The sequence below is a fragment of the Glycine max genome, chromosome 7, assembly GCF_000004515.6.
Source record: "Glycine max cultivar Williams 82 chromosome 7, Glycine_max_v4.0, whole genome shotgun sequence".
NCBI lineage: Eukaryota > Viridiplantae > Streptophyta > Magnoliopsida > Fabales > Fabaceae > Glycine > Glycine max.
Window position 1 is genome coordinate 1,165,907 of NC_038243.2, and position 120,340 is coordinate 1,286,246.

The window sequence follows — 120,340 nt, forward strand, 5'->3', positions numbered from 1 at the left end:
TTCTTTATTCCAGCAAAAAAAAAAAGTCTACCCCTTTTTATTTATTTATTTATTTCTTGCTAAAGATACAATATATGGGATGAGTTCTTGAAGTTAACAATGAAGGGATGATTTCGTTTGATTGGTATTGGAAATTGGGTTTGCGTAAACTGTATTTTTACTTTATGAACTTGTATTTTCAAAAATGCTATTCAAAATGTTGATATGATTGTATCTGAATTTAAAAATAACTTATGAACGGATAAAAAAAAAACTTATGATTACTATAACCGAAATATATAATCTTATCTAATACATAATTATGTATCGTGGAAGGGGGTAAAGGGTTATAATGGCACAGTATAGACGAAAACTGGCTTGGTAAGCCAAGGATTAGAATTTTAAAATGCTTTCGCGGATCCGTAAAGAAAAAAAAACAATTGATGTTGAGAAAAAGTATGCAGAAATACTTAGAGGGGTATAAAAAGAGGAAAAAGTGAAGATTATAATGAATTTTGTGATATGTTTTCTAGAAATTAAAAAAAATTATTAACTATTTATTGGCTTAGCTAAGATGAAGTTTAGTCGAAGAAATATTTTAACATTTTTAAGAAGTAGTACATAGTAATATGTATTTTTATATATTTGGTAGAAGAGAATAATTTATAGACAAGTGAGAATAAAACATATATTAAGTATAAAGTTACTTGTGTAAAAAACAAGAGTATAAAGTTACTATTTTTTTCATGAAAATTGATGGTAAATGTATTATTCTTAAAAAAGCTGAAAAGTAATCAAACAAATTTTGTAAATTTTTTTAATCCCTGAAAGTCTCATTTCTTGAAAATATAGTTTAGTTGAGAATGGAAAGAAAAAATTCTACAGTAAACACTAAAGAATAATGGATAATTTTTTTTAAAAATATTTATATTTAAAAATACAACGTTTAAAGTTATCAACTAATCACATTGTAGTTTTAAATAATAATAAAAAATTATTATTTCACTCAATGGCTAAAAAATATCATTACTGATCACTAAAATAAGAGAAATTCAAATGCTCTTATCCTTCTTGAATTAGAGTTTTTTTTTCTTTCTATCAAAAGATCTTTGCTATTGATTCAAGGCCACGCCTTAAACTCTACACGACACACATCTAAAATTAATTATATAAAAAATTCTCTTGGAATGGATTGCCAACTTTCATGAGAAAAAAAGACAAGGGAAGGGAACATATTTAGTAGTGCCATTGTCATTGCCATTTGATGCTGGGCCATTTCACGCAATTTTTAGATGTTATTCCCACTTGAACGGCACTAATTGAATTCTAGCGGGTACACATTGGAAACTTGAAAGCCTTCACATAATTAGCAGGCAATATCAGTAGGAGCATTGGAGCTTAGTAAATAAAATTAGTGGCAAGCATTGGGTTCAAAGTTTTGGCCTAATTTATTTATGACTAATAATTTTTCTGTTCTTCCACTGTTGATAGCCAAACACATGAAGTACTATCAATGTCAAACACATTTTTCAACCATTACTAGTGATCGAAACTAATCCTAGTCAGCAATGTGAAATACCCCACATGCACATAGATCCCATCATTTTGTTTTGACTTTGAAAGCCACCATGAAGTTTCTATGACCAAGCTTTCCTTTGATGGGTTTACTAACACAAAGTAGTGTTCAAGTTTTCTGTGTATTGGTCTTTTACTGTATTCCAAAAGCAATACAGCAACAAGCACTGTGAAAGTAAAACTGTTGGAACTTGGAACTACAATCCAAAACCAGAAATTGGTATGCAATATTATGTACTTAAAAATGACCAGGCCAAATTCTTTACTAGATGTAAATCATTTGATACAAGAGAAAGGGCATGATTGAAAAAAGAAAAACTCTTTAATTAAAAGAATGTACACAAGCAGAATTGAGAATTGAGAATTTCATCCCTGAATTTGTAAGTTGTAAGCACAAGTGAAAAAACATATTCTAGATATTACTAACATCATTTAGACTCAATTGCCTCTCAAATATTCCTTGTGATTGTCAAAAATTCCATGAGTCTTCTTGAGTCTGGAAGAAATTGGATGATGGCCTTTGCATTCTAACACCACTTATGCTGTTTCTTGCTGCCATCATTTCATTGAGTGAGAGCCTTTTCTTGGGTTCAGGTCTTTGCTTTGGAGCACTATGAGACCTTAGTTTTGCATTGAATGACTGAGTATTGGCCATGTAGTTGGGGAAATTGGAGTAAGGTCTGAAGAAGGTGTCTCCACAAACACTCTTGGCTGGTGTAGCTGGAACATTAGGCCTCACATAGTTTGTGAAACGTGGGGTGCTATGAGCTGTGGAGAATCTACACTCATCAACATTGTAGTACCAATCAAAATCTTGAATGTATCTGCAATCAGGAACTGAGATTCGACCCGGGACTGGACAAGGAAGAGGGGATGAGATTGCATGACAGGACATGTCTTCTCCACACTCAGACATTGTAGAGGTAAAGCGCCTAGACCTTGATCGAGTCTTGTATGTGTCAATTTCAACAATCTTGGGGCTCTCATCAAAACCATTCAAGGATGTTTCATAGGATGTAGGTAGCCTTTTACTGTGGAATTCACTCCTTGTTTCATCAAATCGTTCCTAAAAGTACAAAAATGACACAACACAAGCAATAAGACATTGTTTGTTTGTTGATAGATAGATAAATGATTGAAGTTGGCAATCCTTCAGGACTAGAAAACCAGTTTTTAATTACCACAGATTTTCTTGCAAGAACTTCAGGTAGAAATCTGTTTTCTTTGCTCATCGAGCGACGAGCTCGCTGTGTTCTAACAGCAGTTTGAGCTCTTATTAGAGCTTGCATACTGTGAAGAGTTGCAGCAGCCCTCTTTCTAACCAAATACCCTCTAACAAGAGCTTGTATCTTAACCAATCCTTTCAGTGCTCTAAGAGCCTTCCGTGCCTGAAAGTAAAAAACATAAAAGTTTGAATTGAAAGGGCTAGTATAGTACTTGATAAAATCATGAAATTGACAAAACGTATAAAAAAAATTGTCAAATAATGAAGATGGATTAATTAAAAGGGCATCAAACAGAAAAATAAGGATTTGAATAACAAGACAAGTCAACTCTAACGTGGAGAATAGAAAGTGCAAAGGGTAGTTTGAATGACCCAAACAGAAAGTGAAAGACACTGTTTCATTAAGAATCTAAAATAATTTTTGAGAGGAGACAAAGGAGTAGGAATCAAGCAAAACACTTCACTTAAACCAACCAAATAAATTTGTCCAAGACAGAACCACCACAATCACAAACCAATGCAATTTACCAAACAGCATATTCAAAATCAAAGAAAACAGACATACATACACACATTCATACCCACATAACCAACACCAAAATTTTGATTTGAACCATCACAAAAAGACAAGATACATACCAAGTAGCCTCTAAAAAAAGTTTGGATCTTCACAGCAGCCCACTTCTCCCTGCTTCCACTGAACAATGCCCCTCTCCCCTGGCTTGTGAGCCTCACAACTGCCACAGCCGCCTGCGCAGCGGCCACGGCGGCATCAGCAGCAGCCGCGGTGGCGGCTGCCACCGCAATTGCATGCTTGTTCTGCTCATTCTCTGTCTCAGAAATATAGGATCTGAGCCAGGTGTTATCAGTGGCAGGAACTGAAGGTGGCACATCCTTCCCTGGCTTGGCAAAACTCCACCTTTTCTTCTCCTTCTTGTCAGGAGCCAATGAGCCTGAATTGTCACTATGGTCCTTCTCCTTCTTCATCCCCAACAACCCTTTCAACCACCTGCTAGCTTTCCCCATAATAATAACTTCACGACTTTTGAGTCACGATCTGGAATAATGAGAAACGGTGCCAAAGTTAAGCGAAACTTTGCCTCTTTTGGTTAAAGATAAAGAGGGTTTTGCTGCTTGTAAATGAACAAGTGTAGCAACCAAGTGAAAACAAATGGTTCAATATACAAGGGACAGGTGAAAAACTCAAACTGAAAATGAAAAATTCTTGGTTTAAAAAATTGGAGGGACAAAGAAACAAGTGGAGTTTAGTGCAAACAAAAGAGGGTGTAGTGTAAAGTGTAAAGAATCTAGCAGAAGAGAAGGGATGAGAGCAGGATGGATGAAAAGATTAATAAAACGGGGTAAAATGAAATTTCATCAGACAAACAAACTTTGAAAATTATAGTGAAAAAGAGGGAGGAGAGCAAAAAAATGGATAAAGCTGGAACTTTTTTTGAAAATAAACCCTCTGACAGGACCTCGTGAAGAAGTGCATTAGAGGACAAAAAGCGGTCACAGAAAGTTAGCAGAGGCTCAAAGGAAAAAAGAAAATAACATTAAAATAGTAAGCATAACGCTTCAAAATCTCACCCCCTTGAGTAAAGAGACAAGAATTACAGACAAAGCACAAAGGTGAAATCCTATGAAAAAAGTGACAATAATAATCATAGGGAAAAGCCCCCCCAACACCCAAAACAAAACAAACAGCTTCTTATCTGATCTTGAATTCAAAAAAGAGAAAGAGCGCCGAATTCCCTTCCCACCCCACTCACTCACTCCAATAACACTACCAAAGTACCAACAATAACCAATTCCTCTCTCTCTCTCACACTTTGAAAGCATTATATGTTAGTATTATGCTACAAAAATGCAATATTTATTACTTTGTTGTTGTTTTCTCTCTCTCTCTCTCTCTCTAACTTTCTGGAGCAACGTGTAGTACATATGAAAGATACCCACTGACAACAATCCCGTGAGCTTGGTTCAAACCGGGCATTGAGTAAAAGGGTACTTCAAAGGCTCTCCCTTTCTTTCTCTATTATGTTGCTTTATTTGAAAGAAAAACTGGACTGTGAGTTAAGTTCTGCAACCGAATAACACCACTTTAATGGCTAAAATGAAAACTTGGTAGCATTGATAGTACACTCTGGTGTGTACCATTCATTAAAGGTTATACCAACTAAAAGGGCTGCTTTATAATACTAATACCACTATACTATCCATCTTTTTTGTCCCGATAAAATAATAATACTACCCCAAATTTGGGTCTGAGATATTGCAAAAGATTTTTCAGTTTCCGTTTCCTCATAGCTCAACAACAGTGATTCTAGAAAACACTTTCTCCCTCGCCATCATCATTCCACTGCTTACCCTTCTCTGCCACACGTTTCTCTTTCTCTTCTCCAAAAAAAAAAAAGTGTCTTTCCAATCCACAAAAAACCAAATCAATGCTGCTGTTATGTTTACTCCTTCAACTTCCTCTCTCTTCGGGCTACACCATAACAAAACAACACTATCTTGATCTGATTTGGATAACTAATAATTACCGGGGTGGGTTATAAGATTCAAATTTTGAATTTAAATAGTTTTTAATTAGTCCAATCTTTTAATCAGTGGTATATCTTGGGGAGTTTTAACTTATTTTGGGCTGGTTTATTAGGGAATACTAAATACTAGCAATAACCAGGTCAAGGAAAATCCTATATTTTGGGCACGCACTGACTCTTTAATTAAGGACAGATTTAAATGAGGAAAATTTTGTTGTCTGATTATAATAATTATACTAGAAACAAGTTTTTTTAGCTGCGAGGATATACCCTGTTTATTGATGTATCATTTTAGGTTTAATATAATTTACATTTTTTTAAAAAAAAAAACCAGGTTAAGAAGAAATAAAAAACAAAACAAAACTCTAGTGTAAGGACCCATTAAGTGGGTTTTATGATTATATTATAATGTGACAGAATACTCTGTGATCAGAAACATTTTCTCCGAAGATTTTGGCAGACAGTCGGAATCCTAATAAATTGAATTCAATGTGCCCTTCTGTGATTATAAGGATGGAAGAGGAAGTTGAAATGGGTCTAATTATGAAAGGATACTCGTTGCCACAAATTTCTTTATTTGCATCCCATCATAATTGTATTTTGTATGACAAAATTAAAATGTAAGGATTTTTTTTTAAAATAATGATGTTTTAATCATATTCGAGTCAGATCATCGACTATAAAACTTTTCTTCCAACTATCTAATGTAATAACATATCCACTTCTACTTGAGATCTCTATTGAACTAAAAATACTAAAAACCCGGGAATTTCCTTAACTGTGTTGTGTTTGGTTGAGTTTCTTGAATGTGTGTTAGACTCCATTTTTATGTCAAAATCTTTAAAAATAAAAATAGTAAAAACAACATTTAATTGCTTCAAGTGGTCGTGGATCCAAAATTTTCAATCTGGAAATACAATTTTGAGGCCAGAATCACGTAAATGACGTGAAAGCTATCCCTATTTTCTAGTAGCTTTACATTTGACGTGAAAAATCACATGTGATGCGTTATCGAACACGCAGTAAATTAAACATGCACTGAGTTTGTTCTTCAGTCGGAGGAAAACTTTTAATATGCTAACGCTAAGTTTCAATTTACGGCTTCAACTTCAACCTTCCAAATCATCATAAACTATGGTTGCTTGTAAGATTTTCCACATAATAAATCATAACTAACTAAACATGCGCAACATTATAATATTACATAACCTTTTTGTTATGGTGCTATTTTTTGTCATTCATTTAAATATATGATATCATATAGTCCATATATATTGATGATGCAAAATTTTGTGCAACATTGAAATAGCCAAAGCTGAATTCTAATCAACAACCAAACACCCAGCTGGTTCTATTTGAGTAACAGATTGTTGGAATTTTTGGGTATAAACTATAATCCGACCCCTTTTGACTTAGTGACGTAAATATATAAATATATATTAAAAGATACGAAAATGAAAAGAGTTTCAAGTATAGTTTGAGTGTATCTATGTACTGTACTGTACTGTACTGTATATAGTGTGAACAGTACAAAATGGTCCCGAATCATTGCAATGAGCATTCCAGTCTGTTTATTTTGTACGCGTTACTGGGATTCAGTGAAAGGGAGGGACCAAGAGACTAACCAGAGTTGAGTTGAGTAGGTACAATAATATTGGACCACCATTCCTTTATAGTATTTGCCTTAGGTATATAAACAAATTCCTTATGACAAAGCAAGTTTCTTCTTTGACTCTGCTCTTTTAGTTATGGGCTAGCTAGAAATTAGGTTCGTTCATCTCAACTTTGAGCCCAAAAACACCTTTCTACAGCCCAATTTGTTTCACAGTGCTCACTTACATTGAAGTCATTCTAATCTATATATGTACTTTAATTATATCGACAGAAATTGTGAACAAGACTTTCGGGGACCATGTGAATTTTATTTATGTTTTGTATTAAAAAAAAAGTTATAGCTAATGATAAAGATAAATTGGAACAAACAAATGTCCTGAAAATACAACAACTATAACAAATTAAATAGTGGCTCATTACTTCTCATCTATCCGAAAATAAAAAGTGATGAACTAATTGTTATATTATTGCGAAGTCATTTATGAAAGATGGGCACCACAGGGAACAAAAGGACTGCATTGCGGCAATGGTTTAGGGAGGACAGAACTCGTCCAGCTATATGGGGTATCATTGACGAAATTTAATTAGTTTGATGCAATGACGACAATGATAGAATGCGAATGGAGTAGCCTTTTTAGTATGGGGTCAAATTAGGGTGGCTACTTATTTCATCTACATACATATTAGCCAAAGTCCAAAGATAACAGGTCACTCCACATAATGCATGTGTGTTTTTTTTTCGATGGAAATAATGCATGTGTGATAAAAATCGTATTAGAATTAGGGTCGAGTATGGTAGTCATTTCGCTTTAAATTTTGAAATAATTGTTTTTGTTCTTGGTAAGATTTGGTCATTCTAAATTATTTTCTTTATTTTTTTTTGAGAGATTCTTATTTAATTTTTATAGCTCCAAAAATTGAATTAATTGTTTTTAATCTATAGAATTCATTTTAGGAGAAACTATTAATGTTCTTTTTTATTGCTCGACAAAATTTAGACATGTAGAATGATCACATGATCTTTTGCTAGGCATAAATAATTAACCGTTGTCATGTAATAATAAGGACCAAAAAGTATTGAATTCAAATTTTAATGGGATGAAAATTAAAAAAGCCTTTTTATAAGTGTACAAAATTTAGAACCAAAACATATTTAACCATGATTTCATCAATGCAAACAAAGTTGGGTATTTACATGTTTCATCCTCTCATGAGACATGGGATTGTGAACAATATAATGTAGATGGTAGACAGATTGTCATGGTATGGAGGTTGATCCAAGATAAAGTGTAAATATGCCAAGAGGAATCAAAGCTCTTGAACTAACCTAGTATATGAGGTTATTCAACGCATAATATAGCTATTATATTATGAATAACCTACCAAGCTGATAAAAAAAAATTAATAGCCTACCAAAAATATTGTTTGCGTGTATGCAACAAGATAATATATTCTTTAAGCATAAGCAACGCTTGAATAACCTACCAAAAATATTTTTTAAAAACAAACAAAATTATTTATGTGTACCATTTTATTAATATATTATAATATGAAGATATAGAAGCCATATATTACTATGTATTTTAAAATTTTCTTTTCAATTAAATAAGCAAAAGAAATTTAATCATTATCTTTCTTCCTTTTTTCATCTCCATCCAAAAAACAATATAAAATAAATACCTTATTTGTCTTCTATTGATTTCTTATTTTTACTTTTTTTTCCCTCTTACTTCTGCTTTACATTCAAATAAAGTATTAACAAGTAATGTCAATTTGATGAGATACCTATTGGTTTTGTCTCGTTGCAGAAAAAACAAAAAACAAAAAACAAAAAGCTTGATTGAAGTGTAGCTAAAGTTGTTTTTACGTGACAATGTTCTTGAAGCCAACCTCTTGACTCTTGTGTTGGTGTGTTTATGGCCGGGCTTATCTCTGAACTTGATTCCAGCCCATGTATTTAGCGTTGGGTCTAGTCTTGTCTTTTAACAAAAAAAACAAACGTCTTAGAATTTGAACATACTGGGTCAAAATGACACTGAGCTAGTAAAGATAAATACTTCTTTATGTGTGTATGTGACTGTGTTACTTTTGTTAATAATAACATAATAATAGACTTCATTATGAATATTATTTTCTATGATAAAATATAAAATAAAATATACAAAATACGTGCATTTAAAACTTTAATTTTAGAAAATGTAATTCAATTAATAAAGGATTATTTATTTTACAGATATTTATTCTATTTAATATCAGTGGTATGACAATCTCTACAACAATTTCTGTGAAGACAGTGGATAAAAGGAAGTACTTTGTTTAAAAACATGGCAATTTATTATGTGTTGATTTTGATATGGCATGGAGGTTGGGTTTGGGTCTCGTGATATTGGTGATGTGGATAGTGGGTACATCAAAGCTCTACTATCTTTTTGTACTACTTGTATCTGTTTTGAGTTACTCATAATAAAAAGTTGAAGTACAATTAATTTTAATTTAGAGGATAACTTAATTTATTTATTTCTTTTAATAGATATTTATGAAAAAGTTTTCAAACAAGACTTTTTCTAAGAGTATCTCCAACAGGACTTTAAAATCATGTCAAATAATTTGAATGTGATTTTAAATATAAGGTAAGTCTAAACACAAAATATATAATGTGACTTTACTCGTTGCCAATTCCCAACATTTGAAGAAGAAAAGTGGAGAGTTCCTATTCCATTTGCCCCACATCTTTCTAAAACCCTATTTCTATCCTTAGATATTATTGGGGCTACCACAGAAAATTATGATACGAACAGAAAGAACGGCCCATCTCCTCCTTGCCACGTCTTATACTTCTCAAATGGTTTGCACACGACACGATCACACGTTCTCTCTCTCAACACTTGCCATGGGTTGAGGTGCTCTATAGTTGTTTCAGAAAAATGAGTCTAATAATTTGTGTGTAAAAAAAATCATGTTCATAACTAAAAAAATAATGCTTATTATATATAGTAATCTGTAATCGAATTATTATTATTATTATTTATTTTTAAGAAGCAACCGTGCTTTGTTTTCGAGCCAGGGCGGACCAAGACTGCAATTAGAGGGGGGCCAACCATAGAATACTAAATGTCAATTATGAAAAGTTGAACATAACTTTCTTTCTGTGGTTTGATGTCTTTCAACCTTTATCTTTGGTCAATGTGAGTTTCCAAATTTTGGAAATTATAACAATTTTATGTTATTCTACAGACACTTTGAAAAACAAGAATTCCTTTTATTAAAAAAAATAAAGTTTACCGATTTGAGTTTAACAAAATTTTTTAAAAAATGATTACATGATAACTCGAATTATTAAAATATATTCAGATAAGATTTCTATAAAAAAAGAAGATAAAATTGCTATTGATTTTATAATTTAAAAAGACAGGAAATCAAAATTGATTATATAATAACTAAATTTTGATCAAATAAAATATTTAAATAAAATTTCTTAAAAAAATATAAGATTGTTATTGATTTTATTGTTTAGAAAGAAAAAAAAAGTCTAAAGATAAAAAGATTATATAATAACTAAAATTAATAAAATATAATCTTCAAATAAGATTTCTTTTTAAAAAGCTAAAATTATTATTAATTTTATAATTAAAAAAGTCAGGACATTAAAATTGATTATATAGGTATAACAACTAAAATTTGATAAAATATAATATTTAAACAAGATTTTCTAAAAAGAAAGTCAAGTGATAAAACAAATAATAATCTATCTTGTATAGGAAAAAACATTATTAATAAGGATCATTACATAAATGGCTTAACTATCAGAGTACGGAATATATTCCATTTCACTTTGCCTAGTTTGAAACAAATTATCTCAGATTGCTGCTCCACTTAAAGTGTAATTCTATACTAATTATTATATAAACAATACATAACAATATATTTAATTTAAACTTTGTAAACAAATCAGGGAGCCAAGGCTCCCCTTCCTTCAACGTTGGTCCCTCGTTTTAAGATAGATTTTGAGAAGATTTCTGATTTTGTCAAGTATAACTTCTTGTATTATATGATAGATATTGAGATTTGATGAAAATATACAAGTTGGAATAAAACTTGCATTGAAACAACTACAAATTTAGTGTTGGTTAATGAGAGCTAGCCCAACATATGAGTTTGGGATGGAGCATTACCTAATGCAAGGTGATTTACTTGCGTCTTTCTTTTTACTTATGGTAGTTGAATGACTTAATGGTCTTATGAGGGTGGCAAAGACAACAAATTTGTTCAAAGGAAGGAAAGTAGGAAATATATATAGTGGAAGAAAATTGGTATTCTTTAATTTGCTGATGATACTCTTTTTCTAGGGAACCTTTTGTTTAGGATATGATAAATCTTGAAAAGTATGTTGAGATGTTCTGAGTTCATTTCAGGACTAAAGGTTAATTTTCATAAAAGTAACCTTGCATGCAAAACTATGACTTATAGATGATAATATTTTTCAGTTTGTCTCGTTCATGAATTATTTTGTTATGTTCATTTCTTTTGTCTACCTTGGAGTTCCGGTGGATGCAATTCCAAGGAAGGAATCCACATGGGATAAGTTGGTAGAGAAAATAATAGGAAATTTTTTCAAGATGAGACAAAAGGATTTCGAAAAGGTGTATGAAAGACTACTGAATTGGGACTTGTTGAGATTATCTCTAGCTCAGTTTTAATTTCCATTTGATATTATTAATCTCATCATGAAGTGCACCACTTTTAATTCTTTGTCTTTAAAGTAGAATAATGAGATTTGTAAAAATCTCTCTCCTAAAAGGAGTCTCTATTAAGGGAATCCTATGGCTCCATATCTTTTCATGCTTAATTAGTATAGAGAAGTTGGTTTTTCTTATTCAGGAAAGATTTCAGACACGTGAATGACAACCAATTAAAGTATCCAAAACTGGCCTAACCTTTTCCCATTTATTTTTTTGCTGATGACTACCTTCTTTTCACCAAAATGTGTCCAAGTCTGCAGGCTCATATTGTCAAACAAACGTTAGATATCTTTTGTAAAGCTTATAGGTTCAAAGTAAACGTTCAAAAGTCTGTATTTGTGACATCAAAGAATGTGGGAAAAAGGATTATATCCCAATTTTCGAACATCAATGGATTCACTCATACCATGAAAATTGGTAAGTAACTCAGACTCTGATTAATGATAGGACATGTAAAAAATTCAGATTTTGCCTTCATTATGGACTGTATCAACTCGCGTTGAGTTGGTTGGAAACCAATTTTAGCAGCCACCGACGTAAAAAAAATTCTTAGCGGGGGTTAGAAATAGTTTGAGGTTAACTATATTTTTGCTCCAATTTTTTTTTTTAAATTTCACGTTTAACTAGTCCCTAAACATTTTTTTAGTATTTTTGGTTGTTCTATTTTTCTCTAATGATTTTAGTTCTTGTTATCAAATAACATCATTAATTAATTGTTAATCTAATATTCATGTTTGCAACCTAATGACTTGTTACAATATAAAGGAGTTTGATGAGATAATAATATGTAATCTTTTAGTAAATTATATTTTTAATTTCTCATAAACTTATTAAAAAAATTACAAGTGATTGCCCCATGTTAATCAATGTTTTATTCGAGAATAGGAACTAAAACTATAAAAAAATTATAGAAATCAAATACATTCAAAAATTATTTAGGGATTATAACTGAACTTTACAAACAATTTAAGTACAAAAACATAATTAACCAAATTAATAATATTTTTTGTAAAAAGAATATCACAAATTTTTATAAAATACATAATATCATAATAAAATAAATCCAGAATATTTAATTTAAGCTTATATTAATTATAATTATCCTCAACTCAATTTCATAATTTGAAGATATTCTGTGTTTTTTTCTTATATTTTTACATCCATTTAAAAGAAATTATCTTATGGAAACAATAATTAATTTTTTATGGGGCAAAAGTTTTTTTTTATACATATATAAATAAATAATCATTGTGGGGGCAATTGACCGCACAATGATGTATGTGCATCCGCGAATGATTGTTAGGTTTGTTCCAAATACTATACATATATATGCCATGCATAATCCATGGTTACATGAAAGTGTTTGCGATCCATACTTATAGAGAAGCTCTTAGGGTGAGGTTGGAGAGAGAGAAATAGAAGAAGAAAGAAAGACAAATGGTTCTATCTTGTTACTTTTTCACTTAAGTCCCACTTAAATAAAATAGAATACATAATAGGTGTTAATCATTAAAAAATTGTACTTATTTTTTTAAATGAATATATTTTTATGATAAATTGAGTAATTTTTATTAAATAATCATATCAATACATAAATATTTATAATAGATTTTATAATATTAAAAAATTAATTTTGATAATTATTATATTTTGATAATAATTTTAATAGTAGTTAGAAATAAAGATTGAAAAAGTAAAAGGTAAAAAAAAACAAATGAAAAAAAGTAAAGAATTTTAAAAAATATAATAAATAATAATCGAAACGTGTGTAACAATATTATTATTGCTTCAACTAATAGTTTCAAATTCAAAATAACCTAACCTTGTGTTGAGTAACATTAAGTCCTATGCATGTTTTGATAAAATTGTCAATTTTTTATTTTTTTTTTGAAATAAATTACTTTGATGATATATTTAACTTGTTGAATCTTGTTTTATATATTAATTACTTTTAAATGCATTTTTTATTTTGAAACATCAAAATCATATATGATTATAATATGATAATAATATTATGTAAATATTTAAAAAATTAAATTTATAATGATTTGAAATTATAACTGATAACGTCAAAATATTTATTATGGATGGAGGGAATCGAAAACAATATTGAACACGTGAATTTAAAATCTCTTTGAAGCACTAATAATTATAAAATTAATAAAATCCTTAATTGTGTGATGCTATAAATATCTGAGAAAAATCAAGAAAGGGCTAACCCCACCATTCCCTTCACCGCGCTTTCTCTTTCTCTCTTTTTTCTGTTCTACAATCTCTTCCCTTCATCCTCCTCTTTCAGATCTCCCTTTATTTTTCTCCCTTTTCGTTTTTCTTCGATTTTGAGATCTAGGGCTTTTTAATTTCCGCAATTACTCGCACCGCTTATCTTTTCTTCGTTCTAGGGTTCCGATTTGCCATTCAATTCGGTTTTCCATTGTGGGTTGTGTCCGGATTCTCGATCGGTTCCCTTTTCTTCTTCTTTTTTTTTTTTACTCTTAAAAGTTTTCTGGGTGTCGTTTTGTTTGAGGTTGTTTTTCTGAGAAAAAAAGTTAAAAAAAATCCTTTTTTTCCGGATATTTGTGCGTTGAGATCATGGGGGGCTCTGAAGGGGTGGGAGCATCGTCGAAGCAATTCGGTGTCACAAAGCCCATATCAATGGCTGGCCCATCGGCTACTGATTTGCAAAGGACTCGTGAGTTAGAGAAGGTTAGTTTCATTGTTTTTTGTATATAATATGACACGCTTTTTGTTTATTAAGGGTTTGTTTATTTATTTGTCTGAAAAATTCTGTTTTGTTTGCAAGTTTCTCGCTGCTTCGGGGCTTTACGAGAGCAAGGATGAAGCTGCCAAGAGGGAAGAGGTTCTTCACCGGCTTGGAGAGGTAAAGGGAGAGATAGAGAGAATTTTGTTTTGATGATTCTTCGTTGTAATGATTGTTGCGATGCCGAGTTGATGTAATTAATTGTTTGATGACGACAACTCACGTTGAGAAACTTATATGTATGATGATGTCAAACTAGGAGTTGTAGGGGTAAAATATGCAACTTTGTTTGAATTGATAAGGGTGTTTATTTCTCTTACGAGGAGCTTAGTCTAATTGAGTGGTTAATACATGCTTCTTATTATTTATCATTTGGTAAAGTTCTTTTTCTGTTACTTTGTCTTGCTGGCAATAATAATCATTATAGTTTGAATTGTGGTTGTGACGATGGGGTCTTGTCTCCAATCGCTTTATGAGTATACGGTCATTTACCATCTATTGAGAAGCTATTTAGTTACTTATTATGAGGGTAATCATTTTGCTTTTAATTTGTTTTCTTTATTTCAGATAGTTAAAAGTTGGGTGAAGCAACTGACCCGCCTTAGGGGATACACTGGTCAAATGGTGGAGGATGCAAATGCTATCATTTTGACTTTTGGTTCTTATCGGCTTGGTGTGAGTATCTTACCTCCTTGCTTTGCATTCGCACATTCACATCTTGGTTTATTGCTGTTGAATCAAACAACTCAATAATGATCTTTATACCCTGTTTGGGAATAAGATAATCTTACCAGTTTGCAAGGGATTGTATTGTTTTTTAGCTATTAAACATGGTTTTTACTCTTTGTTAAGTTCTGTATGTAATTTTCTTCACCTATTTTTTTATTAATTGATTAATTAAGCCTATATTCATTGGTTTTTTTATGATGCAGGTTCATGGTCCTGGGGCTGACTTGGACACTTTATGCATTGGGCCGTCCTATGTAACCCGAGAGGTAGATTGGGAGTGCAAATATTTTTTTTTTATTGTGTGCTTTATAAACATCATTCTTAATTTTTATATCTGGTTTTTCATATTTTCATCACCAGGAGGATTTTTTCTACACATTGCATGATATCTTAGCTAACGTGGAGGAAGTCACAGAATTGCAACCAATTCCGGATGCTCATGTCCCAGTTATGAAATTCAAGTTTGATGGAATATCAATTGACCTCCTCTATGCCAGTATTTCTAGATTGGTTTTACCTGAAGTAAGAAATCATTTTCTTTTTCTACTTATTCCTGAATAAAAGAAATCTTCTAAATGAAAGGGGCAAGCTTCCTTTTATATAATCAGTGTTTTTGTTTATCTTTGTCAATGAAAATTTTAAAATGGGCTTTTAATCGTTCACTTTGTTTTTTGATGAATCCTAGTAGGTTTTCTATATTCAGATTGAGTGTGCTTGATGTTATTATGAGGTCAAAGTGACCTCATATGCCTGACTCAGCGACCTGCATCATGCAAGTTTTTGTGTCATATTTTGGAACTTTGTTTCTTTTTGAATTTATGAACAGGACTTGGATATATCTGATGTCTCTGTTCTACACAATGTTGATGAGCCTACCGTGCGAAGTTTGAATGGCTGTAGGGTTGCAGATCAAATTCTAAAGCTTGTTCCTAATATTGAGGTATTTTTTCTTATTGCATTAACCCTTCCATTTCATATTATTTACTGTGCCCCTAATACTTCTACACTTTCTTTTGTATGGCTTATAGCACTTTCGTACAACACTTCGCTGCTTGAAATTTTGGGCCAAAAGGCGAGGCATTTATTCTAATGTTAGTGATATTTTAAATTTTTTTCCATCTTCCTTACTAATCATTCAATTGCTTGCTTCCTGTATCCACTAATATGGTTATTGGCTAGTTTATAAATATTTCGGTTATGATTTTTTTGATGTTTATTTTCAGGTGACTGGTTTTCTAGGTGGTGTTAACTTGGCACTTCTTGTAGCCCGAGTGTGCCAGTTTTATCCGAATGCAGTTCCAAGTATGCTTGTTTCCAGATTCTTCAGGGTATATACACAGTGGCGGTGGCCAACTCCTGTCATGTTATGTCCAATAGAGGAGAATGAGCTTGGGTTTCCTGTTTGGCATCCTGGTAAAAATCCCCGTGACAGATCCCATCATATGCCAATCATTACTCCTGCCTATCCCTGTATGAATTCTAGTTATAATGTTTCTACGAGCACCCTTCGTGTAATGATGGACCAGTTCCAATATGGCAACAAGATCTGTGGGGTAATCATTACTCTTGTTTAGTTCTTTAGAAATATTTTGAATATTAATACTTATTTATCTTAAATAATTGGTAATTATTCCTTTGTCTAAAAAAATCCAGGAAATAGAATTGAGTAGAGCTTGTTGGAAGGCTCTGTTTGAACAGTACAGTTTCTTTGAAAGCTATAAAAACTACTTGCAAGTTGACGTAGTTGCTGCTGATGCTGATGACTTGCGCAGTTGGAAAGGTTGGGTGGAATCACGGCTTCGCCAGCTGACTTTGATGGTATGTTCATTTATTTATCTTGGTGAAATCAGGACAATTTTTAAGTTGTTACATGAGAATTTATAGAATTTACAATGAATTTGTATCCTGTTTGCAGATTGAACGTGACACTTTTGGGAAGTTGCAATGTCATCCCTATCATCATGAGTTTGTGGATACTTCAAGGCTGTGTGCACATTGTGCTTTCTTTATGGGTTTGCAGAGGAAACAGGGAGAGGTTGTTCAAGAAGGTCAGCAATTTGATATACGAGGGACAGTTGAAGAATTTCGGCATTCTGTTAATATGTACATGTTCTGGAAACCGGGGATGGAGATTTATGTTTCTCATGTTCGTAGAAGGCAAATTCCATTCTATGTTGTTCCTGATGGTTATAAACGATCTCGGCTATCAAGGCCAACATCACAAGTTGAGAATTGTAAATCATTTCATAATGAGGTTTCGGGGACTGAACATGTTGAGAGAATCCGTAAGAGGAAGAACAATGACGGTGTGGATGTGAGGGGGGATGCTATAGTTAAAAGGCAATCTGCTAGTCCTTCTGAAGATAGATTGGCAAGACACAGCAGCCTTGGTACTGGTGGTTTGTCTGTTGAAGCTGTATCTGATAGACAAGAGTTGAGAAATGTTGAGTGCAATCATTTGTCAAACAGTGGGCAAGATGAGTTGGATAGAACAGAGTCTCCAGAAGCTGCTTCAAATTCTAGTGTGATTACATCTGTTGGTTCTTCTGAAGATACTGGATCTGTAACAGTGGCAGGATGTGTTGAGGAAAGCACCGGGGGTGTTGAAATGATGAACAATGGCTGGTTTGAGGATAGCACTTATGGGAATGATTCTGTCACACTGGTGAAAAATATAGTGGCAAGTGGAAATGAAGTGTTTCAACATGAGCTACAGGAGCAGTTTCAGGTTTTGGTTTTCAATTTCTTCCTGATTTTTTGCTTTCTCTGTTACATATTTTACTGACATGATATATTTTTCACCTATTGTTTCATTAGTATAGTGTTTTTAGCTATTTGATATTTTTTTAATTTCCTCTTTTTACCGTAACTGTATAGATTGGACAGCCAAGTGCACTGATGTGCAAGGTCTTCCCTGGAGTACTGTAAAGCCAAAATGCAATGATTGTATGGCTTTCGGTGATGCATGATATCTTCACTAAATCTGAGTGATGTATTAGAGATAGCCTTCTAAAGGCTGCTCGTGCACATTTGAAGAATTTTGCACATCTACTGTTATATTGTTTCAATTGTTATAACCTTTTTGTTAGCTTATCTTACAATGTTGTGTACTGACCAATTTACCTTTTTTTTTCCTGGGGCTTTATTCTGAAGCCGAATGCAACGCTAGGGATGGTTCTTGATTCTGCAGAAAAGGTTATTTCAGAAGTTGTGCAAGAGCCGGTGATAAGGCATGTTCTTGTTTAATAATTATTGTTTTTAGAGCTGGTCTATCTGTATTTTGTCTTTATGCTGTCTCTTGTGCTTTTTGATGTATCAGGAGATTGAGACTATCATCGACAGTGTGAGATATCAGTAGCAATATCTGGAAGTGGCAATCTTTCAGTGGAGAAAGAAGAGAGCCAGCAATTTGGGTAAGTACTAATTTAAATGGCTGGCCTTCATTTCTCTATTTTTTTCAGGCTTGCTTGATCATTCAAGCTTGCAAATTGGGACTGATCCGAATCAAGCTGAAGAGCTGGAGCTGAGATTTGTCAGCCCTTTGTACAGTTTTGCATTTTTTGTGCATTTGACTCGATTAACTTTACTAGAAGCTCTGTTTAGGATTCTTACTAAACTTAGGGGCATATTTTAAAGGCTCTTGCTGTACTTTGCTGTTGTTTTTGCTTTTTTTTTAGGGCTAGGGAGATCCGGGGAGGGTGGGGGTTGGGTAGTGTTTTCTACTTTTCTAGCAGAGGGAGTTTATTTAGCAGCAAGGCTTATATACTGATATTGTTGTACTGCCTGAGAGGTTAGCATATAAACATGACAGTGATATGGCAACTGCTGTCTCAACCTTCTGCTGTACATTTCTTGGTTTCTCGCCTCTGCTCAACATCCAACAATTAGTACTATTATCGTGTAAATTCCATTTCACTAATTAACAAGAAACGAATATACACCAATAAATTATGATTCCATATTATAGAAACATACTAACCCAGTAATAACTACTTCCACTTAAATCCAATTGTTGTGGACAAGGTTGATTCTTATTCTCATGTTGGAAACTAACAAATTTGTTTCTCTTCTAACTTGTACTCAGTTTACAAAATTAAGAAATTATGTGTGGGTAAGTTTTGACTTTTTTTTTTTAGTAACTCGAGAAGCGAGAGAAAAGTAAGATGAGTGATATGATGATGAGAAAAAAAAATAATTATTACATATTCAATATCAATAGCATAATTTTTTTGGTTTTACCATAAAGAGTAACAAAATGCTATTACTCATTTACTCTTATCTTGAGTTGAAATTATCATGTTCGAGGTAAAATTGAGTGGTTTGTCAAACTGAACATAAACAAGTGAACAACCCACCAGAAAAATTTTGTACTACTATTTTGCATGTGAAGGAAGAAAGCCAGTAATTCTCCTATATTTTTTGGTATATACCAACTTGGTGCAGCGATATAATAAAGTGATCATATTTTATAGTAGTTCATGTGTAAGAGATTAAGAAATTGATTAACCGGATAAAAAGAACTCTTAAAACAAAATTATATCAAATCCACTCGTGTTTATTTCCCGGTAAACTCGTGTACAGAAATGGACAGGTACAAGTACAATTTTATTTGTTTATTTAAACCAGTCTTAGCCACAACGTGCGATGAAATAATTCTAACATAGGATACGATGAGGATATAGTTTGCAGACAAGTTGCTTTGTTTTTGTCACGTTGCTGTTCCAAATTTTGTTCGCTTCCTACACACGTCACCATCAAGCAAAATTATTTCAATTACCGAAAATATAAATTCTGAGTTAAGCATTACATTACACACAACAATTTGTCATTCATTTTAGTACAATCACTTTAATTAAATTCGTTATTCGCTTTCCTAATTAGTCGCAGTGGTCAATAATACTTTATTTTTTATTTACTTGCGCTTTCTGTTTAAATATATACATGACGCGAGCATGATAAAACAGAAACCGTTGGTTGTGCGTTAAGTCCGAGAAAGCAAAACTGAGGAAGGTGGTGGTGTGTGCTACGGTGATTGGAGCGTGCACGGAGGCCGCGGCGGCGGCGGTGCATAGGAACGTGAGGAAATGTCAACGGTGGGGAAGGGCAGTAGAAATATTGAAGGAGTTGGAGGAGAAGATTGCGAAGCCAACGTGGAAGCTGAAGCTGAAGCTGGTTGTGCATGCCATGAACGTTGAGATGCACGCTGGTCTTGCTTCCGAAGGTGGTAGCAAGCTCAAGATGCTCATCACTTACGTTGCTAAGCTCCCAACAGGGTATTATTGCATTGCATTTTTTTCTTGATCCAATCAACCTTTAATATAAGATCTTATTCAATGTCATTCTCCTTAATAGATCAACATAATTATATAAATCCATTTCCATAAAACATTCCTTCAGTGAGTTTGGAGGACTTTAAAATTCTGAGAAATTTTAAATTTTAAAAATTTTAAATACTCAATTAAAAATTTTTTATTTTTAAAATTTTGTGTTTGGATAAAAAAAGTTAAAATTATGAGGGTGAAAAAAAAAAGAATGAAAAAAAAAGAAGATATAATTGGTGTGCTAGTTATACGTGTTCTTCTACGCTCAGACCCGATCGATGTTCCATAATCTCATACGGTGTTTCTCGAATAAGACTGTAAGAAGAGAATTTCAATTTCTCACCTTTTAGAAGAAAATTGAAATTCCACATTTTAAAATTGTGTTTTAAAATTCTAAAATTTTAAATTGTTCAAAAAAAACATCCAAACAATGAATTCTAGATTACAGAAATTCAAATTCTCTGATGAATCTTTCTTCAGTTAAAATTCTCTATCCAAACATACTCTCATGAAATTTTGAATGTTGTGGAGATGCTAGATTTGTTACTATGTGGATGAATGGTGATTATAAATTATTACAGCTTTTTGATTATTGAAATGCAATGTCTATAAAAGGAAGTTGTGACTTGCATTAGTCAGTGGCCACTCGTTAATGGTATGCCTTTGTGTTACTAGAATAGGTGGCTAGAAAGCTAAGAACATGCCATCATGTGTGACATGAATGACAAATAAGTAGATAACTTTGTTCCTAAACACACTGATTAAAAGTTCGATTCCATGCTGGTATATGGATTATGGAAAAACATCTGACGGAAGAAGTTAGTTCCTTGAATGGATGTCGGTGTTCAAGAGCAAGAGATTAGTCTTTGCCTCTTGCAGACAAAAAAAGACAACGTCTTTATCTCTTTGTTGGAGGATACCCTGGATTTAACCAAAAAGAAGAAAGCTGAGAGCATGCTGAATCCAACCTTTGTATTTATGAAATTTGCTGTTTCACCTTTTTGCTGTAACACTATTGGAAAGTGATGTGGAATTGCAAAGTAACAATGAAGATGGTGATTAAGGAGTAATTGGTTTTTCATTGTCATATTTCAGATGCAGTAATATCTCACGAATTCATATTCATGTGGTAGTTGTGAAAGAGAATTAAGTTAGTGACATTTCATACTTCAACTGTTAAACTTTTCGGTGGTGAATGTGCTTTTTTTTTTTTACTCGTTCTGGAAAAAATTGAAATTTTAGGGGCTGTGAACAAATATTATACTGTTTAGTGGTTCTTATGCATCCCTTCCCTTTTCAGGAATGAGGAAGGACTATATTATGCATTGGATCTTGGAGGGACTAATGTTCGCATGTTACGTGTGCAATTGGGAGACAAGGATGTTGGTATTATTAGTCAAGAAATCACCGAGGTGTCAATTCCTCCTAATTTGATGGTTGGGACATCAGATGCAAGCTTTTTTTTCCTTACCAGTTTGAAATTCCTTCTGCCTACCAGCGGTTCTGTTTACTCTTTTTCCTAACACTTGTTGATCTTTGTGTAAATCATATGAGAAACAAAACCAATCTAAAAAAGTTGTGATTCAGGAACTCTTTGACTATATTGCAGCAGAACTAGGAAAATTTGCTGCCCAAAGATTTTCAAGTGTCTCCTGGTAGGCAGAGAGAGCTAGGTTTTACCTTTTCCTTTCCTGTCATGCAAACGTCTCTTGCTTCTGGGAACCTTATCAAGTGGACAAAAGGCTTCAACATAGATGGCACAGTTAGTCCCATTTCCTGATTTCTTTGATGCCTTTTACATCTTTTTCAGATTGAATATCTCCTTTTCTGTGGAGTATAATTTATTGATGATTAATTCTTATGTCTCCATTTACAAAACCCTAAATTTGAATTTGCATCACAAATCAATATTATAATACTAAGTATTATCTAATCTTAATGGATTACACACCATAATGAGGATATGTTCAAGAGATTCTAATATTTAATCTCTCATGTTATTGATTTTAAACGCCATCTATCGAAATTTGTTAGTAAGATATATTCCATATCTCTTTTCATTTTTGCAGACAGTGTTGATGAAGTGAACTCCCCTAAACTCATTAATGCGGAAGTTCTTATTTATCTACTACTTGTTAATAGTGTTGAGACTAATGATTTTGGAGAATGGAGGGTTTAGATTCTAGAAACTACTATTCTTTCACCTTTGCATTTAAATTTAAACTTAGTGTTGTTGTTTAAATAGGTTTGGTCAATATGTTGTGGCAGAATTAACAAAAGTAATTCAGAGACAAGGCCTTGACATGTGTGTAACTGCTCTGGTAATTGAAAGTTTTGCACTTTTGCATAAATTAAAAAGATCACTAAGACTTTCAAATCTTAGTTTTTATTTTTTATGTTTTATAGATCTTAAGGCAAATGCCTTTTCAGGGTATTATCTTTTACTTCTTTCCCTGTCTACTGATATTCAGTATCTATACTAGGTCAATGACACAGTTGGGACACTAGCAGGAGGTCGATACACAAACAGAGCAATGCTATTATTTTAGGTACTGGTACAAATGCAGCCTATGTGGAACGTGTTCCAGCAATACAAAAATGGCACGGTCCTTTGCCAGATTCTGGAGATATGGTGAGCAATTCTTGTCTTATTTTCCTTTGATTGAGTCCTTAGTCTTAACAAAGGTTACATATTATTTGATATGAATGATAGATTAAATATTGAAGCTTCTTTGATATATGATATGACTCTAGGCTATCAACATGGAGTGGGGAAACTTCCGGTCATCACACCTTCCATTGACTGAGTATGATTGTGCATTAGATGCCGAGAGTTTAAATCCTAGTGATCAGGTGAGTTTGTGTTGCTTATTAGCTCCATCTTGTCTGCCTTAGTAAATGAGGTTATATAATCATTTTTCAACCATAATTCAGATTTTTGAGAAGATGACGTCTGGCTTGTACTTGGGAGAAATTGTTCGTATAGTGTTTCAGTACAAGTGTGAGGTGAAATCTCACATATTGTAAGAATAAGAAGGTTGAACACTATATTAGTGAAGACAAGACCCTTAAATCTAAGGCTTTGGATTAAAGTGTAGTGTAGAAGTATCCTTTTGGCTATTGTCCATTGTCAAAGGAAACAAAGTGGTTAGAGAAGAGAAAAACAAAGAATCTTACAGCTGATAAGGTTGTGATGTGGATGCATTCTGGGGAAACAATATCATCAGAGGAGAACAACATAATTTTTGACTGACTAAGATTATTTTATCTCTCTTAAATTTTAAGTTTTGTTTATTGTTTTTGTCTTGATAAGATTCTGTGTAACAGAATTTTATTAGTTCTACTTTTAACTTTTAATAAGGATAATTGTTAGTAATTGTTAGTTATGATCCTATCAATTAGTTCCCCTTAGGAAGAAACTATTTCAGAAAAATCTGTGTTACTCTAGGTGGGGCTCTTGTTAAGGATGAGTCTGCTTCTTGCTTTCACTATAGGTAACAAAAAGTATTTGTGTCTAGGCCTGAAACTTGGTGCTACACGAATGTTCATAACAGGTTGTCATAGCCATCATAGTGGAAAATTAAGGGGGAGTTTTGTTCATTGCTCCTCAGCCACTCGCATGTGGAGTAGGATTCTTAGTTGTTGATGAATCTTCAGTATGCCCTTAGACACTGAAGCAGTTTATGTTAATCTACTTCAGAGATTTTGGCAGGGGAAAGGAAGGAGAATTTTTCTATATGAAAAAATGCTTCTAGAACATCATTATCTTCCTTTTCCTATGTAATCTTTTGGTCTTTATAGAAGCATTTTTTTCTGATAGTAAAATTCTTATGGTTACAAGGACACATATCATTTTGGTAATCACTCTTAGCATAACAGACCAAATTAGTTAACCATAAGGAATTTATCAAATTTTTGGGGAAAAATATTTCTGAATTACTTATAAACTTAATCGATTTTTTTTTGTGTGTGTTCCCCCTGATATTCTAATTTGAGAGTTTTAATTAATAGACTCTGTAACATAGTTTCATGAGTCTAGTGTATCATGACTTCTGCTACCATTGCTATAGTTCACTCTGTTTAATTTATGAATATGGATATTTTATCCTTTAAACAGTGATAAATTAAATGAAGTTAAAGGTGTAATATATTTGACACAAAATTTGTTCTAAATCATGTTATACTAAAGATGGCTTGGATTTAGAATTTTATAATCCTTTAAATTCTTTCTGCCAAAATTTGGTTTTATCATCAATGTTTCATTCCAACTTCAATTTTGTCCCTAAACTTCTATTTCTATATTATCCTTTATTTAGTGTTGGTGTTGTTTCACTCTGACAAACATTAATATCCTCTACTGGACCTACACATCCTACATGGCTAGTTTCTACAGCAAATGCAATGGGTTATGTAGTGCTTTATCCCTTTCTGACCGAAACATCATCCACTCACAAAGCATTACCCTGCTAGATTTCAATTTTAATTTCCTTAATCTTGATTAATATATTGCTAATCAGAGATATAGAATCTGGGGCAAACTCCACCTGCAATAGCAGAGACACAAATCTGAGGCTCTGCATTTTTTACCTGATAGTGTCAGAGGATGCATAAAAGGTCATCATCCGGTAGTATCAGAGGATGCATAAAGGGCCATCCCTATTAAATTATGATCTTATCACATTTTCCTCATGTTATTTTAATAAATTTTACCGTCAGAACATCAGATTTGGGAAAAGAATTTTTATGTTTCTGGCCTTGTAAACTAAAATATTATTACAAGATGCATATGCTTGAACATATCTCTCTTTTCCTTTTATTGGTTCAATCTCTATGAGGTACTCAATGTTGGAGTACAAGTGTGAGGTAAAAGTGAAGTTTCATATCGAGTAGAAATGAGAAGTTTGAACACCATATAAATGAGACGAAAACCCATAAATCCCGGTGTAATGTTTATTCCCCTCGGTTTTTTAACAATTGATATTAGAGCCGATGATTCGACTTGATGACTGTTCAAACGAGTAAATGGCGGTGGTGAATCCATGGATATAGGCAGCGAGTCTTGCACGTGTTACAACGGTGAAAGGTACTAGAACATGGTTGCTTATGTTTCATTGCTGTAAATCTCCTTCATGTTAACCTCCTTTAGATTTCTGCCATGAGACAATATAGAATATGCTGAAAACTTGGAGCTTTCACTGATTGGTCCATCAGTGATACTTAGGAGTTGTTTGATTTGACAAAATTTACTGTTATTGGATGTGCAGAACACCTGACATGTCTGCAATGCTGATCTCAATGTGGTTGGAAGCAAACTGAAGAACATTTTGTTGGTATATAGAACTCTCTATTCTGTTTGGATTAAGATTTTCCAACAAGTCTTTTACAGCATGTGTACATTGACCTTTAGAAAGTTATTTCAATTGATGGCGATGTTAAGGTTCTCTATGAACTTATAATTAGTTATCAATTATGATGCACAAATATGATACATGTATGCTATATGAATTCAATATGAATACATTATTAAAAATATATAAAAATACGATACATGTAAAATACATACATATATATATATATATATATATATATAAAATCAGAAAACATAATAAATGCATAATATAATTGCATTTCTGTAAATCTAAGTTAATAACATTCTTCTTACTTATTAGACACTGGTAAAAATAAAATAAAAATTATAAACCATTGTCCTCATAACTCACTTCCTATTGTCTACAAACAAAAATAGTATCAATTTCATTCCTTTTTTGAGATCAGCAATAAAGATGACAATTTCTATTTTTTGTTCATAAAGGACAATGCCTCTATGTTTCTATATTGCACATGTTTCTGTCTCATATGTAGTTATTTTAGATTTTCATTATATTAAAGGTCTAAATACTTGACAAATACGAATTGAAGTATCTAAGGCCAAGAGTATCAATATGATACGTGAAGGAAATTGAAGTATTGGTGCTTGATAGATAATTAGAGTCTAAATTTTTAATATTTTAGTTCTAGTGTGATTTAAGTTGAGATTTCAAACAAAATTAACACATTAACATTTTTCGATAAAAAAAAAAAAGTTGAGACTTCCAACTTATATAATTCACAATGTGATTGGAAACTTTGGTCAACTTTGTTCCCTCTTTTTCAATATTAGATATCTGATACCTCCCTGGAAGTGAGGAAGGTGGTTGTTGAGATCTGCAATATTATTGCCACACGTGGTGCTCGTCTTTCTGCTGCTGGAATCTTAGGTATCCTGAAGAAGTTGGGAAAAGACACCATCAGTGAAGTTGTGGGTCAGAAGAATGTGATAGCCATGGATGGTGGATTGTTTGAGCATTACACTGAGTACACCGAGTGCTTAGAGAATACCCTTAAAGAGTTGGTTGGTGAAGATATCTCCGAAAGTATTATCATTGAGCATTCCAATGACGGTTCAGGAATTGGTGCTGCCCTTCTGATAACTGCTAAATAATAGTAAATTAATAGTGGAAAATCGGTCTGAAATTAACTTAGAATTAATTATTTAGCAATTATTTTTGCTTTAATTTGAAAAGAATTAATTAATTTCGAATTTTGATTGCAGATGTGAAAAAGGGAGGTACAACAAGCAAAAAGGAACATAAATAAAGAAAAAAAGAAGAAAATCAGAAGAAGTCCAAGTCTAGCAAGGCGCTAAGCGCAGGACGCGCCCAACGTGCAAGAAGGCGAGGCGCTAAGCGCACGACACGCGCTGAGCGCGAGGTGGCGCTCAGCGCAAGGCTTCGCGCTCAGCGAGACTACGATGACCCAAAGCCCAATTTTGCACCTATAAATAAGAGGGTCAGCCTTGGAAAACGAACACACTTCCTCATAGTTCAGTTTTCAGACTTCTGGCACTCAGTTCTCTCCTTTTCCTTCCCTTTTCTTATATTCTTATTACCTTTCTTTCATCCCCTTCTCATTGTAAAGCCCTCATGACTATGAGTGGTTAAACCCCTAGCTAGGGCCTGACATGCCTAAAAAGCCAATGATGTATGGAGCATTTCAAGAGTTATCAATGAAAAAAGGATTTCCTTTCAGGTTCGTTTATTTATCGTTCTTTCTTATTTATCCTGTATCTCGGACCTTATTTTCTGTTAGGGTTTAGTCCACTCGGGAGAGGGTAAAACCTAGTTAGGGGTAAGGAATGAATATTTGAATCTGTTTTAAGGGTTATGCCACTCGGGAGAGGGTAACGCTTAATAGAACAATAAAAGGAAGAAATTATCGGGTTATCATTAGAGGGTTTTCCTTCCAAGATCTTTTATCTGTTTTTCTTTCTTATTTATTCTGCATCTCAGTCTTTATTTTCTGTTAGTCTTTAGTCCACTCGGGAGAGGGTAGAGCTTAATTAGGGGTAAGGAATGAATGCATGAATCGATTTTAAGGGTTAGTCCACTCGGGAGAGGGTAACGCTTAATAGAACAATAAAAGAAAGAAATCATAGGGTTAGCATTGACCTGATGCCCATGCTTTAACAAACATCTAGAATTTAATCTTAATGCACCGTCTTAGTTATTGAGTCTTCGCAAAGGGCATTTGGAAGATAGGTAATTAAGGTAGGCTTGTCATCATGAGACATCAGGGGCAAGTAGATGGATAGATGTGAGACAGAATCAGTTCACTAGTATTGATAACAGACAAATCCTGAATCCATATATCTAGGTTGATTAGACTTGTTAGGTTTTAGCAATTTTATTATATAGATTTTATTTCTTATTTTATTGTTTCGTATTTTATTATTGGGTTTTCTTAGAATTAGTTATTCCTTATTTTACTGTTTGGTCTTATTAGAAGTAGTTATCCCCTGTTTGGTCATAGAGGTTATTAGCAAGATTAAGTTTCTTATGTATAGACAAGCGCACCTGTTGCATTTGTTTTAGCATCTTGATATATGTCTTCTTGTATTATGGAGACTTTTGATTTTTTTAATTGCGGGGTATGCCCCGTTTATTATTGTATGATTTTGGGTTTAATATAATTTACATTTTTTCCTAAAAAAAAAGAGTTAGTAATATTTTATAGACTTTATTCTTTATTTATTGCTTTAGTTTTCTTTAATTTAGAAGTAGTTGCTTATATTTAAATTACCTTTAATTCTTTTATCTTTTTCCTTATCCTTTAATTTTATCTTTAAATCTTTATCTTATCTATCATTCTTTATCTGTTATTTTAAATTTATTATCCCTTACTTGAAAAATTGCCTTTAATTTTATACACTAAATTTACAACTTGCAAACTGAAAAGTACTTCACATAAGTGCAACAAAATCTCTATAGTACGATACTCGACTTATCAAAAAATTATTACTACCAGCAATTTAGTATTCTTGAGAAAGAACTAACACCTTCTTGCAGCCTCTCACTCCCGGTACCTTGATGGTTAGCAATAATGATCATGATATTGGGGTTTGTATCAATTATAGTATTTTTTTTTTGTCCATTTATGGCACCAGTAGCAGTAGTCTTGGGAGTTGGGAGGGTTGAATTGTACACAGCCTTTACTTTAATTTAAGCCAATCTTGCAACATTAATTTACTCTACACCATTTCTTTAAGTTCATGTATTTAATTCTTTCAGGAGAATTCTGCAATTTTCTCTTGTTAGCCTTAACATCATTCAGTATCATATTTCACATCAACTGGTCCAATACTTTGGTTAGGATATGATACCATTTATGCCAAAATTATTGGATAGGACTAAAGGAGTTTATGGATCAAGTATGCAAAAGTTGGACTAGGAAGCAGCCATGTGACACTCTTGCCTTTTGAGGTAAATTGATGGCCAAGTTCGATCTTCACTTGCCGTTTACAATTAGGCATCTCATTAGTTTGTCTATTTGACTTATTAAGGGTTTTAATCTACATCATATTAATATGTATTAAGGATATTAATTAAAAATCAATAAATTTTTTTTTCATCTACAATCATAATTTAATGCATTGAAAGTCGAGTGCAGATTCTCTGGAGTGTAATGGAACAATATTTAGAGTAGTAACTTATTGGCCAGTTTAACTCCAAAACTATACACCTAACCACACTAAATTGTTTTTTTTTATAAATACACACCTACATTTATTCTATTTTATTATTTTTTCTCTATTTTTATTTACCTTTTGAGTCTTTTCACATTCAAAATAGAAAAAAGAAGGAAGCTATTTCGTGTGCAATTCAAAATCCATGGGAGTCTAACTTGTAAGCATCTTGATTCCTTTTCGATTGCACTGTTGTTATTTTACTTGAAAGGTCCATCGCTAAATAATGTGAGTGTGATAATTTCTGATATTATAAATACTAAACTAAATACTTTTCTAAAAATATTATTTTATTTCTATGGTCATATTATTTTTAGAAAGTCATTTATAATAAATAATCACAAGTGTTAAATGCTTCCAAAGGATAAAAAAAGAAGAACAAAAATTATACTCGTTCTAGAGTATTATTTGTTTTCTGCATTTTTTTTAAAAACGTTAATATGTAAAACTGTGAATACGTTAAATGCCTTAAGTTATATTATAGCATACTTCTTTCAATATTCCTTTCCATTCTCATGAGGTGTTGTTAAAAAAAAAAAGGACAACATGATAAAATAAACGAAATAAAATAATGCACGTGTGTATAAAAAAAGATCTAGTGAGATTAGGTGCATAGTTTTAGTATTAAACTGGCCAATAAATTACTTACTGCTCTAAATACTGTTTCATTTCACTAAAGTGGATCTACACTCTTGAAAATCATGAAAGGAATACATTGAGAATATTTTTCATAAAAGAAATCACTTTTAATTCCTCAATCAAGATGATAAGAACACTTGTTTTAGTATTTTCTTATTTTAATTTAGGTTTAAAAGTTAGAAGATGAATAAGTTCTTATAGTGTAAAATCTATCAAATGAATCCCATCAATTTCAAAATTATTTTTAATAGTCTTTTACCTGGTGTTTTGTCAGGTCTTAAAAAAGTTAAAAATAATATCCAATCAAAATAGATTTTGAAACTGAGGACATATTTATAATCTTATATAACTATTTTAAAATTTGAAGATTATTGATGCCAGTATTAATTTATTTTACCTATATTAATTTGCCTTATATGTGTGAGGACATATTTGTAATCTTACATAACTATTTTAAAGGCTTGAATCCCTAGCTTATTTAAGTATTTTGACTCAACACTTATTTAAGAACTTCATTGTCAGATAAGTCTTTAAATACATTTTTCAGGCTAAATGATACTTTAAGAAAAAAATTATGCCATGGCTAAAAAAACACCTAATATTAAATAATAAATAGTAAGTTTTTTTTAGGATATATAAATAGTAAGTTATATCTCATATTTTATATTTAGAAAATAAACCTTGCCTATTCAATTAAAGCTCGCACACCCTTATTTAGTAATTTCCTTGCCCAGAAAGAGTATTATCAGTCTCATATATTGTATGAAGAGATATGTGGAGAAACAGAAAATAAGGAAAGTGCAGAACATGACAGAGTTACAGATCGGACAAAAATCATGGGATCTGCGTGTTTATTGCGGAATATGGATCATGCAAATCACTCTCACTTGTGAAAGTTTAAAGGAAAAAAAAAAACAAAGAAATTCAGAAAAGCCACTATGGCAATTTCATTCATCAATATTCAATTTCTTGACATATAAAAAAATGTGACTAACTTAATTTAATTTTGATTACGTGCTCATGTCTAATTTGAAGTATTATCTAACCAATTTAACCGGCACTTAACTAAACAGCTTTTAGAATAATTAAAAATCATTGACAAAAGTGGTTTTTTTTGGCTGTGTTTGTGCCAACAAAGAAGGAACTTTTGAGTGTGCTACTAGTGCCCCTCTTTTTATTCTAACTTTGAACTTTGACACCAACCAAAGATGCAAAAGTTTTGAGGGGCATGTTTGGAGTAGAGTGCAATTTCTTAGCTTACCGTGTCAAAGGCATGAGGAATATATTTATGAGGGGTCAGCGCTAGCTAGCTGCAGCAAGTCTTGCATTGCTTTGCTTCCAATGCTAAACAACCTAACTTTGTTGCTTCAGGTTGCGTGCTCCATGCTCTAATTCCACTTTGCTAATGTTAGGCAAAAGGGAATCTCACTGGTTTGTTTTATCAATCAGTGCCACTTCTGAAAATGACCACCCCCTTCTCCTTAAAAAGAGGAAAGAAAGATAACCCACCAAGCGTGTGAATAATAGTATAAAATAAAAAGCAAAGCAAAGTTAGTCAACAATTCCATGCCATCACATACATAGTTCCCTCTCTACCTTTTTGCTTTGCCTTTGAATGTGTTGTTGTTCTCTTTTCTCTTGGTGGGGTGTCTGTTGTGCTGCGATGATATTTGTCTTGGATTTGGTCTCTTAGTACGTGGCATAGTTATCATAGATTCTTGTGGCAGGTGCTTCTTTCAGATATCAAAAGCTTCAAGCACTTGTTTTGTTTCAATCCAGAACCTGAAGCTTGTTTATAAAAAAAAAAGGGAGGAGCACAACTGCAATTTGCAAGCAAGATGTGGCAAAGAAGCCACAAGTCATCAGAGGAGAGGAAGCTGGAGCTTAGGCTTGGTCCACCTGGTGAAGAGTCTCTCAATGAAAGCATCAGAAAATGCAACAGAGAAAGACGTAGAAATGAATCACCACTCACTCTTGGTTGCTTCTCAACTCAGAAAATTTTTACTTCTGACACGCCAGGTCCAGGTGGAGCTATGTTGCCCTCTGCATGGCCTTCCACATCCTATCATCACCAAGACCAGGCTAAAGCTAAAGCTTCATCATTTCTACAGCTCCAATCAAGTCCGCAAAACATGATACTGATGGGAAAGGATGTGTCACAATTCTCTTGTGTAGAGAAGAAGTCATTCTCACCCTCTTGTGCAAATCCAGCGGTGTCCAAAAGGTACCCCTGCTTTTCTCTCTTTTTATTCAAGGCTTTAAAATTGCAGTTGTAGTTTTGTTGCGATCTTTAATACTACCGCAAATTGCAGGCAAATGCGGCCAATACGACCTGTGGTCGCAGTGAGCCAAAAAACCTTAAAGTTGCTACCAATATCGTGGTCGCAGACCATTTTTTAAAATCTTGCTTGTATCTATGTATTTATTCAATTTCTTTTAAGAGAATATTCATTTCCAGATCACCTTTCATAATGTAGTCCATGCAAAGCTGTGTTTCTAATACTATTTTAGATTATAATGTTATAGACCACTTTTCAGTGAAGAAATTGTTATGAAGCTTTTCATTTCATTGTTAATTGCAACATGGTTTCTGTATATTTGCTTAACCATAGCATGACTTTTATTATGTGGCTTTGTTATCTAATTTTGAAATATGACATTGGCATGGGATGTGAATATCTCACCCTGCCTCTATTATCTTCCCTCCATTCACTCTTCTTCCACTATCTTCTTTGGTCAATAATGGTTAAATGAAAGGGTATTTTAGCTTGCTTGGTGGTTTTGAATAGAACAATGAGTAGTGATAAATATGAGAAAAATTGAATGATTACTCAATTGTACACTTGTGAGTTGTGATGATTCTGATATGCTTTTGTCTTCTTAGGGTAGTGCTTGTTATTTTTACTGTTTATCCATGCCTAACTTTTTGTACATGGGCCCACCAAAAACAGAACTGCTTCAGGTCCAGTAGTGGGTTGGCCTCCAATTCGTTCCTTCAGGAAGAACATTGCAAGTGGAAGCACTTCTAATTCTAAGTTGCCTTCTGGGTCCCAGCAGCAACATCAAAATGTTGTTCCAGGCAAGGTTGCTAGCCAAAAACCTACAGACAACTCAGGTAAAGGCTTGTTTGTGAAGATCAATATGGATGGTGTCGCCATTGGGAGAAAAGTGGACATCAATGCTTATGACAGCTATGAAAAACTTTCCTCTGCTGTTGATGAGCTCTTTAGGGGCCTCCTTGCAGGTAATATTCTTGGCATTTCAGTCCTATAAGTGTGTCCTTGTGGTCAATTTAATCACATTTGTTTATTCATTTGTTGTTGACATAATATGGAGATTTGTTTCACTGGGAATGAAAGCTACTTATTATCCTTTTGTTAGCTAAAACTTTTGACCGACTAATAAACATATTACTATTAAATTTAAGGCAAAATGTGTGGTTGTGTTAGCTATGACAATTCAACAATTTAACCTTTAAGGAAAAGAGCTAATTTGGATAAACTTCTCGTTATGATCTCAACTTTGTCACAATCTTTCTCATTTAACTCTTTCATGAACACTTATAAAGTTATAAGGAATCAAATTCCTATGTCAATCAAAAAGATCTTAACAGCTAGATGCTAATCTAAACCAATCATAAATCTTACTTAACCTTGATTACAGCAATTGAATAGACATTAGCTTATAGTAAAAATAAAAAAATCACCTAACAACTTTTTTACATTAAACTTTTCTTGTTATCTTTTATTTATACTACCAATTAGCTTCCATTCTTTTAAATTCTTTTGTGAAAATGAAATTTGTTGCAGAGATGAAGTTATCTCATATTGCCTCTTCCCAATGCTGTTCTGGTCAAAGAGATTCCTGTGCTGGTGGAATTCAAAACAAGGAACAGGAAGAGAAATCCAATACGGGTTTATTGGTTGGAAGTGGGGAATATACTCTTGTTTATGAGGATAATGAAGGAGACAGGATGCTTGTTGGAGATGTGCCGTGGCAGTAAGCACCTTATCATTGTGGATCTGATGCATTTTTATCTTATTCTATTCAATATTATATTCCATGACTATAGTTTGATACATTGCCATGCAGTGGAGTATGTTTCAGCATGAAAAACAATAAACCATAGATAACTCTTGCAGTTGGTTTTTTCCTATATACGCTATTGCTTAATTTTCATTTTATGATTTAGTTATTACTAGAAAACTGTGATTGGCAGATATGGTTGCTTTTATATGATTCTTTTTTAACGTGTTTGCTTGGCAGCATGTTTGTGTCGACAGTGAAGAGGCTGAGGGTGTTGAAGAGTTCTGATCTTCCTGCTTTTACCCGTGAGTCGGAATCTTTTTAACTTAATTGAGAAGAATTGGTTCATTTATATCCCCCTCCCCATGTTCTGTTTTGGCTGTGATCAATGATTGAAGAAACTTTCTTGTTCTCACTTTTCAGTTGGTAGTAAGCAAGACTAGCTACACCCTTGACTTGGCAATGAGAAATGAAGGATTAAGCAATTTGAGGTCTTCTTCCATGCTGAAAATTGAAGACTGAAGAGTGTTTTTATTTGACATTTTGGTTCCTTTCAACATTGAAGATTAGACAACAATGTTCAATTTATAAGTAATGTTTGTAATGAATGAATGTACTAGTATTTGTTTTTTTAAGTTTTGGCTTGTTTCTGCACTTTAAAAAAGGGGTAAGGAAAACTTCACGGATGTGTGCACTCATGATTTTGCCACTAATTTATCTAGCCATGCGTTCTGATACTATGTTTGGAAAAATGGTGAGACTCGAAAATCAAGTTTGGAGGCAGAGAATATGATTTTGGAAAGAAAAAAAATTGGTTGTTCAATATCTAAAGCATGTGTTTGCCTTTGCGTTTTAAAGCAACATATCTTGTAATTTTCATGTCAGATAAAGAAAAAGATGCAGAAGCTACATGTTATAACATTTCAAACGCATGTCCCAACATGCGGAAAATTGATTTTGCTCTCAAAAACACGTTTAACTAGAAGCTAAAAAAAATAGTTTTGCGGTGAAATTTTATATTAAGTTTTACAACATGACAAACTTGTTGAGATTAACGTTTCAAGATAAGAATAATTTCAATTTAAATTTAATTTAAACTAGTTCTGCAAAGTTAACAAAAAAAATTAAGTGCATGTTTAGTTTATCATCCAACTTATTGTACATGAATTCTGAGATAAAATCTAATGGACCAACAAAAAATAAACGCAAAAGGAATGGTGATATTTTTACTAACGTCCTTTTGCTACCAACATAAGTTTACAAAGGTTACACAAACATATCTTAAGTTTGTAAATGTTGAAGCAAACTCACACCAATTCCCTTTCATTTATCTCCTAGTTTGTAAAAGTTCGTTCATACACATGAATTTGGAGATTGCAGTCCTTAATCTTAATTGAAAAGAATTAGTATAAAATATTTATAAAAAAATGCAAAATTAAAATATGAAATTTATATTAATTTATCATTTTACAAAGTTGTCTAATTAGAAATCATTTATCAACAATATAAAATTTCTCAGTTTTTCTTTTCTCTTTAAAACCTAAGCGCCTTTAAACATACCTAAATCCTGTCCTTTGGAGCTTTGAAACACCAACCAAGGACTTGTTTATATTTATCTAACGGTAAAGCACAAACCCACGACAATATGGTCCCTTTGTGACATTTATTTTCTGGTCGATGGAATGGACATGCTTAATGTTCAACTTCAACAGTTGAAGTAGTGTGGACCAAGAACTAAGCATGCTACCACATGTGCATACAATTTGTTTGGTTTGAAAAAGAGGCAACAAACACACATTTGACTTTTTTATTTTCCCTCTTTTAACCGACGAAGTGCATTTAGTTGATCGAATATGAAATATGAAATAACTTCTACTCAATTTGAGGTTAGGTTAAGGTATATATAGATATTAGATTATAGGGCTGTTGCTGGTTAATTGGACATTACTGACCTGGATTAGTTTCCTTGCTGCCACGGATAGAACGTATTCATGCATGCATTCAGTCAAATAAAGATTGAATAATGACTTATATTGTATCCAATGGCGGAACCAGGAAAAAGTGTTAGGGGGCAAAAATTTACACATAAATTAACAATGATTTATAGAAAAAGTTAATTTTTCTCATAACTAAATTATTTTATCTATCAAATTTATTTAAAACCTAATATATAAATGATAAAACATATTCGAAAATAATTAACATAGTTGAACCTGTACCAAAAAATTAATGTAATTAAAAGAAATTAACGTATAATTGCTAAAATTATTTATAGCATATGAAATAATATTAGTTAATATTTGAAATTCAATTAAAAAAATATTTGAAATCAAACATTATTATTTTATACGCGTGTTGACTAGATAACACTGGAATCTTTGAAAACAAAAAACACAGATACTAACAAGAACTTCTGGTAGAGTATAAAACTATAAACTGATCATCAACGTAAAAAAGAACAAATATTAGAATTCATTGGGAGGGAGGGGGTGCCAATATTAGAATTCATTGCTTAATTACGTCAATGTCTATCCCTAAATTCTCTGGAAAAAAAAAAAAATTAAACCCACAGTTACATAATGATAAAAAAAAGAAGTCACAATCATAAATCGGCTTAGTTGATCAGTTGCAATTTAATGCCTAGCCTGTATAATTAATGTACCCTTAATTACTATTTATGAACCAACCAACCCCCTACTTGATACACAATTCTTTTGGCATTAGAATTGAGTTTTAATTGTCCAATTATATTCATCACTGGTGTAAAGTGTAAGGTATCAGTGCGTTTTAAGTCAATCCAATTGATTAAGTCGCATGGTATTCATTATGAGCGTTCGTATTCAATCTCTTTACAAAGAACGAAATATATCATGAAAAATCGAATCAATACACTAACTCACGTTATACACTAAGTTGAGTCTATGGAACTAATTTATTTGACAAAATTTCTAAATTTAATTGGAAGACTATGACAATGTATTATCTAATGATATATTGTGATATAATTAAATATTGCTGATTTTTTGCAATGCAGGATAATTTTTATTTTTAATTAATTGACAATACCAAAATCTTTACCTCGTGTATCAAAATTAAACTCAATTAAAACTATAGTTGCTTTTGTTTTTCGTCCAAAAGGTTGTTCAACGCCAATCCAATACTTTGTCTTAGTCATGTTCAATTTGTGTGCAAATGTTAAAACAAATACACACTATAAAAGTTATGTTTGGCTTTTAGTTGGAAGGTTCTCAATGTTTGTTTAAAAAGTAAAACTGAATTTGATTTTAAACTGAACTTTACCTTAAATTAATTTGAAATGAAAGAAAAGAAAATATTGCTTTTACAAACTCAATTTATAAAGTGAAAGTCAACCAAGCTTTAAGTTTGCAAACTTTTGATCAAAACAGGCACATAGTTTTTTAAATGAAATTTTATTAAGCCAGTATTGATTTCGTTTTGTAAATAATCGAGCTTGTTAGAAGCAATTAATCTATCCAACTCCTGTTTGTTGTAACAAAATATCTATTATAGCTATACCATTAATTTCGTCATTAAAACAAAGTAAAACCAAATATCCTTTCTGTTGTAAGGAATGCTAAATATATGGTGCAAAGTTTTCACTCAATGGCGAGGGGCATTCGCAGACAAGATCCAAGTGTTGTGGGGAACCTTATAATAACAAAAAAAGAAAAAGAATTATGGGTGAGAGGGAATGAGGGATATGGTATTAAATAGTGGAATCGCAAACCTTGATTGAAGCATGCTATTGTGCACCACAAATCCACTCTCGGTGAGGACGATTTGATTGCTTATTAACTAAAAATAATAATAATGAATATTTTTGCTTAATTTATTTATGAATTTACGTACTAATAATATAAAATAGTTTTATATTATTATTTAATTATCATTTGAATTATTTTAAAAATTAATAAAATTTATCCTATACAATATATGATAATTAGATGATTATGTAAATTTTTTTCCATATAACATTTTTTTCTCTTTATTTATTAGTTATTACGTTGAAGCGTAAATAATGAGTTGGTTTATGATGATGGCATGGTTCCTTGGATACACATGATTTGTTGACAATGACGTGTGCTTTGGAAGGGTTTCACATGCAACCGACCTCACTATGGGCCCAACCTATTATTTGCCGAAACATTGATTTCGTATTATGTTCCACGGATTAGGTATTAATTCAATGAGACATCTAAGTTTCTTATCCTCGCTGAACATATTTTATGCAAACGATTCCCTTTCATCATGATATGGGGCATCTATTGCTGTCTCCCCCCTCTTTTTTTCATGTCTTGCTTTAAATATGGCCTTAACATATTATATGTAAAAGTGATTGAAAATGATCTTGAAACAATTTTTCATTATAAAAACTATATTTGTTTCATTTCATGTTTTCGTCTTTCAAAATCAAAGAGTCATTTTTTTAAAGATGCTTATTATTATTTTTTTCAGTAGTGTAAGTGATATTACATTTTTTTTCATTTTTTAATATTCATTAATATAAAGTATCATTAATTTAATATATATTTGACAGCATCATTATAATAATATTTATAATCCTATAAAATATTATTAAATTATTAGTTAATAAATTATACACTCAAAATCTGCCAAAAAAGATTCAATTTAAACAAAATCGTTTTAAGTACAAAACAAAGATACTTGTATTGAAAACGAAAGTTTGTTTCATTAGTTATGAATATGAATCTAATGTCAACTCTCTGATTTTGATTCCTGCAGACATTCTCTTTATAAAGATCAGAAATATGTGAAAATTTATTACAGTTATAGTTTATTCATAATTTTTTAAAGCTTTACGACAGTATTGGTAGTTTAAACATAACTACTGTATTTTTCTAATTATAATTGAAGCATTTAATTCTAAAAAAATAGTTACTATAAGTTAAAAAATGTCAAATATTTACAGATTTATCGTACTTTTTTATATATAACAATAATATAGTCTGAATATAACATTCCGTATAAACTACCCAAAGCTCCTAAGTTTTTATGTCTAATCTTTAAATTAACCTTTTAGGTTTTCAAAACCAATTTTGTTTATTATACTTTGTCGTAATTAAGATTTAAGATGCTGGCTGACAGATTTACAACTTATCTTGAGTCCACGTGCGGGCCTCGCCCAAGACCCCCATTTTTATGTCTTACTGCTTTTTTCTATCTGTGTCAACCATACCCCAACATCGATCACTTTAGTTTATATCCAATTATTATTATTATTATTATTATTATTATTATTATTATTATTATTATTATTATTATTATTATTATTACGTGACTCATGAGTCATGACTATACTGGATAAATTATAATAAATTCAAAATTGATGCTTAGATTGGACGAAACAGTATCTAAGAAAAAAAAATCTCAAAAAAATTCACTCGGCTTCCTTGTTTAGTACACTTAGTACTTTAGTTCATTTGTCACTGTCATCAAGCCTCCCTTTCAAAGCGCTTCTAATGGTTCCTCATGTCACACACACACATAAAATTAACTAATAATAAAAGGAGAAGAGAAGAAAAATAGATGGTGAATTTGAATGTTTCCTAACAACTACTGTAAATGTATTTTTTGTAATATGATTACATGTTTTGCTTTTAGGAACATGTTCTACTATAATAATTTCAATCAAATTTACTGTTAACAGTACATTTAAGTAGGAATTGAAAAAAAAATATAACTTTGAATTAAAATTAATTTTATAAAATTGAGAGTGTAAATTCGAACATGCTAGCAACTGTGTGGTGCGAGTAAGCTAGATAATATTAGTTTTTTTTAAAATTACATATATCTTTCATAAGAAATAATTCTATTTGAACTAATTAGAATTATTACTGTAAGATTATTATGGTTTAATTTAATAAGTAGTGTGAAATTTAAATCCTAACAATATAATTGTGTTAAAATTTTAAAGTTTTTTTTTTCCAGTTATAATGATTCTGTACTGGTTGAAAAATAAAGTATTCTTAGAATTCTTTTTGTTTCAAAATAATAATTGTCTTAAGTTAATTTATACAAACAAAAAAAAATAAAAAAATAATAAATTTATAAAATTAATCTTATATTACAATTAATTCATTCATAAGTTCATCATTAATATTATAAGAGATATAAATAAAGAAACATAATTAATAATATAAAAGCTAAAATAATAATTAAATTTAAAATAATTTTTTTCTTTATACGAAAATTATAATAGAACAAATTAATTATCTTTTATAAAAGATTATGTTGTACTAAAACAATTAACAACATGACATCACTAATTTCAATTGAAACGGGTGATTATGATGGTGGGGGTTTAGTTACCGTAGAGACGGCCACTATTTTCTTCCACTAGAGAGTGGCATGTTTTTTGAGGCATTCCCTATTTAATGGCAACAACTAGTATTTCCTTAACTTTCATTGCACTTCAACAATTAAATTTATTGAGAAAAAAAGTGAGACCTTTAACTAGTTTTTTCTTACAACTCTTCCACCTTCCATATTTTTCTTTTTCATTCTTTCAGCCATATTTATTTTGAGATTTTTTTATATTCAAAAATAATTTTCATTTAAAATTTAAAAGAAAATTATTTTTGCTTATTATTTTTTGTTATAAAAATACACCATAATTTTCTTATTTTTATAATCTTTCTTCCACCAGAAGGATTATTGAATTTTCTAGAGCTTTGCCTAGCGATGGATCAACATAACATGTATGAGATGATAAGTTCAAACCTTAGTATAATTATTATACACCAAAAAATTAAAACAATTGTTAAATTGATTAAGGCATTAATTCAAAATTTATTTATGACTAAACTGATATTATTATGATAATAATAAGAAGAAAAGATAAATGACATTGAAAAACATAATATCATGAATTTATAACAATAAAATATAAAAATAAAATACCATTTTATAGGTTATTGGATATTAAAGTAGACACAAATGTCTAAATCAAATAATAATGCTTAACTTTATTTTTTTAATAATATAAAAAAATATCCGTTAATAATAAAAAAATCATATAAAATTAAGAAATGACAAGTCTTTTTGGTTGATTTTCATTCTTTAAGAAAAATTCAAATAATGTTGTATTAAATATTTTTCATTAAAACCCACTAGGTTTGGGTCTAGTGTGAGAAGGATTAAGTAGAATGCATGAAATCATAAGTTCAAACTTTTGTCCAATTACTGTATACAAAAAAATATTTTTCTTAAATATATTGTAAATATTTTTTTTTGCTTATTTTTGCCAAATTTTACTAGTTTTACCAAATTTCTATTTTTTCATCATTTTTTCTTAATGTTGGTATTGTGTTTTGTTTAGATAAAAAAATTAGACTGATTCACCAATTAATTTTGTTGAACTGACTATTTCAGTGCGATTTTCAAAACTATGGTCTATAATATTGGTGTAAGCCATGGAGGTCAGTATATTTTGGCTAAATTTATTTACATTTGCATTTCACTTTTATTTAAAGAATATGAAACATTTAATTTATTGTGCTATTTCATTCAAACATGATAAAGCCCCAAGACTAGCTAATAAGTCAAATGCAAAGAATAATAAGTACACGACTTGATTGTCTTGTATATTTATTTATTAATAAGAGTGAAAACAAGGTATTAAAACCTATATATGTGTGTAAGTTCATAGGTTATGGATTTGAGGAATAAAGTTTTTACGCAAGTGCATTTTACGTCAATAACATGTATTATATGACCTGAAACCACTAAAATATAAAATATTATGTGGAGTATCGTGCTTTCTAATCTCATAAAATGTCATCTATAATAAAATGATTACAAAATAGGTAATTTGACATGTAATAATTTAACGAGTCGTAATTTATCTTGTTTCAGATAATCGGCCTATGTTAAATTTTCAAAATTTAATTTCAGTATTAAAATTTAAATTTATTTAAACATTTCATGATGAAACTGTTTTCCATACGATGTAATAAATTATAGTATAGGTTTTTCAAAAGATATAACTAATCTATCAAAAGAATAATATAATTAATTCTACCTCAATGAACAAAGGCAACTAAATACTGTTAAAAAAGTAAAAATAATTCCTGTAGTTAATAAGTTTTTAAATATGTAAACTAAGCATATCTAATTCAGTTATAGTTCAGTGTTTTTTATGTTTATTGAATTATAAATGATTAGTACTGTTATTTTAATTTGTTAGTGTAATTGTTGTTCACTTTAGGACAAGCTGCTGAAAGTTCAGGGTTGCAGCTGGAGCTCTGTGTTACAGTGAGGTAATAATAAAGTTTTGAGATGCAGTGAGTGAATCATACATACTCTATGTCGGTTTCCACCAGTCAAACAACATAAAGGTCAACGAATTCTTACCTTATTATTGACGAGTCTCCGATGATTTGACTTTTGAGAACTCCTCGGAGATGTTTTGGTCACATTGGAGACTCCTTTTGCGTGGGACCCACTACCAAAAACTGTCCTTTTCTTTTGCCTATTGCCAGCTATTTTCTCTCTATGTAGTGCCTTCCCTTTTCCGTAACCATATGTTTATTTCCCATATTATCCTCACACCATAAAAATCTCATAGGCTTCATGAATTGACGATACATATGTATTTCTAAATTTTTTGTAGTATAACATAGGACTATTACATTTATGAAACTAGATTTTTGTCTATGGGCCCTCTGTTTCGAATTTCGATTGATTATGGAAGTAATTTCACTCAATAAAATGTTAGTAGTTGTTTATTATTTTCCCACCATCAATACTTATAATTACATACATGCCTTCAAAAATATTACCATCAAAGTGCATATCTATATATGTTCATTTATCCTCAATATATATATATATATATATATATATATATATATATATATATATATATATATATATATATATATATAATTTATTCTTGTTTCAATTGAAACTTTCAAACTTTAGATGATTGGTTATCTTATTTTCTACAATTGATTTTCATTATCAATTTTTTTAAAAAAATAATTCTATTTTGTACTAACTCTGAGTCTTTGAGCAAAATAAAACTGTTATTTTAGTTGTAAAAAAGCATTTTAACATATATTAACATTTGTATAAATAATAATTAATACTTCCATTGATCCAAGGGTGTGCTAAGATATAATTATGATGGAGTTATTCAATTTATTTTTGATTCATTTTTCGATATCACATAAGATTTAAGAATTTTAACAAGTTTCTTTTTCAATAATACAATCTTTAAGAACTTAAGATGAGTGATATAAATATGAAAAAGTTCTTAAAAGAATGCTAAGAATAATTACTTATAGAAACAATAATTTTCATATAAAAACTATCATGACAGATGTTTCAATGCTAAAATTATTATATAAGAATCTATTTTTAAGTTTGATATCTCTATAAACAATTATTATTAGATATACTCTTAAAAAGTTAATAATTTTATCATATATAATTATTAATAATTGAATTGTAATATAAATTTTTTTATCATGATATTGGTCTAAAATATTCATTATTAGAACTGACTAATTTTCGTTTAAAATTGTAAACGAGTCTACACATTTTAAATATTTTTTCTTCTAACATAACTTATTTTATATTTAAAGTCAAAATTTGAATTCCGTCTAATTTGATTAAGAAACACAAATTTTGTAATGTGAACATGTTGATTTATATTATCAATGTATTTATATTAAATTAGTCTTATATTTACATCATTGAAGTTTTTACCATTTTTATAACTAAAAAATAAATTAATGCCCATTTACCAAATTAATTTCAAACATATTTTAAACAACATATATATTCAAGTAATTCATGAATATCATTAAAAAAAAGAAGGGACCTAGTTAAAAACTTAAAATAGACAGAAAGCAATTACTTGCCTTTTTTAGCTTAATTATCTTAGAAAGTGGTTGTTTCCAATTGGCAATTCCATATAAGGAAGGGGTGAAAGTGTCAAAAGAGAAAACGTCTCTTCAAACATTAGAGTCTGCCAGGTGAGGTGGGTGGTTCTGAAAGTTGCCTCTTTGCAGGTCGCTTTCTCTGTTTACTTTGAGTAAGCTGTTTACCAGTTACCAGAAACAATGCATTAGTCATTAGTCATTACAATTACATACACAACAAAAATACAAATGCTCTCTTTACACTCTCTTCATTCCTTTCTTCTTCTTCCCTTCAACTTCAAACCCCCTTAACTATTACTGTTACCTTACTTACCACCACCTTTTCTATTCCTGAACTCTGATTTTTTCTGTTATTTTTTTTGTCATTTTTCAACAATTTGTTAAAGAAGAAGGAACCAAAATCAAGTTCTTTTAAGCTGGAGCATCAAAATCCCATCACTTTGCTTTCTAGTTTCTGCCCAATCTGGATTTTCCTACTCTTTTTCCCATCTGAAATTGTACTTCGTTGTACTTTTCTGCTTCAAACTTGGATCAAGTTCATTCCTTTCTCTGGATCAAGCTCGCACTTTTGGTTCATTTTCATTGACCCTTTTGCTCAAAATTCTCGTCACTTTAATATTACCAACCAATGATGGTTCTGGTGCAAAAACCCCATTGGGGGTTGCTTCTTCTCTTTCTCCTCTTTCAGCTCCACCTTCACTGCAGCACCTGCTACCCCACAGAACCCATGAACTGTACGGACACAAGCCGTGTTTGCACTTCTTTCATGGCCTTCAAGCGTGGACCGAACCACACACTTGCTCTGATTGAAAGCATGTTTGATGTTTTGCCTGGTGACATCACAGTTGAAGGCAACGGTTGGGGTTACATGTTCATAAGGAAGAACTGTTCTTGTGCTGCTGGCATAAAAAAATACGTGTCCAACACCACTTTCACTGTGAAATCCAATGAGGGGTTGGTGTATGACATGGTGATGGATGCCTATGATGGCCTTGCTTTCCTTCCCAACACTACCAGGATGGCCAGGAATGGTGCTGTTGTGTCACTGAGGTTGTTCTGTGGCTGCTCCAGTGGACTGTGGAACTATTTAGTCAGTTATGTGATGAGAGATGGGGATAGTGTTGAGTCCTTGGCAAGCAGATTTGGGGTTAGTATGGATAGCATTGAGAGTGTGAATGGCATTGGTAATCCTGATAATGTCACTGTTGGTTCACTTTATTATATACCCCTTGATTCTGGTTAGTCCTTTCTTCCAATCTTCTTCATCCTTTTCTTGTGTGTATGTGGTTGTGAATATATGTTTGAGAGGGTTGTTTTGGTTGGTTTTATTCATTTTTGGTGGAGGATGTTTTAGACTTAACGTCTTTATTGATTTATGCAGCGACTTATTGTTCATTTTGGAATATTTGGATGGGATGGAATGTGAGAGTTAGGGATGTTTGAGGGTTTTGTATTTGGAATTTGGGAAAAAGTGACCGAATATAGTGGTTTTTGAGTATTGTTTTTTTAAGGTGATTAAACAAAGAAAATATACTTTATCAAGATAAAAGGGAATTTCATGATATGTTATTATTTATAAAGCAGCTGACAAATGAAATGTGCGAAGATGATGTGTACATTTAATGAGCTGATTATGAAGTGAAAGTGATTTTATTCAAGTAGTTGGGAAATGGGAAAATTCTTGGTTTGTTATGAGTGGTAGGCTGGTGGCAATTAATGTGTTGAGAAACTCATGCGTGTATGGGAAATACCTACTACTATCAATTGCTAAAAAATTGAAACAAAGTATTGTCTATTTTAATGCATCGGTTGCTTTAACAAGGAACTAGATTGGAGGGATTGCAGACTGCAGTTATATTTCTGAACCTGAGGTTTTTCTTTGTCTTGTCTTTTCCCTGTGGACTGTTTTTCCAAATGAGATACAAAATTTTAATATTAAATCAACTCGTAAATTTAATTATAGTGTTATCTTTGTAAGAAGATTGTAGTTAAAGAGTGGTTTATGTTAGTCTCTCCGTACAGTGTGAAAGTTGAAGAATATCCTATTTTCTATGTTGATGTCATGTGTCTTAGTCCTGCAACTTAAGTCAAGGAACATTATCTCTGGGACAAATATGATCAGTTTCTTCGAGGGAGGTGGATTTGTTACATATTCTGTAATGCAATAATATTGGATTTGTTACAAATGTTCCAATTGTATTTGTGAAATGCAATAATATTAGGCACCTTCCAATCCTGACCGCAATTTGAATTGTTTCAATGGATAGCAGTTCCTGGTGATTCTTATCCCCTGAATAATGCTGCTCCAACGGTTCCTGTTCTTTCCCCATCCTTTGATAATTTTTCAGGTATTGATCAACATATGCTGTAAAAAGGAAAATAAGTTTTCCTTTAGCTTTGTAGTTTGTCTGTCATGTCTCTATCTATGTACAAACTAAACGAGGTTAAAGTTTGTTTGCAGATATTAATAACAAAAAGAAAAAGTTTTCAGGCATAAACTTTAAGATGATTCTTATTGTTTATTTTGAAACTTCCAAATTCCAGTGCTAAAATGATCATGCTTCTAATTCACTTGGATCAAATAAAATAAAGTTACTTTGTGGCTTCATGGCATAATGTGAAGCTAAGAGCTTCATCTAATGGATATGTAGATCTCTATGAAGGAGACACTTGTGTGGACTGGTAGTTATACGGGGCTTTACTTGTGACATATGATAATAGTCTTGGGGTTTGGGTCAGGTGGTAGAGGGGTCTGGAGATGCCACAAGTCTTATTTATTTAAAATCTCAGCAAATTCAATGATAATAAAAATGAGTAATAAACATACTCTCATTTGCAAATTAATTTTAGTGAGTAGCTTTTTGGTAAATTCTGCTCTGAGTTTCTTATTTTTATTATTTTGAGGTTTTCTTCATATAGGTACTCAACTTAGGTAGGATTTCCTAGTTATCTGTGTTATAAATTGTGCACTTTACTTAATTAGTTTAATTTTTTGGTTACAGCTGATCAAGTCAATCATAAGGCTCATGTACCCTATGGATGGATCGTTGGGGGTTTAGGAGTTGCGCTTGTTCTAATAATATTAACTGTTATTCTCTGTGTTTGTCTGAGATCATCAAATTGTTTTGCTGATACCAGAACTCATGAGAAAGATGCTGAGGGCAAGATCTCTCATAAATTCCATATTCTTCGGAACCCAAGTTTTTTTTGTGGTTCTGGAAGGTACATATGTGGCAAACATGTTGATCAGAAGCAAACAGATGGTGAATCCAGCAATCACACAATTATGGTTCCCAAAGCTTCAAGTAACTAACCTACTTACTTACTGATTCTCAAGTTGTATATTGTACCTATGATTTCAGCATGAAGTAATCATGTTTTGCATGTTTTATTCTATCTTCTCCAGCAAACTACTAAAAATATTTAGTGGTCCTATCTGTTTAAAGATTCCTCTTCAAATTTGATTAAGGGAGGAATAGGGGAAAGGGTTTGCCTGCTGCTAATGCCAGGTTTCTATCGAATTTTGTTGAGTATTGATGGATATTGCACTGGATGATTGGTGTTCATATGGTCCAGTCTCCGATATAGTTGTGCATGCAAAAAGCATGAGGTCCTAGATTATATGGTCCTGCACTTTTTAAAACATGATATCAGAAAACTTTACTCATATATGAGGGTATTGTATGACTTGCACTCATTTTTTTCTGTCTGTCAAGTTGGTTGTACTTGAATTCCAATAGTAATTTTCCGACATTATGATGCAAAGTCAAAAGTAAGATGCATTATTAACAACTTATAACTAACTCTCCCTTGGTTTTATATTTATTATTCATTAATATGTTATTAGTATGGCCTCCTGTATACATGCAATTGTTTGAACTTGGATATATAACTGTTGGTTTTATTATACATCTCTGTGTAGTACCAATATTAATGATTTGACCTTTAAAATTGAAATTTATGCATAATGTGCTTATTATCATTGCAGCTCTTTGGCCTGACGTATTTGACATGGATAAGCCTGTTGTCTTTACATATGAAGAGATTTTCTCCACTACTGATGGTTTCTCTGATTCAAGTCTACTTGGGCATGGAACATATGGTTCTGTTTATTATAGCCTCCTCCGTGATCAGGTTTTTGGCATTATATTTGAAGTCTGTTATAATATAAAGTGAGTATTTTTTCTCAGACCATTTTTGCTTAAGTCTTTGTAGGAAGTTGCTATTAAAAGAATGACAGCTACTAAAACCAAAGAGTTTATGTTAGAGATGAAAGTTTTGTGCAAGGTTCATCATGCTAATCTGGTAACTTCTTTTTTAATCAAAATAAATTATATGCATTGATTTTGGAGCCAGTAGCTTGGCACATTTCAAAAGTCTGAGTCATACTTTTGATTAATGTTGTCAAGGTAGAATTGATTGGCTATGCAGCTAGTCATGAGGAGCTTTTCCTAGTATATGAATATGCTCAGAAGGGTTCACTCAAAAGCCATTTGCATGATCCTCAAAATAAGGGTAAGATTATGCATCTACACTTTGGTCTGTAGAATATTACCTCTGATCCTATTTATAAGAAACAAGTTTTATGGACTTGGTGCTTATAAATTTTCAAATTTTTGAAAATTTAATGAAATGCTTTCTTCAGTGCAATTTTGGAAATTAACTGCTTGCAGTGTTTTGCCTGGTTCTTGTGATGAGACAGGCAACTGTTCAATATAACATCGAGGATTTTCTTTTTCCCAGTAGGTTTAAGGGGTTCAATCTGATTCCAGCACTATTTTAAGAGCACTCTTTATTGTTTGTGTCCATTTTTTGTCTTGCTTATAGGTCACTCCCCGCTTTCTTGGATCATGAGGGTTCAGATTGCAATTGATGCTGCTAGGGGCCTTGAATACATACATGAGCACACAAAAACTCATTATGTTCACCGTGATATCAAGACAAGTAACATTTTACTTGATGCTTCCTTTAGAGCAAAAGTAATAAACAATTTATACACTAGATTTCACATCCTTTTGAAGTGTTTCACATTTGTTGATTTTGTTTGTCTTTGATCTCTTTCTGCTTCTCCAGATTTCAGATTTTGGGTTAGCGAAACTTGTTGGGAAAGCAAATGAGGGAGAAATTTCAACTACCAAAGTTGTTGGTACATATGGATATCTTGCTCCGGAGTAAGTATCGTTCAATAACATTTTAATTGAAAAATTATTCGTCCTGCATAAAATAATATATAAATTTTTTATTTCTTATATTTTGCAGATATTTGAGTGATGGTCTTGCGACCACTAAAAATGATGTCTACGCATTTGGTGTTGTCCTTTTTGAGATCATATCAGGAAAAGAGGCCATCATCCGATCAGAAGGCACAATGTCAAAAAATGCTGATAGACGTTCACTGGCATCCATAGTAAGTTTATAAGCCATTGTTTTGAATAACAGTTCTACAAGCATATAGTTCTGCCTTGCCTTTTCATGAAAAAGATTGTAAGGGCTTGAATAACTTTAGCAGTCATTCTTGATGATAATCCCATAATATTTAATATTCAGAATGCCAGTAGGACTGAAAATAACTAAATAGAGGGCAGAGACTTGTGTTGAATTTCATATGAGCCATGTGGCAATAGATGAATATGGGGCCTTCAAGGATCAATAGTCTGAGTGTATGATTTCTTTCCTAATCTGTCATTTGGGCATATTGTGAGTTAAGTAGAGTGCCACAAATTTCTGGAAAGTCATCTGCACCAAATTTATATCAGTAAAATCTTTTCAAAAGGATTTTCATATTTATGCTACTTTTGTACACTTGTAAACCTTGGATAAAATGACGAGAATTTATTGAATACTTTTCTTGGTTTTTGGAACTTGGCTGCTACATATGTGCTTTTCTCAGCAGTACCAGTTGTTGGTTATGCATGTTCTAAAACCTCTATATTTCTCCTTATTTCATTTATGATAGCAGTTCTAGTGTTTTACCATTGCAACCATTTTGTGGGGTATTCCATTGATGTTTGTTAAAATTGTAGATGCTGGGAGCTCTTAGGAATTCGCCTGATTCTATGAGCATGTCAAGCTTGAGAGAATATATTGATCCAAATATGATGGATCTGTATCCCCATGATTGTGTATTTAAGGTTAGTTTCTCCATTTTTCACATATTTTTTCTCATCCAGATTGGTTTGGGTATCTTGACTCTATTAACCGGGGCAATTTAAGATTGTTCAGCTGGAAGCATAATCAAAATAAAGTTTTTACATACCTGAGACAAGGAATCCATGCAACTGTATATTTTCTCATATTATGATATTATTAGTCAGAAGAATAACTTGTTCCATTTATTTTTAAAGGGATGAAATTTTGCATTATGCTTTACTAGTGTATCTCATTCTTCTTTTGTTGTTTTGGTATTATATTAGTTGGCCATGTTGGCAAAGCAATGTGTGGATGAGGACCCCATCTTACGACCTGATATGAGACAAGTTGTGATATCCCTTTCACAGATTCTGCTGTCTTCAGTTGAGTGGGAAGCAACTCTAGCTGGGAATAGCCAGGTTTTCAGTGGCCTTGTTCAGGGAAGATAGTTACATAGAAGGATAGATTCTTTTTTCTTTTTTATCTGTATCCTGTTCTATACCTTTTTCGTTGGTTGCTTGATAGTGATGGATCCATAGGAACTGGGACATGGTGGTGGGTCAATATCTATTTTTGGCCATTTGTTTTCCTTAATGCTTTATTATGAGCTATACCTTGATTTTGTTTAGCTGCATTCTAATATGTAGAAATTTTTTGGTGTAATGTAGAGTGTGTTATGACGGAGCTAAAGAAGAAGGATTTTATTGCTCTGTGATTTGTATTGGTATAAGTTGTAATTCGAATTTAATCTATGCATGTTTATATTCTTTGATTCCTTGCGTTTCTTCTGTTCTAATATTTTATTTCGGTTTCATTGAGAGTTATGTATAGAGGTATGATGTGAATCATGTGATTATTACTTCATTTTATGGTTATAACTTTGGTTTTGTCTTGGAAATGTTGCTTGGATTCATAATAGAACTTGCTGATGAAGATAATTGGATATTTGTATGTGTAGAACAAGTTTACGATATTGCGGAAGGACTGCTTCTTTCATTCATGCACCCACTGCTTTTTAACTTCAAAATAAAGAAGAAAATGATTTGAAAACTTAAGCCTTATTGCACTTTTGGTTCCACAATTACTAAATAAATGTACAAGTGTGTAAATAATTGTTTATCAATTAGCAAGACTTTTTTTTCTTAAAAAGAAATGATTGTATCAAGTATTTGGTAGATAACGAAATTGGCAGTAATCGTACGGAATATTTGTAACGAGTAAATATATAGATTACATGAGAAAAATATTTCCTGCAACATTATCAAATAAATCATTATATATAGGTAAATATTTATAAGTGAGATTTAAATTAGTTTATAAATATATTAATATTCAAATTCAAATTATAGTGGTGAATGTTGAAACACATAGATATACACATTATGCCCAAAAATATAATATTTAAATTAAATAAGTATTTACTCCATATGACACGTAAATGTAAAGATAAATATGATAATAATATAATACAATAATTTTATTGTACTCCTACCGTTACTAATTATAAGATAATTGATTGATTTATATTTATTAAGAAAGTTAGTTAACTTAATTATTAGTATTAAATTTATAATATTTTTTTAAATTTATCCTTAATTTTATTGAAAACTTATTCATCTTCTTCGATCTTCAGAGAAGAGAGAAAGAGATAATTCAGCATATTTTAGTTAAAATATAATCCATACACATGAAATAAAATCTTATAACCAGGAAAAAAAAAATTACGGGCCGAAAACACTGGTAAGTGGTAAATGATTATTAATTCGGAGCGTTTATTTAAATTTATGGGCTAAAATGTCCAAAACAAAAAACCCGAAAACGACGCGGTTTGGTGCAACCCCGCCCGCGTTGGCGAAAAATTCAAATAAGCAGAACGAAGAACGAAGAACATGGATTTGGTTGAAGACGATCTTCATCGCCTTCGCTCCAATCTTTCTTCTCTGCTCCTTCAGGTGCGTGCGTACTCTCACTTTCCCTTTCTTTCATAAAATGCAAAAAATCCTTTCATTTTTCACTCGGTTGAAGACGAGGGAGCAAATGCAGTCATTGATTATTTATTAGCCCTACATTTCTAACCTAACGTATGAAAAAGACTAATAATGAGAAACCAGTGTTAGAATTAATGAATTCGCAGATTGACGAGGTTGTCGTGCAAGCCATTGAAGTGAATTACAAGAACAACAAAACCATAAGCAAAGAGGGCAAAACGCAAATCGAGTCTTTCTCCCGTGTCCTTTCTGACATGCTCTCTTCTTTGAAGGTAAAACCCTACCCCAACCCCATTCTTCATTCATTTTTTTTTTCTTTCTTTCTTTCTAATATGTTTTCTTTTTTTTCAATTTCAGCCATGGCTTCCCAAAATTCAAAATGCCCTTAACCCTCAAGACATAGTTTCTGACGATGAAACCAGAGAATGCGACCGTCCCAAACCCGAAGAGACAACCTTAAATTTAGTATCTCCTTCACCCCTGGTGTCATGGCGTGCCAACTGCACTGTCAAAAGAGGTAGACAGATGTTCATGCTGACACCTCTTCCATTATCGTCCAAACACCACCAACCTAAACCATATTTCCCTCCTCCCACCACATCATCAACCACTACCTTCAAGGATAGTGATATGGTGAAACCAACACCAATTAAGCAGAAACTTCCAAACAACCAAGACAGATCCATGCTTGTTATGATGACTCCGTGCTTGAAAATGTCACCTCCTAGATCCTGCCTTTTGCTCGAACCCATATCCGAAATCTCGCGTTTGGGTGGGGATCACAAGGTTCGCAAGGGCACTCCCTATCCTGTTGGGATTCATTGCAGTGATTCAAAATCTTCTGGCAGTGATGATTCTTCGCGTGATTTGTCGTTGATGTATCCGGAGCTCCAAGGGATACACAAGTCAGGAATTGGGAAGAAAACCGTGGAAGTGTCGCCCGATTGGTTAACCTCTCCTCCTAAAACTTGTGTTTTGTTGGAGCCACCTGACGAAAAAAAGATTGATGGTCACTTGTGTGTTCAGATAGCTGACAATATTTTTAATGAACAAGTCAGCAAGTTTGAAGATGATGATGTTTCAAACGATCATAATCAAGCCAAAGAATCTTGTAACCAAGGTAATGCTTATTTGCAAATTGCAATTATTCTATTTAGATAAATTTCCCAGTAAGCACTTTGAGAGAAGAAAATAAAACTTTTTCTATAAGTTAAAATCAATTTATGTATCTTTGTTCGTGGAGAAGTTAGATGAAAGATCTTTGCATAAGTTGATTTTTACCTTATGGAAGAAATTTAACTTATTTCACCTAATTATTTTCATGATTGAGAGGTTTATTCAAACATGGTCTTGATCTATTATTGCAATTGTTGGGTTAACGGGGGGTTTCATGCATGAAAAAACTGTTATTGTTCTCTTTATGAGCAGATAATTTTGTTGGCAATTTATCACATGTAGAGAGCACTCCCATGCCTGAAAGTTCGTTTCAAAGGGGAAAATGTCCTGGTGAAAATACTTTGAAGAAGGAGTTATGGACGAAGTTTGAGGTAGCATCCACTTGGGGATGTCAACCTAAGGTACCCACAGTTCAAAAGAGTGCTCACAAAGGGTTTCTTGACCTACTGGAAGAAGCTTCCTGTGATGAATAAATTGAAGTTATGAAAGTGTCAAGATATATGCAAGCAAATAGTCTCATTAGAAAATTTTGACTTGTAAATGCTGGTTCATGTAAGATTTGTAGCAATGAGGCTGGTGCATTTTATCTTTGTTCCACCTAGACGACAAAAGAATTCATTCATGTACTTACAGGCGACGCATGCTAAATGCGCATTTTGTTATTTTCTCTCTAATGCTTCTTCTCTTTATCAATATTCTCAGACCTTTTTATTTTGGTATTAATATCATATGACATATGATAGGATGGCATACGCCAGTGTTCTCCAACTTCATTTTCTTGTGTCATTTTTAACTACATAGACGATGATGTGTTGATCTTAACCTGATTGTGTGGCTTACTTTGGACTCTGGTACTATTCTGTACAGAAGCTCATTAAGTATTGAGTTTGGACGTGGCCCCTTCAGAGCTTGAGATTAAAAGCTAAATGCAAAAATGCAGTAAGGCATGATCGAAACTCCTACTCGTGGTTGATTATATCATTGATATTAATATACTTTTAATTGCATATATTTCTTAACAGTTGGTGCAATCGCCGGAATATAACTTTTTTATTTATAAATATTGATGCAAAACAAAGAAAGAAGAATAAACACTACGTGTTCTAATAAATAGGAATATTGATTTTTTTAAATAATGAATCATCATAGTTTAAACGTGTAACCTACATATATTAATCTCTCTAATTTAGACTCTGCTAGTGATTGAGCATACAGGCACATGAGTAATATAAGAAATGATAAATTGCATATATCTAACATTCATCCAAGGAAGAAACCTTCGAACTTTCATGCTAAGTCCTTTATAATCTATAGCATGTTTCATAATTACATTGCTCCCAACGCCTGACCGCGTTTGAGGAGGAAAAAAATGATTTTCTCTCAAGATGTCTTGTTTACGCGTCGGGTAAACGTCTAAACCATTTTAAAAATCTAAAACAAACAGCATGATGTATTGTTTGCACCCATTTTATTCTCTAATACATTATTTTGAAAATTTTAAGTAATGCTTTTGAATTTTAGTGAATTAGGATTACAATATAATTTCAAACTAAATTAAACATTTAAACGAAATCTAATAGTTACACACATACATAATTTCATTATTTGAAAAACAATATCACAACGTCAATAATCAATAATGAAAACAAAAGCAAGCATGTCTGAATCTGAATGCCACATCGTATAGACAAGGATAAACGGGAAGAGAGTAATTTCATTGGCAAGCTGTTCACAAAAAATCATTCAGAGAAATGTCAGGATTCCATTTAGTCTGACATGATTTTTACAATTCATTATTTTTCAATCTTTTCTAATATAATGGTATTGGAAAGAAAATCTATATTGATTTAACAGCTGCCTACAATCTGAAAGTATGTGCAGTAAGTTAAAATGACATACAAAAATATGGGAGTTGTCATTGGTTATTCTTCATTGAAGCACAAAGGCTGCAACAAATTCAGCTATCTGCAGCCAATCCAACAACCATTTCGTTGGATCAATTTGCTTCAAGGCAGCAGCATTTGCATGAAATAATCAATCAGACATGTAATCTTCTGCTCCACTAGACTGATAGTTGTCCTGGTGTGGTGCACCTCTATGTTGGTCTTCGAGACCATCATCCATTTCTAAGCCACCTCTTTTCGAGGAATTTCCCTTTGAACTTGTATATACCTTGAAAGTTGAAAGCATCCAGTATATAGGAAATTATTTCATGTATACAAATGCAATGACAAACTTAATAGATAAATTTAGTGACATACCCCAGAATCCTTCCGCTCAATTGCAGCAACACTAGACCTTCGCCTTACAGTCACTCTTGCAGGTACTGGACATTGCTCAACCTCATCACCTGATCTTCCCTCTTTTGCCCTCTTTTTTCTTAAAACAAGTTTAGTTGGAAGAGGCTGCATATCAAATTTACTAAAAGATTAACACGTTGTCACTGTGTAACCACGAAACTGTTCTAATCCATAAGTTGAGAAAGACAGATATTGGCTGTAAGAAATACCAAGTAGCGTGCTTCTGACTCATCAAATGCAACTAAGAATGTTGCGGGATCATCTGCATCATCACCCCGAACCTATTAAGATGTTACAAAAATGTCAGAATAGTGTTAAAAAAAATATATATTTTAACATTAAGAGGGTTAACAACTTAAAATTAGATATGGAAAATTTAAAACGAAATCATGATGTAATTTTATGGTATATTCTTTGAATTTTTAAAATATTTCTACATACATCCCAATGATACTCGCGTATCCAAGAGTACGAGACATCTTCATTTTCATCATATATATCCTTTGACAGCTGCCATCACAAAGTTAACACAGAATTATGAACGATAACTAATGTTTCAAAATTGAAATCCATATTTAAATTTAATGCATACCTCTCCTGGTGCTGGGACCATATAAGCCAAAAACTTCTCAGGGTTAGCAGGATCAGAACTCGTTGCAACGTAACTTTTCATAACTGCCTGCAAGCCACAAATGGATAGGATTCAGTCTAACAACATTCAGCAATCATCACCATTGATCAACAGAGAAACCAAAATAATAGTCACTTGACATATTTTATAAGTTTCTACTTTCAAACATATACAGAACCAAAAGACTACCGATCAGGTAATTAAGACATGGGTTATTTAGCCAATCACTATCCAACTGACAAACAAAGGTAAATTGAACTTTACAAAAGTAGATAGCTCCACCACATATTGAATCAAAACTACAAGAGAAAATTAAAAAAACAGGTAATGTATGCAAGGTTGCAAACTATTTTAGTGACAATGCATTTCCTTTTTATACTATCATACAAGTATTTAACATGAGCTGATAAAAAAAAAAGTAATTAACATGCTTTTAAGTTTTAACCTTTAAAAAAGGAAGGAAATTAGAAATATTGATTATTAATACATTCATCCTTGCAATTGCAACATAGCTTACCTTTGATTCAAAGGCATCACGAACAGATTTGTCCATCTTAGCATGCATTTCTGAATCAGCTGTTGGAGCATTATCAAATGCAGCAACAACAAACTGATCATCATACCTGCAAAGCAGGACAGTAGAAGGTATCAAAAGGTTAAACTTTAATATCACATACAAAATACCAATTAATAAAATACACGGGTGAGTAACAACTTTACTTATGGAAGTTATATATGGTGCCATACCTATCAAAATCAGGCAGCAACGGCATAACCTCAACAGGATACAAATCTTTGTTGGTTGCATGAACAGGATCAGACTTAGCTGCTTCAAATGATGCTTCAATTTCCCTGATTTGTCTTTCCCTACAAGAGAGAATTCAATTTAAGTTAGAGGATATTAATTACTTTCACATCGTAATTTATCTGACTACAATTGACTTTGTAAGGGTGGTATATGCATACCTACTGTTGAGATTGTCCAAAATGCCACGACCTCCTTTCATCTCTCTCAGCTCCTTAGCTTGTTTCTCAGTTAAAGACTACAAATAAAATGTTCATAAGTTTTTGTTTGTAGTGAGAGTAATGCATCATCATATCAATATATATGACTAATACCTGCTTTGTTGACTCCATGCTTAGAGGAGATATATATTGTGTTTTGACAAGCCATGCAACACCTTTATCAGTAGGCCTCTCTTTTCTTTTTATGCCGTCTTTTTTAATAGGAGTAACAGCTTCATCATCTCGCAACAATTCTTTATCTTCTGGAGCAAGAGGTGGTCTGACACTGGGAGGACTGTATAAAAAGGTTCATCAGACCTTCTCAATCAACATAATCCATTCAAGTATTCAAATTTACAAAAGGAACTGAGGACAGTACTTGTAAACACTGAGATCAAGAAGATCTAGAGGTATCCCTAGATCTGGCTCCACAAAAAGCTTGGGTTTGTACATTTTCTCCAGAGATGTGATTGTATATTTTGCATATCTGCCAACAATCATAAATTTACAATTAGATAACATACTGATCTTTATCTGTGTATTTCCTAGCTACAAACTGATGTAAAGTTACAAAAAGATTACATACTGATCTTTATCTTTTTTGGAGGCCATAAGCTTAGGTTGAGCACTTGGATCTGGAAGTTCATTTCGAAATCTTAAATGAGAATACACACAGAAAAATTGTCAGTGTTAGAAATAAACACTACAAAACCACTAGATGAAATCATGCATCATCCAAATACAACAACATATCATTTGCCCCCCTTATGGACCATTACCAACACTGATAAAATATAAACTGAACTGGAAAAAATGACACAAGGGAACTTAAAACAATAAATTCAAACATAAAATGATATCAACATACTCACTTGAGCTTACACAAAAACGTTGTGGGCTTCTTCAACCTATTTTCAACCCTCTCAGCACCCAACAAGGGAGTAGATCTCCTTTCTCCCATTCGAGACCCTGCAATCATGCCGTGCCCCTTCCCAGAGGACAACATGTGAGTCTTCTGCAGAACAGTGTTCTGGGACTCCTTGAGCTGCTGCCTATGCTTTTCCTCCTGCCTCTGCTTCTCAAACTCCCTCTTTTTCCTCAACCTCTTCTCTTCATCGGTCTCAGCCCTGCCAGGAGGCCCGTTGTTCATCTTCTTCACTGGCACAGGAGGCTGCTGCTTGTGCTGCTTGTGAGCAATGCCGTGATTGGAATGCTCGTATTCACGCCGGCCGGACGTGGAAGGCTCCTTGAAGTGCCGCTCTTCGTTGTTCTGAGTTACCGCGGGAGGAGGAGGGGGCGAAACCGGGGGAGGTGGTGGTGGTGGGGACAAGGGCGGCGGCGGTGGAGGTGGCTGGTTGCTATACTGATTATTAGAGGGATAATACATAGGAGCTGGTGGTGGTGGTGGTGGAGGCTGGTATGAAGCCTCCGGTGGCGGCGGCGGAGGTGGTGGTGGATATGGATAGTGAGGGTGGTGGGGATTTGGAGGTGCATATGGAACATGATGTTGTTGATTTTGATGATAATTGGAATTTGGAGGGATTTGGGGGAATGAAGAAGTAGAGGGATCTCCATAAGCACCCCAATTTTGATTTTGATTATTATTATACTGATGATTCCCACCTGGGATAGGGTTTGGAATTTGACTCGATTGAGGAGGGAAGGGCCTGTAAGAGGCCATTCCTTAACAACCACTTTTTGCAAGCTAGGGTTTCGTTTCTTAAGCTTCAAACCAGCTAAACCCTAGAACATACAATAACAAGTTAACAACAACAGCAACAATAATCAAAACCAAAGTGGGTTCTCATTATGAATCATCGTCGTGTACCTCGAAGTCGTGGAGATGGAAAATCGCGCGACGGTGATACGATACAGAAGAAGAACACACAGCAAATTGATAACACCGAAATGAAATTTCTTTAGCTTATGAATACAGCTTATGCTATAATTTTCTTTTCCCCTTTTTCTCTTTCGGTAATCATTCCTCGGACTCGAGCTGAGAGAGACGGTTTTTTCTTTGTTTTATGGTAATTCAGTAGTTGTAATGCAAATATAAATATCAAAACAAAGTTCATAAATCAAATGTGTTTTTATATGTATAAATAATTAAATATTTTTTTTGGTTCAATATAAATTTTGAAAAAAAAATATTTATTTTTATCGATTTTTAATTTGAAAAATATTGTTTTTTTCTAAAAATAAAGTCTTCTCATTAATCCAAAATTTGTGTATATTTTAATAAGATTAAAAAATTATTTATTAAAATTTGTTTAAAACATGACCCAGCTTTTGCAAAAGTTTTCCCGTGTGAGATCTAACTTCGAGCCCATACCCTATTTTAATTTCTTATCCAGGGTAAAACTCACATGTTTTCGAACCCATGTGTGGGTGAGGCATTTTTCCACTTCGTAAATATTAATTTTAACAAAAAAAATTATAATTTCGTATTTAACTCAATTATTTAGTATAAATTTGATCTATATAGGTAATTGATAAATTCTAATTGAAGTACAATGACAAACACCTAGGGTGTTGCGTTCTTGACAAGTTCTTCGCATAATGAGAAATCTATGAAACATCTATTTATTATAGAAAATCAATGATAATTTTTTTATAGATAAATTGGTGAGTAGATTTCCTCTACCTCTTAAAGAAAGGAGGGATAAAACATCTATTTATTATGGAAGATCAATAAGGATTTTTTTTATAGATAAATTGGTGGGTAGACTTCCCCTACCTCTTAAAAAAATGAGGGATAAAACATCTATTTATTATGGAAGATTAATGACGATTTTTTTTAGATAAATTGGTGGGTAGACTTCCCCTACCTCTTAAAAAAAGGAGGGATAAAATATCTATTTATTATGAAAGATTAATAACAATTTTTTTTTAGATAAATTGGTGGGTAGACTTCTCCTACCTCTTAGAAAAAGGAGGGATTTTTTTGCAAGTGATGTTTTAAAGGTGGAAACATGGAAATAATTTATCGTCTCTAGTGACTATTGATGACAATCATTTCAAGGAGTTATGCGAACCATGGTAGAAGTCCTCGCCATCAAATTACTTGGTAAGCATATTGAGTAACCCATTATGTTTTTCAAATTGAAATCATTATGAAAAATTCAATAGGGATTTGATTTGTAAGATGTTGTTCATGGATATTATATGGTCAAGGTCCTTGGATGGTCACTGACCATTACTTAATAATCAAAACAAGTCACAGAACTTCACTGCGAAGTTGAAAAATATTGATAGTATGTTGGATTAAATTAGATTTTTAAGTCTGAATATTGCGTTCTATGACGAAAGCTTTCTATTAGGTCTAACTTTTGTTATTATAAAACCAATCAAAATGGATACTAGGTTTGTGCGGAGATCAATTTAAATAAACCAATCATGGGAAGGGGGAGTCAATATCAAAGAACATTAATATCATGTTGAGTACGAGGCTCTACACTTGTTATGTGGTCACAGTGGGCATTGTAAGGAGTGTCGCCTAAAGCAAGAGGCGAAAAATATTGATAGTATGTTGGATTAAAAAATATCAAAATGTTAAATAATAAAGTTAGATGTTACAAGAAAAAAGTCTAAGGATACAAAAATTAAACAATTTAATAAAATATTTATTCAATAAATTTTTATGAAAAAAGAATTCTGATTTAGGACGTATTTAAGTAAATAATTTAATTAAATACTTATTCAACATGTTTATATCGAATAAAAGCTTAATTATAAACTACACTGTAAATTTTATTAAAATAAGTTAAATAGAACTTATAGGATGATTGTAAGCGTTATTTAAAAAAAAAAGATGATTATAAGAGTTTTACAAATTGAAATAGACTTTTTTAAGCATCCCCTTATAATATATAGGTGTTGTTGGACAAAATTTCGATATATTGTTTTGATCCTTAATATCATTGTTGCAGTAAGAGCATCCAACTATTGTGATCTATTCACTTGTTTCATAGAGTACTCACTTCCAATGAAAGAGAGGAAAGGTACTTAGATATAACTTTTTTTCAACAAAAAATTGTAGATATGCGTACCACATATATGATAAATATTCAATCAATTTTAATGATACTTTAGGTCTTTTGGATATAAAAAATCCTTATAAATATAAAATATTTGTAGAAAAGAATATAAAAAGGTAAAGTAATTTAAACTTCTAACATAAAGGTAAAAAGTCTAAAAGATACTTTCACGCATTTTATTTGTAATAACCTCTATTGTTTTTATACACGATTATTATGGTCCAAGATCCGAGATACTTGTACTCTAGAGATTTGCCTAGAGAAAGACAACCACAACGTGTATCACAGTATCTAGGTAAATTTTAACAATGCCTAAAAGCTTCGTCGTAACCAATGTTATAAATTATAAATAAATTACATTTTGAAACATTTAAATTACGAACATATCATTTTACACAAGCCCATACGTGGATTGCAGGGTTATATGTATTATATTATATAGCATAAAGTGCAAGAGTAATATTCCTATAACATCTAAAAAAACAAAACTGATATTTTGAAACAAAATATCTCAAAAGGGCGAACATCACTTTCCTGTGGTGAATATATATAGTATTTTTTTTTATGCTACAAATTTCACCTATTACATTACATTTGCCCTATTATGCATATTTTCATCCAAGTCTTCATTTGGAGCGACATGCTGTTTCCTGGGGTCCAGCTTGCCTAGCCAACTGCACAAAAGAAGGAACATCAGTTTAACACCACATTGCCAAACACAACAATTTTACATTACAAATACACAGTTTATTAACTTCACTTTTCTATTGTCTAGTCACCTGAAAATAAGCTTCAAGTTTCTTTCTCAGTGCAGCATATTCTCTCTTCAGTTGTTGGAAGCTCCTCATGCATCTGCATATTCAAACAAAAACAGTACCATCACTATTCATCGGTTAGCAAAATTTACAATTGGGTGAGAGAAACATCATTTGTTTTTATTTAATGCTTTGCACATATGCTTGTGTAAGACAAATTGAGAGTAAAACTATAATCTAATAGTGAAAGATGTATTACCCTTCTGCATTTCCTGTCCTGCAATATTCCCTGAACAGATTGCACTCTGCTTTCACCTTTTTGGCTCCTATGCTGCAATCCATCACACACACAAGAAAGAAAGAATTTAAATAATTAGGATTCTTTGTTCTGATAAAGCCAACACAGTATGTACCTGATGATACTTTTAAATAATATTTCACTCAATTTAGTAGTATACTAATTATAAATAAGTTAATAACAACAGTAATTGTTGTTGGTAGTATTTTCATTTGGACTATTCTATAGTTACCTTGAACTGCTTCCTTTGAACTGATGCATAAGTGTGTCCAGCTTGTTGAAATCCAGAGGGTTCCTCTCTTTGCTACAAGCAAAATAATGAACAAATCCATTCATCAGTTTTTTTTTTTTAGAAAAAAGGAAAAAGTCAAGAAAATAGAATGAATGGTGAAATTAATTATCTTACAGAGCCTGCTCTATGCTTGAGATAAGCCGTGACGAATCACGGTAGTGAAGAGTCACGATTTCCTCAACAAAGTTAGGATTTGCATCATCCTGCAATTCTTCCAGTTGGATAAACTGTTCGTCCAGGAACCCCTGCAGAGAACCAATGTTAAAATCCATCATTGAAGTGCTATGGAGCTAGCAGAACATTGCATAATCTATAGTATACATTCCATCTGAAAGTGTGGATTCTTTGAGTTTGGAAGAAACAATATTGAAGGAAGCCTCCATTATCTGTTATTAGTTCCAATGCATGATGCTTCCCTTACCAGTTACCATAGTTGCTAATGCCATGCCTGCTATGAACATGGCACAATTTTCCTGTGTCTTGTGATTTAAGGTAATCAGGATTCTGATGAAGTGGAATATGTAATTTTCATTAACTACCAATTGACTATGCATTTTTACACCTGCTAATGAATGATCCTGGTGCAAAGACTAAAACAAAGCAAAGATAGCTTGTGTTGTCCGAAATCGGATGATGGCTCAACAACAATCATTGGGATTGACTCTGATATCATCTTAGAATTTGAGTTTGAATTTAAATCAACCGCAGAAGCTAGCTTAGCTCATAAGGCGATTTATTTGGGCCATATAAGTAGTTAATGTGTGATCTCTAACATTTTTTGTATGTTGCAAATTGCTATAAATTAAAGAACATAAGATTCATATATAGTAGATGAACATACAAATTAGTGTTAGGAAGAGGGAATAACCTGATCAAAGAGGGACTGTTTCATTGCGGCAACCTGCCTGCGGGATTGGTTTCTGTCCATTATAAGTAAAAGTGAAGAGAGAAGAAGAAGTGGGAGAGAAATAGGCAGAGAAAGTTGTTATGGTGGTTGAACATGATATGGAGGTGGGGAGAGGAAGGGTTTTATAGCAGAGAAAAGATGTCAGGTGTCTAGGATCTATGAAGTGAGAAGCACAAGACAAAAAGCTTCGCCTTTTCCTTTTCATCATTGAGGGGTGGAGCAGCTGGTGGCAAATTCGAATGTTGCATTGCATGCACTTGAGAGTGAAATCGTGTCAAGGAAAGGGGCACTTCGTAAGCACTAGGGGGAAGAGTATCTTCTTGAATGGTATTTGCACGTTTGAATGTTTTATTATATATATCACCACTAACATCATATTTTCTTCACACTTCACATGGATGGATATACGGAAATTGATGGATTACGTCCTTGCGCTTTATTGAAAACAAGTTTTGTAATTATAGGTGAAAAATATCCTACTTTGTCAAATTTTTATACTTATTTCGTGGTTTGTATGTCTGCTGTATCTAAGGCCATATTGGTCAAGTTATGTGGACTTTAAGAGGTTAAAGTCACAATGCACAGGAAAATTGTGCCGCTATAAAATAATGATATTTTTATTAATATCTAAACTTTGGTTATTTTTGTATAGTAACACGTCATTCTAAGGCAAAATAATTAAAACGTGAGTAATAATATAAAAATATCTTATTATTTTAAACATCCTCTAACACTTTAATTTTTTTTATCTTTATCTTCTTATCACATTATATCTATATTTTTTTTTCTCTCATTACATGTTGAGTAACATATTAAGTGTCTATATAACTTTTAAAGAAAAATAACATTGATACTCTCTTTCCAATAATTTGTGATTGATTAAAATTTGTTGGAGATCACAAATTTTGATGGGTCATACTTTTCATTTAAAGATTATTTCTTCTACTTTAAAAGTGTGATCCATCAAAATTAATATTTTTTTTAAAAAAAATTAGTCACATGGATAATGTTAAAAAGAAACCGTGAATATCATTCATCTTTCCTTAAAATATATATGCACATGTATAATAAAAAAAAGGAAACAAAGCAATATGTCATAGAAAAATATTTTTTTCCTTAAAAAAATATTATTTTAGGTAAAATCTTGGCTCAAATCCATTTTTGGTCTACACAGTTTTACAATTGTAAAATTTTGTCAAAAAAAATTATTACACATTTGCTCTTCCAAAATTTTAAAATTTAACAATTTTGATCTATTATTAGTTTGTAGTTAATTTTTTTAATGGAAAATGTTTATGCGACATCAATAATGACATGATACTAATATGTTGATGTGGCGAATGACTTGTCAATATAACACATGTACTCGCAAGACATTGATAATATGTTGACATAACCGTAGGGATCAAAATTTGGATTGTCGATGCCATATCAACGTTCATGCTAGACTGTCACTTCATTTATCACATTAACATATTAATGTCACGTCGTTACTTAGATGTCATGTAATTTATTAAAAAATTGACAAATGACTAACCATAAATTAAAATTGTTAAATTTTAAAAATGTGAATGATCCAATGTACTATAAAAAATTTTTAAAGATCAAAATTATACAACCATTAAACTATAAGAATTAAAAATAAATTTAAGCCTAAATTTTTTTTTTCCACTTTTCTAGTTAGCATCTCTAAGATTTAATGAAATTCAGAAATTTCCTTGAATTAAAGTCGAATTTTTTTCGGACAAGAGGAAGAAGAATGCCTAAATTTAGGAAACAATATAATGGGCGACCTATTAGTTAAGAGACATGTCCGAGTTGAAGGTTGAGAGAAAAGAGGAAGAAAAATCACATCACTAATTCCAACAATGAGAAAAGATTTTTCCTAAACTAATTAAGAATTACGTGCATAATTTTTTTATACATATTACTTTGTTTCCTTTCTTATTTTATAAGTATATAAGAGACAAATTAGATATAAAGTTGATCTAGTGGTTAAAAAGGACCAAAAAACTTAAGAGTGGATAAAGAAGGAGGGAGAAAGAGATTGTTGACTTGAATCTCTCCAACTAACATTTTTAAAAAAACTAACAAACTAACATTAACTAATAAAAAAATTATATATTGATACCTATATAAAAATAATTCCTTAAACTTTTTTAATCTTCGTAACTTAAAATTTTTACTAAAAAAAGTAAGCTCCTTACTACAGAAATCAACAAGCATGATAATTAAACCTTTATTAGTTTGAATGTGTTGAGTGTATATGCATAATACATTTGGCTATGAAAGGTTGTTTATCCTTTAAGTGAGGTAATGTAAGGTACTTGTTATTTAGTGAGTTATTTGATAATTGTTATACATATTTAGATTGTGCACTTAATTTACATAACAATTATCTAATTTTTCTTCTTTTGATACTTCTTTTGACTTAAAAAATAAGAATTTATATTCTTTTGAGTATTTATCTTAAAAATGCTAAAGTTAATGATTTGACCATATTTTGTTCTATTTGTAGAGTTTTTGGATACATCAACAAAAGAATTAATGAAAGATGTATGAAGAATTGGAGTAGTGCACTTAGTGCGCCAATGCATGCTCAGTGTGAAAAGCCAGGCTAGTAGCCAGTTGTATCATGCATGTATGCTAAGCATGCATTTGAAGGCTTAACGCGCAATCACTTAAGCCAAATGTATTATGCATGTACACTCAACACACATGGTGATTTTTTAAGAAAAAAAAACATAATAGTGCAACGGTTGAAGGATATAAAAGAGGCACTAGGCTTTTGGAAGGAGTTCGTTCAAGGCATGCTCTGAAGTAAAAACATCCACTTTGGGAGCTCTTCTTCCATTTTTCTTGTTTCATCTTTTGTTTTTGAGCCTCTCATGACTATGAAAGACTAAATTATCTATTGTTGGGGGCTTGGATACAAAATACTCTTTGATGTAATGATTTTAATTATCCATTTAATGTTATTTCAATACTATTGCTTCCTTTCTAAGTTTATTGTCTTGTTCATGGTTTGATCATCCATTCACATGTATGTTTTATGGTTTTAATCATTGGAAAATGTTTTTACCCTAAAAGCTTGAAGGAGATTCTAGGTAATTCATGTCTAGGGATATAATGATGTTATTTAGTCTTATTTATGCATTTTTTTTGTTAAAGCAAATTATTTGGTTTAGCTCTTAAGGGATTAGGAGTGAAATTAAGTGATTTAGTCTCTTTCGCACGAAGAATCATGATTAGAGTAGTTTAGTTGATAAAGGTAATAGTTGAAATAACTTTAAATGGTGAAAAATCTTTAACATTGCATAAAAAGTAATTTTGGTAGGGCAAATACTTAACATTTCCACAAAAACCTAGACTAAATATCATCTTTCACACCCGAGTGTTTGTTTTTATTGTCTCTTGCACCTTGTTCTATTTTTATGTCATTTATCATTGTTGTAGTTTACATTTCTGCACTTTAATTATGAAATATATATATGCTTTTAGTCATTCTGCTGCTTAAAATTCGGTATATACAAACTCTGAGAATAATCAAAACCCATGTAGACTCACATTCTACCTTATCATTTAATATTACTTTAACAAATTGATACACTTATCAATAAATTAAGATTATCTCCAAATCAAAACTTAGGAATGACTGTAGATACGGATCTACATCATGAGAGTAGGGGCAATTGTCCCCACTAAAATTTTATCTTTTCTTATTATCAGTATATTGTTATATTTTAATTAATGAGTAAAAATTATAATTACATTTTAATTGCTATTGTTATATCTAATGTTATTATATATTGGTATTTGTATTCATACTCGTTTTATTTTAGTGGACAGTTTACTTTTTGAAAAATCACCTTTAAATCTTTCTATTATAATAATCTACTGCATTTTTTTTTACTGAAAATTACTTCTATACTTATTAAAGATATTTTACTTTAGTTTGTTTAAAAGCGTTTATTTAGTTTTTTGTGTTTTTATTTTAGTTTTGATTTCTTTTAATCTTGTATGTTAGGGTATTTGTATGTCTATTATGTTCAATTTATTGTGAATCCAACCCTTTTATTCCTTTTACATTTTCTATTGAAATATGGAAAAGGTCCATTCAACGCCAGTAAAATGAATTTCCAAATACAACCATAATTGTTCATGCATTTGTTTTCATAATTATTTTATATTTTAGTTACAAAATTGTCAAATTGATACATAACAGTTAACTATTTAAGATATATATTATCTTTATTGGATATATCTTCAAATGTAATAAATATAATAATTAGACAAAAAATAATAATTAAAACATTAAAAAAATATTATTACGAAACTGCATGACCTATGTTTCACTTTTGTTGCCCAATATCTTTTTGATTTTATGCCATGAATACCATCAAGAATTTGATGTGGAACCGTGGTGAAAATATTAAATTTGCAAAGAATAATTGTAATATATGTTTGTACTTGTAATGATATTATATGATATTATTAACCTTATACCAATTCATGTGTATATATTTTCACTCGCACAAAAATTTCTGAATCTCACTGGATGACTAAGTCAACTTTAATTAGAAGATAAAAGTCTCAAAGGTTTACTTTTTATATAATCTCTGTAAAATATTTGATTTTCTTAGTTAGTGAACAATCATAGTAGGTATGATTATTGATAATAAAAAAGTAAATACAAATTTTAATATAATTATTATAAAATTCTATTAACTTATTATATATGTTAACTAAGGATTAAATAATAATATAAAACTTTTCTCAAGGCTGAAATGCCAAATTATACTTAAAAATACTGAATTTAATATTTCTCAAATCAACAACTTGTTGATAATACAAAAATCTTTACATTGTTAGTGTACTATAGATTATTTTACTCATAGTCTTAAATATTTGTTCTTATTTTTTTAGGCAAAATAATTTATTAATTCAATCTAAAATACAAGGTGCGTACAAAATATTTATTCTTGTAAAAATAAAATAATCACATATTCTACTAAAATATTTAAAATAAAAGAGTAAGATACTTATCTTAACAAATCTTTTACCAACTTTAAGATAAACTCATTTGTGGAACACTTATTATTGAGTGATTATATACCAAATAAAAATGTTGATGCGACTAATTCAAGTTTTACATCCATACAAAAAAAATTCTTAAATAATTTTTTTCTCGTAAAAGTTAAAAGACAGAAGAATCAGATACTCTATCAAAATATTTAAAATACAAGAGTAATGATACTTATTTTTACAGACTTTAAGATAGATTCATTAGAACATTAAAAAAGCTATGGCGAGACTAGAATATTATTATTTTTTATAATGACGTGGATGAGAGTTTATAAAATATTTATTTGTACAAGATCGTTTTTCTAAATTATAAATCTCTGTCAGGACATTAATATGAAAAAAGTTTTTAAATAATAAGGTGCACAGAAAATATCAAACTAAATTTCTCTAATTTTTCAAGAAGTTTAGAGATTAAAGTTGACTTTAAAAGAAATTAATGCACGTGTTTGAATGAATTTATTTTAAAAATTAATAATTTATCAATATCAATTTAAAAATTAAAAAAAAATTATGACTTAGAAATATTTTCCAAAAGATGGAACTGGGGATGTTTCAATTGTTTTTTTACTTACAACCACAAAAAGCAGTGGGTGTACGGAACGGTGGGGGCCATAATTGAGCATCGCATTAACGTTATTATGTTGATAGAGAACATTACTACAGAAAATTGAAATGACGTGATATACGTGGACGCATTTTCAGCCCAAATCCATTGAATCCTAGCTGTTTAATTCTTTTTTCCTTTTTCTTTTAAATGTTATCTGATATATTATATATAGTTATTATTCTAACTTAATTAATAGTTTTGTATAAAAAAAATTAGATGAGTTAAGTTTCTAAGAGTTCATTATGAACAAGATAAACCTCAATCCTCAAAAAATGCTTTAAAGATATTTACATAATATACATTAATAAATTCTTCATCTCAATAGCAAGAATTGAACTCACATGTGAAATATGAATTTGTTAAGTTTGTTGATAGCTTAATTAATAGTTGAGTTATCCTAGTGTATAATTATTTTAAATAGTTAAGGAAAGAATTTTATCTAGATAATAATTTTATTTGACTTGAATATGTTTATTTTTTTCTTAAAAGGTATTTGTAACCTCTATAATATATAATGCAAAATTTTCTATTTTATAAAATTAGAGGAGAAAGGTTTATACATTGATTTATTTTCTCAATTTTCATGAAAAAATATTATTAAAATTTATATTTAAAGGACAATTATTATTGTAGAATTTTTTAATATAATTTTTTTATGTGTGAATTTTCAAGTTTATTACAAATTTATAGTATCCAGAATATATAGCATTCAGATTTTTCAGATATTTTACAAATATCTTATATAAGTTAAAATTTAAAAGTGTTTAAGAGTTTATACTTTCTTTTCTTAAAAAAAAAAAGAGTTTATACTTTATAGCCTTGCAGTATAACCGAAACCAAACAACAGAATCTTGAATTTCTTCTGTCAAAAAAAAATCTTGAATTTCTAACACGTATACCGGCAATTGAAAAAAAAAAAAGGCAAGAGGATCACATCTCAAGAAAATAAACACACGGCCTGCTATTTTAAAGGATAAAAGTAAGAGATGAATATTAAACCTTTCATAGCTATATTTAGCATAGGATTATGTATGATAATTGAACATGGATATAATGACTACGTACAGTAATAGAATGAGTGGGTTTGCCCTAAATATGATTTTTATTTTCAAAATATAATTTGATAATAATTACGCTTTTGTTATATTTTATAACTAAGATTTAATAGTTTTCAGATTTTTTTAAATGAATTGGTTTTGCATTTTTATTTTATTATTTTCCATGGTTAGTTTTAATTTTAAAACAATTCATTATTTTATTAGTTTGATATAAACACATTTGTAAAAAGACAGTAAATAATTGATGTAGGTATGAATATATACAGTTACTCATTAAACTTAAAAGTGGACACCAAAATTATTATTTATATTTAAAGGTATAATTTTTTGGTTAAAATTTATATTTGAAGATGAGTTTGAGTGTAGATTTATTTATTTATAGCAGAGTCACGAAAATAAATGCTTTAATATCTCATCCCCATTCATATCTCTACTTAGCACTGTCTCGTGTCATCTTCATGTCGAACCACGTCAATGCAAACTGCTCAAAAATCAGAAGGAGAGAGTAGGCTATGAACATTGGACGTGAAAGGAAGAAAGAATAATTAGAACCTCTTCGTCCCCCTCTCCCTTTTTAATATCAGACACATACCAAATTAGCATATACCATGTGCTCTCGACAAGGTCACGTCTGGATAATTTTATTTATTTTTTCACTACAAACAACTTTTGAAGGCAGATACATTAAATTTAATTTACTAAAATCATTTTTTTTTGCATAAAGAATAGTTCTTTATGAACAAAATTTACAGTTTAATAGTCAAAATTATGCTGAAATTTTTCAAACATATTTTTTTATTAAATTTATATTGTAAATTCCTTATTATAATCTAAATATAGTAAGTTTCTTTCATTCCATATCTGTTAATTTGTGGAAGGACAAAAACAGACAAACAAGGATTGGTTGGAAGCAAAAGGAAATTTAATTAAGAAATTTGATTATACCCCTAAAATAATGGGTATCGCATGAGACAAAGAATTTATCCTAAATTAGCCCAGTATTTATGATTCAGGAAAAAAAAAATTCGGCTTTGTTATTTGTACTACCATGCTTTCATAATTATAGTACTACACATATTAATAAGATTTCTAGAAGGAATAACTTGCGATAAAGAAAAGTGAAGCAAACCGTTGATTCTATGAAAAGACATTGCTAATATTTAAACCCGGTTCTTGTCTGACAGTGACATATTATCCCATTCCTGGACGAAAATATGTATTTCACATCAGATGTGATACAAATCTGGTTAAGAAAGAGAGTAGAAATGTATAGATGTTATAAGTATGGAATGATGAAAAGAGATCATTTCATTTCAAATTTATCAAATATTAATATTCAATTAAGAGCAAATGGTAAGAATTTTTACGACTTCTAATTATCAAGTGGTAAAAATTTAATAATTTTGATTTTTTAATTGAAATCATAAAATTTAAATGATTATTTTTTTTGTTTTTTTAATTGAATTCCTAAAAATTGAATAACTTTATTTTTTTTATTTTTTATGAGATTGTAACATGTTTAATGACTTCAAAGTCGTTCTAATTTTTTTTAATTATTTATTTAAAGTCCTAAAATATTTAACTATTTCAAAGTCTTGCTAATTTTTTTAAAAAAATTTAAATTAGTTTTGAATGCACTCTAAATTAGTTTTAATTTATATTTATGTATATTATTTTATTTAACATATTTTTTTTTATATTTTTGTTACTATGCTTAAGGATTATTATTTGTTTTATAAATTAAAAAAATAATGTAAACATAAAACTTTGTTGACCTTGTATGCAAGTTGAAAAATATTTACAAAATTTATTAATATCAGATTCATTTTCTTGGAATAAAAAATAAATGATCTCAATGTTTAAATTCATATTGTATGTGTGATTCTTCAAAGCAATTAGACAAACAAGAATGCCAATAGTCCCAATTTCAATTAGGCTTAAAAAATGTTCATTTTGTATAATTAAATGATATAATCTTAATAATTGTCCATACAAATAAGTTGACGGTTAATATTGTTTCTACTTTTTAATTTTATGTTTGTATTTAATTTGCATTTTTCATTTTATATTAATATATTATGTTATTTTTATTTTAACAACTACTTTTATTACTAAATTATTTTTTTTAATATTAAAACAATTTCATCAAATAAAATTAATTAATAATACTATATAAAATTATTAGTTTACTTAATGATTAACGTAAAAACTAATTAAAAAATATTTAAAAATAATTTAATATTATTTGATAAATTTTAAGTTAATATAATAAAAAATATTTTTTAAAAAATTAACATTATTTGATAAATTTTAAGTTAATATTATTTGTTAATATTAGTAAAAAAATATTAAAAATATTGAAACTAAAACACGTAGAAATTAAAATGACTTTAAAATTGTCAAAAATTATTTTAAAAATAAAAAATTAGAACAACTTTGAAGTCGTTAAACATGTTAGAACTTCATGTTAATTTTTTTTTAAAAAAAAAACTAAAGTCATTTAGTTTTTATGACTTCAGTAATAAAAGAAATAGAGTTGTCAATTTTTTACAACTTCACAATGAGACGTCTAAAAATTCCTACAACTTATCCTATTTGAGTATTAATTCAAAATTTGTCCTCATTTGATAAATTCTGATAAATTCTAGATAGGATTATCCCTTTTGGTCATTCGTTGGAAAAATGGCATTATTCATCAAATGAAAATAATGTCATAATAATTTTTTTTATGGTTTTACTATTTTTTATCTTCTAAACTTAAATCTATGCTTTTAGTCTTTAATATAAATTTTGATTGGTCAAATTTTTTTGTTATCATTTTTAGTTTTTACTATTAAATAATAACAACAATAGCAGATGATTGACTTGTTATGTTATCAAGAAGTTCGATGAGATGTAATTTTATTTTTGTATAAATTATTTTTTTAATCCCTCATTTATTTATAATAGTTAATAACATCTAACTAGTTGATAAAAGATTTAAAATATATTTTACAAACAAATTACACACAATTATTTCATCAAATTTTTTTTTATGACATGACAAGTCATTAAACTATCAACATTACAATTATATTATCGGTTAATACTATCACTTGATAATAGAGACTAAAAATAATAATTGAAAAAATGTTCAAGAAACTTTGATTAGTAAAAATTTATGGGAGACTAAAAAAGAAATCCAAAACAATTAGGAATAAAATAGATAGTAAACACATTTTCTTTTTATCTTGCATTCTTTGCAAATTACTATAATAAGAAAAATGTATATTAGGGTTGGTTTTGGCCGATGCTAATAATGAGAAATTAACACTAATTTTTATTTTAGTACAAGTGAAGTGACAATTTTAAAGTTGTTATTAATGTAATTGATACTAATTTGTTTGTGACGGCGGAAGAAACCAACTATTGTTACAAAAGAGTTAAGGTTAATCTTTTTTTTGTGTGTGTGCGTGTTTGGTTAGAACCTTAAAAAATCACAAAATCAAACCATTCTAATTCATAAGCTCTACTTAACACATTTAAACTAGCAACTAGAGCCTCACCACCATGCCCTAGTCCACACATCCTCTACCCTTGAGTTGCCACCTTGTGTCAAGAAACACCACCATTTAAGAATCCACATTATAAACAGTCATTAACAACATTTTTTTTATATCAAAAATGAAAAAAACAAAACAGAAGTGTCGTGTTACCTTTATTTTCATGTGGCATCACACCATCGCCTCTCTGATGACCAACCGCCACCATCGTAGAAACATTAACAAAAATTATTTTAGCATTGGCGTAGTGTTGATTGATCAATGCTAATTACGTTGTTGTAATAACTAATGGTAAATAAAGAAAATAACGTTAGTTAAACCTATTCTAAATCGATGCTATTAGTGACAATCTTGAGGCCAACACCAGTTTTCCAAAATTAAATAATTGTTTTTTTAGTGTATCATTAAGAATGTGTTTAGTGGAAAAAATGAAAATAGAGAAGATAAAAATAGAAATAAAATATTTAAATTAAAATAAGATGTAAAAAATGTATAACACACCTGAAATTCATCTTATTTCTTCTCTATTTCTCTCTATCCTCCCTTTATCAAACACAAGTAATAATTATAATAAAAATCTGAAGAAAATGTATAAATAATACTTTTATAACTTTTCATGCCTTAATTTACTATCATAAGAACATTAATTAACATTCTCATTCTCTTTAAAGAAATTTAAAGCATTTAATAATATACATGTTATGTTTTTATATCATGTGATTGTGGACACATGATTTTTAAAATTTTTTTTTATACTGAAATCATACTCATACCATTTCACTTATAAGCAAAACATTGATACATTCTGGAGGATAATCAAAAGACTATATAAATAAAAACTACAATGATGACATGTGGGAAATATAACCTGTTTATATGTAATTTTAATAACTTCATACTTAATCTTAATCTTTATTTTTATATAAAAGAATCAACATTAATATATAAAATAGTAATTTCTAAAATAGTTTCGGTATTGATCTAGAAAATTAGGTTGCACTAATTGATGGAGATACTTGTCCTGGTATAGAAAGTGACTTTTTAATTAATTATAATTATAATCAATGTAAAAAATATTTTTTTAATTATACCACCACAAACAACTTCCCTAATACATAACATATACCTATCAACCCAATTCAAATATAATTATCATATCACAAAATTATAATTTGACAGACCAATTCGCATGATGAAAACCTTTTTTTTTTATACATTTGCAGTACAGACTTTGTCATTTACACACGTTCTCATGGTGGCCATGGATTGTTACATCTCCTCTGACATCTCCCCCTTCGCCTTCTTGCACTAGAAAATGCTTATACATACATCATCCCCTTCACCTTCTATATATTGACATAGTTAAGTCGTAAAAATTCTCTCATATTAATTTTTTTAAAATTTATTTTTAACTCATGCACAAACTAATTTAATCTTATTGAAAAATTTATTTCATTTTTTATCTTACAAATGCTTATGAAAAAATTTAAGTCCTAAAAAGATGTCAATATATATTTCAGATTGGTTGCTAAAGAACCAATCTTTATCACTATCTCATATACTATGTCATTTCCTCAAATAGTAGAACTAATACAGAGAGTTTATATAAAAAACCCTTTTTATAAGTGTATGATCGTATCTACCTTTATACAGACACTCGTATATACAACAATTTGTAAATTTCTGTAAAAAGAAAAAGTAAAGGGATTTCACTCTTCATTATGAGCAAAGTCAACTCCTTTCACTCTACAGGGGATTTTTATAGGACACGTGCCACATTGTTGATTATTTCCAGTGGAATATTGAAACAAGTTGAATGTGATGGCAGCAGTGGCAGGCAACCCCAAATTTAATTAACAGCGTTCATTTCAACTATTTTTTGTTTTTTGTTGCTTCTGTGCTTCCGTAATCTTTATTTTCTTGCCTTGTTGTCCATGTAATGCAATTAGTGCTTCTTTGTTGAGATCTAATGATCATGGACAATTGCTACATAAAGGTAAGTGATGAAGCATTGTAGAGGCAACCCTCAAGGGCTACATATATATTACATAAAGTACTCCACTTGCTCGATCTCTTGTGCAATATTTTGCCTTTGTGTTTATACATGTAAAATTAGCATGACTTGGACAGAACAAAACCATGTTACTGTGGCAAGGCATGGTGCACAGAGAATAATGAAGAGGGGAATCAGCAAGTGACCAAAAGAGAAGGAAACAAATTAAGAGAGAAAAATTCCCAATGATTGACATGAGAGAATTTTGGCATGCACCTTAGTGGTCCATCATGTCCCTCTCAACAATTTCAGGAAAGCGAAGCGTTTAAAAGGAGAAATAAGTGTTAGAGAAGAGATACTGTCTCTATTCTTTCTTTATTCCTCCGCCACACTGAATTGAAAGGACTAATTCAACCCTCTTCCCCTTCAATAGCATACATGTGTGTGGTCACATCTGTTTCTTTGTAATAAGTTAAAAAGCTTAATGTTTTGAGTGGTGGAAGGAAGGGGATCAGAATCTGGTTTCTCTGTCATTTTCAAGTTTGGCAGATTGTGGCTTATTTTTTCCTTTCTCTCATTACTATCTCCTATCTTGATAAGGATCCCACCGTGGACAATGATCATTCCTACCTATGCTTGCATGAGCAAGATAATAGGAACTAGCAGTGAGGTATTAATCTTTTTTCTTGTTCTGCCAATAATTGGCTCCAATTGTAGAAATACACGTCTAAACTATTTAAAGCCATTCGACTGGGGTACCATGAGAGAAGAAAATATATGCTGATGTTTCTACTACGACCATGCAGAATCATTATTACCAACATAACCTAAAGAATTGAGAAAACATCATAAGCAATGCCAATTTTTTCATGTCTTTTAAATCAGGAGATTTATTTATTTTTAAATGGTGTAAGCTAAACTAGAAAGTAGGCGCCAAATGAAAGAATCTTTAATTAATAACCTACCAAGCAAACAAATTAACATGTCGACGTGCCTTCATGTCCATCTTTATACCAGAAAGCATTGATTGCATCTACTACATGCTTCTGGCTAGAGAAACATATATATGGTCCTTACCTGACATGCATTTAAGTTTTTTCTAATTTACTAAAAGTAAAATAGTAACGCTTAATAATAATCTTAGACCACCCAATAATTTCTTATAAAGCGATAAAGATCCCATAGAAAAAGGGACATATATGTTAATTGGGCGATGTTGAAAGCTTATTTTCGTTAACATCGATTTTAGCTATAATCGATGTTAATTGGGCGATGTTGAAAGTTTTTTTTTTAGTAGTGATATGGTCGAATTGCATTCTACCACATATGAGATGCCACGTCAAAGAATTAGCTTGTGATATGGGTTGCCACGTTGAAGCATCAGCAGTTGAAGGACCTGAAAAAAGGCAATACCTATTCTTTCCTTTCCTCATCAAGAATGTTGTGACACGTCTTAGGGGTATGGAGAGAGGTTAGCAGAAGTTGCTTTCTATGTGACTGTATTGTATTGTATTCGATCTCCTCTGGCAGCATAAATTCTGCTCATCTTCTTCACAACAGAATCCATTGGTAGGAAGACAGACATATTGTTGAAAGCAGCTAGCATGCCCACTAAAGACAACTTTTGATCTGTTCTCCAAGATTTTATCCAACAAAAGATAAGATGAACCAGACATGATCCTCGTAGCAACCTTGAAAAAGGAGGGACCAACACACAACAACATCAAATGCCAACAAAGGACGATAGATAGATAGATAACTGGCCAAATCAATGAAAAGAAGAAACACTGCCTCAAGTGTAATCAGGTACTCTTACTATCACTCAATATGCAGTTGTCAGCATGTCCTACAGACACGAGAGATGTCAATACAAATATCATGGCTTCATATGCTACTATGTTGTCATAAAGTTCATATTCTTATGCAGAAAGAAAATACAACAATGCTAGGTAAAATTCGAGATTCAGAAACCAGAATGAAGCACACTCCAGCCAATCAAGCTTGGGAAACAAGGCTCAATAATTGATTATACTCTATACAGAATCCTCTAAATTATAATCTGCAAGAATACCATATCACCAAGTGTAAAATAGCAAAGAACTTGTATATCATTCAGGCCCCACGAGACTAATGATTGCTGATTGACCCTTTGGATATTTTTTAAACTCAGGTTTAAATTATTCATTTAGTCTTTACCATTGCCCCTTTTAAAGTTTTAGGCTCTACATGAAAAAAATTGTTCAGAGTTTGTAAGAGCTAAGATACGATTTATCCATCGAATCTCTTCTCTTATGACACTGTTATTTATCTATGGTGATAGATTGGCAGATGATTGAGATAGATAAATATAAAGACATTGTGGAACCCCAAGAGGTAAAAGTCCTACCATAATTTCAAGGTAAAAGTATGCATTGTGAAATGGAGCAACCAACATAATTAAGGTTAATAGCACATGCAAGAGGGTAAGGGCAGGCCGCAGTCTCTCCTCTCCTTTTTTTTTATATTAAATTTATATGTATAGACTTTAAATTTTCATAAAAAAGATAGTAATCTTACAATATTATTATTTAGTTGAAAATTTTTTGTCACATTTTTTTTTCCATCAGAAATAATCTTATTTCAAAACGGATAGAACTAATATAGACTACAATTTTTTTTTTCGAGTATTTAATATAACTATATATTTAAAATTAAAATTTGAAATTATTAATTATATTAAAATAATCCCTCACCAATTAATCTATACTCTCTAATACTTTATCACCAATTATATTAAAAATAGCTGGCATGTGTTTAACAGAGAATATGATCGAAATGAAAACCAAGAAGGAAAAACTGTAAAAGGCCCCTATATGATGAGGGAACTTTTTTAGTTTTAAATAGTAACTAGTGTCGTCATGTTGATAAGTTGTTCATACTCAACTCTTCCACAGTAAAATCCATAATTTTAAATTTATTAATTTAATGATTAATCTTTCTATATATTAAATTTGAAACTTCATATTAAACATAAAGACTTCTATCAATAGATATTTACTCAATGTACCATGTGACTCATCCTATATTAAACACATTATAATTATTTTTTCAAATATTATTATTTAAATTTTATCAATCTTATCTTAATGTTAATACCAAAATATTTTACATCTATAAATTTGACGTTCATAAATTTTATACTGAGTTATTCTCCCTCTACCTTCCTCTCAAGTCTCTGCCAAAAATATCCTTAAGGTTTCAAGCTGATATAGAAAGGAACATAAATTGTATAGGGAGATTCAATTCAATATTTATGTAAATGAATGAAATATATTTTTGGTCTTTCAAATTTTTGAAATTTGATTTTAATCCCTCTATTTTTTTATTCTATTTTAGTCTCTCTAATTTTTAAATGCACAACTTTTAATCTTCAAGATAACATTTAATAGTCCTTATGCAATATCTTATTTCCATTTTTACTTTCTTCTGTGATGGGATTTTTATTCGTTTAACTTTTGGTCATGTGATTGAGATGGATTGTTCAAAGAATTGGACATAAGAGTTAAAGCCCATGTAATTAGGACAAACTATATGATTGTTCAGAATATATATAAAAAAAACTAAACTGATTACTGGCCTTCTTCGGCCCAACTTCAAGGAGAATTATTTTTTACAATCTAAAATATACTTAATTTTACTATTTTTTTCATAATTATTAATTGAGCTAAGGCAAACCTATTCTCATTAACTGATCCTGCACTCCCGAATGTTTGCAAGTTACTCTCCCCTTATAACCAAAAAAATCCTTAAGATGAGAGATTATGAAAGTTTCTTTTTGATGAAAAAGATTATGAAAGTTGTTTAACAAACTTCATTTTTCTAAGGCACATATATTTAACTGAATTGCTAACTATTAAAATCCTTAATATACTATTTTTTTTAATTTTCTCTTAATTATGTAGTAAAAATACCGAAAAATAATAATTAAAATAAATATTTTTTTCCTTCTAAAATGACATAAAATAATAATAGATATAGATTTATAAAACAAATCTGAAGTGCTCGGATTTAGATGACTCGTCTGTTTTTATTCAAAGATTCCTATGCTCATTCGTACATGTACACTCAGGAGAGTGTGCTCTTGGTAGGAGTACAAGTTTTCTTCAACACTCAACAAGTTACATTTGGTGATACTTTCTTCTGGAGCGTGTAGCACTCAAGCAGCGCAGAATCTAAATGGTTATAATGAATAATTGAAAGGAAAAGAGGCATGCATAATAGTATACATTTTCTTTTTGGATCCACATTAATCTATCTTATTGTATTTATGCTTGTGGATGCTTACAAATGCTTCATTTACTTATTTAAATTATTGTCACATGAAATTTATATTCAAATACAAAATATTTCAAGCTATACTTGAGTCCATTTACCTATATTAACAACCACCTAAACTTCTATTCCACCAAATATAATAACTTAAAAGAGTAGAAAAGTAAGAAAAAAGCATTTTATAATAAAAAAACCCAAAAATTGAAAAATGGACTATTGTCACTTCACCGGTAGCCTCTATAGACTGGTGAATACACAGAGCTCTCAGCAAATTTCACCAAATCTTTTGGTTGAGGAAGGCGAGTGGCCAAGCCTGAGCAAGAATGTGAACTCAATTTCATTATTGTTATAAAGTTATTTATAATATTTCAAGGAGAAATAGTATTAAAAACATGAAACATAAAAGCCTTTCGATACTGAAAAGGATAAAGGATCTTCAAAACCAAATCATTTGCAACTGTCAAACCAAACCAAAAACCACCAAAACCAAAAACCATTAAAACAAAAAATTTAAAAAATCACATACTTTTAAGGGTTTGATTTCATGTTTGGATCTTGTTATAAAAAATTGAATGAAACCAAATAAATCACATATTATAATTATATTATTTTTTATTATGATAATAAGTAATAAGTATTAAATAATTTATTAATTTTCATTTATTTTATAATTAAGATGCATATTTTACTTTCATATATTTAAAAAAATATATTAATAGTGTTAAATATCAAGTGATGCACAAGTTACTATTATGTTAAAAAAGAGTTAGTAATATCATTTTATATTAATACTAAATAGAAATAAAAATAATAATTTTCAACTAAAATATTTTAAACAAACATTTAATAAAAAAATAAATTCATTTTTAAAATAATATAGAATATTATTTATATAAGTTTAGTTGATAGATTTTAAATTATAATAATAGATTAAAAAAATGTTAAACTGAATCAAACCAAACTGTAAAAGATTGATTTGGTGTGGTTTGAATTTGGTGTTATATTAAAATTGAACCAAACCGAATCACATCTTTATTTAAAAATCAAATGAAATCGAATAGCAAATAATCTTACTGTTGAAGGAAAACTCAGGCTCACCAAGTTCATAGGCCTTAGCAGCGACATTGGCAGCAATGTGTGCTGAAATCTTCTTTCTGATGTTGCTGAATGGTGGGTATATGAGCCCCTTGTCATAGTCCTCTTGTGTCACCTGTGAAGCCAAAGCCTCAGCTGTTCCAAGAAATAAGATTTATCATTTAAATTATTAAAAAAAGTATGTTCCAAGTTTAGTATTTGAGTAAATCTTTCAATTTCTAATGCACTTACAAGCTGCCAGAAGCAGGTCATCGTGCACTCGAATGGTCCCAGACATTATTAAACCAAGACCAAATCCAGGAAAAATGTATGCATTAATGCCTGATTAACAAAGAACACATTCAAATTAAATTTCATTTTCATATGATATAACAAATTCTTAACATTTATAAGAACTACATTAAGATCATCTGGCCAGGCACAAACACTTTTCCATCATATTCAACTGGGGCAAATGGGCTCCCACTAGCAAAAATGGCACGTCCCAGATAGAAATGCAAGTGGATAAGAAACGAGAAAAGAAGAAATGATAATAGTCATTACTCATCCATTCAAACCAAATAATAGCAATCTAATTATATAAACAAACTAGGTAATATTGTAATTATTATATTAGGAAGATAGTAGCTTTGTCTTCATATTACCTGGCTCCAAGTTTAAGCCTCTTCAGCAGTGCATTCCGACTGTGATGTCGGGTTGGAAAGAGAAAGAATAATAGGTTTCTACAAGCATTACAAATGATGGATAGATTAGCTTCTGTGGACATCAAAATGCATAGTAGGTAGGAAATTGTAGATTGACGTATTACCTCATTAATGGAAGCCATAGCTTCAACCACATCTTTAGTAAAAGTTCTCCCTTGTCCTGATGTTCCAATTAACACCGTCGGCTTAATTTGCTGAGAAGAAAACAGTGAAATGTAAGACATTTGAAACTACTGTTCTCTCTGGGTGGGAGTGCGAGAGAGAGACATAGATCATACCTTAACAACATTTACAAGTTCCTTAACAGGTTCATGTTCATGAGCCCATGGCTTCTTAAAATGTTGAAGTGATTCCTTACGGGAACTCACAATCAAACCCTGCCAAAGTATGAACAAAAGATTAATAGAATGGAAAACAAGCAATTACTTTCTATAGGAAGGAAATAAATTGGATTTCAGTACTATCTTTGAGTCCACCAACCAAATGTTCTTGCGCACTTCATCTAGTGGGACATTTGTCTGTAAAGACAATAGTTAGTTTCTGGATAAATCTAAACCATTCATGCAATGCCTCACATCATAAATCTAACCCGTTTTGATGTTTCAAGTGCTATGAGTTCTGCTATTCCAGTGCCAGCCTGCAACCACAAACCATACAATTCATCCACAAGGACATGGATGATATAATAGTTAGTTGTAAGGAAATGTAAGTGAACAATTCAAAGTGATCTGAATATCTGATGATGTTCAATACTCTCTTTTTATTCAACACCTTTTTACTGACAGGAAATGATTGAACTTTCCTATCTCCAAGAAACAATGAAGAAGGACACATGGTATTAACTTACCTCTCCAGCACCAAGGAATAAGAACCTGTGATCAGTCAAGTCTCCCCCAACCAATTTCAGAGCTGCAACTAGTCCTGCAAGGACCACTTGTGCTGTTCCCTGAAACAAAGTGGATAGGATATAAGGGATAATTATCGGTTACCAAATTGAAAACAGGCATTACTTTACTTAACCTGAATATCATCATTAAAGACAAGATGTGTTGACCTATATCTTTCAAGTAGATCAAAAGCATTGTGGTTTGCAAAGTCTTCAAACTAAAATATGGCAAACAGATTCAGAGAACAGGAAAATTTAAATTAGCAAGTGTTGCACTTTCCGTCCAATAAAGCAAGAAATGATAATGTCTTTGCATACTGCTTAGTACCTGAACGAGGATTCTTTCACCATAATTTTGCTTGACTGCATTCATAAATTCATGCAGAAGTTCAGCGTATTCCTGGAAACGGAAAAGGTAGAAGGAAATTTATTATGGTATATAAGATGACAGGATGCCTGAAGCTGAAAATGAGACCAAGTAAATAAAACAAATTATGAACCAACCTGTCCAGTTGCTCGTTTATGCCTGAGCCCAAAATATAATTCATCATTCAACAACTTCTCATTGTTTGTACCAACATCGATGGTAATAAGCAAGCACTGCAACAGTTTGATAATATATAATACAATTGTAATAAGAAGTGGAAGCCACATAGGAGCCACTCTTCATAAACTTCCAAAATTGAATGCTATTCATCAAGCTAACTTTGAATTAGAACATTACTTTTCTGTATAAAAATCATAACAATCATTGCAAATTGTAATTTTACCCATTGTTGAAATAAAGATTTATTTATTTATTTATTTTTCCAAAGAGGTAAGGATCTAACTAAGGACCAAATGTAGGAATCTCTCAAATAACTTCCTTTTCTTTTTTGTTTTTTTTTTTCCTTCCATTACTTTAACTTATGCAATATGTTGGGGGCTAGATCCCCAAGACCCAGAATTCGCTCTCCGTCAGTTACAACAATGACTTGAATGTTCATCTCAGGCCAATTCCTTAGTACTTCAAGAATCCTCCCTCTTTAAACTACATCCTAGAGAAAATGAAATAATTGATTTAAGACAAATAATAGACACTGTACATTCAACTAAAAGGTTAAAAGGACAAAGAACTCAAACTTACTTCTCGTTCAAACTTAAATAAAGATCCTGAGGATGCACGAAGATGCTCCCATATTTCTGGCAAGCTTCGCCAACAGTTGGAGTATACACAACTGGGAGTAACTCCTCAGCATGATCAAGTAGAAGCTTGTAAAACAGCCTTTCATTTCTCTCCTGCAACCTAGCAAACAACGAATGGAAAACATTAAAATCCACTCCCTAAATTTGCAAATCAAATTGCAAATTAATAAAATTCTCCGAAGACATGATTTTATGGTAAAGATGAGATTCCAAGTTCAAGAGAAAATTTATGGAAGCAAACAATTCTTCTGAGATGTCTATGAAAAATGTTTTGGAGTCATTATTCAAGCTTATATCTTATGCACTTGCAATTTTGTCATACTGCATTCTACAAATATTTCAGTTCTATACTATAGCAAAAGGGTCTGGCCAACAACTAATGGCGTGTTTGGAATTGCCTTCGAATGCCAATCCAATAAAAGAAGGATTGGTGTTCAACATGCATTGGAATGGAAGAATGCTCCAGAGCAAACCCACACTAAGGAGTGACATAAGGACGATGGTTAAAGAACATGTAATGCACCTTATTAAATGTTTCTAGTAATTTATAAAAGCTTGTATTGAATTTTTCTTATAAATATTTTCTTTTTCGATAAAAATTTTCTACTTTTTGTCTGCCAAAGTAAAACTAAAATGGAGAAACAGACTGAAAACGGTATTCATTATATAACTCTCTTAAAGAGTAACAAAAGGGATTGTTCACAAGGCCACCTGAAGTATATGGAACTTGATACTGGCGTATATGTCGGATAATTTTCTTCACCTGAACAAATGAAGCATCAATAACTATTGGTCAATGTAGAGTAGCCTCACAGTCATACACAATTTCAGCATTTTTTTTTATTAAGGTTAAACTATTCACTTATTCGCTATGTTCTCTTCATTTTAAATTTTAATTCTCACACAAGGTTGTCCTGTTCAAGCCGCCTAGGATCAATATGGACAATAAAGCTCTCTTTCTAAATATTTAACATAACTAAGTAGTCATGATTCAAACAGGACACTTTTATTTAAGTTAGAATAATCTCATCTTAATTGATTCATATGCTCAGTGGTTACATATATAAAGACTAAAACTAACATTTTTTTAAAGGGACTAAAACTTAAAATAAAAACAATTATAGAGATTGGATGAATAATTTAACCTTTTTTAAGGCTTAATTGCAAATTTCATCATCAAATTTTTATTATTTTATAAATTTTATCACTCAAGTTTTATTTTAATAAATTTTACTATTCAACTTTCATAATTTTGCAGATTTTACCCTTCAATTTTTTTAACAAATTATTTCATCCAATTTTTAACATTTCACAAATTTTGTCATTCAAATTTTTTAATTTTATGCATTTTATCATCATGTTAATAACAAAACAATATCCTTTTATTTTATCTTTAACTATTTTTCTTTTACACATCTGCATTAGTAAAATGCATAAAAGTTAAAAATTTAGGTGATAAAATTTATAAAAATAAAATTTAAGTATTAAAATTTACAAAATAAAAAAATAAATGATAAAATTTACAATTAAGTCTTTTATTAAAAAAAAGAGGAAATTATCAGGAATTGGGTTTCATGAGAAATAACTGTTGGGGGAAGAAGGCCACGTAAGTAGTGAGCGTCCCTCTCTTTTTTCAGTGAAGGCGAGTCCTTTGTTGTAGTGTGATCTCTCAACAAAGTATATCCACTCACAAATGTCCCATTCATCACACACACAAATAACAAAATCAAAGATCATCGCAACAGAGATACTCCAAGGAGTCACAAACTGATCCTCAGCGCCGCCGTGACTTTTGGTATTGCTTGGAGCACAACACGTCACTCTCGAAGAAGAACCTCTACGCTTCCAATGTGAAGCAGAGAAGTTGCTGCACGAAGATCACCCACCTATGCCTGACTTCCACTGTGCACAAAATAGACACAAAAACGGGAAAATGAGATGATTCTATGAATTCCCAGATGAACAAAAGAACTGATAGCAACAAAATTAGAAGAGAAGTGGAATTTTTGTTGTTGGAATAATACCGAATTGGCAGCAAAAAAAAAACAGCAAGAGTGGAGTTGGTTTTGGTGAATGTGGAATGAGAAGTGTTATAATTTAGCATGACGGAGCATGCATTGAAGGAAAACATGATGACGAAACAAGTGTGTGACAGAGAGAGAGTTGCGGTTGGTTGCTGTGTGGATCACTGGAAGAGAGAAATTATCACAAAGAGTCTTCAGGGACCTTTCTTTTCTCTCTCTCTCCTTCTCTTCCTCTTCCTATGAGAACATATGTTATACACTATGTTTAATGCTATTATTACATTTACATGTGAATTTTCTGTGACAACTATTAAATATTTTTATGATATTATTAAATAAGTTTTAATTTAGATAAGTTTATTAAATTTTATAATAAATATTTTAAAAATTATAAAATAGTCATTTTCAATTGATTATGTAAAAGCATTTTCTTACATTAATTGTAAAAATAATTTTTATAGTGTCATTCAATTACTTACGTACCTATCGAGTTTGTTAATTTTCATCACAATCATTTTAAATATCATACCATCTATGGTTTCTAATTACTTACATGGTGTAATTTAATATTGATGGTGCATTAAAAATTAAACTGAACAATATTATATTATTAATTATTAAAATATAAAATCATTAATTTTTATTTAATTACTTTAATTAACCGCAAATTTTAGGCTTTGGAATAGACCATTTTAATTTAAAAGGAGAAAAAACTTAATGTTTTATTAAAAAAATTAATAACAATTTTACTTATTGTTTTTCAGGACAACGATTAAGAAATTAAAAATATTTTTGTTGTTGTTAAAAAGTAGTACTACAAGTGAAGAATCACGATGATGTCTTTGAGATTTACATAGAATAGTGTCTTTTTAGCAGAACCGCGCGAAGACTCAATTCAAGAGATTCTGTAACTGTCATGAGGTTGGGTGTGAGTCAGAACAAAAAATTGCCCTGAATTTTTGGGAGTCTCTTGCATCTGAATATTGTCGTGTATCTCCCTTGTTACATATAAGGAGAGAGTGGAGATACAATAGCAGCACCTTCCAAATAAGGATTAGCCATTAGGGGAACTTTCAAGGATGATGCTATTGCTGTCTTGGCTTCTAACAAAGGTACAAAACCTCTACCTGTTGTCTTGCCCACTTGTTTTTTTTATACACAAAATGACATATTTTTATACCTTAACCACTGTCTTTGGAACATGCTTGTGAATATGGTGCTTGATTGTTTGCCAAGTTGACCTTCAATTTATAAAATATTTTTTCTCAAGTTTAAATTTTTTATTCGACGTTTTGAAAGAAAAAAAATGTGGCAAACCTTAAAATTTATAAGGATTGGTAGTTTGCAAGAAAAGACTAATTTGATGGAGGCTTTGTATTTTAAAAATTTTCATTTTAATAATAAAATATTTAACTAATATAATGACACTAAATTTTGAATTAATATTTTTTTAAAAAAAGCGTTTAATATTACATATACACGTGCAAATGCACACACTTAGAATTATATTAAAATTTATTACAAAAAATGAAATAACTAAAAATTGAATAACCAAAAAATTTCTACGTCGATGAAAACATTTGAAAAGTTATATTTATTAGTAATGGTGTACGATTTTTTATAGAATAAAATAATTGATAAGACATGGAGAGTATGACAGTAAAACATTAAATAAATAATATAATTATAAAATATTTTAGTAATCTCCGTATTTAATATATTGCAATTATATTAGTTTCCTTGTAAAGTAGAAAGCTCGAACTCCACGCAAGCTCACTGATTGAGACTGATAACTGCTAAATAATTGTATTTTGATGATAGAAAATAAGGCAAAATTGTCTTTAAAAATAATTATTTAGCAGTTATTTGCGCTTAAATATTAAAGAATTGATGTTTTGTTGAATTTTGGCTGCAGATATAAAAACTGGAGGTGTAACAAGCAAAAAGGCTAGAAAAATTGAAGAAAAGAAGAAAATCTGAAGCAGGCCCAGTCCAATACGCGCGCTGAGCGCGCGTTACGCACTAAGCCCATGATCCAACAGAAGCGCGCGCTAAGCCTGCAACACGCGCGCTAAGCCCGCGATCTAACAGAAGCGTGCGCTAAGCTTGCAACACGCGCGCTAAGCCCGCGATCTAACAGAAGCGTGCGCTAAGCCTGTAACATGCACGCTAAGCGCGCGATCTACACGCGCTGAGCGAGGGGGTGTCGCGCTGAGCGCGCCTACGAAGGCCCAAAACCCACTTCAGCAGCTATAAATAGAGAGCCAGTCCAAGGGACAGAAGACACCACGACAGAACCCCCTCTCCTAGGGGTTTCACTTACTCCCTTTCTTTCTTTCACCCCCTTCTCATTGTAAAGCCCTCAATGACCATGAGTGGCTAAACCCTTAGTTAGGGCCTGACAGGCCTAGAAGCCAATGTGATGTATGATGTACTCTTCACTATTTATCAATGCAATACCAGGTTTTTCTTTCCTATTTTCTTTTCTGTTTTTAGCTTGCATACTCATCTTTATATTCTGTTAGGGGTTAGATGCTCGGGACAGGGTAACTTCTAAATAAGATTTAAAGAAGATATGCATGCATTAGTTTTAGGGGTTAGACGCTCGGGAGAGGATAACTTCTAATAGAACAAGAAGAAAAGATATCATAATAAAATCATTGCTAGGCATAGAGTGATTGCATTATGCCCATGCGTCAAAGCAAACATCTAGAATTAGAACTTCATGCATTTTATCTATTGAGTCTTTGCAAAGGCATTTGAGGGATAGATAGGTAAAATAGGCTTGTCATCGTGAGACATCAGAGGCAGGTAAATGAATAGATGTGGGTGGGATAAAATCACCTGAATTGGTAAAGAAAAAATCATAAACTCATACATCCTAGGCAGACAAGGCAAGCCAGTTCCTAACACTATTTTATCTTGACTTTATCTTTTTCTTTTATTTTAAATTTTAAATTTCTTTTATCTTATCTTATATATTATCTTTATCTTTTATTTTAAATTTCTTTCATCTTATCTTATCTATTATCTTTATCTTTTATTTTAAATTTTAAATTTCTTATCTCTTGCTTTTAAATTGGGTTTGCATTAATCTAAGTACAAACAAAGTCCCTGTGGATTCGACACTCGGACTTCCGAGAACTTTACTACTTGTAACGATTTGGTACACTTGCCAAAATCCCAACAAGTTTTTGGCGCCGTTGCCGGGGACTTTGTTTTTCGTACTTGATTAATTGCATATTCCAATTTGTAAGCAATTAGTTTTCACTTTCTATTTTTATTTTTATTTTGTTTTTTGTTTTTTTATCTATTATTTATTTTAGCTGCTTTATTTTATTTTTCAATTTTTTTTCTCTTTACTCATTCTTACTTTATTTTTTTCTTTTTTTTAAATAGAAAAAATAAAAAAAAATAAAAAAAATAAATAAATAAAAATTATTTATTCTGTGATAACGTGCACGGTAGTTATTTTTTTTGTTAATAGTGCACACTCCTTCTTCGAAGAACGCATCATGGCAAAAAATCGTCCACAGAGAATGACGCTAGAGGACTACTCTAGCCCTATTATACCTCAGTACTTCACCAGCATAGCTAGACCAGAGGTGCAGACGGCCAACTTCTCATATCCATATTCCTTGATCCAGCTGATTCAAGGGAATCTATTTTACAGCCTACCAACTGAAGATCCATACGCACACCTGGCCACATACATCGACATTTGCAACACGGTGAAGATAGTAAGAGTGTCTGAAGATGCCATCCGCCTTGACTTATTTTGCTTTTCCTTGGCCGGTGAAGCAAAAACATGGCTTCGCTCGTTTAAAGGGAATAGCCTACGGACATGGGACGAGGTGGTGGAGAAGTTCTTGAAGAAATATTTCCCCGAGTCCAAGACCATTGAGGGAAAGGTGGAAATCTCATCCTTCCACCAACACCCTCATGAATCATTGAGTGAAGCCCTTGATCGCTTTCATGGGTTACTTTGGAAGACTCCTACACATGGGTTTAGCGAGCCAGTGCAGCTCAACATCTTTATTGATGGCTTGCAACCCCATTCCAAGCAGCTCCTTGACACCTCAGCCGGTGGGAAGATCAAGTTAAAGACTCCAGAAGAAGCTATTGAGATAATAGAGAATATGGCGGCCAATGATTATGTCATTCTATGCGACCAAGAGCCCAGGCCACAGGAAGAAAGCAGTAGGCTAGAAGAATTGCTGGTACAATTCATGCAGGAAACAAGGTCACATCAGAAGAGCACTGATGCAGCAATCAGAAATCTGGAAGTACAATTAGCTAAGCTAGTTGCTGAAAGGCCCACCGAAACCTTTACGGTAAATACTGAGATGAAGCCCAAAAAGGAGTGCAAGGTAATTTTAACTGAGGAAGATGTGAAAGAAGAAAAGAAGGAAGAGATAGAAAGAAATGAGGAGAAAGCACAACAATGGGAGAAGTACTCACAAGTAGAAATTCAACAAGAAAGTATTCTCCAAGTCAATACCACTCCTCATCAACTGATTGTCAAGGAAGAAAGACATGAAAAACATGATAAACCTTTAAGTGTCCTTCTCTCCTTGACCACCAGCACTTTTCTTGCTACAATATGGAAGGTGTTTCCAGCATACATGAGTTTCATGGCGTCTCTAGCTAAGAGACGGAAATGCAAGGAAGATGTGTTCTTTGTGACCTTCATGCCACCTTGAAGGCATTTGACCCGTCAAGCTAATGACGTTAAAGAAGCGCTTACTGGGAGGCAACCCAGGACTTCTTACTTTATTTCTCTTTTAGTTAATTGCAATTTGTTTTTTTTTAGGATAGTTGTGTTATTTATTTTCTTTATTTTGAATTTGTGCATTTTGATTTTATGCATTTTAATTTCAGTAGTTTAAATTTAGTCATTGAATAAAAATTGCATGATATTTGTGAAGTCACTATTTAGGCATTTTCTGAAGGATTCAACACTTGAAATGCTACATGACAATTGTGAAAATACTGGTTTCCTGGAAGCAAGAGTCAGTCAAACAGTGAGACATGAATCACAAAGAGAGAAAAGGTTAGCTTGATGGAAAGAGATCATGTTCCGGTAAGCCGATAACTTTATCTTGTCCCGGAGAGCTGTGTGAACTTAATTATGAGAGAACGTCTGTTTTTAAATTCCTAATTTTGCATCATTCTTAGACTGTTAGATTATTTACATAAGGTGGATATGATCAAGGCCATGTTTTTTATTTTAGCCACATAGCCAAAAAGCCAACCTGTGATGAAATTTATCCCTTGCACCCTTGTTGAGCCAAAATTAGTAATTTTTTTTTTTTTTTAAAAAAACCCCTGAGCCTAATTGTGATATCTCTAACCTTATTTTAGGGTTCTAAGAGAGCATAAAGGTTTTAGTCATAATAAACCCCTAATTTGGGGGATGGGTAGAATGAAGATGGTCTAGGGAATGTAAAAGTAGCACATAATAAGGCACCAAAAAAAAAAAAAAAACTTGTAAGCCCAAAGTCTCTTTCCAAAAAAAAAAAAAAGAAAGAAAAAGAAAATAAGGGCAAAAAAAAAAAAAAAAAAAAAAGAGGTGCCATAAGTGCTAAGGTTGGAAATAAGAAAAATAGATTGCATATGTGTTAAGGCTGAAAAACAAATAAAGCCTAGGCTAAGTATAAGTTTTTCTAGGATGAATGCTCTCTTATAACCTTAAGTTTGAAATCCCAGAAAAACCATGATTTCTTGTCTAGCCAGGCCCCATTACAAGCCAATAACAGTCCTTAGTGATCCACCAAATGTAAGTAAGAATAACTTTAATTGAGATGAAGTGCAAATTTGGGAATCTTAATTGCAGGTCGTATAAATTTTAAACACTCACCCCAGACACTTGTGCGTAGAGATAAACACTAACCTTGTGAGGAAAGTGAGGCAAACCAACTTGATTGATTTCCGATACTAACCAATTTCATCTTGATGTAATTTATGCTTCCATTGTGGGATTATGACAAATGCGGAAAGGACCAGTTGGAGGAATCTGAGAAATTGTAGCCATTGAAAGTGTTGAAGCATTCAGAGCCTGCTTTTAATTTGATTTGCTTGGGGACAAGCAAAGTTTTAATTTGGGGATTTTGATAACTGCTAAATAATTGTATTTTGATGATAGAAAATAAGGCAAAATTGTCTTTAAAAATAATTATTTAGCAGTTATTTGCGCTTAAATATTAAAGAATTGATGTTTTGTTGAATTTTGGCTGCAGATATAAAAACTGGAGGTGTAACAAGCAAAAAGGCTAGAAAAATTGAAGAAAAGAAGAAAATATGAAGCAGGCCCAGTCCAATACGCGCGCTGAGCGCGCGTTACGCGCTAAGCCCATGATCCAACAGAAGCGCGCGCTAAGCCCGCGATCTAACAGAAGCGTGCGCTAAGCCTGCAACACGCGCGCTAAGCCCGCGATCTAACAGAAGCGTGCGCTAAGCCTGCAACATGCACGCTAAGCGCGCGATCTACACGCGCTGAGCGAGGGGGTGTCGCGCTGAGCGCGCCTACGAAGGCCCAAAGCCCACTTCAGCAGCTATAAATAGAGAGCCAGTCCAAGGGACAGAAGACACCACGACAGAACCCCCTCTCCTAGGGGTTTCACTTACTCCCTTTCTTTCTTTCACCCCCTTCTCATTGTAAAGCCCTCAATGGCCATGAGTGGCTAAACCCTTAGTTAGGGCCTGACAGGCCTAGAAGCCAATGTGATGTATGATGTACTCTTCACTATTTATCAATGCAATACCAGGTTTTTCTTTCCTATTTTCTTTTCTGTTTTTAGCTTGCATACTCATCTTTATATTCTGTTAGGGGTTAGATGCTCGGGAGAGGGTAACTTCTAAATAAGATTTAAAGAAGATATGCATGCATTAGTTTTAGGGGTTAGACGCTCGGGAGAGGATAACTTCTAATAGAACAAGAAGAAAAGATATCATAATAAAATCATTGCTAGGCATAGAGTGATTGCATTATGCCCATGCGTCAAAGCAAACATCTAGAATTAGAACTTCATGCATTCTATCTATTGAGTCTTTGCAAAGGCATTTGGGGGATAGATAGGTAAAATAGGCTTGTCATCGTGAGACATCAGAGGCAGGTAAATGAATAGATGTGGGTGGGATAAAATCACCTGAATTGGTAAAGAAAAAATCATAAACTCATACATCCTAGGCAGACAAGGCAAGTCAGTTCCTAACACTATTTTATCTTGACTTTATCTTTTTCTTTTATTTTAAATTTTAAATTTCTTTTATCTTATCTTATATATTATCTTTATCTTTTATTTTAAATTTCTTTCATCTTATCTTATCTATTATCTTTATCTTTTATTTTAAATTTTAAATTTCTTATCTCTTGCTTTTAAATTGGGTTTGCATTAATCTAAGTACAAACAAAGTCCCTGTGGATTCGACACTCGGACTTCCGAGAACTTTAGTACTTGTAACGATTTGGTACACTTGCCAATGAGTCAACAGAGACCAAAAAGGTCCTTTTAACTTTTAAGTGGTGCTAAGGAGTTGTGTCCCCATGGGAGGTTGATCGTCATAATATTGGTCGTTGAAATAAGGTCACCATGATTGACCCAAAAAATAAAGTTATCGTGTTTATATCGAACAAAAAGGATCAGACTGTGATTTAGGAAATAAAAAATAATGCATCTATCATGGATAAATATTCTAAATTAATGTAAAAGAATAAACTGCTACTTATAAGAAATAATATTGTTGCAAGAATAAGCACCTAACTTCTTCTAAGTAGCAAACCAAACTAATAATAGAACGATTGATGTGGATTTACACTTGCTGAAGAACACTCCGCCAGCAAAACTATCGTGGCCATCTATTAAGCTTATAATGTTGCATAAATCTTGAGCATTGACTCCAGCCTCAGTTATTTACATACACAGGTCATTTAGACCGTTACAACATGCCATAGCATAACTTGTACTTTAACATTGAAGTTCTTTTATCTTGTTTGGAAGTTCAGTGCCCTGATGCAGAAGGAAAATACAAAGGCAAAGAAGACAGTGAAAGCTACCAAAACTGCAGCAACTGGACCCATGAAGTCGGATTTAAACCCGTAGTGGTCTTCAATATATCCTTTGACAGTGAAATTTTGAGTAGTACTCCCAGGCACAAAAAGATGGTCCTCTATATCTCTATATTGAGAGACAATTAATCCATACACTGTCCATGCCACTGGACAAATCCAGTAATACCACACCCACCATTTAGGAATTTTCTGAAAAGCCAAAGTTGGTAGAAGAGTTATGTTAGTAAAGATTATGTAAGATATGTTTGTTTCAATATAATAACGAAATTAGAATGGTACTCACCGGTCTTGGGATAAAGAAACCAGAGAAGAGATTAAAGAGTCCATAGAATGCTGCTGCAAAGATTGATGCCACTTGGTGGTTTGGTGTGATGGACACAGTCATCATTCCATAATATGTGAAGTACAAGAAAGAGAAGAAGCTGACAAAGAAGAACCAAAAGAACTTCTCCACTTTCCATTCAAAGCTCACCATAGCATACACTATGAGTGAGTAATAAACAGTTTGGAAAAACACATATGGTACTTCACAAAAGACCTGCAATTGAAAATGCATTGGCATAAGGATAACGTAACAAGGCAATGACATCATAACAAGCAATGAACACTAGAAAATAAAATTATTCTTTGAAGTAAATCAATCTGCTTACCTGTGCTAAGGCATAAGGCAAAGGAGCATACATTCCGGCAGCTCTTTCTCGATAGAACACTGTTCTTTCAACGGCTACAATTGGTTGAACAGTTTGGCAATTGTTAATTCCAACAAAAATAACAGCAGCATACATGGCTCCTATAATCATTGTCAGGTCAGCTGAGCTCTCCCTAAACAAGAATAACAAGAGAGAAATTAGCTAAAATTTAAAACTGATGATTGAGTAGAGTTAGATTTAATCACAGGAAGCAACTCTCACCTGTTTTTGCCAATTCTCCAAAATACTGTCCCTATCATGAGGGCACAAGCCAATGTGAAAAAATATCTGACAAGATTATAATCTGGACTCCTCCAGTATGTCAGCCATTGCTTCCAAAAACAGGATTTAAATTGCCCCAATGTGGATTGAGAATACTTAGTGGGGAAATACAAATCAGTAGCTCCAGGCGGGGGTGTGCTTAACTCCTTTACAAGAGCTTTGTTTCGCCTGTTTGATAAGCATACGTGTTAGCTCAAACCAACAAAATCATGCAAACCCATTTAACAATGTAGGCATTCTAATTGTTACTTGACTTACTGGAACAAAGATGATGTTTTGTAGTATTCAGCAAAGTCCATTCCAAGACGAACTTCAGCTGCTACAGAACTCACTTCTAGCATCCATGTTGCTGGGTTGTACATCTCTTTAATTTTTGGAACCCCTGGAATTGCCTGTGACCAAGGACATGGGATGAAACTTGATACTAAACCTTATGTTAAAGTACATGATCAAATAAATGTAATCAGTTTGTTTTTAATACCTCAAAGTATTCTACAATCTTGTGGGAGTTTCGGCCTAATGGTCCTGAGTAGATCACTTGCCCTCCTCTTTTCATCAACAAAAGCTGCCGGAAAAAGAACATTTCATTAAGTATCAAAGAGGATAGGAGATACAAAGAAAAGAAATACACAACAAACGGTTTGTAGGTTGGTTGGTACCTCATCAAAGGCTTCAAAGATATCAATGCTAGGCTGGTGAATTGTGCAGACAACTGTTCTTCCTGTGTCCACAGTGTTTCTCACAGTCCTCATAACAATAGCTGCTGCTCTTGCATCAAGACCTGAAGTGGGTTCATCCATGAAAATGATTGAAGGATTAGCAACAAGCTCAACAGCGATGGTCAGCCTCTTTCTTTGTTCGGTTGACAACCCTGTAACTCCTGGAAGCCCCACTATAGCATCCTTGAGATTATCTAACTCTACCAAATCCATCACTTGGTCCACAAATTGCTGAAAAGATAAAAAATAATTGAAATTTTAAGTTCACCTTTCTATGAATCCTTATTAAGAGAAGAATCAAAAGATACACTAGTGCTGAGTACTTACTATTTTTTCATCCTTGCTAACTTCTTTTGGTAACCGGAGGTAGGCAGAGTAAAGCAAAGATTCTCTAATAGTAACTTGGGGTGAATGAATATCAGTTTGTTCACAGTAACCAGAGACTCTTGCAAAGGTTTCTTGGTTCTTGGGGAACCCAGAGATTCTAATATCTCCTTCAATGTAGCCACCAGTCTTTCTTCCTGCTAAAACATCCATTAAAGTTGTCTTCCCAGCTCCACTAACTCCCATTAGTGCAGTTAGGACTCCAGGCCTAAAGGAACTAGTTACTCCCCTAAGCAGTTGTAGCCTATCTTCTGTCACTCCTTGATCTCTCATTTCCTGTAAAAGTTATCAGAGTCAGAATTTCCTTTGTAGGTACACCGTGGATTGTTAATGATATAGATTATGAAGTTATACTAAACAAGAAATTGGATTGGATCCTTACTGCAGGCATGTCGACGTAGTAATTAACAGTGTCAAAAGACATTGCAAGTGGTTGGAAAGGTAGAATCATTCCTTTTTTGGGGGTAACTCCAGTAGCTGAATCATTTGCCGAGTCAACTTTTCTTAATCCACTGGTAGCTTGGCTACCCATTCGCTGCATTGCTACTTCTCCTGAAATGATTCACGTATTACATCAATAAGAACATATTTTTAGCCAAACCATCAATGGTTATTAATGTTGTGTTGTATGCTTTAACACTTACTTGAATTATTTCCATCAGCAGTAGATAATGATCGAAGCATTGATTCTCTGTTGGATGGGGGCCTTACTAGTCTGGGTTCTTCGTTGGCATCTCCTCCAGCCTCCATTTCACTCGCATCTTCCTCAGAAATAATTGCTTGTTTCTTTCCAAGAGCTAATGCACCAAACAAGAATAGATAAAAGCTTTAGTAAGATAGAAAATGAAAGTAAGTCACTTGAAAGATTGATCAAGATGTGAGCTCTTACGGTTAAGGTACATAAGCGCAAGGGTGAAGAGAACATTGTACAGAACTGTGAAACCAAGAAGAGCAGCAGCTCCAATCCAGTACCAGTCTTTTTTAGCATAAACATCAAAGTTCCTTAGTATTGATAGACCCAGTGTGGTAGTTTTATCAGAAGAAGTCTGCAGTCAAAGGCATGTTCAAGTTAGAAACTAACAAGTTTTTTCTTAGTGAATTATAGTCATCTTCATTTTTCCAATGAAAAGCTTCTGCTATTTACCTGTGGATGCATCCACCTTGGAGCTAACATTTCATTCACAGCCAAGGCATTGAAGCCGTATGTCAATGGTGACACCCAATAAGCCCACACCCACCAATCAGGAATTTCACCTGTAACCATTGAGCATCTATCTATGTGAGCACATTCTTTGAACAAATTTAAGTTTGAAGTCAGTTTCCAAATGCTTTTGCTTAAAAAGTTTGGATTGTCACTCACGTTTTGGAAGGATGAAGCCTCCAAGTAGAAAAACAAGAAGGAGCATGAGGGCTCCACCAGTGTTAGCTATAATCATTGTCCTGCACACTCCAGAAATTACCCTAAACATCCCAGCTGCCATTTGTTGGATCAGAAACACCAACAACAATTGCTTGAAGAACCTAAAAATTGGAATAGGCAAGAAAGTAATCATAAATACTTCTCATCATAACTTGATACTATCGTTATTATATATCTCAATGATATTATATAAGCCATCTCAATTTAATGAATTACAATTGTTAGGTTGGTAGATAGATGTGAAACACATGCAAATTGTGAAAAAGGAAAAGAAAAAAGTATTCGAGTATACCTGCTGGCATCAGGAGCAAATCCTATGATGTAGTAGGTGACACCAACCCAAACAAGAGACTCAAACACAGAAATGGGAATACGCAACAAGAAATTGGGGAGGGTGTAAGTCCAAGCAGGGTGGAAAAGGTGGTCTCTGTGCTTGTAAAACACGGGAAGCCTTCCAATTGTGAGTGCTAGCTCAGCAAAACCATTAAACATGTTCATGATCATAGTGAACAAAATTGCACCAATGTAAAGTGCAGCATCATCTTCGTTATTCCGGTGCATTTCAGTCCTCAAGAACAGCGTCGCGGCTATGAAGGCAATGAAGATTATTTGAGCTGTCTTGAATATGTAGACGAAGGAGTTCCTCTTGATCAGCAGCCACTCCTTGTCCCAACATGCTTTAAAAAGGTCCATTGTTGGCACAGAGTTTTTACTGTATACAAGAGCTGCTTTGTGTGCACTTGACTTGTCAAATGGCACAGACAACTCGCTCTCAAGCCTTATTCCAACATGGAATCTCTTGAACTTGTTTGCAAATTCTGTCACTGTAACATAACGGTATGGCATGTTTTTGTCTGCCCAGTATTGCTCCTGATCCTTCCTTGAGGTAACCTGTTCAAAATTTCCAAGTAGCATTGTAATTCTAATTCCCCTTACTCCTTTCTTTTATATATAATTAAGACCAACTTATTCCAAAAAGTTACAGTATGAGAAAATAGTTTATAAATTGATATTATACTACTTCATCAACTCCTATATATAAAAAATAACTAATTTTACCCTAATTAAAAAAGTTGATAGACATCATTAAATTTTTTTAATTTCAGAACAAAAAATAAGATTATTTCTAAAAAAATGATCTTTATTGAAACTTGTTATCATCAATAAAAAAATTATTAAAAATAGAATTAGAATTAAATAAAAAATATTTTAAAAATGATATCATTAAATAGAATAAAATTAATTAAATTTATTTATATTTAAGTTGAACAAATAAAACTATTTTTTATTCATATATGAATCTAGAGAAATTATCATGCTTTAAAAAAAATATTAGAATGTGGCCTTAAGTTAAGAGTGCATAAGTTATGTGGTCTTTAGTAAGGTAGAAACATAAGTTATGTGAAGTTTGATAAGGTATGTGAAGGTGCATGATAAATAAGGTGGTGTTATGATGATGACACACCTCTTGCAAGAAATCAGCGGTTCCCTTTCTTTCGGGACAGCGGAACCCACAGGATTCAAAGAATTCCACAATGTGGTCACGTGGGCCTTGGTACACAATCTGGCCCTCTGATATGAGGATGATGTCATCAAAGAGATTGAAAGTCTCAGGAGCAGGTTGGAGAAGGGACATTAAGATAGTTCCTTCATTAAGGTGCACAATCTGCTGCAAGCACTTCACAATCTGATATGTTGTGGAACTATCAAGACCCGTTGATATTTCATCCATGAATAGTGTTTTTGTGGGCCCAACAATCATCTCTCCTGTATAAAATCAAAAACCATTTCATGTGAGAAATCATTATAATTTGGATAATTATGCATTTCATCCTTGGATTGCCACAATCTAAATTGGGTACACGTAGCTCTAGATATGTACAACGAATAATACGAATGACAAAAAAGGAGTTTAACTTTAGTATATTCTAAATAATTAATTATTATTAAAAATAAATATTTTTTTATTACATAATAATACGGGATTAAATAAAAGTATTGAGTATAAAAAAAGATAAAATTAATATAAAAAAATATCTCATTTAACAATTTTCTTGGACAAACTAGGTCGCAGATGAAGGAAAACGAATAAGTCAAACAAAAGAGTGTGGTTGGCAAAAGTTCAAGTGGCCACGTTCTCTTAATCTTAAAAAATTGTCGGGTTGAGAATATCTATATGTGCAACTTGTAGCCGCCTTCCAATGCATGATTAAATTGAGCTTCTTCAGACAATGTTGGACTTAAAAATATTAGAGCAGGTACACATAACCTCAAGATTTTTTTAATAATTTGGAGCCAAGTAATCGATGATATTTTTTTTGGACCTTTTGGTCCTTCTAACCTGTAGTGACACGCTTCTTTTGGCCACCGGATACCCCTCTGTGCATTTCATCACCCACTATGGTATCCTTACAAATATCAAGCCCCAATATCTGTATCACATAACAAGGAACAAGAACGATTGATTAGGATATTAAACAAACCGTTAAGCACAGTGACTAGCAATAATTATGTTGATTATAAATTGTAAAATTTCTAAAGTATGGGGGCAGTTATGGTAGTCCACATGGCCACTAGGGATTCTCCAATAGGGTCATACTTGGCAAAAAAAAAAAAAAAGTACGTTGACATCAGTCAACATTGCAGGGTAGGTGAGTAGAAATTTTTGACAAGGATTTTTATTTTGTGGGGTAAATACGTGGAAATGTTTAGGGAACATATCTTACTAACCCTGTCTCTATTTTCTACGCGAAACAGAAATTTTTGAAAGAAGAAATGACTTACTTTTAGCGTGTAGTCGGTAATGAGACTGCTTTCTGTCCCTTCCATTGCAGTTGCCTAAAATGCAAGAATTCCATTGATTAAAAAATTGGCATAATTATTTACTATTACTCTATTAGTTAGTCCATTAAGTGTTATTTACATAATAGTTATTACTTAAATGGGAAATTAATGAAAATATACCTTCATGAAAAGGTCAACATCTGCCTCTGGGAATATGCCGGCTTCCTTTTCCCTTCTAGCAAGCTCGGTTAATAGGTCTATAATGACATTATTTTAAGACCAAAATTAAACTGTTAATAAACTATTTAAATGGGGGGGAAATGGGTTAAAGAGAAAATGTTGATTAAATTACCATATCGAGTCCCAACTCCCTGGCATCTAGCTGAGAAATCCAGTGTTTCTTTTACAGTCATTTCTCCAACATGAACATCATTTTGGCTAATGTATGCTGAAGTCTTTCTTGGCACAAACTCATTAAGTTTATGCCCATTGTATGTGATTTCTCCTTTTACCTGTTTCATCAAAACCAATTATTTATTTTAATTAACTCTTGTTCATCATCATTTTTCATTATTCTTCATCATCATCATTATTAATTTCTTTTGTATGAAGAATAATTTTCTCAGTAAAATGATGGGGTTGGAGCATACCCTCAATTCGGGGTCCAATTTTCCGGCCAATGCTAACAAAAGGGTCGTTTTCCCTGAAGATGGGGGACCTAGTAGAAGGGCCATCCTGTGCAGAACCATAAAACAAAAATCCATATAAAGATCAAGTAGACTACAACTTTTTCTTGTTTTCAAGATTATCCCAATCACACTATATATTTAACAACTTGGTTGTGGTACCTTGCTGGTTTAACAATGCCAGAGGCATTCTTAAGAATTGTGAGCTTTGTTCTCTTAGCTGTACTAATGCCAAAAATGCCAAGAGCTGATTCAAGAAGGTTTAATGCAACATTTGGTAGGGTTGGTAGAGCTCTGCTGCCGACATAGGAATCTGCTTCAACAGTCAAATTTTGGAACCTCACTTCTACTGTTGGAAGTCGGATTCCAACCCTGGAATTGGTAAAACAAAAAAGAAATAAATACCATTCTTCCAATTGGTTAACAACTTGAACAAAATCCTTGTCTACAGAATACGTTAGTTCTAAAATCTGATTTCACCTTCATCAGCGGCAATTTCATCCACTCAAGTATTAGGTATTGACACAAAAAAACACGTATTAGGCGTGCTTTTAATTCGATGTCTATTTTGTTTTGACAATGTCAAGTTTGAAAAATGACGATTGATTTTCAAAGGTTAAGGAAAAAATAGCTTTGACAAAAATCCTAATAAATTAAGGACTGAAGTTTAAACTAAATTTGCAATAATATTCATATGTAGATCTGCCCCCCTCTACTGCGTAGAAGCAACATGAAATTGGTCTTTAACTTGATTTTGTCTTAATCAAATGACAAAAACATATTCAACATGATAATATGGTGGGATAAAATGCAAGAAGGCACAAAGTATAATCATAAGAGTAAGGTTTTCTAAATAGATGAATAGATAAAACCTTTCCTATTCTATTTGAAGAAATTTTTTGTATGTGTGAACGTGTGGGGTAGGTTGGTGAGGAAGGGAGAACACTACATGTGAAAGATCAAAAGACTAGACTCACTTGTCAATTCTGTTTCTGAACTTTTTGAGGAACTTTTCATTATCTTCTTCAGCAACCCTGAAAATTTTGTCAATGATTTGTTGCCTATCATTCACATCTAGCTTCCGAACATCAATTTCCTTGTGCACCCCGGTTTGATCACCCTCGGCAAAGGTTTGGATTATACTTGTCCTTAGCCTATCATAAGTGGGAAGTTTCTCTATGGCAGCCCATTTGAGAGCTTCCTCATCCTCTTCAACATGTGAAGTCCTGCGAGAATACCTTCCACTCGCAAACACTTCCTCCATTTTCCAACTTGATCTGCTTATGCTCCTGCTTATGCTTCTGCTGATATTATTCCCATCCATTTTGCCTCCCCTTGTGCTGAAATAGAATCAAAGTTTAAACATGATATTACTCTTTTCAGAACCAAACCAAAAATGGGTGCTTTACTTATTCAAAATCAAGCCTTGAAGGAAACCAAAAACCGTTTCCTTTAAGAGATTTACATGAACAAAAAAAAAAAAAACACCCTCTTGTTCTTTTTTCTTCTATATCTCTAGCAAACCAAAGAGAGAAAACATGAAAGAGCATAAACACTTACATGGCAAAACAAGGAGTAAGAGAATCCTCTACTCAACTGAAGGAAGTTTCACTCTTCTTTTACGTGTATGATTCTTCTCCCTCTTTGTTTGTTTTCTTCTTAATTTGTTATTGCTACTTCATGAGAGTGATTCCGAGATATTGGCCAGCTGACCTGAACTGAGTCTCAGTTCTAGATGGATGATGAAACGAATATATAGGTGTAAGGGTACTCTGTTAACAACTATATATATATATTCTTCACTTGATATATAGTATCTGTAAGTGGGACAGTGTGGCTCTCCAAGTAGTGGAGGAATTGTCGTATTTGATAATCCTATCTTTCCTAAGAAAAATAATGAGTACTCTTTTCTTATTTATTCTTATATAATAATAAAAAGCACGTTCCTTGTATTGAATGCAACCATAGAGCAAAAAGTCCATTCAAACATGACCTGCGTTTCGGCTTTCGCACCTGCTTCCTACATATGTGTTGTTTTGAACAGAAAGCGTATATTATTAGCCCCTCTTTTTCTTCTTTTTTTCTTATTGAAAAATATAACAAAATACATCGATTACCCCCTTAAATTTTGTGTAATTACGCTTAATCTTACTCTTTTTTTTTTATTTTGTTACGCTAATTTTTTTCAAGCTTAAAAATATTATAATAATATTCCTTATATATTTAAAAATATTATATTAACATCTCCTCAAATCTTATACCAACAATATAAGAGGTGTTCTTATACTTACACGAAAATAAAAATAACGATTAAAAAAATATGAAATATTTGTGTAATTACACTAAATCTTAAAAAGTATTATTATAATTTATCAAAAAAATTATATATATATATATATATATATATATATGAGATTTATTAGTGTATATACTTTTTTACTTTAATATGAATAAGTTAACAAGTTATACTATTAGTATATTTAAAATATTTTTTAGTTATAACTTATTAATGCATTGTTTGTTAACATTTTTCAGTATGTGTGTAAGTAAACTACATCATTATATTTTAAGACAATTGATGGTTATAACTCACTAGCATTCATAAAAAAAAAATGTAAGTTAATATATATATATATATATATATATATATATATATATATATATATATATATATATATATATATATATATATATATATATATGGCTTTTTCTTCTCTCTTTTAAAATCTTGCTTCAATGTATCAATGAACAATTATGCCAAGTGACTCAATTGGGAATCCGGGAAAGCGTTACTAGTAGATGGTAATTTGATATTTAATTTGACAGAGACAAATATTAAAAAATAGTTTCCAGCAGCCTGATAACAAAAAAAAAAAAAAACATGCCTAGTGGAAACAATATGATTAGAATATATTTATCATTTATTATTAGTTTAATGTTTATGTTAATAATATAAAATAGTTTAGTGTTATAATTTAATCATAAATTATCATTTAAATTATTTTAAGATAATTAGTTTAAAGATTAAAAAATTATCGTGGATGATATGTTATAATTAAATAATTATGTAAAAAAAGTTATACTATTACCATCACTGCATAATAATTTTTCTATTATTATTATTATTATATGACGATAGTTTCTTATTTTAGAAGAAAAAAGATAGAATTAACACTTAACATCATCATTAGGCTTGAGATTCAAATGGAATTTTTGTCACGTTTTTTTCTCATCTTTTATTTTTTTAAAGAAACTGTTGAGGATTCAGTGAATCTGTTAGTATGAATAGCATATGTGTGTAGAGGCGGACGGACGTTAATAGTTGAATTGAAGAAATAGAGTCATTAACATGTAAAATATGTTTAAGAGGAAATTATATGTCTTAATTTTCAGGGATTTGACTGAGTTATGCGTATCATACAATTTGCAATAATCGGTGAAAGAGAACAAAAAGTCTTCTCTGGCAGCCGTCCTCTTTTCCACCCACCATTTACCCCACTCTCTCTATATTTTGGAGTAAATCAGTGGTTTAAAAAATTATACATATTTCTTCTTTTAAAATTATACTTATGTTTTTCTTAAAATTTAAGAAAATTATTTTTAAAAAAAATTTAAAGAAATTATACACATCCTTTTATTTTTAAAATCTATGTAAATTTTTTAAATATCATCTAAGCAATTGATAATAATAAGTCATATACATCAACAATTTTAATTATAAAAAAAAATAATGTAAAAAAATGAAAAATCTAATACTTTCTACAATAATAAAAACATATAGTTTGGGTGTATCTGAATTTAACCTCACATAAAAAATAACATATTTAAATTTTGTAATTACAAAAAATAGATAATTTTTTTTACAAATTATAAATATTTTTATATTTATGAGAATGAAAAATATATTTTAATTTTTTTTAATCAAAATTATTAATGCACGTAACTTATTATTATTAAACGTTTACACGATATTTAAAAGATATGCGTAACTTTTAAAAGAGAATGGATGCATATGTAATTTATTCTATATTTTTTTTCTCCTCTTCTCTTATTTCTCAAATATCAAACATTACAGTTTAAAAGAAATTAAAAAAAGAACGACCCCAACTCTTCTTTCACATAAATCATACAATTTCTCATTTGTTGAATACTTTGTACTGTTGTATATTTAAAGTTTGTTTGTTGTTTTAGAAATGGAGAATGACTAGTTCCACCAGGAATGGAACTTCGTGGGCTTGGAATAGATGGTAGACTCGCTGACAGCATTTAGCGCCCAATATCCTGCGCAAAGACGCCTCAGGAATGCTTCTCTTCCTGATTTCACAAAAAGGAGCTCTACCTTAATTAGCATTGTTAAGCTGTTGAGACTTCTCCAAACTTTTACATTTTATAGGATCTGTAGAGTAAAAAAAAATGTTAAAAAAACTATATTAAAATGAAAATTTTGAATTAAAATAGAATGTCAAAATATGGATTTTATATTTTTTTTTCATTCTCTTTCTCTTCAAATGAATATACCTCCAATTTATTTGTAACATAACAAGTTCGAAATTTAATTAAAATTTTAGTTGAAAAGGAAAATTTCTAATATTTCTGTGTTTATGAAATATCTAAGATAATGTTTTTATAGGTTTAAGTTAACATGTTAGAGTAATAAATATGTTTATTAGTGCTTAATTTAGTTTAGGAATGATAGGGATGAGAATGAATAGTGTATATTATTCATTTTCAAGCCCATATTTTAAAAATATATGTATATTGCTTTATATTTATGCAAATAGTAATTTTAATTCTGATATATATATATATATATATATATATATATATATATATATATATATATATATATATATATATATATAAGATTTATATTCAGTACTCTCACCATCCCTAAAAGTGCAAAGTTGTGACAAAAGAAATATGATTTATATTCAATATTTAATTTAATATAATTTATTAAATCTCATTTTATTTTATTTATTACTTGTGAATTATTGATCAAATTTTTATAATTAAATATTTCTAACTTTCCATTATCAATATATGAAAAAACAAACTCATTCATTAACTAGTTCAACAAAAAGAATAATTACAAATATTTTTAATAATATTTTAAAAGTGATACATGTATTTGAAAAATAATGTAATATTTTTTATATAATTTAGTATATTATGAATTATTTTTTAAATTTAATATATATAAAATGTCAATGAAAAACCTTTTTAGCACATGTCTAATAAAATTTGATAGTTTAATTACATTATACTACTCAGTGATATGGTAATTTCATATTGGATATATATGTACAAAAAAGGTTTTAGACTAACAACGGATATAAAATAAACTCTTATGTTTTGTTTGTACTTCTTGCATATATTTTAATTGTATACGTGTGTGTGCATGCGAGGGTTCTATATTATCCCCTTCATTTAAAAAAAAATGACTTTTTAAAAAATTAAGATGACTTGGGTAAAGGAGTGAGACTTAAGTACGCACGTTAAATAACACCTTATTAGCAGTTTTTTTAAACAAATAATTTTATTGATCAAATTACCAATATTAATCGAAATGTGTTTATGTCAATTCTTCTGCATTGGAAGAAAAGCACATAAATTTGGGTAAAATGTGTCCCTTCCAAATAAAAATAAAAAGTCTAGATAGTCAATCACTAAAAAAATGCCCTACCAAGAAAACTGAACTCCAATAAGAGTGCAATGGATCCAATAACTAGCTAGTTACCTTACGACGAATTCCATCAATGGCATTTTCCGTTTAGCTAACAATAAAATTCTATTAGATAGTCAATTCTTCGCACTTAACCTCTATTTCTCTATTGGAAAAATTGGGAATGATTTAAAGGAGAAAAAGGGTGCAAACTTAGTGTATCTTTTACAATATGTATTCATACATGTATCATTAGAGCAAGAATGATAAGGACATGACTTGGAATTTTGTTTTCCATCATTAGACGATGTTCTGTAATACTTCTAGTTCGCACATTTTTTGTCACAGAATTGCACACACTTACTATTGGATCTAAAGAAAATCTCAAGTCAACTTTACCAAAACAAAATATCCTTATTCTATCAAAGAAAGAAAGGCAATTCACGTTACTTATGTTTACTAGATCTGATTGACCCTATAAAATTGACAATTAAAATCAAATCAATTGATTTAGTTAGTTTATTCCTTTCACTCCAGATCTGAACCAAATCAATTATAAACCAAATTTGAAAATATAATAAGTTACTTTTTATCATAATTCGATGACCGAAAACAAACCTACTCAATTTTAATTGGATTGTTTGGTTTGAATTGGCTGTAAAATATTTCAAGACCTGAATCAAACTAACCTATTTAAGTTATGGTTTGATCTTCCTTAGATTCGAACTAAAAAGCCTATAAACCCCATTACATGCATAACGTGATATTATTAACGACGCTGATTATGTATAACAATAATTTTATAACAAGCATAAAAGACCAAAAATTGTAGATATATATTGAACTTTCACCGAAAAGTTAAAAATTCAAATTATGATGGCTAAAAGAAATGAAATGTAACATTATGGAATGGTATTCTAGGAGAACGAGCTTTTAGAAGTTTTTTTTTTTCTTTTTTTATCCACAAATTAAATGTTAGTTGCTAGTGTAAAATTTGAAATCAAAACTTTTTTTTATTTTTTTTCCTTTATTAAATTTATGGATTATTTTTCTTCCAAGTTAACCTTATATATAATCCTTCTAGAAGAATTTTCGTTACCTTTAAGACGGCCATATGTCATGGATAATTTGCTCAACGTTTTTGTTTTTTGAACCGCGTCAGCCCTGCAACCAAGATAATTAAATTAAAAACCTCAACAAAAAAGAGTACACATAGCATCTCGCAAAATGGGAATCAAAATAATATAGTATAATTGATGTAAAAAAACTAGTGTCTCTATAGTTGAATCTATGCTTTCTTTAAGAATATATATATATGAATGGAAAAGTATTCTGACAACTTAAATGAGTTTGTTGAACAGTTGAGTCCAAGAAACTAAATGGTTAATGTGAAAGTCGTGGGCAAATTCGCAGACGTGGTATCTCTTGTCACACGTAATAAATGTATTTACCTAGTACTGTATAGTAGTTTGTTGACTTCTTTACCTTCCTCATTCAAAAATCATTATTACTATTATGGTTTAGGGCACGTAGCGTTTCACCCACGCCAGTTGTGGTTCCTCCCTTCTAGAACTGGAATAAGAAGCGTATAGAGAAGACTTATCAAGTCAATCTCATGCTTCTCTCGCTAGCTAGAATCACTTTATTTGGATCCCCCCACTGAACACATATTTAATTGCAATTTGCAACAGTATAAGAACTTGGAATTCAAGCTCAACGCTTCCCTTGACTTTGGAATAGTATACATGACGGTGGACCAAGTTAACTAACGTATATTTTGATGATACTAGGAATAACATCTTATTTAATTTATATATGCATGTTAGAGACACTGCACGCAGTGCGCCCTACATGTCTTCAATTCCATGAGGGTGTGTTACAACAAACATGTTGGAGGTGCTTGAAATTCGAGGGAAAAGCAATTTATGGGTTGTATACTGTTATTTAACATATACCTTCAACGATTGACTAGATCAGAGTAACCTTGAGCTACTGATAATTATTCTCAAACCATCCTCCCAAAAGCGAATTAGGATAAGTTCAGTACGCAATATACATTATTTTTTACAAGGCTAGGCAACAAACGGAGGATTTTGAATTTTTACCTTTCTCTGTCTCTCTCAACCAAATAACGAACCGTTGTTGACTATATATTTAACAGTTCACTAACTCTTAAACCACCTTATATATATTAGTACTGAACGAAGTACGTAATCTTATTTTATATATTTTATTTGGTTATGAAAGAACTAGGTGATTGTTGGTAACAACTCAAAAAATTGTATTATCGCCGACTATTACTGCATACGAAGCTGATCCCTTGATCTGTCTTTTTTTATTTAGGTTGACTCGGAGATATGCAAAGTTGAACGAAAATGTTGAAATAAGAAGCAGAATTAATTATCTCATCAATCGTCAATGTATCTATCTTTGTGACATCAACACATACCAAATTACCAACCCACTGTGGACTTATTGTGAGGCAAAGATCATCTCGAGCTTGATGTAGGTAAGGATGATCTGAAAGGAATATTCTTGTGTCCACACTCTAGTATATATATATAACATTTTCCAATTTCACACGTAGATTTTCTGATCTAATTCCTTTTGCGTTTGTCTGCCCGGAGTGTGGAAATGTGCAATATTTGTTTAGACTTAGTAGAAGAAAGGAAGATTATGGAGTACTCGTAAAATAATATATACTATATATTATACATAGAGTTATAGAACAATAATAGTACAAAAATTTTAATTTCAAGTATGACATGATCAAAATATACGGTCCTTTCGAGTTACGAACTTCTGATAGCCAAGTCCATGTCCTACATATGAAAATCAACACGAATATAAATTCAAGTTTGGCTTTGTGGGAAAGGTTCCTTTTTCACGTATATATATCACTATCTCAACATTTATTGTGGCAGGGGATTGGCTTGTTTTTTGTTCAAACGCACAGTAGACACAGGTTTCCAATTGAAGTATATATACAGCATTAAAAAACAATAATATACCAGCAAGACGGCTAATTGTTACGCGCAATGAAAGTAAAACATACAGAGGCCTAATATTTTTGGCATCATCGAGCTAGGTGGTTCAATTTATATATATATATAACTGTATTTTCAGTTGCTATAAAAATTAAGCTGGCGTGCAGGCAAATGTATTACGAAAAATTATCAATTAATACGTTAAAATCGTATATGTTGCGATCATCTACATCATAGCCAAAAGCCACTCTCTCTTCATTCCCTTTGTCTCTGCCCTTTAGTCTCTTCTTTTCTCTCTCTCTTTTTTTTTTTTTATATAATTGAATATCCTTAGGTTCGATTCACTTCATCTAACACAGGGAAAATGACAAAAATCCAATGAAAAATAGAAAATATAGGTATGGAAATTGGTTTGTTGTTCTTGTTAGAGAAGTGCCTTGAATTTTAAAGTTTTGTTTTAGTTCCTAGGGGTGAAAATAGTAATCGTGAGTAATGTTTTAGTTCCTTGAATTATAAAGCCCTAATCCTTATTGACTATGACATAAAAATTATTCTACCAGTGTGCAACAAAGGCACTTAAGATGTATTAATCTATTACTTATATATGGATTTACTATTAAAAAAGACTGATTTTACGACAAATTTTTTATATCTTTGAAGACGGTTTTCAATCATTATTATTGTCAATGTCATCGAATGTCTTTAAACTTATGATGATGGTTTATCAACTGGCTTAAAAGTGTTTCCCTCTAGGATAGTTATAACGTCGAAATCATCTTTAAATAGCAGTTATTTTAAGATGTTTATAACATTGAAACCGTCTTTGAATAGGGCTTATTCTAAGATGATTTTGGCGTTATAACCATCTTAAAAAATTTCACATTCTAAAATGATTTTTCCGATATAATTGTCTTAAAATATAAACTTTTCAACTTCGATTTTTTGGGATAACTGATGTGGTTCTTTAATTTTTATTTTTTTTTCATCTCAAATATTTTGCAAGCCCACTTCAAAAGAACCTCTATATACACAAGGAAGATGTTTTGTATATTGAACTACAATTGCAAACACACCCAATGGTAGGTCCATTTCCAATCATTATCTTTTGACATGTTGGTTATATATTATCTTTTGCTGGAAAAAAACACTATGTTAAAGAGAACATTTACAAGTTAATGCTTGACTAACTAGCTAATGTATATTATAAAATCAGATTTAGAGACTTTTTTAAATTTTATTAAATTTAAGGACTAATATGACAAACGTCTAACTCATACACTAATATGACTAAATAGAGTTTACAATATTTCATATATATAGCCTAAAACTCTATAAAATAATATACTATTTCACATGTGAACTATATAAATAAGAGTTGGATGAACGAACATTAATCCCTCTATTCTCTTTCCACACGCGAAGAACCAAGAAATGGACTTGGAAGTCTTCGTTAATTTTGTAGTGCTTCAAACTTCAAAGCCCATAACTTGTTCAGTTTTCCCCCCACATTGTTGATGTCATTTGTTTTCGTATGCCTTTATATATATATATCAAATTGAGACATAATACTTTTGGCACTTTCTAACCAACATGTAAAATTACAGTTATTTATGATGCTATCTAATATCTTATATTGGTGACAAGAACAAAAAGACTTTACTAGGGTCCCCCTCTCCTTATCCCACTTAGTTAATGTTTTAGGAGATGTTGGACGTTGGTGCCAGAGAGAGATGCTAACAACTCTATAGTTGATACGCTAACTCGCTAAGAGTAAAAGGACATATAAAGATACAACACCTTAAATAATATTCTTTCCATCTTAATCTTTTAAGATATAATGTTCATTTCTTAAAAATTATTGTAAAGATATAGTTTTTTAATACAAAATTAACTTTAGTAAAAAAAGGTTAAAATATTATTGAAAATAAATATAATATATTTTCTTGATTCTTCAGAAGTATATTATATTAAATATTTTAAAGATAAATTAAAGCACCTAAAATTAAAGTACGTGTAATATAAGACAGGTGGAGTATATATAGAGTTAGGAATGGGTATTCACTATTCAGTATTACACTGTGTATCTTGATTACCTTTCTACGTACCCAAACTGTACGTATTGACCGCTTGGCAAGTTGGCACGCTGTTTGCAACTTGCGAATATAGAAATAGAAAGGCTTGAGATTTAAAATTTGACATATTACAGAAGACATTGCTAGTGATGACATCACTTTTCTTCCCTTCATTTTTTATTTTTCCATTTTATGCGCGCAAAAACTTGGTTTCTTTTTCAAGTGGTGCCTTCATATTTTTTTTAAAGATCGCTTTCATTCTTGATGATTCATCTTTGATTGAGAGGTCTCAATTACTAAATTATGTCTATCTTGCGGGTGACTAATAAGGTACTTACACATGATACAAATCTTTCTTTCCATAGGGAAGTTGAAACATTACTATCTATACCGAATGCATGTGGTCTTTTTCTAATATTATTTTTTGGGAATTTCTCCTTTATTTCTTTGAAGTTTAGACTTCTTTTGAAAACGATGTACTGATTGGGTCTCCAAGAAGAAGAAAGACAAAAATCCATACCTATAAGCTACCAAAGAAGACCAAGAGTTTTATTAGTATTATTTTTAACGGCATGTGTTAGTATAATTAAACATGCTTACCGTAAATTAATTCGTGAAGAGCCCAATACATTGAATGACCAGATACCGACAGTTGGTTCTCATTAAAAAAAATACATCTATTTGCAAATAATTCGAGCAAGCTGGAGGACAATGCTACTATTACTATAAACCGTTGGTTATAAACAATTCAATTTTATATTTTACTCATGACAGTGATGATGGGAACCTATTGCTGTGACTGCTGCTCAATATAATACATAAAGGAGTTATAGGAAGTGCAAAATTTTATTGGAGACGCAAGATATGGATAAACGAACAAGCACAAATAACACTGTTAGTTAAAAATGGTTCATGTTTACTTCATTTTAAGAAAGATACAAACCATATGCATAGAAAAGTTATGAACAAGCACAGTACGAAACTTTGTTAATCAGTGAGGGAGACTCATATATATATATGGCTTTTGATTTCTAATCCCATTCAATTCCCTCATAACTGTATTTAGCATAAGGGAAAAAAAAAACAGTAGTGCATAAATTTATTAAATTACATATGCATTGGTGTAAAAATAGTAATGTGACTTTGTACAGATAGATATAAAAAAATTCAATTATAAAAAAAACACTTTGTGTAGCTTTTGATTTTATATTCTAATAAACTATTATTTTAAGAATCTAAAAATTACAATAGTTATCTATTTGTGCATAAAGAAGATATTACAACTTGAAGTTAAGATATGTTCATAAATTCTCCTTCGAACCAAATGTATGAATAAATTGACAAAAGATTATTTTAATTTAATTATTAGTTTTGAGTTTGAATCTTTAAAGAAACATTCTCACTCACACCAAAAGCCTATGCCTTGATCCCTAGCTAGGCAGCCAAAATCTGATAAATTAATCAGTAGATATTAAAACTCAACAACAATTGAAAAAGAATACATAAAAGTTTCTTGCCTCTCCCGCTAAACGGACTAACTTAGGTATAAGCCCACCAAGGAAGCCCAATCTTTGCTTGGGTATAACTTTAAAAAGTACGCAAATTTTTTTGTGGGGTATCAAATGAGCTCTTGCCAGTAACTTGTAAGTAACACAGGTATTTTAGCCCATTAAATATGAACTAAATTCCGGTTGTTGTCGGCTTGTTGATACCAGAACTCGACTAGTCAGTTGTTTCTATGATTTAATTTTGATTTGGGTTTTGCTTAGATTAGATTGTTGGTGCAACATTACTTTTAGCATTGGATTAAGGAGCTTTTGCTTTTTGTTCAACCTTTTTGGTATTCCTTCATTGTCTATCATTCAATTCTAATTTCGAGATTCGTTTAACAATTGCCCGACTATCAACAATTGAATTAACTTTTTTCTTTCTTTCTAAAGTCGACAGTTGAATCATGAATCAACTTAGCTTAAACACCACGATAACAAGCAAATTAAATCATTCCATTTTTTAGCTAATCTACTTCAAAACAATTCTAAAATTGAAAAAAAAAGCATGAATATATATAATGAAAAGATTGAATTTAGACCATATAATTAAATATAAATCACATAAAATTAATTTTAAAAAATTATATAATTTTTTAAATAATTATATCACATTAAATCTCAATCTTTTATGTATAATCATATGATTTAAATTTAATTTTTTTTATTCTATCACAAAATATGTCATGACTCTAACTCTCTCTATATATATGTCACATTTAACAAAATCTAGCATGATGTGATAAGTTTCCATGGAGTTACATTTATATGTGAGATAACATGCAACATTATAGTATGACGCAAAATAGCCCCCACAAGAAAAGAAGTAATAATATCTGTTATGTTCTGTGTGAAATGAAATGATGAGGAACACTCTGGTAGCAGGGCTGTAAAGGAAGAAGCAGTGAGCAAAAAGCAAAGCGAAAAAAGTGATGATTCCCGGAACCAATGTTGGCGCTACAACGGACACGATGATCATCGCTTCTTTTTTGTTTTTCCCACTTTACTTTGCCAACAAAACCCTTCCCACTCCTCTCCAACTAATTAATGCAATCGCCATTAACGCCAATGCCGGAAATCACCGTCGATTTCCGCGCTCCGCCGCCCTCTCCGGTGGCCTCTGGCCGGAGATCCACCGTCACCAACGACGACGTTTTGACGGAGTTTTTAGAGGCCTCGCTCCGCGTCCCCGATCTCGTCTTGCCTGACAAGATCTTCCCCAAACAGAAGCAGCTCGAAGCGCCTCCCGAGGTTGACTTCGTCTCCCTCTGCTTCCACTGCGACGACGCTCTTCGTGACGTCGTTTCCGACTCGCTCGCCAGACTCGGATGCTTCCAGCTGCTCAACCACGGGATTCCACTACAGCTCATGGCCGCAGTCGCTGAGGCCGCCGGTGGAATCTTTGAAGTGCCGCCGACGAATAGAGCGTCGGCCACAAGGTCGCCAGAGAAGCCCTGGGGATTCGAGGAGTATCACGCGGGAGAGGAAGTTGGAGATGGGAGTGAAGAATTCGTGTGGTGCAATGACAACGAGTTAAACTCAAAAATGGAGGGAATTTGGCCAATTGGATATCCAAATTTCAGGTTACACTACTACTATAATTTATTAACGCATCCTTAGATTTTATGGATAAGCTACTTACAAGTTGTTGATCTTAGGCTGAATTCTCTTAAATAAAATTTCATCGTGATTAAAAGAAAAATAAATTATTAAATGTGATCAATTGGATTTTTTGGCATAAATAAATAAAAAAGATTAATTATTTTTTTTAACTGGCAGTGAGAAGATAGAAAAGCTTAAATCACGCATAGAGATGGTGGGTAGGAAAATGTTGCCTGTGATATTGGAAAAGGGGAGAATAGAATTTGTGGGTGGGCATGATGAGGTTGGGACACTTTGCTGCGTTTACAAGCATCGACGAGATAATAGCGTTAGCAGCTCCCTGAAATATGACGTGATTAGAATGCTGATTAGGGGAACTGATTACTCACATTCATTGTGCTTCCATGTTTGTAATGGATCTTCACACTTTCACCTTTACTCCAAGAAAACTTGGCTCTCTTTCTGCCCTCAGCCAGCTGCCCTTATTGTCACCGCTGGAGATCAAACCCAGGTCAGCTTAATTCATACTTTTTTATTTTTTTTTAACCCTATGCAATGGTTATGATTATACATACAATTAGAAAGTGTTTTTATTCTCATTTTTTTGCCCATTTTAAGATATGAACTATTAGATTATATTTTTATTTTTTTTGTGAAAATGTGAAATTTAACACAAATGGTTTAGATATAGTTATATCTCAACACTCAAAATGTGACACAATTGATACTTGAAGTCATTGTTATATGGCAATTCACTTTGGTATATATATAACATCCATCCTTTAAAAAGTTAGTTAATACGAGGTCCTTATATTCTGGCGATCGCCAGTTTGGGAATTAATCTATGGTAATTTAATTTTGTGGGATTATACATTTCTTTAATAATGTTTTGTCTATGAATAAGAGGAACTTTTAATATGCATGTTAGATAAAATGAGCGGACGGGAACAGCCTTAATTAGGACTTTCCTGTTAACTACAACGTCAACTAAATCCAAACATGTAAAAAGTAGCATGGATGTTGCTACATGCTAGAACCAACGTGTAGCATATATATTTCTATTTGTTAAGGCCAAGAGAATTACAGCTAGTTTGGGAGAGGAAAATGTGTTTCCAATTTCTTAAAGTGATACACCGAATATGTATGACCATTTTTCTAAATTTAAATAGTTTTACCACAATAAAATAAAAAAATTACTATTACTATCTGTATATAAAGGAGTAGACATAAAAAGAATAAAAATAAATAAATTGCTCGTTGGGAGAACAGGAGGGCAACTGTGTATTAATGGGTATGTGAATTTGATTTTGCGACCTGTATGTTTTTCATTTTTGGGCTTAGGCCGTACTCTGTAGCCCAGAAGGCAATTTTTTTTACGATAAAAAATTAATACAAAACAAGAGACAGAGCAAAGCAACAAAAGTTTAGGGGGAACAAAAAGCATTAACAGATTCTTCTTAAATTAGTGTTCATAAACAAAACTAACCTAGTTTTTTTTAACAACAAATTAAGTGGTGCACGTATGGTAATGTATACATACATATATATATATATATATATATATATATATATATATATTAAAAACTTTCTCCGATAATAAAAAATAAATAAATGTTTCTAACATTGTATAGTTAATATAAAGTATTTTCTTGCATAGTTAAATTGTGAAAAGTTACACTAGTGTATCTTAATTAACTAACGAGGTTGATATTGCTTGGCTACAGATATTGAGTGGTGGACTGTACAAGCACGTGATTGGAAGGCCAATCTTTAAAGGAGAGAAAGAAGAGAGCATTTCAATGGCTTTCCTCTATTCTACTCAAACAACGAAGAACAATTTTCAAACCAGTAGGGGAAGAACTATTTCACTTTGCCAGCAAGCCATCTTGGCTTTAATTCTTCCCCTTGTGTACCATGTCATGATTTTTTTCTACAATAAACTTAATTAATGAAACGCATAATACACATCCATAGTATACCTTGAGTTCACAAACACTTGTACACTTGCCGCCCATAGGGTCCATAATTACATCCCTTATTACTTGTTCACAAACATGGGACACTTGTACACCTTTACCATGTTTGCCCCTTTCCGAGTGTTAATACTTTTGCTTTAATTTTACAAATCGAGGTTATTGTAACCATTTTCACAAAACTACAGTGGAGGGTTTTAGTTTATCTGGCATTTCATTTTGGTTTGGGCAAATTTAATTTTGTGAGTTTTATATATAATGTTTGGATGCATCTTCTCAAAGTAATTAGTTTGCTGAAATTTTCACATCAAAATAGATATCTCTATGGCTTCTGCCGTAACGTGGATTAAATATTTGTAAACATGCATGCATGTAACTAAACGTGTATTTAGAAAAGTCTTGGAGTTGGTTACTGTTAGATCTTGGAAGTGGCTTAAGGCAAAGGCACATGATTTTTCTGTTTCTCTTTATGACTGGACTATATACCCGAGAGGATGCTTGTAATACTTTTGTTTTGTGCAAGGTATACTGTGCTCACCTTCGTAGATTCAGATCCTATTTTTTGAAGGAGGGTTCTGGTTCTGGTTCCTGCTGCAGAGCAGGGGACTTAATTATATTATTGTGCAGTCCTCGGGTCCTTGTTTATTGCTTATTCGTGCATGTGCTGAGTTCTGAATGTTTCTTATTTAGATGCCTTCACTTGAGATAACTTGAGTACAGTGCTTGTTTATATCTCTGGTACTTCTAGTGCCATTTTAATATATTGTCTCATCTTTTGTCTGATAAAAAAAAAACTAAACCTGTATTTAGTCTATGTTTGGATAACATTTGTATGTTCTTTTACATGTTGAAAATTACTAATGCATGATAACGAATTCCAATGCACTAAATGAAGAAAAAATATTGTTGCTTTAAGAATAAAAGTACTTTTGAGCTTTTACAATTTTAATCCAAATATATACTTAATTTCTTGTAGTTTAAGCGTACTTTTGAAAGAGTGTAATATAAGATGAATTTGTTTAAACTTAAAAAAAATAACTTTAAAATAGTTTTTTTTTCATATAAGTGCTTTTGAAAGAAGTAGATAAAATTTGTTTTTTAAAATAAGAAGAAAATCATTTTACAGTTTAGAAAAACACAATAAAAAATAAAAAAATTACTTATTTTTATTAAAATAAACACTTGTTTCAATAAATAAATTTAAACAAATTCACTCATGACAATTATTCAAACGTACTCTTATTAGTTTAGTTTTACATAATTGATTTTAGTGAAATTGGACTTGTTTATAGATTAATGTATTAGAATTTTGCCGGTCAATTCAAATTGTTGTTGTTTGTGTTTCAAAAACATATCTTCCAACTAGGAAGGTAACGTTAATTAGTTGTATCTTTTATATTGAGAGCTGTTTCAATTAGGGAGGTGTTACACTAGTTGCTCATACGAAGAAGAATTAACTATCAGTCAAGCAGGTATACGTAAGACCAAAGAATCTCTATATATACTTGAATGGTAAACGTAAAACCAAAGCATGCAGTTGATCGGCAGAACAAAATATATATCTGAACATTGTGCATCTAATTAACATCACGCACCTAAGAAGAAGAAAAAACAGCGCTAATAAAATTCAGGCAACAATATTATTTTTTTAAAATCGGCAAAAGAATATATATAGAATGAATGATAATCGGTACCAGAGATGCCAAATTACATGATGGGCAGTATAGCATTGATTTGAACCAGTTTGCTGAAGAATGAAGCCATGACCAGACCAGAAATTTAACCTCTTGAATCAGAACTGCATCGTCTGGCATTGCTCTTGCTTAAAAATAACAGCATTTGGAAGCTTCCAAATAGAGAAAATGACTGCGCTCCAAATTAAAAACCTTCCAAGCTTGGGATTCAGACTTTGATCTTCCTAAATCCATATGTTGCCAGCAATGTCCCTTATCAAGTTGTTTGATGCCACTGTCACGAAGTCAGGAGATAGCCACAAGTAGCACGCCGACCATGCTTTCCGAGTCACCTCGCATGATAGGAAAAGATGATCCTGGGTCTCATAGCACTGCCGACAAAAAGGACATAACAAATCATCTTGATTCACATTGATATTTCTCCTTCCAAGGTTGTCTCTTGTTGCCAATGAATCGTCCACGAAAAAACGCTTGAGCTTATGTAGCAGCTCCAAAGTCTTTGAACGATTCAAAAGCTTTGAAAGACAAGTGTAGACGACTCTGGCCTCCGTGTCGGAAGAAAGACACAGATGTTAGGGTTAGGGTTGTTCATGGATTGAATTTTCATATCCAATCCAAATCCAATTAAATGGATAGGATTTAAAATTCATATCCAATTAATTAAGTGGATAAAAGTGATTTGGATTTTTTTAAATCATTCAAAATTATCTTGTTTTTAAATCTAGTTTTAAATCATAAATCAATTTTCAATTTACTTCGGCTAGGATCACTTTTAATTAATTTTGGTCAAATATTTTTTTGTCAACTTCTCTTAAGGTTATTTTTTATTGACATTGACAGATTATTTCGATTGATGTGAAACTATTTTTTGATTGATGTTAACGGGTTTGTTTAGTCAATGTTTATTGGTAATTTTTTCTTCAAAAATCAACTAGGACCATTTTCGGCCAAGTTAGGTAGGACTATTTTTTTTACATAGGCTAGGATTTTTTTTATCGACATCAGTTGTGACTATTTTTCATTTGACGTTGGCTTGAGTTTTTAGGTCGATATCAATCGGGTTATTTTTTTATTGACGTCGACTAGGTTTTTTCAATCGACGTCATCCAGTGATGTTATTTTGGCCGACATCAATCGGTCATGTTTTTTGTCGACATTGGCCAAAGCTATTTTTGGTTGGCGTTAGCTAGGATATTTTCTGATCAATGTCAGTCGATGATCTTTTTTGATCGACATCAACTAAAGCTATTTTTTGAGTGACGTCGACTAGGGCTATTTTTACGCCGACGTCAGCTAGGGTTATTGACGCCAGTAAAAAAATAGTCTCGATCAAAGTTGGTCAAAATATCATAGTCGATGTCGACCAAAAAAATAGTCATGACCAATGTCAACAAAAAAACATCATCGCCCGACGTTAAAATAGTCTTAGCTGAAAAATAATCTCGATCGATGTCGACCAAAAAATAGTTTCGACTAACATCGATCGCAAAAGATTCTAGTTGACATTGATCGAAAAATAGCCTTAATCGATGGCCGAAAAAATTATCGGTTAACATCAGTCAAAAAAACTCTAGATGACATTGATCAAAAAATAATTCCACCAAATGTGGGTT

General features: G+C 31.7%; 9 protein-coding genes and 2 pseudogenes across 16 annotated transcripts; 6 read left to right on the top strand and 5 right to left on the bottom strand.

Annotated features, from left to right (window-relative positions):
- Positions 1–1,857: 1,857 nt before the first annotated feature.
- Positions 1,858–5,253, bottom strand: IQD22 (protein IQ-DOMAIN 22). Its single transcript, XM_014777638.3, has 4 exons — positions 4,663–5,253; positions 3,419–3,836; positions 2,736–2,942; positions 1,858–2,620 (listed from the first exon to the last, which is right to left on the bottom strand). Exons 2-4 carry the CDS (start codon positions 3,803–3,805, stop codon positions 2,024–2,026), a joined length of 1,191 nt encoding a protein of 396 aa, XP_014633124.1. The 5' UTR covers positions 3,806–3,836; positions 4,663–5,253; the 3' UTR covers positions 1,858–2,023.
- Positions 5,254–13,877: 8,624 nt separating this feature from the next.
- LOC100798218 (nuclear poly(A) polymerase 4) lies at positions 13,878–18,990 on the top strand. 3 transcript variants are annotated; one of them, XM_014777642.3, is made up of 12 exons: positions 13,878–14,384; positions 14,482–14,559; positions 15,007–15,114; positions 15,372–15,434; positions 15,529–15,690; positions 15,995–16,108; positions 16,197–16,259; positions 16,392–16,721; positions 16,822–16,986; positions 17,084–17,896; positions 18,046–18,114; positions 18,322–18,386. In XM_014777642.3, the coding sequence occupies exons 1-11, from the start codon at positions 14,271–14,273 to the stop codon at positions 18,094–18,096; spliced, it is 2,061 nt and encodes a 686-aa protein (XP_014633128.1). In that variant the 5' UTR covers positions 13,878–14,270; the 3' UTR covers positions 18,097–18,114; positions 18,322–18,386. The 3 variants fall into 3 exon arrangements, with proteins under 3 accessions (XP_014633128.1, XP_006583045.1, XP_014633126.1); XM_006582982.4 differs by lacking the exon at positions 18,046–18,114 and adding an exon at positions 18,488–18,990 and having other exon boundaries at positions 13,879–14,384; positions 18,322–18,398; XM_014777640.3 differs by lacking the exon at positions 18,322–18,386 and having other exon boundaries at positions 13,879–14,384; positions 18,046–18,313.
- Positions 18,991–19,751: 761 nt separating this feature from the next.
- Positions 19,752–27,122, top strand: LOC100798743 (hexokinase-1-like; annotated as a pseudogene).
- A 4,290-nt stretch (positions 27,123–31,412) lies between these two features.
- LOC100793822 (auxin-responsive protein IAA16) lies at positions 31,413–34,909 on the top strand. Its single transcript, XM_003530030.5, has 5 exons — positions 31,413–32,413; positions 33,141–33,433; positions 33,999–34,188; positions 34,456–34,520; positions 34,639–34,909. Exons 1-5 carry the CDS (start codon positions 32,028–32,030, stop codon positions 34,656–34,658), a joined length of 954 nt encoding a protein of 317 aa, XP_003530078.2. The 5' UTR covers positions 31,413–32,027; the 3' UTR covers positions 34,659–34,909.
- A 9,320-nt stretch (positions 34,910–44,229) lies between these two features.
- Positions 44,230–51,045, top strand: LOC100797509 (lysM domain receptor-like kinase 3). 2 transcript variants are annotated; one of them, XM_006582983.3, is made up of 11 exons: positions 44,230–45,382; positions 46,412–46,492; positions 47,147–47,449; positions 48,133–48,278; positions 48,360–48,449; positions 48,554–48,659; positions 48,972–49,123; positions 49,218–49,315; positions 49,404–49,551; positions 50,168–50,275; positions 50,558–51,045. In XM_006582983.3, the coding sequence occupies exons 1-11, from the start codon at positions 44,773–44,775 to the stop codon at positions 50,720–50,722; spliced, it is 2,007 nt and encodes a 668-aa protein (XP_006583046.1). In that variant the 5' UTR covers positions 44,230–44,772; the 3' UTR covers positions 50,723–51,045. The 2 variants fall into 2 exon arrangements, with proteins under 2 accessions (XP_006583046.1, XP_006583047.1); XM_006582984.3 differs by having other exon boundaries at positions 44,231–45,382; positions 46,415–46,492.
- Positions 51,046–52,065: 1,020 nt separating this feature from the next.
- Positions 52,066–54,207, top strand: LOC100798568 (uncharacterized). Of its 4 annotated transcripts, none has more exons than XM_006582861.3 (4): positions 52,066–52,225; positions 52,408–52,533; positions 52,619–53,381; positions 53,690–54,207. In XM_006582861.3, exons 1-4 carry the CDS (start codon positions 52,163–52,165, stop codon positions 53,908–53,910), a joined length of 1,173 nt encoding a protein of 390 aa, XP_006582924.1. In that variant the 5' UTR covers positions 52,066–52,162; the 3' UTR covers positions 53,911–54,207. The 4 variants fall into 4 exon arrangements, with proteins under 4 accessions (XP_006582924.1, XP_006582925.1, XP_006582926.1 ...); XM_006582862.3 differs by having other exon boundaries at positions 53,720–54,207; XM_006582863.4 differs by having other exon boundaries at positions 52,081–52,225; positions 52,385–52,533.
- An 814-nt stretch (positions 54,208–55,021) lies between these two features.
- LOC100800148 (protein PAF1 homolog) lies at positions 55,022–59,421 on the bottom strand. Of its 2 annotated transcripts, XR_005892310.1 has the most exons (14): positions 59,202–59,405; positions 58,246–59,116; positions 57,960–58,028; positions 57,753–57,860; positions 57,488–57,668; positions 57,335–57,411; positions 57,116–57,235; positions 56,886–56,991; positions 56,330–56,416; positions 56,179–56,247; positions 55,947–56,018; positions 55,699–55,842; positions 55,337–55,609; positions 55,022–55,162 (listed from the first exon to the last, which is right to left on the bottom strand). XR_005892310.1 is itself a non-coding variant. In XM_041017194.1 (13 exons), exons 2-13 carry the CDS (start codon positions 59,052–59,054, stop codon positions 55,472–55,474), a joined length of 1,980 nt encoding a protein of 659 aa, XP_040873128.1. In that variant the 5' UTR covers positions 59,055–59,116; positions 59,202–59,421; the 3' UTR covers positions 55,180–55,471. The 2 variants fall into 2 exon arrangements, 1 of the variants encoding a protein (XP_040873128.1); XM_041017194.1 differs by lacking the exon at positions 55,022–55,162 and having other exon boundaries at positions 55,180–55,609; positions 59,202–59,421.
- Positions 59,422–61,803: 2,382 nt separating this feature from the next.
- Positions 61,804–63,700, bottom strand: LOC100526849 (histidine-containing phosphotransfer protein 4-like). The gene is given in 6 exon segments (NM_001248039.1): positions 61,804–62,084; positions 62,190–62,262; positions 62,425–62,496; positions 62,696–62,767; positions 62,870–63,000; positions 63,624–63,700. Coding segments are annotated over 6 exon segments (456 nt in total). The 5' UTR covers positions 63,684–63,700; the 3' UTR covers positions 61,804–62,036.
- A 16,513-nt stretch (positions 63,701–80,213) lies between these two features.
- Positions 80,214–83,355, bottom strand: LOC100799265 (NADP-dependent malic enzyme 4, chloroplastic-like; annotated as a pseudogene).
- A 10,503-nt stretch (positions 83,356–93,858) lies between these two features.
- Positions 93,859–103,085, bottom strand: LOC100806025 (ABC transporter G family member 36). Its single transcript, XM_003530050.5, has 23 exons — positions 102,748–103,085; positions 102,165–102,527; positions 101,350–101,559; positions 101,152–101,236; positions 100,854–101,013; positions 100,682–100,758; positions 100,502–100,555; positions 100,059–100,149; positions 99,183–99,484; positions 98,010–98,608; positions 97,658–97,818; positions 97,442–97,551; positions 97,187–97,343; positions 96,942–97,094; positions 96,680–96,849; positions 96,241–96,573; positions 95,854–96,144; positions 95,676–95,759; positions 95,453–95,586; positions 95,135–95,362; positions 94,874–95,045; positions 94,507–94,761; positions 93,859–94,412 (listed from the first exon to the last, which is right to left on the bottom strand). The coding sequence occupies exons 2-23, from the start codon at positions 102,509–102,511 to the stop codon at positions 94,137–94,139; spliced, it is 4,449 nt and encodes a 1,482-aa protein (XP_003530098.1). The 5' UTR covers positions 102,512–102,527; positions 102,748–103,085; the 3' UTR covers positions 93,859–94,136.
- Positions 103,086–114,189: 11,104 nt separating this feature from the next.
- Positions 114,190–117,204, top strand: LOC100799796 (flavonol synthase/flavanone 3-hydroxylase). Its single transcript, XM_003529704.4, has 3 exons — positions 114,190–115,041; positions 115,238–115,571; positions 116,785–117,204. The coding sequence occupies exons 1-3, from the start codon at positions 114,506–114,508 to the stop codon at positions 117,007–117,009; spliced, it is 1,095 nt and encodes a 364-aa protein (XP_003529752.2). The 5' UTR covers positions 114,190–114,505; the 3' UTR covers positions 117,010–117,204.
- Positions 117,205–120,340: the final 3,136 nt, after the last annotated feature.

Coding starts and splice junctions, on each gene's coding strand:
- IQD22 (XM_014777638.3), bottom strand. CDS start 3,805: ATGGGGAAAGCTAGCAGGTGGTTGAAAGGGTTGTTGGGGATGAAGAAG. Junction 2,943..3,418: donor CTTTTTTTAGAGGCTACTTG/GTATGTATCTTG, acceptor TTTTACTTTCAG/GCACGGAAGGCTCTTAGAGC. Junction 2,621..2,735: donor TTCTTGCAAGAAAATCTGTG/GTAATTAAAAAC, acceptor TTGTACTTTTAG/GAACGATTTGATGAAACAAG.
- LOC100798218 (XM_006582982.4), top strand. CDS start 14,271: ATGGGGGGCTCTGAAGGGGTGGGAGCATCGTCGAAGCAATTCGGTGTC. Junction 15,435..15,528: donor CGTCCTATGTAACCCGAGAG/GTAGATTGGGAG, acceptor TTTCATCACCAG/GAGGATTTTTTCTACACATT. Junction 17,897..18,321: donor AGCTACAGGAGCAGTTTCAG/GTTTTGGTTTTC, acceptor TTTATTCTGAAG/CCGAATGCAACGCTAGGGAT.
- LOC100793822 (XM_003530030.5), top strand. CDS start 32,028: ATGTGGCAAAGAAGCCACAAGTCATCAGAGGAGAGGAAGCTGGAGCTT. Junction 33,434..33,998: donor CTTTAGGGGCCTCCTTGCAG/GTAATATTCTTG, acceptor AATTTGTTGCAG/AGATGAAGTTATCTCATATT. Junction 34,521..34,638: donor TGATCTTCCTGCTTTTACCC/GTGAGTCGGAAT, acceptor CTCACTTTTCAG/TTGGTAGTAAGCAAGACTAG.
- LOC100797509 (XM_006582983.3), top strand. CDS start 44,773: ATGATGGTTCTGGTGCAAAAACCCCATTGGGGGTTGCTTCTTCTCTTT. Junction 45,383..46,411: donor TTATATACCCCTTGATTCTG/GTTAGTCCTTTC, acceptor TTCAATGGATAG/CAGTTCCTGGTGATTCTTAT. Junction 49,552..50,167: donor GACGTTCACTGGCATCCATA/GTAAGTTTATAA, acceptor TTAAAATTGTAG/ATGCTGGGAGCTCTTAGGAA.
- LOC100798568 (XM_006582861.3), top strand. CDS start 52,163: ATGGATTTGGTTGAAGACGATCTTCATCGCCTTCGCTCCAATCTTTCT. Junction 52,226..52,407: donor TTTCTTCTCTGCTCCTTCAG/GTGCGTGCGTAC, acceptor ATGAATTCGCAG/ATTGACGAGGTTGTCGTGCA. Junction 53,382..53,689: donor CAAAGAATCTTGTAACCAAG/GTAATGCTTATT, acceptor CTTTATGAGCAG/ATAATTTTGTTGGCAATTTA.
- LOC100800148 (XM_041017194.1), bottom strand. CDS start 59,054: ATGGCCTCTTACAGGCCCTTCCCTCCTCAATCGAGTCAAATTCCAAAC. Junction 56,417..56,885: donor GTGATGCCTTTGAATCAAAG/GTAAGCTATGTT, acceptor TGTGGCTTGCAG/GCAGTTATGAAAAGTTACGT. Junction 55,610..55,698: donor TTGAGCGGAAGGATTCTGGG/GTATGTCACTAA, acceptor TCAACTTTCAAG/GTATATACAAGTTCAAAGGG.
- LOC100806025 (XM_003530050.5), bottom strand. CDS start 102,511: ATGGATGGGAATAATATCAGCAGAAGCATAAGCAGGAGCATAAGCAGA. Junction 100,150..100,501: donor TTACCGACTACACGCTAAAA/GTAAGTCATTTC, acceptor TATGTGATACAG/ATATTGGGGCTTGATATTTG. Junction 98,609..99,182: donor CCGCTGATTTCTTGCAAGAG/GTGTGTCATCAT, acceptor AATTTTGAACAG/GTTACCTCAAGGAAGGATCA.
- LOC100799796 (XM_003529704.4), top strand. CDS start 114,506: ATGCAATCGCCATTAACGCCAATGCCGGAAATCACCGTCGATTTCCGC. Junction 115,042..115,237: donor ATTGGATATCCAAATTTCAG/GTTACACTACTA, acceptor TTTAACTGGCAG/TGAGAAGATAGAAAAGCTTA. Junction 115,572..116,784: donor CCGCTGGAGATCAAACCCAG/GTCAGCTTAATT, acceptor GCTTGGCTACAG/ATATTGAGTGGTGGACTGTA.